The sequence below is a fragment of the Amborella trichopoda genome, chromosome 3 (assembly GCF_054954075.1).
Source record: "Amborella trichopoda isolate Santa Cruz 75 chromosome 3, AtrichopodaSantaCruz75HAP2 v2.0, whole genome shotgun sequence".
In the NCBI taxonomy this organism is placed as follows: domain Eukaryota; kingdom Viridiplantae; phylum Streptophyta; class Magnoliopsida; order Amborellales; family Amborellaceae; genus Amborella; species Amborella trichopoda.
This window is the reverse complement of record NC_142338.1, coordinates 15412410-15541997: the sequence shown is the minus strand read 5'-3', so window position 1 is coordinate 15541997 and position 129588 is coordinate 15412410. Positions and strand designations below refer to the sequence as shown.

At 35.3% G+C, this 129588-nt stretch overlaps 2 protein-coding genes across 23 annotated transcripts; one reads left to right on the top strand and one right to left on the bottom strand.

The window, feature by feature from the left end:
• Positions 1–10971: 10971 nt before the first annotated feature.
• RCK (DNA helicase ROCK-N-ROLLERS) lies at positions 10972–78307 on the bottom strand. 22 transcript variants are annotated; one of them, XM_088862210.1, is made up of 27 exons: positions 78165–78307; positions 58808–58888; positions 58532–58715; positions 58083–58244; positions 57653–57890; positions 37910–37946; positions 37777–37823; positions 28773–28810; positions 28394–28415; positions 28068–28280; positions 27763–27919; positions 27607–27658; positions 27020–27091; positions 26824–26873; positions 25844–25961; positions 25691–25754; positions 25518–25601; positions 19211–19336; positions 18921–19117; positions 16454–16642; positions 16081–16332; positions 15702–15751; positions 15595–15612; positions 15227–15309; positions 13440–13647; positions 12208–12245; positions 10972–12057 (listed from the first exon to the last, which is right to left on the bottom strand). In XM_088862210.1, the coding sequence occupies exons 2-27, from the start codon at positions 58873–58875 to the stop codon at positions 11315–11317; spliced, it is 3510 nt and encodes a 1169-aa protein (XP_088718336.1). In that variant the 5' UTR covers positions 58876–58888; positions 78165–78307; the 3' UTR covers positions 10972–11314. The 22 variants fall into 22 exon arrangements, 18 of the variants coding, with proteins under 18 accessions (XP_088718336.1, XP_020520861.1, XP_020520866.1 ...); XM_020665202.2 differs by lacking the exon at positions 78165–78307 and adding an exon at positions 59083–59296 and having other exon boundaries at positions 58532–58718; XM_020665207.2 differs by lacking the exon at positions 78165–78307 and adding an exon at positions 59083–59296 and having other exon boundaries at positions 10972–12036; positions 58532–58718.
• Positions 78308–118668: 40361 nt separating this feature from the next.
• Positions 118669–127999, top strand: LOC18430842 (kinesin-like protein KIN-5B). The gene is made up of 24 exons (XM_006840982.3): positions 118669–118990; positions 119264–119465; positions 119850–119970; positions 120109–120264; positions 120362–120699; positions 120830–120968; positions 122870–122967; positions 123070–123226; positions 123352–123421; positions 123515–123591; positions 123697–123750; positions 123859–123939; positions 124034–124145; positions 124683–124769; positions 124855–125030; positions 125143–125304; positions 125419–125526; positions 125855–126013; positions 126268–126351; positions 126450–126655; positions 126828–126929; positions 127038–127147; positions 127236–127384; positions 127542–127999. The coding sequence occupies exons 2-24, from the start codon at positions 119275–119277 to the stop codon at positions 127731–127733; spliced, it is 3129 nt and encodes a 1042-aa protein (XP_006841045.2). The 5' UTR covers positions 118669–118990; positions 119264–119274; the 3' UTR covers positions 127734–127999.
• Positions 128000–129588: the final 1589 nt, after the last annotated feature.

Below are 129588 nucleotides of genomic sequence, written 5' to 3'. Positions count from 1 at the left end.
CACATTTGACTTATAAAATTTAAAATTCCACAAATAGTGGAGATCACATAGATTTATAAGCACTTGAAAATCATGAAAATGGACGGTACAGATAATGTTTTAATAGTGTTTCAAAAAACGTTGGGCGGTGGCTCGACGACCGGGGTTTCAGACCGCCCAGCGCTCAGGCAGTGCCCAAAACCTAAGCGGCCCAGCAAAAAGACAAATGTCTTTATAGTCTAAGAGTATAAGTATAATTGTATAACACATAAAAGTTAGGGAATTTAGGGCACATCAAATGTATAGTACATAAGTCCACGTAGCTTAGACTCCTCCATACTCTATAAGCCCACAGTTTGATAGTCCACTAAATCTAATATCGATGGGTGATATTTAGATAAATTTCGTGTAACTTTGATAAACCCTTCGATCCTATGCAAATTACCGAAGACTTTTTTTTTTTTTGGTTCTCTCCCTCTAAAAAAGGCTCTAATGGGGTTAGGTTTGAAATGAACCTAAACCCATAATTTTGCATTTTTAGTATTAAAAAAAAACAAAAATTTTGCCTATAATTTTGCCCAGGGCCTAGGCAGGGCGCACGCCCTGGGTGCCCGCCTAGGCGGTTTCCTAGCACCCAAGCATAGCTAGCCTAATTTAGCTGCCTAGGCCTGGGCGAGGTACCCAAGCCTTGTGGACCGCCTAGTCGGCCGCCTAGGCGCTGAGAGGTCTGTTTTTTAAAACGCAAGATGTATTATTGTTATGACTTGAAATCCTTTGTTTTATAACTATAGATTTTAATATCGAGATGATCAATTAGAGGATTTTCTAAACTTTAAAAAGGTTTTCTAGAGCTTTTCCATCAAGACGAGGTCTTTGGTTTTAATGATTTTATTTGGGGGTGAATTAGGACCGGAGGGCTAGGGCCTTGGCCGGGCCAGCCCGACCCTAACCAACCTGTAATACACGCATTGTAACTATAACGGTGGTGGGGTTGTGCACCGAAGTGCCTACATCCTACCCATACTTAACAAGGAGGGGAATAATAAAAATTGGCAGACCAAAAACATCGGTAATAAATTGATTTTATTTTAAAAGTTATAAAAAAAATTGATTTTAAAAGTTATAAAAAAAATTGAGTAAAATATACGGATCACCAAAAAAATAAGGTAAGTTATAAAATCATGAATATTTCAGATTTGGTTAAAAAATCATAGTAAAAAAATCAGATATGTAAAGATGACACAATATAGGATTATGATTTGCAACTATTGTATAGATATATTAAAGCCATTAAATGATAATTTTATGGCCTTACTAGTGTCATTAGAGTAATACTTGACAATTTTTTGTTGAAACTTTCAATAAATCCAACAATGCTTACTCCGTTGCAACAAAACAAAACATATCGTAGATTTATTGGGAATATAAACTGAAACAACAATAACAATACTAAACACAAGAACTAACTAGCAAATAACAAGAACTATGAACCCAAGATATAAGAATATTTTTAAAAATAAAAAATTAAAACACCCTTAATATATGATTGCAATTAATTTAAAGAAAACACAAAGGCCCAAATATGTAAAATAGTGGTCAATCCAAAATGCTATATTGTAGACACTAATAAAATTAAAAATTAAACATTTTAAAAATAAAAATAAACATAAAATAAAATAAAAACATAAAAAATAAAATTAATCAAACTTCTCTCTATATAAAAAAAAAAAGCAATAAAATGCTTAGTCAAATTTGAATCTCGTATTGAATTCCTAGCAACCTAAATCTTTAGTATCATTTAGTCTCTCTCTTGCTCTTTATAAGGATGCTATGGATTTAAAGAAAAAAAAAAAAAATATTTTTCATTGGGTTACTCTTTTTCTAATTCTACCTATTATTTTGAGATAGGAAAAGTATATAATAGAACCAATGGTTTAAAAACCGGATCGGTGACCCGGATCGGGCTTTTCAAAAACCGATCCGGATCGGCGAATCGGCGATCCGGATCGGCGAATCGGCGGTCCGGATCGGAATCGGGTGAATCGGTCAGAATAAATCTTCAAAAAAATCCGAAAAAATTATTAAAATTCATTATAAATATTGTTTTTTAGGAATTCAATAAAAAATGAGGGTACTCCATTAAGAATTTTCATGTTTTTGGATGAATATGCGAATATTGATATGTCCTATGTTTGGCAATTTTTTTACCTTTGCTAGCATTAAGAATTGCCACCATCTGTTTTTTTACATTACTAGGGACACTAGTGCATGCAGAAACTTCTCCCTTAACCCCTGCCAAGTGTTGCTTGAACCTATGTACCCCACTACTTATCACTCTTTGACAGTAATTACAAATAATTTTGTCTTTCTTGTTGAGATCAAGTCTGACCCCATGTTGCCATGCAGGGTCTTCTATAGATCTTGACATGATTCAACTGTTTTAAGATGTAAAAAGTTTAAATTAACCTGACAGTTCAAAAAGAAAAATAATCACAATATGTAGTGATAATATGTTGCGGTAGTTCATGTAGTCATATTCGTTGTTATTTGTTATTGCAAAATACCTTTTTTGACAATAATATTTCGTACATATCAATTACAAACATTTAGAATAATACAAAATGCAAGCTCCAAGCATGGCTACAACTCAATTATCAAGAACATACATTTTTTGCATTAAAAAATTAATAATAAAAACAATTCTTCAAAGAGCCGGCTAACATCATTCATTCCAACTTAAAAATCCATGAACAACAAATAAAAAAAATACAGTTTTGTATTGAAAATATAATAACATGCATTTTTTTGCATAAATAATCCATCAACATACAATTTTTTCAACAAAAACTTTAACAATAAAAATTTAAAATATGGTTTAATACCTCATGATAATTAAAACCTTGTCACGATTTTCACATCTTTTCGGAAAATCATCAATTTTCAAAAAATTCGATCATGAAAAAAAAAAAAAAAAAAATTACAGCAAACTCAAACAATAAAAATTAAAAATTAGGTTTAAATGTTTAATACATCATGATAATCAAAACTTTATCACGATTTTCACATCTTTTCGAAAAATCATCATTTTTCAAAAAATTCGATCATGGATAAAAAGAAATAAAAAAAAAAAGTACAGCAAATTTTCAAAAAATTCGATCATGGATTAAAAAAAAAATTAACAAATTTTCAAAAAGTTCGATCATGGATTAAAAAAAAAAATTCATAAATTTTCTAAAAATTCGATAATGGATTACAAAAAATTCGATCATGGATTACATAAAATTCGATCATGGATTACATAAAATTCGATCATGGATTACAAAAAAAAAAAAAAACATAAAAAAACAAAAAATTCGATCGTGGATTACAAGAACAAAAAAAAACAATTCCATCATGGATTACAAAAAATTCAATCATGGGTTACAAAAAAAAAAAAAACACAAAAAATTCGATCAAGGATTACAAGTAAAAAAAACAAACATTTTGATCATGGATTACAAAAAAGTTGATCATGGATTACAGAAAATTCGATCATGGATTACAAAAAATTCGATCATGGATTACATAAAATTCGATCATGGATTACAAAAAAGTCGATCATGGATTACAGAAAATTCTATCATGGATTACAAGAAATTCGTTCATGGATTACATAAAATTCGATCATGCATTACAAAAAAAAAAAACAAAAAAAAACAAAAAATTCGATCGTGGATTACTAAAAAAGAAAAAAACAATTACATCATGGATAACAAAAAATTCAATCATAGATTACAAAAAACTCTATCATGGGTTACATAAAAAACAAAAAACAAAAAATTCGATCATGGATTACAAAAAAAAACAAACATTTCGATCATGGATTACAAAACATTCGATCATGGATTACAAAAAATTCTATCATGGGTTACAAAAATAAAAAATAAAAAATAAAATTCGATCATGGATTACAAGAAAAAAAAACAAACATTTTGATCATGGATTACAAAAAATTCGATCATAGATTACAAAAAATTCTATCATGGGCTACAAAAAAAAAAAAAAAAAAAAAAAAAAAAAAATTTGTTCTTCACAGAGTCGTTTTACATAAGCGATTTTAACTAAAAAATTCACCTCCAAGTGAATAAATTACATCCAATTGACTATATTTTCTGATAAACAACAATATAAGGAATCAAAAACCTAAATTTTTAACACATTATTTCTAATATATCATGAAAACAAAATCAAAAGGCGGAAAAAAAAAAAAAAAACAGCGGAATTTTTTTCCCCTGACATCTCACTGTTCATATCAAATTTCTTGCTGTAATTGACCAGATTACGTAAAATTAAAAATTTTAAATCATACTAGACACAATAAAGATTAAAAACCCTAATTATTGAACTCATTTTGTTCAAAATATGCCATGAAATAAATCAAATGGCGGAAAAACAAAAAAACCCAAAGTTCTTACCTGTTTTTGTGAACCGAAGCCTTCAATCTCCAAAAAAGTCTGTTTTTCTCAACGATTTTCACAAATTAGTAACAAAATCTTTTGATTCACAGCTTTAAGATCAATATGCCAACAAATTTTGAAAGATTCATGCCCTATTTGGCATGAAATTTCAAAAATGGCGGAAACCCTAAACCCCGAATTTTTCTTGATCCAAAAACAACCAATTTTTCCACCATTAAATCGTTAAAAAAGCTGAATAAAGCTGTTTACAGCCTGAAAAACAGATCACGTGCCGAAAAAAACAAAAAAAGTGATCAAAAAATGACAAATTTGAAAAAAATCCGTGAAGAACACTGTGCAACCCGTGTTCTTCACGGACTCGCCGATTCCGCACAGTGAATCGGCGAGTCACTGTGCGGAATCGTCCGGTTCTCTCTAGAACCGGACGATTCCCGGTTTTTGAACCGATCCGGTCCCTTTTTCGTGAATTCCGAGTCGAACCGGGCGAGTCCGGTTCGACTCGGCGATTTTTAAAACGCTGAATAGAACCATTTACTTTTTCTACAAGGTGGTAACAATTAATCTTGACTATTGGATGTAAAATTAAATAACTGCATTTATTTCATTGACTAAGATCAAAGTTTAAAATAAACTATCTCGAACTTTACGACACATCCAAGCTATCAGATTTCACATCGGATGGTTGTAAGTAATTGTGACCTCCCTGTTCAAAAGGTAAATGGTCTCATTGTATACAATCCCTTTAAGATATATGATTGCTTTTATTACTTGGGAAATATATTACTTGTATTTTTTTTACACTTTTTTTTAAGGGAACTCATTGGTGAAAATTTTGATGTATTTTTTGTTAAATTAATATTCTTAATTAATCCCACTGTCAATGTACTTATCTTTATATCAAATTTTAATAATATTAAGTTAATGACGAACTAAAGTTATGCGAAAAAAGTTTTTTTTGGAAAAAGATAAAACACGGATTCATATCGGTTTTATTAAAAAATCGAGACTTTTTTAAAATCTTTTGAAAATCTCATAGTGCTTAACGGATTTAAAAAAGAGGATATTTTTTAAAAAAATTATGTTTCCGACTTTTTAGAAAAATTGTTTTAAAAAATCGGATATTTTTTTAAAAATTGTGTTTCAAACATAGACTTGCCGATTTTGCATCTACCACGCGATTTGCTTAAAAACGACGGTAGTGCTACGACCCATCAAAAGCAGCCAGCCAAGGAATCCTACCTCTCGCCTATGGAGAAATATTAGCACTTGAAGGTCCATAATCACCTGATATAGCCATGTCATCAAGGATAAGTAGTTGGACGATCACACATTAAACCAGCAGATTGGACTTTTTTGGCATTCCCCTCCAAAAAAAAATAAAAATAAATAAATAACACATATTTCTCAATTTTTCTCCTAACGCCGGTCCAGCACAAAATACGTTGGAACAGTAATGTAGAATCTGGTCAGGCACTTTTGTGTCGGATCAATACAATTTCAGCCGGTCTGAGGCATTTTGTGCCGATGCAGTAGAATTTAATATTAGATGCACTTTTGGTTATAAGCCGGTCTGGCATATTTTGTGCCAGACAGGCACATGTTGGGCATCATATTTGGAAATGTGGATTAAATGAGGTAATTTGGTTAAAATAGTAAAACTTTTTTACTTGGGGCTAAGTGCAAAACAAATAGTATTGGGGTTAGTAGTATGGTATCAAAATTATTATTTTTTTTGTGGGGTGGGGGAAGGGTGCCCAAAAAAGACGAATTGGGAGAATCTATAATTTTTTGGGGAAAAAAAAAAATAGTTAAAAATAGTTGCAAGGCGGGACGACAGTAAACAAACCAGGCTATACATTTAGATCAAACATAATTCCTCATAGGTATTGCAGTTCATAAGGGATCTACTCATATTAGGCTGTATAGAAAATAGTATCCAATTCAGAATAGCCATATCACCCTCCCAGTCTGCATATTTAGCATCCTTCGGATCAAGTTTTTCCACACGGCCATCAATGCTGTAGAGAAAGACAAATGCCACAACACCGGAACAATCCGCTTCTCAATTAGTGTAACATTGTCACACTAGCCCAAGACTTAACCAAATAGAAAGAAGAAGACTAACCAAGACGAAGTGGAAGAAAAACTTCATTAAAGAAAAACATAGGGTATACAAGGCATTACAATCTCAACACACAAGATTAACCTTAACACATGTGACCCCAGGGTACACAAAGGAATTACAATCTTAACACTCAAGATTAACCTTAAACATATGTCCCGATTTCCTCACTACATACCTCTCTTTAAATGGAAGTTTTTATAACCATATTTCCTACAATAATTACTCACTTGTAACAATAACTACTAACCACCTAGTAGTTTTATGACTTCCTACTACACAAACTTACAACTGTAACCTTACTATATTACTCATGATAAAATAACATAAAAACTAATATACTTTCTAGAAAATATACTTCAACAATTTTAACACTCCATCTTAAAATGATTTTTGAGAAAGGAGACCATGCATATGCGATCATCTCTATCATTTCCCAAAATTAAAAATCCAACCGTTTAACATGCCACCAAAGAGATTCTCAAATTCCACCAAGTAGGGCTGCATAGTCCACCCTTGAATAGAGGTAGCATTGGAAATATACTCCCTCTTTAACCCACAAATGATAAGCCACTTCATTTGTTCCTCCAAATAGGTTCTTCCACATCAATGGTTTTAACCTCGAGTTAAGTTCCCAACTCAACATTAAAACCATTATACCTTCCATCGAACACATCCTCAAAAAAACAATTGATCTTTTTCACCAAGGGAGTCAAGACAACATCACCACCACTCTTGTGGCACTGATACCATGTAGAGAAAGATGGATGCCACAACACTAGAATAATCGGCTTCTCAATTAGTCTAACATTGTCACACTAGCCCAAAACTCAACCAAATAGAAAAAAGAAGAAGAACCGAGCTGAAATGGAAAAAAAACTTCATTACAATAAAAATGGGGTATATAAAAGCATTACAATCTCAACACACAAGATTAACCTTAACATATGTGACCCCGGGGTACATAAAGGCATTACAATCTCAACACACAAGATTAACCTTAACACATATGACCCCGGGGTACACAAAGGCATTACGATCTTGACACCCAAGATTAACCTTAAACATGTGTCCTGATTTTCTCACCACACACCTCTTTTTAAATAGAGGTTTTTATAACCATATTTCCTATAATAACTACCTACTTGTAACAACAACTACTAACCACCTAGTAGTTTTACAACTTCTTATTAGATAAACTTACAAGTGCAACCTTACTACATCACTCATGATAAAATAACATAAAAACTAATATATTTTCTAGAAAATACACTTTAACAATTTTAACAGTATCCCAGTTTTTTCTTTCTGCCCAAAAATAGTCTATCTGACCTAACCCATTCTAGACAATTGGTTCTATCAAACTTGTCTGTGGTGATTTGGAGTCCATATGTCTCCATATTTGATACTTGTAAAAACATTCTCTAATGTAGTTAAGATCCGGTTACACTCTCAGATCTTAATCAACAATTGAGACTCTCAGATCTTAATCAACAATTGAGATCTTACACCCTTTGATCTCTTAAAATAAAAATTTTATAGATCTAGTTATACCCTCAAATCTGATCACATTCCCTTTTTTCCTAGGAAGGAGCACCATCCGGAACATAGTGGGCTTCGTTACTCACCTTCACATGTGATTAGGCCTATAGAACCAAGGAAAATTATAAAAAACACCCTAAAATAGACTATCTTTGCAACTTACCCCCACCCCAATCTGTTCTCTTACTTTTTTTTTCAAAACAACCTTTCCTCACAAAAACCCCCCAAGGTAAAAAGTTGTTATTTTTTGCACGGAAATGTCATTTCCATACAAACCAAATCAATTCGCGGGTCCTATAGTGCCAGAGCGCAATATACTACTGCCAGAAGGGAATGTCAAGAACACAATGCCGGAGCCATCTTTACACTGTCGGAGCGTTCGGCTCCAGAGGCAGTACTGCTGAAGCACATCATTGTACTGCCGGAGTGCATTGTCATAATGCCAGAGCCTGCATTGCCAGACGGTAATGTCAAGATTGTTGGAGCGCTTGTTTATATTGTCGGAACGAGATCCTCTACCGGAGCGCAGTGTGAAACTGGTGTGGATAAATAAAAAAGTGGGAAATAGGAGAGAGAAGGCGGTGTGAAAACAAACGAGGGTAGTTTAGTCTTATTTCATGCTAGTTTTGGGTCGGGGGGTTATTTGCGAGGAAAGGTTGTTTGAGGGAAAAAAATGAGAGAAAAGATTGGGGTGGGGGGAAGTTGCATAGATAATCCATTATAGAGTATTTTTTGTAATTTTCCTTAGAACCAATGTATCTAGGCTTGTTAGCTTCCCCTAAATTCAAAATCAATTCATCAAGAATTCTCTTTGGTGGCTGCATCTTTTATGGAAATTTTTAACCCTCTATTAATCTAAATTTTCACCTGGTTAGCATCTTTGGCCAAATTTCTTTATCGACTAAGACATAAAAGTATGACAATTTTTAATGTTTGTTTGATGTGCAAAGAGGCAGAAGAAACAATGAATCATTTATGCCTATTTTGCTCATTGTCTTGAGGTTAAGGTCTTTGCGAATTTTTTACTTGAAGTGGAATCTCAAAAATATTGGAGATGCGGATGTTGAGATGGATGAATGGCAAGACAAGACTAGATAGAATTCAAAATGAATCTATTCGGGAGAATTTAGGTGTGACATCAATAGGTGATAAGATGAAAGAGAGTAGACTTAGGTGGGTTGGCCATATGTGGTGCCGACCATATACAACAATTGTTAGGAGGTACGCGTTAGTTCAAGTAAAAAGATTGGAAAAAACAAGGGATAAGTCCAAAAGGACATGGTTAGAAGTAGTCTGAAAAGATATGGGGACTAATGACCTCATCGAGATTATGGCCTTTAATAGAGTAGAATGGAAGATTAAGATTCATGTACCCGACTCCAATTAATTGAAAAAAAAGGTATGATGATGATGATGAGTGGAATCCTAAAAATGGTTGAGTGCTCTGTCACCTAGCGGCCCTTGCCGCCCCTGCCTATGGTAGGACACGGTCCGGAGAATCTCTCTCATAACGGCAATGTAGACACTGCAGAAAAAACGAAACAAGCTAACATTTAGAGGGTCATAGATCATATTTTTTAGTTCCCAAGGAAACCTAGGCTTTACTAGGATAGGACAGGAGTGGCTATAGAACATTATTTTTTTTCTTTTTTGGGTTGTTCAATAACTGAAATTGAATTTGAGATGTAGCATGCTAACCACTCAAAACCCAAGCAAAGCACAATTCCTGTCAAAGACCATGTCGAATGATACATACCAGCTTAGCTAAACCCATTCGCCCCTTGTATCACTAACGAAGTGGAAGCTCAAACACTGCTCAAATGCCTGGCTAAAGACTCATTTAGGGGGTGATCCGATCTATGCAATCAATTGGAGCATCGATCTCTGAATGAATATGTGGCCGTAATGCTGATGTAAAGGTTCAATTTACTCGTGTCTTTAGGGAGAAGAACGTGGAAGTTGACTCATTGGCATAAGACTTGCTATCGGTCAATAATTTTTTCATCTAAAAGTTGTATAGACAACATTCACATTTCGTACATCGACCACATGTATATCAGTAAACTAACGAGTTAATTAACTTCCCACAATATAAAGGGTTATGACACTCTGTGTGATACGTCCCCATTGCCTATTCATATGCAGAAATAATTTGTGAATGGTTGCGCAAGATACCAACGAGAATTAGGATGGGATGTTGCTTGGAGAGATAACAATGGCTGAGAGAACATTTTTCAATATTAACAAGATTATTTATCTTTTGTACATGAAAGTTACAATTCTTCTCACTTAATATATATTAAATTAGATGGCTTGAAATGAGTCACGAAGTTCAAGAATTTTTTTTTGGAACTGTGTCTATTTAATTGACACTCTTAGAACAACCTATTTTGAAATTTAAAAGACAAATAATTGACCTTCATACATAAAAGATAAATAGTCTCTTTGTAGACAATCCCAAAAAATAATCACAGCCTTCTCTCTATCTTTTTCTTATTTGGTGTTAAATTATCTGCGTGAATATTTCTCATTTCATTTTTTTTTGTTGAATGATTTGTTAGCACAAGGGAAACTATCTTTTAAGGATTGTACACAAAGGTCATAGACACCCAAACCCTTCGTATGTACATATGGTTATTTTTAATCAAGAGCAATCAATGATACACCTTCAACCACTCAATTTCACATTTGAAACAACCGACAGTAACACTTGATTGTGACTTATTTGAACAAGAGATAAACAGACTTATTGTATATTTTCTTGTAACTTTATATTAAAGAAATAGTCCTATTGTTACAGACTCTATATTAAAGAAGTAATGGAGGGGAATATTTTTGCGTGCAGAAAACTGGTTAATTTGCAGTCCGAAGTGAAAAGCCTTTAATGTTTATTATTATTATTATTATTATTATTGGATAAAAGTTGACACAAGAGAAGCCTTTAATGTTCCCCCCACATTTTCCTTGCTGCTCAGTAATCCATTTCACAGTCAATCACAAGGCAGCAACACTCAAAACACCACCATGACCTCCACAAAACCCCAAACTTGTTAGAAAACACACTTACACCCAAGAAAAGACACTTCCCCAAACCCCGATAGATTGGAACCCATTCAAAGAAGAATCGTTCAGATCGTGGCCATCAACTTCAAAACTCTCCTTGTTAATCGTTCGATGACCTCCACAAAAACCCCAAACTTCTTACATGCAACACTCAGAGGAATGAGAAAACACTCTTACACCCAAGAAAAGACACTTCCCCAATCCCTACTATTTGTGAACCCCTGACAGATTGGGACCCATTCAGAGAGAATCGTTCAGATTGTGAAGCATCAACTTCGAAAATCTTCTTGTTAATAGTTCCATGGAACTCAAACACGTCTGCCTTTTCTGATGAATTAATAACAATACTCAAATCTTCATGGCATGATTCTGCCTTGTGAGAGAGAATGTAATCATTGGCTACCATACTTTCACCTCGATCATAACTAAATTCTTCCATCTCAACCACGAAAGTTTCATCAAAGTCAGGGAGTTCTGTCACCTCCCAATCAAATGATCCCACTATCTCTCTCTTTGTTTCATTCTCATTGAGTTTTTTTGAAAACTGAGAAGATCCCACATTCTCTCTCTGGATTTCACCCCCATTGTGTGCATTCCATATTTGGTGTGATACCACATTCTCCCTGTGGAGTCCAGCCTCATGTAGTCCCTTTAATGTTTGGGACAATTCCACATTCTCTCTCTGAGCCTCGCCCACATTTCTTCCGGGTGAAATACAAAGAGAGAAAGTGGAGGAATGTTTTGCCCTTGAGGGGTTATTGGGTGTAAAAGAATTCATGTTCGTCAATGACTGGACAGGAGGAAAAGTCCTGGACTTCTTGCGGATGTGGTCGAATACTGAATTTTCTGTAATGGTGTTGCTGCAGTCTTCTCCTATCTCAAGAAGTTCAGAACCTTGAAAGAATTGTGAACGGAAGAAAGAAAATATAGGTAATACACAGCCAAAAATTAACATGGACATATGAAGCATGGATACGATACAAGAAAGCAAGTACAAATGTCTCAAAAGATCTCAAAAGATATTTATGAAGAAAATTTAAATACCTCCATGTGCATCTTCATGCAGGAGGTCAAAGCTAGGCCTGTTGTTTGAAACAGTTAAAAGTGGTCAGGTATGATACCGAATTCAGGTTCTTTAAACCCTTTAGCTGCAGAGTTACCATTAGAATACTAATAAAAAATGGACAGTGGAGAGTAAGCACACTGGCAAACTCTACAGCGAGCATCTAGTGTGGGATTCAATTAGAAAGTCTCCAGGCCAGAAATTGCTGGGCTTTAGTCTTAACACATCAAGCCCTTTCTTTCTTCTTTTTTTTTTTTAACATATCAAGCTATTAGATTCAACCAGCTTGTAATTATGGAATACTTACAGATGATACATGTAATTAGAGAATGGAAGTGTTGGTAGGAGAACAAAAAGGACAGCAGTACGTCTCTGTGAGTGAAGCAGGCATGCAGCAGCTATCTCTCTCTCTCTCTCTCTGCCTTTTGTTTCTTTAATTTATTTTTGAATGATTTATCAAAATGAAGAGCTACCCATGTTTTAGCCAGTAATTCAGCTTTACATTGATCATTCTGAGAAGGCTCCTGCTAATTATTTCCTTACCATCTAAACCAATGGTGTTAGATTTGCTTCTGAGCCTTTTTCCATTTGGTTGGAAAAATGAAGCCATTCTGTGCTTCGGCCAATTCAGAGGAAGACTTCAGAATTTTTTAAAATTTTAATATATAAAAAAGACAATTATGCTTCAGCCAAATCAGACTGAAGGTGGGCCGAAGCACAGAATTGTCTTTTTAAGAGGCAATTGTGCTTTGGCAGAAGAGGCAATTGTGCTTTGGCAGAAGAAGCCAAAGCTTTGGCTAAAGAGGCCGAATCAGACCGAAGCGGCCCGAAGCAGGCCAAAGCGGATGCACCGGAGCTTCGCGTCACTTCGGTCTACGACGAAAATCTGAAGACTTCAATAATCTAGACAAGTTTTTTGTTCAAATACATCATGTGCGAGAGTGTGTCCCCCTAGCAACAGAAATCTTATGGTAGATATGTGTTTGTGCAAATATAAAATGATGTTTTCTTATCCTTCTTCCTCATAAGAGAATTTAGGTATTTGCTCCAACTGCAATTAAATGTTAGTTTTGGGCTTTTATTATTTCCATACAGAAGTTTACTTCCCTGGACCTTAAGTTGGGTCTGACAGAGTTCCTCCCAAAATAATAGGAATCCAATTAGTCCTCACAATAATAATCAGAAGAAGGAATCAAAATAGAACATAACTTACATAGAAGAGTTGCACCGAGTCCCATTGCTTGTTTTGTATGCTTTGTCATTTGATGATTGAATTTTGTCGTTATTTCCATCGTCATCAATCACATGAATTTCTTTGGGCTGAAAGCAATTGGATCCATCTTCCACATTTGCCTGTTTTCTATTCGATTTCGAGGAGTTGTCCTTCATAACTATAAGTTTTTCGTGAACATCTAAACTCACTGCATAAAAGATGAGATCATGAAAGGGAGAAGTAAAAACTGAAGAACACAAACCAAAAACAGAGAATTGCAATTTCAAAAAACAATCTAAAAAAATGGTTATGAAATATGTTTTCCTTTTAGCCATTTACTAGTTATTTCTTTCTAATTTGGACACTTTTGACATGGGAGGATTGTTTGTTCAAATGGTTCATGGTCTACCATTTTGGATGATGTTTAAAAGAACTGATCAATGAGATGGATCACCCAGATTGGTGAATCGACCGAATCTGGCCTTTAAAAAAATTCAAAAAGTCACTAAAAATCATTATAAATAATGTTTTTTGAGTTTTCAAGAAAAAGAGGGAGTAGCGCATTATAAATTTTCATTATCTTGCAAAAATATGTGAATGTTTGAATGTATCATGTTTGAATGTATGCTGCCCATTGAATGGTTTAGGTTTTTCAAACATTAAAATTCCTATTGAAGATAACTTCCTCTTTAGAACTTGGATTTTACAATTGATAAGGCTCTGTGCCTCTCACCAAGGAACAATGGCGGCCTATAAAGAAGGTCTCCTTGTGTCAAGGAAGAACACAAATACCCATTTTTCAATTTTATTGATTTTCTATTTTCAAGTAAATCAAGGAATGAGATACTTTCTCAATATTTTGAATTTTTATTATGAATTTGAAATTATTAAGGCTACTGTAAAATAAAGGGTTCCAATTTTTCAGTCACAAATTGTTTTTTATCAAATATTCTTAATAGAAGATTTTTTTTCAGTTTCTAATTTTTTATTTTCAAGTAAAGACACCTTCCCCATTTTCTATTTTTCCATACAGGTTTTTACAGTTTAAAAACAACCTTATGCCAAGGGAGGGTTTCAAAAATAAATTATAACCTATGTCACTTAAAAAAAGAAAACACTTAGTCACAAGTTAAAACCACTTCGGGTTTTTACAGTTTAAAAACACTTAAGTCTATAGGGCCTTGCTTCATTGCGAGTCTTAGTCGCTATTTTATACTTGAGCTAAATGGGAGGCAAAGAAAGTCTTGCATCAGGGCCAAAGGAAAGGGAGGGGAGGCAATGATCTATAAAAAGGGCCATGTGAAAGTAAGGACGGCTGCGGCTAGGTCGATGGCTCCCTCCATTGAATGGGGCACTGGGGGACCATCTATCCAAAGGGTATTTTTCAAATTATAAAATATAAATAACAATTTGAAAAATAGAAATAAAAGACACAAAAATTAAAAGAGGGGGTGGACCACTCTACCACCCCTCTATTAAAAATAAAAAAATTTCAAAAATTTGAATTGAAGAAAGTTAAAAAAAAGGTGGGAACCCAATTCACTACATGAACCAGATTGGTTCACTGATAGAACTAGCCGATTCTATCAGAGAACCAGATGGTTCTTTCTGGAACCAGCCGGTTTCCAATATATTAAGGGAACCGGTACGGTTCTTCCAATTCCATATTCGGATCAAGCGATACGATCCAGATTGGCAATTTTTAAAACCCTGCTTTTGGAAAACTTTCTAGGAATAACGCAATTCCAAGCTGATACATCCAGAAGGGTGAAGACAAAACAGCCTACCATATTCTTCAAATATCAGATCGGCTTTCACGGTCACTTTTCCATCTTGTGGGGTCACCAAGAGAACTTCAACATTGTATGGGCTGCAACTAGAAAAGTTGATTCAGCAATATGAAATGTGATGTATAAACGAACAGTTTAGCAGAAGCTGGGAATTTAGGGAACAGCATGCATTCTTTATGTTAAAGACATCATCAAAAGTTTTAAAAATTCGTTTTACTTCAGTTTTTTCTTATCGTAGGAGCAGTTGGACATCTGATAGTATTTTGTTATCTTTTAAGTCTCAGCTTCGTGAAAATAAAAATTTTCAAAACATAAAACCTCTTAGGATTCAAAATTACAGAACCAGTAAAGATTCACATAAGTACCTGGAAAACACATCCATTCTGCCGAGGGCAATGAAACCAAAGAAGCATATGAGTAAATGAGATAAATAGGAGACATTTTTAAACAAGATCAGGAGATACATTTTCACCTCATTTTCTCATGAAAGAGGATAAGGTCCTCTTCTTCTGAACCCACGACCTGTAAAAGATCATACATATGAATCCTATAAACCAAATATTGAAAATCCAAAATGCTGGGTGCATTCTAAGTAGGGACTTACAATTCTTACCATTAAAAAACGAGCCGATAAATAAAAATAAAACATACTCATATAATATAATATGTTCGTATTAGTGTGTCTAGAGAGAAGTGTGTGTGTCCCCATGCATGCGGGTGAATATTAAAAATAAAAAATCAAGATCCAGGGTATAAAGGCCAACAGGTTGTCCGCTGTTTTATAACAGTTTCCTCTAAGGGCCAAATCTGAGTTCTGATCGAATTTGACAAAAGCTCCTGACAATACTTGCCATGTCAGCATAGTGTCGCTTCATTGATGCAATTGATGGTGAAGTCCTTGTTAATGTAACCATAACCTTTATATTTCCTTGCCTTCTGCTTTGAACTTCCTGAATCCTTATCTCTACCTTTGGGGGTAATAACTGCAAGGAGTCCTTGACATGGTTACCAAAGGGATATTTCCGACCACTGATTATTTCAATCCTCCTTGGGTCAGCATTCTCCAACATATCAAATGAATTGATCCCCGCTGAGAGCAATGCCTGAATGCCAAAAGTCCAATACGCATCATGTAGAAAGCGGATTTATAAATAAGTAAGACAACAATTTGAGTCAAAATTATATGATTACTAGTAGAAAGGGCTTATTTAACAGTGCATGAACCTTTGCAGTAACCATGCCGATGCCGACTAACTGTTTCAGACAGTAAGGGCTAGTGTCCCACAGTCTATGGTGTAAGCACTTGGCTAGAAGAGTGGAGTTTATAGCTTCCTTGTACCTCTTCTGGAAAATGGAGCATTCTTTCATACATCTGGCAATTCTGCTTCCATTAGAGCAAATTGAGTTCATATCCTGTAAAATCCAATTTTTTGGCATAAAGATGTTAGGTTTAAATCCACTCTTTTTCTCCCTGCTGAAACTCCAAATGATTTTATATAAGATTGCAACCATACTTGTAGATGTAATGTCACATTAATCTACACTGTCCATTTTACTTAGACGGTGTAGATTCGTATCTATCTTCAAAGACATGTCAATTTCTAACACTACCTTAAAAGATGTACCAAATATATACCCACGCAACTAAAATGGAAGGTGCAGATTACTACAACCTTACTTCTACAAGAAAGTTTGCAACCTCATATAAACTGCACCATTTATATACATAAAGACACCATGAGCAAATGCTACAGAAATTCGTCCTTTACGCACGCACACACACACGGCGCGGCTCCAAATTTTATCATAACATATAAATTTGATGTAAAAAATTCTTATGATTATCTGAAAATCTACTTTTGCATCTAATTATTAAATTTTAAACTCTAAAAATGGTTAAAATCAAATAGATCTATAAACATATGAAAATCTTGAAAATGGACGGTCCAGATAATATGTCGCAAGATGCACTATTTCTGAAAATTAGAATCTTTGATTGTTTTCATATTCGTTAATCTCGATGTTGAGATGATCAATTAGAGGATTTTTCAACACTAAAATAACCTTTTCCGATAGATTTTTGAGGTGCATCTGTAATTCTACATTTTACGGTCGCAACCTTATATAAACTTTTAGCACATATATATGGAAAGTCTTCCCAACGCTTATAGCCGAAAATGAACAATGATTTTGCCTATGCTTATCACTGTCCAAAGTTCATCGCACGGTCACGATTATCCAGTAGTGTTTAATTTTCATTTTTTTTAGAAATCAGAATGATCTGAAATTTGGATTATGTGTACATCTTAGTGAGGCGCACCTAATAAAAATATAAAAAAAATAATTCGAAAAATATAAATTGACAGAAATATATTTTACAAATTATTTTTTTATATTTTTATTAGATTCTCTTATTTTTGATGAATAGACACTCCAAATTTCAGATCATTTCAATTTGTAGAAAAAAATGAAAAATGAAACACTACCGGACAACTGTGAACGTGTGATCAACTTTGGACGGTGATGAGCATAGGCAAAATCACTGTTCATTTTTACCTATAGGCGTTGCGTAGTGTTTTCTTATATATATATGGAAGATACTACAAAAGGCGAAAATGAACATCACCGTCTAAAGTTCATCGCACGGTCACGATTGTCCGATTGTGTTTCATTTTTCATTTTTTTTCTATAAATCAAAATGACCTGAAATTTGGAGCGTGTTCATAAAAAATAAGCGGATCTACGAAAAAAATCAAAAAAATATTTTATATGAAAACAATTGACCAAAATACCTCTGAAAATTTTCGAAGGTATTTTTGTCAATTTTCTTTTTGCTAATTATTTTTTTAATATTTTTATTAGGTGCGCCTCACTAAGATGTACACATGCTCCAAATTTCAGATCAATCCGATTAGTAGAAAAAAAATGAAAAATGAAACACTGTTGGATAATCGTGACTGTACAATGAACTTTTGACGGTGATGAGGGTAGGTGAAATCACTGTTTATTTTTGCCTATTGAAGTTCGGAAGACTTTTCCTATATATATATATATATAAAAAGATAGGGTGCGCAGCCTAGCTTAGATAAGCTAAATGCAACAACGGCCCAGATTGAATCTGGGCCGATCTGACGATCACGGATGTCCGGTAGTGTTTGAATTTTAATTTTTTTCTACAAATCCAAATCACTTGAAATTTTAGGCGTGTGTTCATCAAAAATAGATGAATATTCGAAAAATATTAAAAAAATATTTTACATGAAAAAATTGACCAAAATACCCCTGTAAAGTTGCAGGGGTATTTTGATCGATTATTTTTTTGCAGATAATTTTTTTATTTTTTTATTAAGTGCGCCTTGATGAGAAGAACAAACACTTAAAATTTCAAGTGATTTAGATTTGTAGAAAAAAATTAAAATTCAAACACTACCAGACATCCGTGATCGTCAGATCGACCAAGATTTAATCTGAGTCGTTGGCGCATTTAGCTTATCTAAGCTAGGCTGCATACTTTAACTTTTTCCATATATATATATATATATATATATATATATATATATATATAGATAAATAGATAGATAGAGAGAGAGAGAGAGAGAGAGAGAGAGAGAGAGAGAGAGAGAGAGAGAGAAATGGGATAAGGCTCGGATGAGAAAGAGATAGTCGAATTATCGGAGTTAGCAACTGAGACCTGGCAAAGGGATAAATCATGGACCAAAGGGTCACCACTCAGGCTGTCATTTGCCAAAACAAAAATCTTCTCCTCTCTTGTTTGGATACGTTTTTTCCGTTTTCCATTTGCACTGAGAATGTGAAAACGAAGGCGACCATCCTTATCGGTGTTTATGTCATTAAGAAGTTTCTTCTCGTTGCGCCTCAGCTGTATCCCTTTGTTACAAAAAATTACCATGCATTAACTCCCTATGCCTCACTGATTAAGCAAAACATTCTCTAGGTTTTAAGGAGTTTGAGCAGGCATACAGGCAATTTCGTCAGCATGGCAAACAATATGAAGTAAATCTACCAGACCACTGTTCTTGGGAGTCTCCATGATCTTTTTCATCGTGTTAAACTTCAAGTAGTACTTTGTCATCAATCTTCCAGGTTCTATTAATCAGAAGCCAAAAATGTCATTATTTAAGCACTCAAAGACAATTATGTTCATCACTTTTCTAGATCCTGTGTAGAAAAGCTAGAAGATACTATTAATTAATTGCCACTATTTACAACCATAATCCTAATACTATAGCAGTACAAATTAAAACCTTTCACTTAACAGACCTTATTCAACTGACAATCATGACTACCATAACCTTTTTCTAGCAATTAATCATGCAGATACTACTGCAACAAGAAATGCTGAAACTGGATAGAGACAAGTATTGGAATACTACCAAAACAAAATGTACAAAATGGGAGTTGGAATCGATCCAGAACATAGGCAGATAATGACAAGGAGAGTCGACATAGCCAAGAGATAATGGATCGCACAAAAACCAACGTAAGGAATAACCCCAACAAGGTACAAGCCTTACGACCAAAATAACCATGAAGCATGCAAATTAATGCTACAACTAAACGATCAGGAGCCTATAATGATACTTTGGCACTATAATAAGCTAAAGCAATATAAAGTGATGGGAATCGGACTTGAGAGATGTTAGATGGAGGAGCTTGTAAGGATGTTAGATGTTAGATGGGAGTGTGGTGGGCACTCTCCGTAATATCAATCAGACCTTACCGCATTGGAAAGCGTAGTAAGCATTGATACCCAATTGTGACATTGATACCCAATTGCAGATAGCCGCAAGAGAAGGCTAGCTCCCCAAAAAAGCTAGTATCTTTCATCTGCCGGTGGGTCAATCTCAGTAAGGTAAGAGAGTGCAATATTATGGTGCATTATAAATAGGGATTTTTTGGATTGCAAAGCAATCTACGCTATGAACTTTCTTAGGGCCAATTTGACCATTATATTAATGACATTCACCTTTGGGAACACCTAGTATTGGGATGCATCTCCATTCATGCTACCTCATACGTCTAGATGTGTGAATTCCCATGAGCAATTCATAATGGCCCCTTGTTAGAGAAATTGATGAGTGTAATCTTTGACAGGTCCGTTGAACTGTTCTCTAAATACAAAACATGATTAATTCTCCTAAAACTCTAGATTTCAAGAAATGATTTGCAAGAAATACAATAGTAATTACTCAGTTCAACAGACCTGAAAACCATTTCAAAATCCATACATCATTAATGTGCGCTATTTTACAAAGTTTTACAAAATTATTGGATTGATCTGATTATATTTATTTATTTCTAGTAAATTGTCAGTAGAATGGTCAAACCAACTCAAAAAATCAATGAGGTGGTTACTTCAACCCACCAATTTATCAAAAAAATGGTCACTTTAAAAGATATTTTCATTGATCCTCAACTACTTAGAAAATGGCCGAAGTGTGCCCCTTCTGGGTTGGCACACAACAAGATTGGTAATTTTGCCCCACTTATATGACCTGAGCCAAATGGCTCAAATAACTCTACTTGTTCTCATTAATAACTCTTGTTCTGGATTGAGAACTGAGATCAAGCAACAAGAGTTTGGACTGACATAGGTGGCCAGAACAAATGACAAAAGTACTCCCATATCTTGGGTCCAATCCTAGAGCATGTGTTTTTAATTAAAATTTAACTTTCTATTTTTAGAACACAGAACAAGTGACTCTAAACATATAGGGGTAGTTCTATTCTTTGCCCATGCCACGTAGATCATGACAAATACCGAATGTCCCCCGCTTGTTCGCAGTTCCAAACCCAAAATAAGAGATTTTAATGAATAGAACATGATCCAGGACTAGAAAGCTGGAACAAGGAGGGTTGTTTACTTCATTTGGCTCAGGCTAGTCACGAATGTACCCTTACTTGTTCTTGGTTCCAACTTAAAACAGTGGCAATTTCGGAAGTTTTTCAACAAAATAATTGATGAGGTACCTAAGTGAAAATATTTTTGTAAAGTGTAAATATTATAGAATTGGTTGAATTAACAACTTAGAGGTTTTTAAGGTGGTTTGACCAATTTAATAATATTTCACCTTTATTTGTTGGCCAAGATACCTGAATTTAATAAAAGTATAGGTAAAACGCAATGTTCCTTTTAGATATTTGGTCTATATTTAACTGCCTATGAACTACACATATTTTGGGCATTTTACTTTTTATAGATTTCAAGTATCTTCCAAGTTGCCAAGATCATTTGGGGATTGATTGGGATTTAATATCTATCATTATTAGCATAAACTTTGACTAAGGCGCACAATGAGAGATTTAATTTGAAAATGAGATTTTATTTGGAAAGAAACCTACAGTTATGACTGAGGTGAAACAACGTAGTGATTTTTATGAATGTATAGGAATCAATTCTCTTAACTTGAACTATAATGTAGACAACATAAATGCTAATACAACTTGAAATATTTTAATACACTCGAAATTACAACTTTCAAAATCAAATTACAGCAAGGTCACTATAATTATAATGAGCTATTGACTTCTAAATACACTGAGAAGATACAACTCAAGGGTCCCTTACATATGAACAAAACCAGCCATAAAAGGAGATCATCAAATTACACATGTATAGTGTATATTTGAAAATTTAGCACCACTCAAACTTACAAGGAAAAAATATACATCAATGAATTCATAAAAACTCATCACAACATGATCTCCACTACATCAACATATATATGCTCAAGTATGCAATGCAACATGACCATGGAAAGCCAATCGGAGCTCTCGGGTCCTTGGATCTTAGCTATGAGCTATTGGGTGACATGCGACGGTATACCTCAAAATCGGGACAATTTATCATCTAACAAGTGGGAAGCCAAGCATCTACTAATACACACTTAAAACATGGAAGGATTTGGAAAGATCTAAAGCTCAAATCAAGTGGAAGAATCGTGGGAGAAAATCAGGCTCTTAAAACACAAAACCGGTTCAATTGAGTTTACAATTCAGCTCTCAAAATTTCGGTATAGTCTCCTCTTATAAAACCAACAATTCAAGGGATCAAAAAGAAGATCTAAGTGACTGTTATGATAATAAAAAGCTCAAAGAAATATCATTCAAAATTACTCCAAAATTCAAGGAAAAAGACCATAGAAACTATGTCAAAATATGCATGGATGAAGCCCTAAACTATATAGATCAAGAGAGATCAATGAAGACTCAAAGGATCAAAGATCTAATCATCAAAGGCTAAAGAGATGTCGCTGCAATGGAAAATTTGCAGCAAGGAGAAACTAAATGGATCAAAAAAATAGAAGAGATCTTACTCAATTGTTGAAGGCTTAAAGACTAGATCATCCATGGCTTAAATTTGAGCTTCGGATCACATTAATGTAGTAGTTTATGACCTTCAATGAAGCATTCTCTCATCTTAACTTGAAGAAGGATATTTATAGAAAGAAAGGAAGAGGAAGAGTTGCTTTGGTTGTGCCATACAATGGGAGAAGAGAAAGAGAGGTGCGTGCCGCTTTTGGAGGGAAAAATGTGAAGTGAACTCATGTGAGAAATGAGGGCTCAAGGGGATCTTTATAAGCTTCTACTCCCTCAAGTGTAGAGATGCTTCTAGATGGATGAATTTTGACTCTCCATGTCATCTACAAATGACAACAAAAAAAGACTTGATCCTGGCCCACCATCCACCATTACACCATCAAGATGTGTAATATGGATTTAAACACATTTATCCTCCTTTAATTCACTTCAATTTCCTTTGTTATGAAAATACCCATGCTCTTTACATTTAATAAAAATATAACCAAGATGGAGAGTATACATTTACGATAATTTATCAAATATTCCAGCAAAAAGCAAATCTCAAAAGGTCCCTCCATTTTATAAGAGTATGTGGGGCTAATGAAATCATATCACATAAGTTAGGTGGTTCATCACACATTTGCCATATAACCTTAGGGTTAGGCTTATAATTACAACTACTATACCCCTTCCAGAATCCTCCACACATGTGCACAAACCCCTTGCTTTAAGCATTAAACATGTACTAAAATATTTTTTCCAAAAACTTAATATTTCATAATATACCATAAATCAATGTCCTTAAGTTAAATCAACAAACTTCATAAAGACATGAAGGTCCCTTGAGGGGATGACATCACCCGAACGTCATCTCCAAGTGTGCCCCATGTGGGTGCCGGGGAACTGTCCATGCTTGTCATTATGCCTAAACAATTTTGAAAATCAGATTTTCTTGCCTAAAAAAATAAATAAAATTCTCGAAAATCCACAAAAATCCTTTTAATGATTTTCCATCAAACTAAATCATTTTGGCATTATTTAAAAACATTTACAAGGGAAATTAGGATCTCTGGAGTTGAATTATGAAATGGAGCATTCCACTTGGCTAGATCTGGAATCCAAAGCCACTTTCTTAGTATGACCCAACAGATTCATGGCCCACAGTGTATAATCAAGGGCTCATGATATCAGCCTATCAAAGTCAAACCAATGTGTGACCCTGAATCCCCAAGTTTAGGTGGATTTCAGGTTCACCCCCTAAAGTACATGCACACACATGGTGCAGGGGTTCCACTCTTAGCACATGTGCATAGTTCTAACTAGTGGATCCCTGAAAGAGCGGCCTCACATGCATTGTGACTGTATATGAACATGCTACAAGAAGGTTCCAGAGTCAAGGATTTAGGCCAATGTCCTCTATTGGCCCTAGCCTTCCTATACATGACTCTTTAATCCATTAAGCTCGTATATAAATCGTATTGCCCTGGCCCATCACTCAATCATGAGGCACAATCATAACAACCGATCCTGCCTAAGAAGTAACCCTCAACCCTCTCAGTACCTCCCATGCATATAAATCCTTCTCATAACTTAATTGGCTTTTCCATGACTCTTGGTCTCAGTGCGCCAAGATCCTAGAGTCATGTCGCTCTTTTACTCCCATTGAAGTTAAAAGCTATTAAAAATGTCAAAATTTAAGGCATCGAAAGCACATAATTCTAATAGTTTCAAACATAATAAGTTGATAGGGTGCTCTTTTGGGCTATCATGAAGACTAAGGATCTAGGTTGGATTCTAGACGTATCAGTTGAAAGATGGGCTATGTGGATTGCATGGTGTATCATCATCATCATCATCATCATCATCATTATCCGAGCCTTATAACAACTATTTGGGGTCACCTACACAAATCTTGTTTTGTCATTTCGCTCTATCGATGGTCATATCATCAGTTAGATCATAAATCACCATATTTATTCTCACTACTTCCATCCATGTCCTTTGGGCCTTGATGAAGAGAGATAGGAAAGAAATAAGTGATAGGGAAAAGATATGAAAAAAACGATTGAGGTAAATGAAAGATAAGAAGAAGAATTTGAAGAGTACCTTTGGAAAGGTTGAATCTTTGAAGGTGCTACTAAGTCTTCTCTATGGCCTTCAATCAAGATTTCAAGAAGCCCTTTCTAGGGTTTTCTTCGTCACAAAATTCTCCAAAATAAACAACTTCTAAGGATCATATGTCCCTCTCTCTCCTCATATACATAATTATTTCTAGAAACAATGACTTAAAATTCCCCTAAAAACTAAAATAAAATAATAAAATTACCAGATTGCCCAAGAGTAGTCTACAACACTCAAAAAGATGTAAATAACCCCAACAAAACTAATAATTACAAGTCCATAGAAGGCAACAATCCCCTCATCACCCATTGTTCTGTTTATAACTCTCAAACCTTTTTTTAGAGATGCGAAAGAGTGGCTTGGCCTTAGCTTCTTTGAGATAAGTGACAAAAAGCATTATAATTATCTATGGTACATCTGACAAAGATGATAAAACTGCAGTAGCATTTTCCAACCCAAGCAGCTACATTTTCAAAACTCTTTCCCATTTTATAAGTGTAGCAACCTTAGCTTAAGCCACATGCAAACACTTCAAACATCAGCCTCTCCAAATTCCTAATACTTAACCAAGAATCCAAGAACATTAACACAAAAGCATACCCCTTAGCCCCATAATCATGCTAAGTACAGGCATTTACGATTGGAAACAAGTAAAGCACATTATGATAAACCCATTTGAAAACATTCTAAGAAACCCTTATGATTGAGTTTTCTATTTCATTACACATGCAGACTCTGGTGCCTGCAGTTTCTCATGGGCTAGAAAGTGACAAATAAAAAATATTGACAACAATCTGATCAAAGTATTCAAATATACAAATAGATTTGCACAAAATAAACATACCTAAGGGCTTCAAAGCAAACCCATATTCATCTGTCCAGATCATCCCATATTCCGAAAGCTTGCTAACATTTTGAACACATATATCTAAAATAAAAGAAAACCGAAGAAAGTTACAGAACAGGAAATGCTAAAACTCTTCTATCAAAATTCAGAAGAAAGGTGCCTAGGGATACCATTCATGTGTTGCTGTAATTGTTCGGATGAAATCCCCTTTTTAAGCCTATAGTTTTCAGGATTCTGGTCATGAAAATGCGCAATGAGACACGTGGCCGCATAGAGTAAAGCAATAAGCCTATATTTCGTCACAAGCATCTTATGAAACATGCCTTTTTCATCCGGATATATAAGAATGAACATTTCAGCCACTCAATAGCCAAACTTATGTCCGAGACAGTATGCTGAACAATTTCTGCATTTAGATGCTCCACTGTACATTGAAGCAACCTAATGGAAAAGACATTCAATGCATTACTGACATAGTATATAATGACAATAGTATGTAATAAAAAAGCTCCTTACACTATCAAAAAAGGGATTGCAACTCCTTACAGTATCTCTAAAGGAGTCAAAAGATTATGAATTACACTTGAGGTTAAATTTCTATATCAATCTGGTACTTTCTCTAAAACAATTTCAAAAAATTCCTAAGTTGCTCTTTTCTAGTTTGGGAAGCTGAACAGTCAGGGGCATTTCAGTAATTTTATCCAAACAATATGTTAGCTTCATTATTTCATTAGAATTCGGTGGCTCGAGGAAAATTACGGTCCCGAACTTTTTCCTTTTTAGAAACACGGAAGAAAGTTTCTTTTTTTAAAAATGCATCTTCCTTGTTTATAATACTAAACTTTGACGGGCAATTTGGTATTTTTTTCACAATCTAGTTGCCCAAGAAATGTTACCTTTAGCCGTAGTTGTTCAGCTTTAGGAAGTTGGAATTGAATTGTTTGCTATGAAATATTTTGTTGTTCTTTCCAAAAGTGGGATAACGAAGGGCATTGTCGAAAATAACACAAAAAACTTCATTTTTAAGGTTCTTTTGGATTACCAAAATGCCCCTGATTGTTCAGCTTTCCTAATATCAGACAAAGTACTTTCAGAATTTTTGAATTTGAGGAAATACCTGATTTCTATAGAAATTTAAGAGCATACCCTTGAGTTTAATTTGCAATACTTTGACTGATTTGTAATCTTTTGACCCCTTCATTGATATTGTAAGGGGTCTCAACCCCTTATTTGGTATTTTTCTCCAATAAAAACGGCAGGGGCAAATGCCAAAAAACCAAACCATCACAGTCCAAATACGTACTGGGATTCTACCATCTCGCATCCACTCAAAAGATTTTCATACAAAGGGACCTATGATTGTGGACAAAGCCACCAATAAGAATTTTGATATAGAGAATTTCATGAGATTGTAATAGCAAAAGAAATTATGATCTAAATAGTGTAACGAAAAATTAACGGGGCACTTGAATCATAAGAATTATGGAAAACCGAAGTACTGTTTCTCTTCTTGTCATGATTATAACTGTTCCAGTATCATCAAATGGTGGCCGGCCTGCCCTTCCACACATCTGTATGACCAAAAATGCAAGTTATTCGGCAACAGTCCATTGAGAGGAAAAGGTCAATAATAATTTCACAAGGAAAACAAATATTGGGTGCTTTAGTAGTTAAGACTTCTATATAGATGGCAATAATGACATTGATTCTCTTAAACTATATAAATTATCTCTAAAATCATCTCATCTTTCAAGCAAAATCCTTACAGTTAATATTATAAACAAGTGGCTTATGTGCCAATCAATCCTCTCGGTCAAGCAGCAATCTCCAGGAAGCTCATTCCAATTACTAATAGAAGCAAAACAACATGTTCTATTTGCAAAAAATTCATGCATCTTAAGGCACCATCTTGAAAATTGTGCTGCTCCACATTATGTACATCTTTTACACAAGAATCATGTCCCTCCAAACAAAGTGAAGGGCCTATTGTCTCTGAGGTGAGATGCGTGACATCATTACATTACTCTGAATTAAAAAAAGATAAAGATGAATGCTCCAAGAAAGAAGCAAGAGAAAATAACTTTACCTGCAGAATTGTTGAGCGATCGTACTCCAGATAGAGACCCTTTTCCTTGTTGCTTAATAAAAAAAACCCATCAGAAAGGTAAGAATAAACTAATATCCAAAGTTCATTTATCCAACTCCAAGAGATCACTAATAAGTCAAGGAGAACACTACATACAAGTACTGTGTAGATTTGATTACAACTGTATGTGCTGGTAAGTTAATTCCATGTGCAAGAGTGTTCGTAGTGCACAGAATTTGGAGGTCACCCTTCAGGAAAAGACTTTCAACAAGGTTGCGGTCCTTTAGGCAGAGACCACCATTATGGTAACCAACTGCAAAAATAATAAAAATATTATTCCAACTAAAAGGGCATGCAAACGCATGTATTCATTATTTCCAGAACAAAAATAATTTACCGAAATGGACCAAAATAGAAAATATAAGCAAGACCGTGATGATCTCAATGTATCTCAGTCATACCACCATAAAGAATGCACGATTGCATTTGCTTATCACTGCATGATAGAGAAGCTGCTTTCAATCTTTCTTGTTGTTCCCTGCTCTTCACAAATGGATTCGAGTACCCCAGACCCATTGCAGTCTGCGAGAGGCATTGAGCTGCTTGTTGTGCTCCTTTTCTAGTGGAGCAGAAAACAAGAGCAGATTTCCCTCTTGAATGTTGCATAAGGATATCTTCAGAGCAGTTACTCCATTAGGCAAATCCTCTATGCCCTCCAGGCAGACAAGAACACAGCAAAAAAATTGAACGTGATCCGAATAACAGGTCGACAGCAAAAAATGCTCACCAGAAATGAAGTTCTGAAGCCGCTGAAAAATAAACAAGACAACAACAATCAATAACTTAAAAAAGAATGAGTCTCAATCCCTAAGTTTCACTAGTGCAAGGGAGCAGATTCAGCCACTACCCACTGATTTAGATTCTGCAACCCAAAACACAGGTGAACTTACAGCCTTGTAACCGACTTGGCCATTCACAGTGTTGGGTGGATTATTTAACAAAGTGAATGGCCAAGTCTGCCTCTTTACTAAACAGCAGACAATATATTCAGGGACTGTAAGATCAAAAAGAAATCTGCCCTCTAAAATACTTTCATGTACAAGATACTCTGCAGCAAAAGAATATCACGGAGTCAAACTACATGATCAATCTCATAAAAAATTCACCCTTTCAAATAAGAAATCATTTTTGGCTGGAGCATAGCCTGTAAAAAACAAAGTGAGAAGAGTGAGAGGGAAAGAAAAAAAGAGGAAAACGTTTAGCAAGCTAAATGATAGGTGGTAAGAATATGGTTCGGCAATTCTCAAGAAAACATAAATAGCAAAAATGATATAGTAAATGTGAGAAATCTGAGTACAATGCAGAATTTCAAGCTCCTAAACACATCCTTTTAGTAAACACAGTCCAAAAATGGCGGACAAACTATACTTCTAAATTTATTAGACGATATTAGATGATAAGAAAAGAGAAGCTAGAGTAGTTTCTGCTGACAGGAGATTTTACTTTATGTAAGCCACCAAATATCACAAAACAAAACCAAACTAAATAATTTCACAAATTAACCAGAGTAATTTATGCACTCAGCAGAAGCTTCCATTCACTAAGCACGCCCAAAAAAATTTACGTAAATCAAATATGTTGTAAATATTATTATATGCTCCTAATTCCCCGCAAGAGGCTACATTGATTTAAAACAGCAAGTCAAATGTACATCAACACATATTCTGTCAGATCCGCATGACTTGCATTCAACTTCTTTTCTAAATATGGCAAGAAGATAGAATTTTCTCAATATTACTTCATCAAACTACTCAAATAGTCATTACATGACCTTCACTAGTTTATAAGGGAAATAACACTTAGAGAATCGGATTGCAGAATTCATAATAAAGGGCATAGCTACGTAGCAAGTCAGTAAACAAGTACGCAGATTTCGTATGAAATGAATTGTGATGAAACAAATATGATCGTGAGACTAAACAATAAAGATCTTATCCATAGGCCCCTGTTAGCATGATTCTAGCATCATAGATCCAGGCAGAACTAAAGTAATATGATTAAATTTTTTTGAGAAATAAATTTTGAATATTCATCATGCGGAGAAATAGTGCATAAAGTTTGGACTCACATTAAGGGCATTTGCAATCAAAGTGAGATTTGAATGCATTTTTTACAGTTTAGCCGCTAGAGAACCTTTCAGAGGACTCATTCAATTCAGCAGTTTTTGGCAACTAAAAGACATCATTGCCAGGTCAAATAATCAATGGATTAAATCCCTTATCTGATTCTCTCCTCTTCCAATCAAGGGATCAGCCCCTCAAAGTTTGTAACCTCTCCTTCCTTGGCATTCCTCATGTTTAATTGCACTTGATACACATGTTTAGATCACACGCTTCTTACAAATTGTAAATTCATACAGGCATTAATTAATTTTCGATGTAATTAGAAATAAAAAAAATCAAATGGTAAAAAACAAAACTAGAATATCCAATCATTTGTCTTGTTATAGATATATATATATATATATATATATATATATATATATATATATATATAAATATATAGGAGGGCACCACAAAACGCCTATAGGCGAAAATGAACAGTGATTTCTCCTACCCTCAACACCATCCAAACTTATCGCACGGTCACAGCTGTCCAGTAGTGTTTCAATTTTCATTTCTTTTTACTAATCGGAATGTTCTGAAATTTGGAGCGTGTGTACATTTTAGTGAGGCTCACCCAATAAAAATATGAAAAAAATAATTCGCAAAATATAAATTGACCAAAATACATTGGTAAATTTTTGGGGGTATTTTGATCAATTTATATTTTACGAATTATTTTTTTCATATTTTTATTAGGTGCGCCTCACTAAGATGTACACAAGCTCCAAATTTCAAGTAATTCAACTTTATAAAAAAAAAATGAAAATTGAAACATTATCGAACAACTGTGACAGTGCGATGAAGTTTGGATGTGATGAGGGTAGGGGTGAAATCACTGTTCATTTCGCCTATAGGCGTTGGGAAGAATTTTTCATATATATATATATATATATATATATATATATATATATATATATATATATATATATATATATATATATATATATAATATGAAAAAATTTTATATAAGGATGCAACATGATAATGTAGAACTACGGATGCACTTCAAAAATCCATCGGAAAAGGTAGTTTTAATGTTGAAAAACCCTTTGATTGATCATCTCAACATCAAGATGTATGACCATGAAAAATAAAAAGATTTTAAGTCTTAGAAATAGTGCATTTTACAACGTATTATCGACACCGTCCATTTTCAAGATTTTCATATGTTTATAGATCTACTTAATTTTAACCATTTTTGAAATTTAAAATTTTATAATTAGATATAAAAATAGATTTTGAGATAATCATAAGAACATTTTACATCAAAATTATATACCATGACAAAATTTGAAGGTGCACCTTACCTCTACAGCTACGGATGCATCTGTATGCCAACTGCACGCTATACATATATATTATATATATATATAGGAAAATGATCATGTGCACCGGCTCGTGTACCCGTCTTAAGTGCGCCAAACGACGTTGATTTATTTGTGTAAAATTGATGGTTACGATGTTGTTCCCCTCAATTTTCATTCGAAATTTAATGCCTGCCCCTGACAACCGTGTACAACTGTACGCTCTCTCTCTCTTCCCTTCCTTCCATTTACTGCTTGCATGCTGACACCCTGTACCACCATAGACTCTCCTCTTTCTCTCTTCCCTTTCCTCCTCACTCTCTCTGTCTTTTTGGAACAGACTCCTCGCTCTCTATCTCTCTCTCGACAAAACCCCCAACCGCGTCTCCTCTCCCTCTCTCTTGCCATCACCACCACTCACCTCCACCTCTCTCACTCCCTCTCTCTCCATTTTTCCTCTCTCTATCCCATGACTTAGAGAAAGCAGAAGAAAGAGGTTCATGTGCAGAACTGTATTGAAAAGCACTGCTGAGAACTTAGGGCTTCGAGATTGACTCAGAGAAAGCAGAAGAAAAAGGTCTATGGGCAAGCTTGGTTAGATTGGATATGGAGTTCGGAATTGGGCCCGAAAACTTGTTTCCACTGAAACTGAGAGCCTCTAGTCCAAATAATTGGCCTATATTTTCCGGCAAATTGCCATGTAGCTAACAATTCTACACATAGTTGATGTTGGGGACTTTGATAGAAAAGAGGGCAAAGTGCCTGTAATTTTTCTGAGATTCAGGAGATAAATCCCATTGAGGTAAGTAAGTTTAGAGAGAGAAAATGAGATGGGGCCTAATAAAATGCTCTTGGGGTCATCTTCTTGGCCATAGAGGAAGCTAGTCGTTACTCTGTTCATTGAGAGGCAATTGATTCCATCCCATTTACAGCAATCAGTGTTGGGTTTCCATGAAGAAAGCATGGCGGACGGGTCCTCCTTAATCAGGGCTTTGAACCCTAACAGACCTGCTTCATAATCAGGGTGACATTTCTTAGCCAAGGTGGGAACCAGGTGATGTAGAGAGAGTGTGATGAGTGAGAGAGAGAAGGGGAAGAGAGAGAGTAAGAGGTTTCATGGTGGCTACTGGTCTTGTGTGCTACATTACCAAGTTCTTGTGAACAAGTAGAGAGAGAAGAGCCAAAGAAATCAGAAATAAAATGAATAATCTCTTTCCAAAAAAAAGCAGCATTGTAAATGTTTTATGCAATTTTCCCTTGTTATCCCTTACAAATGTTATTCATGACTCTTATTATATGCAATTTTCTCTTGCAAATGTTGGTAATGCTTCCTAATCTTTTAGACATAGGCAAACAGTAGCAAGGTAAGTAAAGACAATCCTGGTAGGCACTACTAAAAATCCAAGAATGGAACTCGCAGACATCACGACCATCAAACAACGAATATTGATCAAGATGTTAGACGATTGACAAAGACAAATTGCACAAGGGGACTTGTTTTTTGTTGTCATCAACATCTCATGTTTGTTGTATTTTATTTTTATTGTTTGTTTATGTTTGTTGGTGGTGAACTAGAAAAGTGGGCTAAATTCTCATGTTTAAAATTGTTAAGGGAAAGCAATTTATAACAATGTGTAATGAACTACATTCCCAAACAAATGGAACGACAATGGCCATCGTCTTCTTCAATAGGGTGTTACAGCTTAAATCATCTCCGAGATATAGTATGGGACAAGTAACAAATGGCAGTTCACCAGTGGCATCATCTATATGCTATCTCATGTTTCTCAATTCAATAAAACATGGAAACAAGGCAAATTATGTTTTCCCATTCCATTCAAAATTCGAATCTGAGTTACAACCTACAGAGGATCTAATTGTTCTTCTGTTGCTTTTCTCTTCTTCATCATCTTCATCTTCGTCCTCTTCATTTCCTCTATTATCCCTATAAAAAAATGTGCACTCTTGGCGAGTTGGGAGAAATCTGCACATAGACCTCTTTCTTCTGCTTTCTCTGAGTCATGGGATGGAGAGAGGGAAATGGATAGAGAGGGAGTGAGAGAGGCATAGGTTAGTGGTGGTGATGGCAAGAGATGAAACTAAAAGCTATGTTCACTCTCAAATCTCAACACTCCCACTTAGCATAATTCCTTTTGGACTGCATTTTTTTTTTTTGCAGGGTTATTTTGGGGATTTTTCTTTGTAATGGACTTCTTTGTAATTTACAGAAAAATCCGGGGGGTTCTTTTAAATTTCAGACATGGGGAGACTTGGGAGGAAAATGTTTGAATCTGAATTTGAATTTGAAATATAGCTTTGGAAGTGGCATTGTGCATGACTAGGGAAAGTGTATTTTGAATGACTTGGGAAGGGTAGAATCCATTTAATGTTCCTAGGAAATCTGAGAGAGCTTTGACTTAGAAGCCAAGCCAAATCTATTAAAAGGGAAGACCTTATTTACCTACTGCAGATTAATGCTTTTGCTGTAACTATCAGAAAATCAGAAACTTAGTTTCCTTTGGGATGTCTTGGGACCCTCATACAAGCCATTGAGGCTAGGGTTTATTAGCTTCAACCCATTGTCTTTGAATCGGGTTTGCATGATCTAGAGAGAGAGAGAGAGAGAGAGAGAGAGAGAGAGACATGGGTTGTAGAAAGATATTTTCGTTTAGTTTTTTTTATTTTTGTATTTAAGAGGGGTGACATCCCAATTAATAGGGGCTGGAATATTTTTGTAGAGAATTGTTTATGAATAAAGAAAGATAGCTTCTTCTCCATGGCTTGATTTACAATATTTTTCCCTCTATTATTGTTGAATTTTTGCTTGTTTAAGATCAAAAGAATACCGAATTTAATTTCCTGGACTCCTTTTGCATCAGTTAAGTTCCCTTGTTTTATACCTAATTTTGAGCTATTTATCTCAATTTTCTCTCTGATCTATGCCCAATAGAGGAGGACAAGGAGGCTGATGAGAGGAGGTGGTGTTGTGCCAAGGGCAGAATACGAAGAATTACTGAGGAGGTTTAATGAAATGGAGTAATTGGTGGGTCGACTTGCTCACTTCAATGGAGAGTTAGTGAAGAAAGTACAAATGAAGGGAGAACCTTTCATTAGAGGATAGGTTGGTTTCATGCCCTAACCGGATCAAGAAGTGATAGTGGATGTCCCTGAATTTTCAGTAAAATTTCAGCCGGATGAGTTCTTGGATTTGGTTAGACAGTGGAGACCTTCTTCAAGTGGAAAGATTTCCCAGAAGAAAGGAAGGTCAAATGTGTTGCTGCCCAACTCAAGGGGCATGCCCAAATATGGTGGCAGCAGGTGCCAGCAAGTCGAGTGTGAAAGGGGACAGAAAATATAGCGACTTGGAGGATAATAAAGTCGTCTTAAGAAGAAATTCCTACCCTTTGTAATGCGCAACAATTGTACCAATGATTCCATCATTTGCGGCAAAAGTGGATCTCCAAGAGTATACAGATGAATTCTTCCTCCTTATGAGCCGAATGAGGTCAATAAAATCAATGACCAGCTCGTTGCAAGGTATGTGAGTAGACTGAAACCTCATATTCCAAACAAACTCATTCTACATTGGATTTTCAGTCTTGATTATGCTCATCAAATGGCCTTAAAAATCTGAAACCAAAATGAAAAATAGTCAAACTAGTGGTTGGAAATCAACCATAGTTGAAAGGGTACAAGTTGCAAATCAAAATCCACAAGAAGTTAGGTCCAGTTCACACCCAAATGAGGCATCTAAGGGCAAAGCACCAGCTGCCAATAGGCCTCTCCAAAACAGAGTACAAGGTGTAAAGCGTTATAAATGTGGTGAGGTTGGCCACCGATTGTATGAGTGTCAGAAATGACAAGCTAGAACACATCTCCTAGATGGGGATGATGCAAATGAAGAAGACTTTGTCATGGGACCAGTATTGGATGAGGAGCAGGTAAGGGTAAATGAGCAAGACGTTGCTGAAATTGAGGCTGATGAAGGAGATTTTAATGTCATTAGACAACTCCTCACTACCTCAAAGGTGATATAAGTGTTGGGGTTTTGTGGCCATTTAAAGGGCTTATGAGAGCATGTACTGAAAAAATATAATGAATTGTTGACTCTAGTGGGAATATAGCCCAACTTGGACTGTAGGGCATTGATAATGCTTTGACTCAAATGAGTTTTGATTGGCTATGAGTCAATGTGAAGTCCAAAACCTGTAGTCGTAGGCATCGTGAAAGCACAACCAATAAGGGTTTAGATGTGGGGTTATCCCTAGATGAGGTTGGAGATGTGCCCAAGACAGTTGGCTAGGAGACATGGATTTCACCCTTGTGTGTGATGGACGGCCTAAGAGGACAAGAGCCTAAATCATTATCATTACTATCACACAGCATATACACTAGATAGCCATCCAGAAAATGACCCTTTGGATAAGGTGTGTGATGTGTACATGTGTGGAAGAGATGACTCCCTGTAACACTGGACTGTATTAGAAGGAACAATGGAGCATACTGCTGAAATGGGTCATGGACTTGTCCTTAGGGAAAGACATGTAATCCAAGGTCTAGGATCGTATCTCTTCCACTTATTGACTGACTTTGATAGTCCAATCATGAACCCCTACGATGGGTTGTGGGTCACGGGATCGATTGGGTCAACTTGAGAAGGTGCAGTGAGATGCGGTCTCTAGAGAGGATGGAGTCTTCAGTGTATTTATCGTAATCCTAACTCTATGGATCCAATTCCCATCAAACTTTCTTAGATATGTTTTAATTATTTTTCATATAATTAAAATGAATTTTTAGACCTCATTACGTATTTTATTTTATTGAAATATGATTTTTAAATAGAGAAAATCAATTTCTTGAGTTTATCTTAATCAAAAAGAAAAAGAAAATATTTGGAGGTTTTATAAAAAATTATTTTATTATCTAAAAATTATGTTTAAGGTATTGGGGGGGCCTATTGGGTTCATTGGGCCCCACCATATCGTGGGGGTGTGAGGCCCACATGGCCACCCACCTCCTCCATACTTCCTAAATTGAAAGATGACAACTATGCCATATGTTGACTTGATATTTTAAGAAACCTTTTTGTGTAGAGATTTTAATTGATTTCAAAATAGGAAGGTGTAAGAAATTAATTATGATTGATTTCAAAATGGGATGGTGTAAGAATTGATTTTGATTGATTTCAAAATAGGAATGTGTAAGAAATTAATTTTGATTGATTGATTACTTTCTCTACGCAAAATATTTGATGAGAATGAAGCTATAAAAACTGAGGGATAAAGTTCCACATCATTCCTTTAATCATGATGGCTGATTTAGGAAATGAATGGTTGAAAATTCTTCACCCCCATAGGTTTTCAAAATCAAAAGTCAAGATTAAACTTCATGATGATCGCAAAACCTTAACCCTAGAACCCTAGCCTCTTGTCTATAGATACTGGCTATGGGGGTTCTATTTCAAAATCTCTCAATCTCTCTCTAAGGAACCAAAGGGGGCACGCCCCACTGAAGCCTCCTCTCCCTTCTTCTCTCATCCAAATTAGGATTTAGGAAAGAGTTAACCCTAAGAGGTGGCACGCCCAAACCACACAAGCCTTAGCCCTAGGTCCTTGCCTCATGCTCATGTGTTGAGCTTTGGTCAAGGAAATCCCATGTGAAGCTCTCTAAGGGTTTTGTTAAGGCTTCCCTAATTGTGAGGTATGTTCTTGAACCAAAGATCCCGTGCGCCATCGGTGGAGGAGACCTGGTTTAGGTTGCACAAAGGCCTTGAAGGTAACTTAAGGCAAGGTATGCAGTATTTCACATTTCGTTTTTTTGTTGCTTGTATTGCTTCATTATGTAATTTTCAGTTCTACATGATGGATGTAATTTTCTTTTAACCAATGGCCTCAAGCATGAGGTCTATGCAATGTGCTACACAAGGGGACCAAAAAATATATGAACTTTTGTCCATCAATAACCTAGCGACCACCATATTAGCTAAATACATATCGATCACGACTTGGAGCACTTTATCCTCCCCTATCTCCTCTAGGAACTGATCAACCAAATTAAAAATGAAATTCTGCATCGTGAGACTTGTCAAAAGCATCAATAGACCTCAAGAATATTGTCTCATGGTCAATTCACCATCAAATTCATGATGCTTCTATTCCTTTTATCACTTCAACCATCTGTCATGACTGTGGAACTATATACACCCCACATATCCATGTGGGTCTTCAAATAGTTAATAGTTAGCTCCACTTCTCCACTTCTTTTCTAAGTATTGGCCCTTTAAGCTCATAAGAAGGTGGAGTTTTCAACCCTATCCCAAACTGACCCATTGCTTCCTACATAATCTGGAAGCTACTCAAGTTAGCATCATTAAAAGAAATGCCCGCTTGGAACAACCACCTCCCCACATATTGGACCATCTTATCTCTTATTAACTATGCAATAGGGAAAATGCCTTAGTTAAGTCAAGGGAAAATGCTTGGCATATAAATTACTAAAAACTACAATCCTCAAAAGCAATTAAATCTATACAAGTCCTACAATGATTATCTATGCAACAGGGAAAATGCCTTAGTAAGTATTCATCTTGCTTGGAACTATATCTAATAGCATTTGCATATTAGCATTAACAAAAGAAACAGAACCTGCACTTTTTTCCCAAACTCATAATATAAAGCAATAGGCCAGGGTGTGGAATATACCATAGACACGTGTGGTCAATTTCACAGGCCTCATTTCTTCTCCAAATCTGCATTTTCAATAAACAAAATATAGATATTATTAGTTCATTTCATAAACCACGGAAGCACTTCTTATGCATGGTAACGCAAGAACCTTTTTATCCCTTCAGAAGGAACCAAAAGCCATTCTGCTGCAAAAGCCAAAACACAAATGAAAAAGCGATGATCAGTCGGACATGCTACTTGTACTTGTGACAATTGCATAAGACAATTAAGAAACAAAAATGAAGTTACGAATATGGGGCAGCAAATCACCCCAAAGTTGAGGTTATGACATGAATGGGGGGCAGGGGACCACACCCAATATCACATGGACACTTACAAAGATGTTGTGTCCAGTACATGTCTCAAGTGTCTAGTATTTCGACCTAAAATGCAAGCACGGCCCAAAGCAACTATAGAAGTAATTTGTCATAAAATATTTTAATATAATACATTATTTTAATATAATACATTATTTTAATATAATACATTTTTTTATGAATATGAATATATTTGTGTATGTATATTTCACATGAAAGTTAAAGAAATAAAAAATTAATATGTACAATAAAAATGTAAAATATTAATTTTCAGGATTCCAACTGTACATATTTTGGAGCATCCTCTAAAAACAAAACAAGGTAATATATCCAAATAGTCCAGTGTTCTTTTTATTTTATACCTTGTTCCATAGTTTTGTCCAAAACAAAACTTAATTACTAATATTATAGCTAACTAGTGTATTTCTAATCCAAATTTCACTCTATTTTAGTTACTCTTAATTTTTATAGTCACTGCGTGATTTATGGTTAGTAGCTCACAAATCCTAAAGTAAATTATTAAAATAAAAAGAAAATAAAACTAAAAGCAATATATCACATATTCAATCTTCAATCTTCAATGTATATATATCAAGTTTTATTTTTTGAATTTATCATTAACCACTAGCTTAATTTTTCAAATTATTACATATGCATATGATAGAGTTATCATGTTTAAATTAAATATATAAAATTTGAAAATATGATTGTTTATGTTTAAGATGAAATAAACAAACTGCTGCTTAATTATTTTTGGTATGGGTAGTTCTTTGATAATTTTCTAGTTAGTTTTTGCCCAAAGCAATTTATTTTGTTTTCGGCTTCTAGATATAATAAACTTAACAACATACCACAAAATCTTAAATAGTAATGGCAGACGTACCTTTTGACCTCAAGAGGTCTAGGGATGAATTTTCGGTGGAGCCATTTTTTGAAATCAAGATAGGACACATACTTGAAATATAGACACCCAATGTTCAATAATCTGACTGCCATACACACACACATACCCTTTTGAACATTGGGAGTGTCTATATGTAGATATGTACATACATACATCTATGTATGTATATATGTATGGATATATATACATACATAGAGATGCATGTATACATATACATACATACATAAATATATGTATATACATATATACATATAGACACTCCCAATACTCAAAAGGCTTAAGGCCCAAATGGCATCCAGATAGGGTGAAAGGTGGACTATGTGACAGGAAAACTCAATACCTATTAAAAAATTTCTATCTTTCCTTTTGTATTGCTAGCTGAATCACTCACAAGTGTCCAAATACAATACTTATGAAATAAATAAACTATCAAGGACTCTTGCTTACCATTAAAACAAAATTACATTTATAATGTAGATCTGAAAATTATATAAAAGATGCAATTGAATCAAAAAAGCATAAACCAGGAAATATCGTATACCTTGCTTTAGGTTACGCCTAAGGACTTAGCACACCCCATGCCGGGTCTCCTCCACCAATAGCGCATAAGATCTAGGTTCAAGAACTTGTCTCACAACTTGAGAAGCCTAGGCAAAACCAACAGAGAGCATGACATGGGATACCCTAGACCAAAGCTCAACACACGAGTATAAGGTTGACTAGAAGACTAGGGTGTTGTGGCTTGGGTATGCCCCCCACTTAGGGTTTTTCATCCTTCGTAAACGCTAATATAGAGAGAGAAATAGAGAGAGATTAGAGATCAAGTGTGTAGAGAATGAGCCCCCACCTAGCTAGGTTATTTAGAATAAAAGCTAAGGTTTCTAAGGTTAAAGTTTTGCCATCATTATGAGACTTAATCTTGACCTTTGATCTTGGAGACCTGTGGGGTGAAGAGATCTCATCCATTCATCCCTTAGATCAGCCATCATGATTAAAGGAATGAGGTGAACCATTATCCCTCAGTTTCCATAACTCTATTCCCATCAAAATAGAATGCAAACAAAGTACTAAATCAATATTAATTAATTCTTACACATTTCCTTTTTGAAATCAATCAAAATCTCTAGACCACACTTTCCTAAAATTCTCGAGTGAACATGTGGCTTAATTAAAGCAACTCTGGAAAGGACACTACCTCATGTGGCTGGCTGGAACATGTGGCTGGCTGGAAAGGATGCTACCTTTTTGTGGCAAATCGGGCAACTCTATCAAAGCGACTCTGGCCAACACGCTAGTCTACGTTATGTCCCTTTTTCAAGTACCCAGTTCGGTGGTGCTTCGCTTAGAACAGCTTATGCGCAACTTTCTTTGGTTGGGACAAGAAGAGAAAAACAAATACCACCTCATTTCCTGAGATACGATCTGCCTACCAAAAACCCAAGGAGGACTGGGGATTAGAAACCTCAAGAAACATAACCATGCTCTTTTGGGCAAATGGTGGTGGCACTTGACTACTCAACCAGACTCTTTATGGGCCCGGGTGGTGCGAAACAAATGCCAGTTGTCACAAACCGACTGGGTGCAAATTAGACAGAAAGTCAATAATGCCTCTGGAGCATGGAAGTCTCTAACTTCTACTCTTTCTCTCTTCAAAAAGTTTATTCAATTTTACCCTAGACAAGGCATGAGGATTAAGTTCTAGTCAACTCTCTAGGTAGGCCATACTCCTCTAAGAGACCAATACCCCTCTCTCTTCTCACTAGTATTCAACAAGAAATCCACGGTTGCAAAGGAATTGGTCACCTAAGGAAAGAGAAGAATCTGGAGTCCTTCTTTCAGAAGGGCTCTCTCTAATGAAGAGACTTGTCACTTTTTGTCGCTTCTAGCGACCCTTGAATCAACCTTCTTTTGCTCCACGGGAGTAGATTCCCTTATCTGGTCTATCTCCCCTTCAGGAAATTTCACGATCTCTTCCTTCTATAGGAGACTAATCCAACCTCCCACTTTTCCATTGAATCCCATCTCGGTTCTGTCCAAAACCTGGTCCACCATAGCCCCACCAAAGGTTCAAATGTTCAATTGGATAGCCTCGTCTCAAAGGGCACCTACAGTCGACCATTTACAAAAGAGAGGCCACTCCTTGACCAATAGGTGTGTGATGTGCTGCACTAAGGAAGAATCCAATCCTCATCGTTTTATCCATTGCAAGACAGCTTTTCACCTTTGGACTCTCTTGCTGCAACAGTTTGGGATTCAATGAGCTACTCCACAGAACACCAAGGCCTTAATTTCCACTAACTTCCCGGCCCATTGGCCGAAAGCTAGAAGGACTCTTTGGAAGGCAACAGTAGCTGCTACCATTTGGGTCATTTGGATTGAAAGAAATCGCAAAATCTTCCAAGGGCAAACTCTTCTACCTTCTACCCTCTTTCATAAGGTTATATCCCTTGTAACTTTCTGGGCTTCCAACCAAAGATTCTTCTCAGGTATCTCCGCCATCACGTTTCTTAGTCAATGGAAAAATATTATCTACCACCAACCAAGGAAGCCAAAAAGACCTAACAACTGGCAGCCTCCCGAGCCTGGTACCATCAAACTCAATTTTGATGGTTGCTCCCTTGGGAACCCAGGTCATGCAGGAGCAGGTGGTGTTTTCAGAGACCATGACAGCAATATACACCTTGCCTTATCTGAGTACCTTGGGCACCAAGATTCTCAAACAGCAGAAGCTTTGGCTCTTCTCACAGGCCTAAAAAGCATCAATCACGATTGGGGCTCTCACCTCTTAGTAGAAGGAGATGCGACTAATATCATCTCTTGAGCAGCAAGGAACTCTGCTCCTCCATGGTATTTAACATCTATTGTTGATGAGATCGAATACTATTGCAGGGATACAGTCGTCTTATGGCAGCATACCTGAAGGACGTCGAACGCATTCGCAGATCTACTGGCGAGAAACGGCGCTAGGAGGCATCAAGGAGACTAGGCCTGGTCCTCCTCCTTTTTTGTGTAGGACCATTTTTGGCCGACGGTTCTATTCTCATGCAGCTGTTATTATGGTTTTCAAAGCTTTCTGCTCATCCATGTATCAGGTGGTTTTTTGTTAAGCCCCAATTTTTGTTCACTCATGGCTGTACACTGTAATGGGGTGGTTTTATAAACCCTTTTTTTGGATTTACAGATTTTTGCTGGGAGCCCCGTCTTGTGGGGCTTCTCAGGTTCGAAACTTGTACATTTTTTACTCAAGCAATACTATTGTTAACAGTCTCAAAAAAAACATGTAGCTTAGTTAAAATCAATCAATTTTAGGAAAGAATACGAGGAGGTGGGCCACCCCACCCCATGGGTGGCCATGTGGGCCCCACACCCCAATAATTGGAGGGCCCAATAAAATCCAATGGGCCCCCAATATATTAAAATTACTTTTCAGATAATCAAATAAATTTTATATTATCATTAAATAATTTATTTTTCTCTAATTAAAAAAAATCCAGAAATTGATTTTTCTCTATTTAAACATTATTATTGAATAAAATAACATACCCAGAGAGGTCCAAAAAATTATTTTTAATTATCTAAAAATAATTAAAATATATTTAAAGAAATTTGATGGGAATAGGATCCATAGAGTTATGAGTACAACAAAAATATTGAGGACTCATCCTTTTTAAAAACCGTATCTCACTGCACCTTCCCAAACTAGCCCAATAGTCCCCCTCACCCAAAGACCTTCGAAGGGGTTTATAATTAAACTATCAAAGTCGGCCAATAAGTGAAGGCGATCTTAGTCCATAGATTACAAATCCCTCTGTGAGGACAAGTTCAGGCCCCATTTCAGCACTATGCTTTATGGGTCCTACCAACATAGTCCAGGGTTGTAAGGAAATATCTCTTCCGCACATGTACATGTCATACCAGTGTTTTAAATGGGATGCGGCCAAAAGTGGTGGGGGGGGGCGATGCGGCAATGTGACTCGATGCGGTCCGGATGGGGTGCATCGCGACGATGCAGTCAATAAATGTAAAAACATTCTATAAAATCTAAAAAAATAGGTTAATGCATAAAAAAAATATGGATGTGATATATGTGATAGTAGCTATTTTAGTTTAATGATTAACTCTAAAATTATTAGCTGTCGGAAACTTTGTATCCACTATCCCCTAATAGAAAGTAGAAACTTGAAACAAGCTTCATAAAACATTCAACAATCAACAACCATAAGCATAAATTTGCAACCACAAACTTTAAAGTTACAAAATAGTGACATTACAAACCAAAAGTCCATGTCTGCATGAAGATTAAAGAGTTTTGAAGTCAAGCTCAAGAAGAGTTAATAGTTAAAAGTTAATACAATCATCCATTCATCAAAGAAATAGAAGTCATCTTGAGAGTCAATTTTGAAATTTGAAGTCAGTTTTTCAAATATTAATCAGAAAAGTCATCTTAAGAATCGCCATGTGCATCATCAATATCATCCTCGATGACCTCCATGCATACTTCTTCCTCGATCTCCTCTGAGTCAGCTTCTTCCTCCTCGACCTCTGGAGCTAATGTGTGAGCACGACTAGACTCAGCTCCTCTTCTCTTTTGTGTGAGCACGACTATACTCAGCTCCTCTACTCTGGAGCTAATGTGTGAGCACGACATCAAACCATGTAAAATCCTCACCTTCAAACACACGCTCTTGTCTTGGATCCATTGTCCACTCACTTATGGAATCACCATCAGCTTCATACAATTGAATAGGGTTGAGCTTCATTCGATTTTCATACCTCTCCCTAAGCCGCTCATTATACCACACATAAACCAAATCATTCAACTTCTTCTGCTCCCACCTATTTCTTTTTTGTTGTATGGAGCTGTGGTAGAAAATTGAAATTAGATAAATTAGATTTTAGATTGGAAAATTGAAAATTGAAATTGAAATTCAAGGAATAAGGATTAAAGAATAAGGAGCTAAGGACTTACATGCTCAAATGCACTCCAATTGCGTTCACAACTAGATGAGCTACATGTGAGATTCAACTCTCGAATAGCGAGACATTGCAGATTTGGTGTCTTGCTTCGATATAATGCCTACCATGCAGCTATATAATAATGTATACTTTAGATTATAGATAAAAATTAAGGGTAAACAAAGTCATAGACAAGTAAGGGTAGTTTTGGCCTTTACCTGGATCTATAGTGTCCCTATTTCGAATAGCAATATCTCTCCCAAAGTTTTCCAGGGCTAACTTGAACTTAATCAATTCAAGGTTCTGGATCTCATCCTAAATATCTTTGTCAAGCATCAACCTCTCACGAAAATCTAAGAACCTACCATTTATTACACGATCTGACTCAATGGATGGGTGCTTCTAGTGAAGAGGTGGGTTTAGAAAGTAACCAGTTGAATGGAGGTACTTGTGAAGCTAGGTATCCCATCTCCTATCAATAATTTCAAGTATAGCCTTGCGCATATTTTCATCATCCTTTGAAACATCCTTTATCTCTGCTCTTGCCCAAGTCATTGCCTCATGTATATAGCCCATGGCGGGCTTCACATCACCATCAATCAATCGAAGCACTCTCAGTAAAAGGCAAGCCACCCCAATGCAAGAATTATTTGACTCCAAAAGATGTATTCAGAATAATATTTTCAGCCTCTCTCCCATCCTTATGCTTTGACAATTACTTTGACTCCATGGCTCTGAAGCAAACACGGTCCTCAAGGCACATTTTTCCTTCGCTAGGCTTCGAAGAGTGAGAAATGACGTGGCAAATCTAGTGATACCCGGTATCACTAATTCTCTCTTCTTTGTAAAAGACTTCATCATGCTTAGGACTATGGTGTGATTATAAATAAACCAACAACAAACATAGTTCTTGAAATCACCCCACTAAATAAAGATGTTGTACCAATTTCCTTCAGCATAAGATTAACACAATGAGTTACGCAAGGAGTGCAAAACGTATGTATCATTTTCAAAGTCAAGAAATGCCCACCTGCAGCATAATTGGCACCATTGTCAGTGACAATTTGTAGCACATTTTCCTCTCCAACAAACTCTATAATCTCATCCATCAAGTCACTTAAGTATGTAGCATCATGTCACTTGTTTGATGCATCAACAGACTGAACAAAAAAAGTACATGTTGGACAGTTGACCAAAAATTAATGAATGTGCCCTCGACTTCCCATCGGACCAACCATCACACAAAATAGTGGCCCCATATTTCTCCCACCCTTCCTTTTGAAAATCAAAATTTTGTTCACATCAAATACATCATCCTGGGCTCCCTAACCTCATGTGGTGAAGGAAGAACAAGTCCTGGGCCATATTGCCCAATTGCCTGACCCATACATTCAAAACTATCCAGAGTTATAGTCTTAAAAGGAATGTTGGCCATGTAAATCCACTTTGCAATCCACTTTATTTCAGAGGCCGTGAAGAAATCCACTTAAAGCAGTGCTCGATTTCTTCACGGCTTCTGAAACCCCCAACTCCTTGTCACAAATTCACCTAAACTTCCCCAAATCAACAATAAAAATGTTCAAATCAATATCTAAGTATCAAACAATCCCCAAATCCAAGATCTAAACAAAAAAAAAATTCGGCCTAAATTTTTTTAATGCTCAATTTGATCCCAAAAAAGCAACGAAAATGGCTGTAAATGATCATTTAGGGGGTTTAATACCATCCCAAATGTTTTCCCCATTTTTGGATGGTCAAAAAGACCATTTTGCCCCTCCTCGAGGGGCACAATCGAAAACATTTTGACAGAAAACGATGCGGCTCTGATGCGGCCTGATGTGGCGCATGTGCGCCCGCATAGCTCAAAACTGCATATGCGGTCCGTTCAGATGCGGTGACCACCGCATGCCGCATGATGCGACTGCATTTTAAAACATTGTGTCATACATCCTTATCCAAAAGGGTTGCTTCCCGAATGGCTATCTAGTATACATGCCATATGACGGTAATGTTGAGGATTTAGGCCCTTGTCCTCTACGGTCATCAATCACATATAGGGGTCTCATCGAGTCCCCTGATCTTACTATCCTAGGTCCAACTCCGACTTCATCAAGGGATAATCCCACATCGAAACCATCATCGGTTGTGCTTACACAATGCCCACGGCTATGGGTTTTAAACAACACCTATGAGCCACAACCAGTCAAAACGCAGATGAGTCATGGCAGTAGCAATGCCTCATAGTCCAAAGTGGATCATACTCCCATTGGAGTCAATATGTCACTATAATGTTTTTCATACATGCTCTCATAAGGGCTTTTAAATTGCCAAAAAACCCAAACAAGAGGTTTGGAAGTATATGGGGGAGCATTGACTGGTTTGTCAAGTTGTTCAACAAGGTGTTGAGAACAAAAAAAATGCAAGATGAAAGGAGGAAAAGTATTATGATACCTATTTACAAAAACAAATGAGATCAAGGAATCAAACTTATAAACCACACTATGATGTATCAAACAAGGGAGCGCTAGCTAGAGAAAGTTTATGACATAAAGTACCTCGAGATTTGATTTGGTGGGTGTTAGAAATGAAAAGAGTCATCAAATACTACATCGACTTGATGAGAGATATGTACAAAGGAGCGCTAACTAGTATGCGAACAACTAATGGAGAGACAAGTGAGTTTATAGTGACAATAGTGTTGGGGTTATATGGCCATTTAAAAGCTTTACGTGAGCATGTATTGGAAAACATATAATAATGTTGGCTCTAGTGGAAGTGTGGTCCATATTGGACTGTGAGGCATTTCTAATGCCTAGACTCACCTGAGCTTTGACTTGTTATGGCTCAATATGATGTCCAAAACCCGTAAATCTAGGCTCGTCTGAACATAATCGACAAGAGTTTCGATATGGGGTCATTCCTTGATGAGGTCGGAATTGTGCCCAGGACAGTTGGCCAAGGGACATAGAGTTGACCCCGGTGCATGATGGATGGCCTGAGAAGATAAGGGCCTAAATCCTCATCATTACCATCACACAGCATGTGCACTAGATAGCCGTCTAGGAAGCGGCCCTTTTGGATTAAGATGTGTGAAGTAAACTTGTGTAGAAGAGATGACTCCCTGTAATACTGGACTGTGTTGGAAGGACATATGAAGCATACTACTGAAATAGGGCCTGGACTTGTCCTTAGGGAGGGACCTGTAATCCATGGTCTAGAATCGTATCTCCTTTAATTTATTGGCTGACTTTGATAATCCAATCATGAACCCCTGCGAGAGGGTGTGGTTCATGGGATCTGTTAGGTTAGTTTGAGAAGGTGCAGCGAGATACAGTCTTTAGTGAGGATGGAGTCCTCAGTATTTTTATCGTAATCCTAACTATATGGATCCAATTCCCATCAAATCTCCTTAAGTAAAAAATGAATTTTTAGACCTCTCTAGGTATTTTCTTTTATTGAAAAATGTTTTTAAATAAAAAATCATTTTTTTAGATTTATTTTAATCAGAGAGAAAAATAAATTATTTAGAGGCTTTAAAAGATCATTTTATTATCTGAAAATATTATTTTAAGTATTGGGGGCCCATTGGAGCTAATTGAGCCCACCATATTATGGGGCATGGGGCCCACATGGCCACCCCATGGGTGGTGAGCCCCGCCTCCTCCAAACTTTCCTATTTTTAATTATGGCAACTAAGCCATGGGTTGCTTTGAAATTTTAGGAAAGTGTTTTGTGTAGAGATTTTAATTGCGTTCAAAAAGGAAGAGAGGAAGAAAATAATTTTATTCATTTATCTACAAAATATTTGATGGGAATGGACTTATAGAAACTAAGGATAATGGTTTCACCTCAATCCTTTAATCATGATGGTTGATCTAAGGAATAAATGCATGAGATAACTTCACCCCATAGGTCTCCAAGATCAAAGATCAAGATTAAATCTCATAATGATAACAAAACCTAACCCTAGAAACCCTAGCCTTTAATCTATATAAACTAGCTATAGGAAGGTTCATTCTCCGCACGTGACCTCTCTCTCTCTAAGCCTCAAGGAGTGGCACGCCACTCTCAAAATATCTATCTCTTCTTCTCTCTCCAAATTTTAGCGTTTAGGAAGGAAAACTAAGCCAAGGGTTGGCATGCCCAAGCCACATAGCCTAACCCTAGGCCTTGGCCTTATGCTTATGTGTTGAGCGTTGGTCAAGGATATCCCATGTTATGCTCTTTGCTGGTTTTGCCTAAGCTTCCCAAGTTTGTGAGGTAAATCTTGAACCAAGATCCCATATGCCATTGGTGGAAGAGACCAGGTGTGGGGTGTACGAAGTCTTTGGGGATAACCTGAGGCAAGGTATAAGGTATTCTCTTGGTTTATGCTGTCTTAATTCCATTGCATCTCACATTTCCAGATCCATATTATGAATGTATTTTTGTCTTAATAGCAACCAAGTGAGAGTTCTTGATAATTTTATTTGACTTATATTGTATTTGGACACTTGTGAGTGATTCATGTGGCAATACAATAAGAAAAAGATAGAAAAAAATTAATTGGTATTGATTTGCCCAGTTACATTGTCCACCTTTCAAATAGGTCCACATCAGGGGTCAGCATTAAGGTCATACGACTCATACCTCTTTATCTTAGTTGTAGTTGACCTAACTAGGCACCTACAAGTTGAGGTACCATGGTATATGTTGTATGCGAACGACAACGACATAGTTTTGATCGATGAGACCCAAAACGGCATCAACACAAAATTAGAACTTTGAAAGGATGCTCCAGAATCTAAAGATTTTAAAATCAGCCAGACTAAGATAAAGTATATGAATGCAAGTTTACTACTAATAAGAGTAGAGATGACGAAGTAATCAAGATTGACGGCCAAGAAATGCCAAAAAGAACACACTATCGCTATATTGGGTCGAAAATCTAGAAAAACAGAGAGATGGAGGAAAATGTTGCACATAGAATTAGAGCTGGGTTGGCGAAGTGGAGATGTGCAACTAGAGTTTTATGTGATCGTCGTATGTCGATGAAGCTGAAGGCCAAGTTTTATAGGACAGTTATGAGACCAAATTTGCTTTAGGGGGTAGAATGCTAGGTGGTCAAGAAATAACACAACCATATAATGATTGTAGTTGAGATGAGGATGTTAAGATGGATGAGTGGCAAGTTAGGAAGGGATAGAATTTGAAATTAATACATTCGCGAAAATTTAGGTGTGGCACAAATTGACGATAAGATGAGAGAAGATAGACAGGGCTGGCCATGTGCAACGCAGATCCAGTGCTATAGTTGCTAGGAAGTGTGAGTTAGTTCAAGTGGGAGGCTCAAAAAAAGCAAGGGGTAGGCCCAAAAGGATTTGGTTGGAAGCAATGAGAAAATATATGGGGACTTATGGCCTCACTGAGGGTATGGCCCTTGATAAAGCAGAATGGCAGACCAAGATTCGTGTAACCATCCCCAATTAGTTGGGTAAAGGCTCTAATGATGATGATGATGACGACATATATATATATATATATATATATATATATATATATATATATATATATATGTATGTGTGTGTGTGTGTGTGTCTTTGTGTGTGTGTGTATGTAAGAGAGAGCATATGAGCCCATACGTGTGAGAGAGAACTCTCACATCGAACACTCGAAGGTCATCTACTTCTTTTTCTTTTCAAATGTAGAGCAAGGCATATAGGTCCATTTGTGTCTCTATGTATGCGTGTGTGAGAGAGAGGCCTTGCATCGAACAATTGGGGGCCATCTTCTACTCCTTCTTCTACTCATACATAGAGAAAGAGCATATGGGCTTGTGAGCGAGAGAGAAGGACCTTAAGCCCTTAACCATTTTTGTAGGCCTTGACTATTTTTTTAAGGGGGCGTACGCTTTGGGTCCCCCCCCTCCCCCCCGCCTTCTTTTTTGAGGCAGTACTAGAACTAGAAGTACCCCCTCTTGGAAACAAAAGATCAGTTACATTCTCTTTGAGGAAGAACTAAGCCATATGCTTGTTGAAAATCTCCCTCTTGAGCCTTGAAGTAATGCATCAAAGACCACAAGGGATACTTATGCTTAGTGGGAGCACAAAAACAGTCTGGCAAAGCGCCTCCTTCTCATGGCCATGCAAGAGTCCTATGCTCTTGAGTATGAGATGCTCAAGACCTTAGCATCTCCTTCTCATAGCCATGCAAGAGTCCTATGCTCTTGAGTATGTGACACTCAAGATCGCAAAGGCAATCCAAGAAAAACTCAAGAAAGAATATTGAAACTCCTTCCTAGAATAGAAGATCTCTCACGATGAAGCAATATTCAGATCTAAAGATGACAGAAGGAGGAAAGCTTGTTGATTGTACACACACTTTTAAAGCATAGTTCAAGAGCTTGAGGCTGCGCAAATCAAACCCGAAGAAAACAGGCATGTTTGTCACATGCTGACTTCCTTGCCTCATTCTTGAGAGAGCTTTACTTATTTAGTCGCAGGCAAAAAGCACATATCAAAGCTAGAGGAGCTGATCTCAAGCCTCAAAGCAGAAGAACACAGAAAGCTATCTCGTGATGCTCATGTTGTAAGCAACTCTGTGAATCTGGTAAATTTGAACCCCGACTCTAATCAATTTAAGAAGAAGGGTAAGAGCAAGAATAATAAGAATAAAGGAGAGAATAAAAAATCAAAAGGGGGACGAAGGGCTAGAAAACAACGAGAGAAAGAAAGATCTTAAGAATACGCAATGTTTTTACTGTAATAAATTTCTGCATATAGCGAGATATTGCAGACCCAAAGAGAAAGCAAATCCCAGAAGTAACAGGGAGCATGCTGGTGCGGTCTTGCAGACCATGCTAGCAAATCCTAAGGAGGGATCTTGGTGATTTGACTCAAGGTTCACTGCACGTGTGTCAAACACTAAGGCCGGCTGTCTCAGTTTTCAGCCCACCTATCACCCCAGGTGAACAACATATCTTTATGGGAGGAAATCAAAAGACTAAGATCTTGGGAATTGGAGATTATTTTCTTCAGTTAGAGAATAGAAAATAGCATAGTCCTAAAGCAAACTCTTAATGCTCCTGAAACCAGGAAAGTTTGTTTTCGGTCCCTATATTAGCTAAGGTTAGATATTCTACAATTTTTATTAGCAATAAGGTGAAAGCTAAATTGCGTAGAGAAATAGTTATGACTGGTCTTCTTTAGATGAATTATTCTCTATTGAAATAAAAAATGTATTTGTTACGTCTCGTTTTATGATGATAATGATGATTGCAATGCCTATAAGTGGCATATGAGATGGGGGCACATAAATTATAAGAGAATGGAGAGACTAATGAGAAGGCTTATTGAAGATTTGAGTAGTGATTTATGCAAAGCATGTGAGTTCATGTGTATAGGGAAAGCTAACTAAGCAACCCTTTACCAAAGCTCAAAGAGCAATTGGTATCTTGGAATTCATCCATAATAATATACGTGGACCTATAAATGTGGCTACCAAGGGCCACTTGTGATATGCCCACATGTGCCTACAAAGTGCAAAGTCAGAAGCTCTAGACCATTTCAAAGGCTACAAAACAGAGGTAAAAAACAAAACCAACCAAAAAATTAAAGTCCTAAGAACTAATAGAGTAAGTATTTACGAGTTTTGTATTAAGTGTAGTATCATACACCAATATACCATGTCATACACTCCTTAACAGAATGGGGTAGACAAAAGACACAATAAGACTTTGGTGGAGATGGTGAGAAGTATAATAGAACATGCTAAGCTCTCCCTAGTTTTCTAGGGATAAGCAAGTTTAAGTTTTAACAGCCGGCTATATTCTTAACTGAACTGATGCGAGGGTTGAAGTCCACATTTAGATATACATTTCAGTGGTGCCGTTTCTCAGTGCTCAAAGAAAGAGGATGTTGGTGTGCTTTCAACTATGGACTTAGAGTATGTGGCATTGAGTCTAATAGCTAGATGTCATCTACTAAAGAAGTTAATGAATCAGTTGAGATTCAACCCTATCAGATGCGAGGGTTTGAAGATCTTATGCAATAGTTGTCATTTATGTAGCTAAGGAGCCATATTTCCATAAGAAATCAAGGTAAATAAAGGCAGACTGCTACCACATACGCAAAGAGATTCGAGCAGGAGAGATTGAGGTTGCTTATGTCCCTACAAAAGCTATCTTGGCAGATCCATTGATTAAAAGTCTAGTGGCGAATGTGCTCGTCAAGCATGTACATGGGATGGGCATGAGAGTGTGAGGGAGAGTGATTGTACGGCCTTCAAAGTCCAAGTGAGAGCCTTGAAAAGCATGTAAAACTCATGACTATAGTGGATATGTACTCCAACAGGGATTTGGCCCTTATGGGACCAATATGGCATTTTGCGATCTATTAGTTGACTCACCTGGGTTGAGCGGTCCAGACCAAGCAGTGAGTCCAAAACCCCTGCCCCAGGGCATAGGCACTATCGTTAAAGGTTACATTGTAAAGTCAGCCCTTGTTGAAGTCAGAGAGATGCCAAGGGTTGATCTTGTGGGCCAAGGCTAGTGGTCTCCTGCATGCAGTTGGAAGCTTGCAAGGGCAAGGGCCAAACCCTTAACAACCACCGCACGGCATATACACATGATAGCCACATTATGGGAAGCGACCAGGATGGGTTGTGTACATGCATTGAAGAACGAGTCCCCTTGTACTTTGTGAAACGTGCATTTATCCTTATTGATATGACTTGCCCTTAAGAGGGAACCTGAAATCCACATGCTAGATTCGTGATCCCGCTTTTTATCGGCCAACTTTGATAGGTCAATCATGAGCCCTTGCAATTGACTATGGGCATGAGTCCTGTTGGATTGGTCAGAGAAGACTGCATGTGGGTCACAGATATTTAGCATTGGTGGAGTGCCTTAGGAAGTTGCATATTCTTGATCCATTTGTGCCATCCTCTTCTAAAATTACTGTCTGGTCTTTTAGAAAACTATGAAACCCTAAAAATAATTTTCCAAATCTTATTTATGCCCAAAGAACTTTTAACTTTTAACTCATTAAATTATTTTTTCAATGAAATTTTTCATTTTATTTTTTTTAAATTATTTCAAGGGCACATTTGATATTTAAAATTTTTATTTGGGTCTTTTTTAATGTAGAACCCATGTGGTGGTGGCGAAGGGGGGGGCACTGGCCACAGCCCAACATGCAGGATGTCCCCACTATTGTGGAACATGAGGCTAATAACAGACTCAAGCTCCTACACATCTTCCAACCTCTCCTCGCTCCTATGTGAATAGGATTGGTTGAGAGGGAGGGGGGGAGAGAGAAACAAACAGACAGAGAGAGAGAAAGTTAAGGGATTTGATTCCCAAGATAATTTTTTTAAAGAAGATGATTTTATTTTATCAAAGTTGTGGAGATAGTATTTTTAAAAGAGGGTAACGTTTCTAATTAGATTTGGATTCCTAAAGGAATTTTATTTCCTATGGGTATGGAACTTTTGCTAGAAATATTTTTAGAATATTTAGAGTCCTAATCCTATGAGAACATGGATTTTATGGATAAACCTAATCCTAGTGGAACTAGAAGAGGATATGGTTCAAGGATCTAAGGGATAATGGTTCCTTCATAATGTTGGTTGAACTAAGGACTGGATAGCTCAGATTGAATCTTTTCACCTCACATATTACCTCAGACTCCTTGGTCAAAGTTGAATCCTATTTGAAAATGGCAACCCTAAAACCCCAGAGAAGCTAATATAAAGGCGGTCCCCCCTCCATTCTCAACACAGTTTTTCTAGCCTCTCGCTCTCCTCCTCTCTCTCTCCTCCATGCCCTATCTCTCCCATCTCTATCATCCCCCTATCTAGGGTTGGCATGCACCACCCACCTATGGTGGCACATCCCACCTAGGTACTCCTAGAGAGGCACGCCTAGCCCAGAAAAAGTCAAGGGGTTTGAGCCACATAGTCGCATGCTCCAAACAAGTTTAAACAGTTGAAAGGAAACCCTAATTTTTCAGAGGGATGAAAAGAAACCCTAATTATCTTTTATGTGCGCTTAGCCCTGTTTTGAGTTAGGATTGGCCATAGCAGCTTCCCATCTTGTGAGAGGATTCAGCAGGACCATAGGATCAGTGCGCCATCAGTTAGGTAATTTGGCAGTGAGGTGTACTAAGTACTATAGAGGTGATCCTAATTAGAGGAAATGTTTGAATTTATACACCAGGAAATTCTACATAGCCAACTTTCAAAGATATTCTGATGAAGAGGACAAGGATGAAGTCACCATAGGCAAGAAGCAAACGGGCGAAAACGCATGTGTCTTAAGCTTGATGAGGTTATCAAATTTCCCTTTAAGAGTGTGTTTGATAACACAGATTTTGGAAGTAGGAGTGGAACATCCCACTTTCACATTTGATAACAAGGAGATTTTGGAAGGGCAGCATTCCACGCCCTTCCATACAAATGAGAGACTCCCTTCCTCTCCCATAAATTGCACATATCAAACACACCCTAAAGCAGTTCATGTCAGGAGAAAACTTTTGAAGAAATAGTTAGAAGCAATCAAGGATACAGGCATTTCTACCAATGCAGTTCTCAAACAAATAGATGTACTTGCTCCGGATGCAGAACACGTAAAAAAATTCCTACCCAAGTAGCAAAACGCTCTCATTGCCAAATATGAGGAGATCTACCAGGCATGCAACCCCATCTTTTGTGAAGCTAATGAAGCCCTTAATGAGCAGAAACACAATCCCACAGGTGTGCATTCTAAAGAACAGTAAAGTGATAAAAGGTTCGTATTTTGAAGAAGAGGATTATCGAGTTAGAACAGGAGCTTGCTGTTGCCGAAGGGGGGGCCAACAGTCAAGCATGAAGCTGTGGACTCCGTCAGAATGGAACATAGAGAATCAGTAGAAAAAGTTTGTCAGCTTTGCAAAGAACGAAATAATGATCTCTGCCAGCTGGCTGAGCAGAGGGAGAAGAAGGAGAAGATGATAGAAAAGGTTGCTGCTGCCAAGGCCCATGGCGAAGAGCTTGCCAACATGATCAAAGCCAGACAACACTACTTAGGACATTGGCGAAGAGACCTTCACATTCCCTTTCCCCAATTATTTTTATTCTCAGAACAAACCCTTTTTTTGTTTTAAAGAAGTCTTCCACTATTGTCGGTAATGAAACACAATGATTTCATTCATTTCTTTCTTCTTCTTTTTTATCAACCTTCTTTTGTTCTATATTATGAGCTTGTTGTCCCCTTGGCTTAGCGGCATTCAGCACATTCCATATGGAAGATTTACTTCACAGTTTATGCTTATGTCACTAGAAGTATATGACATGCAGTCTAAGGTCATTCAGTAAGGACCGTACATAGTTTGCTTACTATTTTTAGGCCTTCGGATTTCGAGGAAAAGCAGGGATGGGAGGCCATTAGGTTAGTGAGCTCTACTATGAAAGTGACAGCTCAAGCTCAACCATGTGGGCCTTGAAGTTTTCTTGCTGTTAGGACATATATTCAATTCTATTGCATTCAATATCTAATTTCATTATTTTGAGCATTCAACTAACTCCGCCATGGCCGGTCATGAGGTCCCAACTCTCAGGTGCAGACAAAGGAGGATTTTGTTAGTTAGGACACAAGTGTAAAACTTAGCCACATCTTTTCATGAATCCTGAAACTATATTATATGCTCATGCTAGGGCATTCCCTGTAAGGTCTGACTAAGGGTATGCCCTTGATAGAGAAGAATGGTGAAACAAAATCCATGTAGCTAACCCCAAATAGTTGGCATAAAGCTCGGTTGATGACAATGATGATGATGATTCTGAACGTTCAGCTCCTACCTGCCAGAATGTGGGAAACAAGAGGCCATTTTGTGCAGTCATGAACTTTTCCATCAAGGTAGGGATCACACTTGGGCACACAGTTTTTGCATTAATTTCATTCAGCCAGGGCACACAGTTTATACATTAGTTGAAGGAGCTTAACATTACCTTTGTAGATGCCCAGGACTTAACATTGACTAAAGACAGTTACAATGTACGTAAAGAAAACAAAAACAAACACAAACTCCTGGTCGGACTCTAAATCAAATGGTATCAGCCTGTCATGAAATTTGGATGATAAGCTATTAAAACCCCAAAAATGCATCAGACCAAGTCTCATACTGATCGGAGCTGATTTGGTAATGCTTTGGAGTTCATACACGGCGTAAGCTGGTTTAAGCAAGGCAGTACTAGATGATCCATCAAATAGTGTCAAAACCTCTTGAAATTTAAACAGCCAGGTCATGAGCCCAGTCTCATCTGCACTACAATTTTCAGATCATTGGGAGCCATATTGATGTGGTTTTGAGTTGGCCCCTGGTCCTCCACATATGAGGTCTCTCTGCAAAGGAACCAAGCAAGATGAAATAGCAGTAAAATGCCAGAGAGGAGAATCGGAGCAACAAGGAGCAGTGCTGTAATTCAGGTAGCACAAGAGCCCAAATGTGCGCCATGTCCCAGGAATTGACCAGTCATCCAACTCCTCAAAGAACAGACATTTGGGTTGAATACAAAACAACTACCATGAATGAGACCATCAACAAAATTGTACATTGGCAGAAATGACAGGAACAAAAAATATATTGAACAAGTAAAAAGGGGACATAGCTAACCAACCTGAGACAAAATGGGAATATTATAAATAGCAGAGGAAACTAACATAGAACGACTTGAACCCATAAAGTTAAGTAATGAAAAAGGACGAGCGTGCAGAACCCTGGCAAGAACAACACTCGGCAGACTATATGACTTATGCTCCTTTAGGTTTTTTAAATTTTGTGTGCAGCGTAGCTAATAGATCAATGAAATCAATTATGACTTCCCCACAAGTTGGTTAGCTACCTCTTTTTTTCTTTTCTTTTTTTCCTAGGGTTTTTTCTATTTGTGAGCACACGTGAAGGACCCGTGCAGCTGCAGCAAGATTTGAAAAAGGAATTGATTGTGATTTTGAACCTGTTATTTCCATGACTCTTCATAACTGAGACGGTAGATAAAATAAATGAAATAGGCATCAATTTGGATTCCATAGTACATATTTGGATAATACTACCAGTCACATGACTGGAGAGACTTGCAAGTACTATGTATTAGATGGTCTAGAAGCCAGCAGCATCGACAGACATTTCACTTCAGAAAGGGCATAAAAGAATATAAACTTTCAGAACACTGCCACAATAGAATACAGTTTTTGAGAACACCTAGCAAGAAGCACCAATAGCATATTATAAATAACTCTTGAATTTCAAGATCGTGGTAAAATGTGTAGAAAATCACAAAGGATTACTCCAAACTAAAAGACAACTTCTCCTAAGTATCTCACATGTATCTTTTGGTGCGGTATATAGTTGTTAATGACTATAGAAAACAGCTATTACTATTAATACTTTTAATATTTGGTAATCGCATAATATGACAGGACAGTTAATTCTACACTGATGCCAATAGATGTTCTAACTTTCATAATTAAGGACCGCCCTAATGATAATATAGTAGCTTTGTATGACACATCAGAAACAATAGCATGTTACTTTTAGAGGTTACTGCCACTAGATGGATATCTGATGTATATCAACTCAACAAATGAAGATTGGGATAAGAAGATCAAGGAAAGATAAAAATTAAGAAAAAAAGACAATGGAATTAGTGTGAGAGAATTCACCAAGATCCTCAATATTGGGTATTGTGGCCGAAACAGCTACAAATCGAACATGAGCCATGGGACTCAAACTCATTTTAGGGTTATGAGCAAGCATTTTTATTCTACTAACTATTGCTTCCAGAGCAGCTCCTCGTGGATCACTTAGAAGGTGAACTTCATCAATGAGTAGGAGTCCAATATCTCCAAAAAAACTTAAGCCACCATCCCTTATCCGTTGCCGCGTGACAGCATCAAACTTCTATATATATCAAAAATAAATAACATCACCTAAAGTGCTCTATCACTTATAATTTACTGCAAAACTAATCGCAGGTAGATAAGATACATATTAAAATGACATTCTTAATGAGAAGAAGAATAAGAGAAAGTATTATTCGTCAAAAAAAAAACAAATTTTTTTCTGCAGTTTCCTTTGATGATGAATACCAACCTCCGGAGTAGTAAGAATGATATCAGCTTCTTGCAAGTTGTTCGCATCATTGGATTCACTATCACCTGTGAGCTCTAAGCATTTGATTCCCCATGAACCAAGCTTCTGGTTCCAGTCCCGAAGCTTTTCTTGGACTAAGGCCTTTGAAGGCGCTATATAGATCTTCCATAATTATTAGAACAAATTAGTTTCTATTAAGTCCATATGACCTAGAAATTCTGATCCTTAATAAATGTAACACTACATGTACGCAAAATCAGAAAAAATAAAAGGTAAGCGCGAAAGAACATGTCCATTTCCATTAAGAGAAGATATCTCCTAGATGAGATCATTATGCTATTATATTCTCACACAATGTAGAATCATCTCTCCACAAACAAACAATCTCAACTTCTGAAAGTACAAATGGAAAACATATAATCGATAAAAACTAGTTGTAGGAAGCTTACTGTTTTGAAGATTCCTTTTATATGAACGAACTTTTCCTCCGGAGTGAGGAACCTAGAAAGAAGTCTCAAAATACAAAGCTCAAATAGCACAGTTTTACCACTCCCAGTGGGTGCTGAGATAACCATGTTGATATCTGAGAGAAAACAGCCTGAAAAGCAGTCACTCTGCAAAGAATTGAAATACCTGCTATTGAAAATGAAATATCATTAGTGGTCCTTAAACCAATCAGGAAATCTCATGCATTCAAGAACACCATCTCATTTTTTGTACAATACCTGAAATTAAAAGTTGATTGGAAAGATGCTGGAAGATCCAAAACTGACTTCAAAGAGTATGAATCCATAACCGAATTGATCCTATTGGTACTCCACATTAGAGTAAATGAATCAATTTAGAAAACCATTGAAATGATGAATTCTCACAAAAGTATATTCTAACATAAATTAATTCATGATTATCAAAGAATCAGTAATCACTTTGAATTCAGAACAAAAGTGTGTTAGTGAATAATGAATCAGAACAAACAAATAATTCCACAAATGACATTTACTTTTTGTAAATTACAAAATTCCTTTCAAATGCCAAGAAGCCGAGAAATTTGCAGAGCTTAATAAGGAAAATTCCAAATGCTAAAGTCTAGTTTCTCTTCTGAGTGTGCTCCACGTGAGAGGGAACTTCAATAGTTACCCGCTATACGAGCAACGAAGCTTCAAATTCCCTTCGTGCGGTAAAGATGTAGGAAGAGTTCCAACTTTTAACGTATGTTACTTAATAATGGAAAAAGTTTATATAAGTATGCTACCCTATAATGTAGAACCACGGATGCGCCTCAAAAAATCTTTCGGAAAAGGTTATTTTAATGTTAAAAAACCTTGATCATCTCGACATATGTATGACTATGAAAAATAAAAAAAAATTAAATCTCATAAATAATACATTTTACTACATATTATCTATGCCATCCATTTTCAAGATTTTAATATGATTATCAATGGTTTAAAAAGCAGATCGGTGACCCTGAATCGGGCACCTCAAAAGCCGATCCGGATCGACGAATCGGTGATTCGGATCGGGAAGCGCGTGAATCGGTCAGAATAAAGCTTCAAAAAAATCCGAAAAAATTATTAAAACTCATTATAAATATTGTTTTTTAGGAATTCAATAAGAAATGAGGGTACTCCATTAAGAATTTTCATGTTTTTGTATGAATATGCGAATATTGATATGTTCTTTCCCTACATGAACTACTATTCAGTATTTAATTTACATCACACAAAAAGATAAACATAGAATTATCATGGAATAAGTATATCAACATACATGGACTACAATAAAAGCATACAATTAGTAACATACGATCTAAAAATAAAATGACAGACGACGTTGTTGTTCTTCTTGGTCACGCTGATGTCATTGATTGAATTCGTTTGACAATTCATTGATTCGATCTAAAAACGAATCATCGATATTTGCAGGCGTCTAACTATACCTAAATCCCTGAGTGTTAGTGTTTTGTTGTGTTCCCAATCCAAAATCCCTGAAGCTTATCCATCCTTCATGCTCACCTACACTGTCGTGCTCATCCCTACACTGTTGTTGTTGGGACTCGATATGTGAATAATATGGCTGGGATAGGGTGGCCTCAGAATCATCGTCTCTCGCATTTTCTCTTAGACCCCCTTCCCACTCTCCCTCATTAGGTGCAATATCACCGACATCTCCGACGAATTGTGGATACGTTGGCTGGCTGCTTCCTCTTTCATGCTGCTCATCACCTTCTTCAAGATCTTCTTCACCGATAGCCTCAAGGAACGCTCTCTTGTGCAACACTGACTCCTCCTCTTCTACTACCCATTGGTCTGCTGTGTCTGTGACAAATATTGTGTCTAAGTCTATCGGCCCATAGTCTTCAAGCTTCCTTCTTATTTATCGCTCTCGGAGGTTTAAATTATAATGAACGTACACTAGTTTATGAAGCTTCTCAGAAGCAAGTCGATTCCTCCTAGTAGCGTGTAACCATTGGAACGTACTCCAGTTACGCTCACAGTCAGTAGTAGAACATGTCTGGGAGAGCACATTGATTGTTGTCATCTTTAGGTGAGGTGCATCAATACTATATATCTCCTGCCATTCAGTTGGATTAAAATGCAAAAGGCATTGTAAGGGCAAGAACAATTCATAAGATTAAATGTATGAATGAACAAAATATTGGCGAGGAGATAACTTGGATCCATCATACTTCGAGAATTCCTGGCAAGTCTAGTTCCGAAGGATCCTATAGCATCCTTATACATAGCAAGCTAAAACAAATATATTACGTTTTAGTACATTATTCCTCACAAATATAACAACTCAATGAAGTTCTTACCCAAACATTAAATAATACCTCTTGTATTGCTGCTACTTGGTTTCGATGGCTTCTCACCAACCTTGCAATAATGTATCTAACCCCTTCCATAATCTTGTGGGGATGTTCAGGTGTCAAACAGAAAAATTTTAGGTTGAAGTAATAACATACAAAATATATAGATAGAAAAATGTCATTTACAATTTCATAAAAAAATGATTTAAAATGAAACATTATAATAATATAAATATCTATTTACCAACATAATGAATTGGACGTCCAAATTTGGTGTTCCACTTCCTTTCTATAATCTCGATCACTTTGCTAGCAAAACTACACTTCTCCCCAATAGCTGATTTCACCCTCTCAACACCTTCATAAAGGATACCCATGGTAGCTTTCATGTCAGCATCCACCATTCTTAACACCGTGACCAAAGGGGCAGTGGCCTCTACAACACTAGAACATCGAGATCATAACCGCCTATTTGAGACTATGTTGTCCACTTTTATATCGATACTGGACTTCGAGAGGCGGTCATTTAACCACTCTTCACAGGTAAACAATCTCTTTAATGCACCTTCAGATTCTCGAATGGAGTCCACAGCTAAGTAATCGGTCGCAAAGCAGGTTATGGCAAGCTTGATTATCTCTTTTTTCTTAGAGTGTTCTCTAAACATAAATAAAATTTTAGAGTGGTTGTATATAAATCTCGATACCAACCTTGCTTCCTCTAGAGTCTCCTTCACAATTTTGATCTCACCGATCTCCTCTAACATAAGATCGATGTTGTGTGCAGCACACGAGGTCCATACTAGATGCTTCCTCTTATCCATCAACTTGCTGCCCGTAGAAACACATGCATGCGCATTGTCCGTAATAAACTGGACTACATACTTATCTCCCAGCTCCTCCACTATCTGATTATATAGTTGTACGTAGAAGTTTGCATTATTCTTCATCCCTGATACGTCTTTGCTAGACAAAAAAGCTGTACCTTTTGGAGAATAGGCCAAGAAGTTTAAAAACTCCATTTTACTAACTTTATTCAACCAATCAACTGTCCTTAGCCAACTCTGTTTATATTCTTCAATCCACTTTGTAACTTCCTCCACCTCTTCATCTAATAGTGGCCCACTGAGCTCATATGCCGTCGGGGGTTTTACCCGGGGCCCAGACTCTCTGGATTACACTGACCATAGGTGGAAAATATGGGCTATTGGCTGCATAAAAGGGAATCCCTTTATCGTAGAACCATTTACCAACATATATCCCCAACATGTTTTTTGTACCTTTAACCATGCCTTTTAGGGTCATCTGTTGTGACTTAGGCTTTGAGAGAAATGGGTCTTTACGACCATGACCTGCAATATTGGCACTCTTAGGTAACCTAGAAACAATTTCTTCAACATCTGATTCTCCTTGATACATATTGTCACCAACCCCTCCATACATATTTGAGCTGGGCCCGCCATACATGCTAGAGCTGGGCCCGCCATGCATGTCTGAGCTAGGCCCACCATGCATGTCTGAGCTAGACCCACCGGGCATTTTAAACCCACGTTCCCTCTGATATTGTTCGTATAAACTCAATCTTGTGGCCATGTCTAAGTCATTATTATATTGCTCTTCTAGGTCATTATTATATTGCTCTTCTGTATCATTCCTGCTTAATGGCGTATATAAACTAGCTATCTCCCCACTCATCCTATGTTTGACAATTTTTTTACCTTTGTTAGCATTAAGAATTGCCGCTATTACTAAAGACACTAGTGCATGCAGAAACATCTCCTTTAACCCCTGCCAAGTGTTTCTTGAACCTATGTACCCCACTACTTATCACTCTTTGACAGTAATTATAAATAATTTTGTCTTTTTTGTTGGGATTAAGTCTGACCCCATGTTGCCATGCAGGGTCTTCTTCAGATCTTGACATGATTCAACTGTTTTAAGATGTAAAAAGTTAAAAACTAACCTGACAGTTCAACAACAAAAATAATCACCATGTGTAGTGATAATATGTTCGGGTAGTTCATGTAGTCATATTTGTTGTTATTTGTTATTACAAAATACCTCTATTGATAATAATATTTTTGTACATATCAATTACAAACATTCAGGATAATATAATACAAAATGCAAGCTCCAAACATGGATACAACTCAATAATCAAGAACATACATTTTTTGCATTAAAAAATTAATAATAAAAACAATTCTTCACGGAACCACCTAACATCAGCCATTCCAACTAAAAAATGCATTAACAACGGATTAAAAAAATACAGTTTTGCATTAAAAATATAATAACATGCATTTTTTTGCATAAATAATCTATCAACATACAATATTTTCAAAATAAACTTTAACAATAAAAATTTAAAATATGGTTTAATACCTAAGGATAATTAAAACCTTATCACGATTTTCATATCTTTTCGAAAAATCATCATTTTTCAAAAAATTTGATCATGGAAAAAAAAAAATAGTACAGCAAACTCAAACAATAAAAATTAAAAATTGGGTTTAATACATCATGATAATCAAAACCTTATCACGATTTTCACATATTTTCTGAAAATCATCATTTTTCAAAAAATTCGATAAGGGATAAAAATAAATTAAAAAAAAAGTACAACAAATTTTAAAAAAATTCGATCACGGATTACAAAAACAAATTCGATCATGGATTGAAAAAAAATATTAACAAATTTTCAAAAAATTCGATCATTGATTACAAAACAAAAAATTTGATCACGAATTAAAAAAAAAAAAGTCACAAATTTTCAAAAAATTCGGTCATGGATTAAAAAAAAAAATCACAAATTTTCAAAAAATTCGATCATGGATTACAAAAAAAAAATTCGATCATGGATTAAAAAAAAAATCACAAATTTTCAAAAATTCAATCATGGATTACAAAAAATTCGATCATGGATTACAAAAAATTCGACCATGGATTACAAAAAATTCGATCATGGATTACATAAAATTAGATTATGGATTACAAAAACAAAAAAAAACAAAAAATTCGATCATGGATTACAAAAAAAGAAAAAAACAATTCGATCATGGATTACAAAAAATTCGTTCATGGATTACAAAAAACAAAAAATTCGATCATGGATTACAAAAAAACAAACAAACATTTCGATCATGGATTAGAAAAAATTCTTTCATGGGTTGCAAAAAAAAAAAAAAATTCGATCATGGATTACAAAAAAAAAAAAAAAATTCGATCATGGATTACAAAAAAATCGATCATGTATTACAAAAATTCGATCATGGATTACAAAAAAAAAATAAAAAAAATAAAAAAAATTATGTTGTTCACAAAGCCATCTCACATAAGCCATTTTAACTCAAAAATGCACCTCTAAGCTAATAAATTACATCTAATTGAGTATATTTTCTGATAAACAACAATATAAGGAATCAAAACCCTAAATTTTCAACACATAATCATCAATAAATCAAATCAAATCGATTAAATTGAGCAAAAAAAAAAAACGCAGTTCTTCACAGAGAACAGTCATTGAATCTAAAAAATGAAGCTCAAAGTGAATAAATCAGATCAAATTGAATACATCTTATTATAAACAACACTATAATGATTAAAAACGCTAGAAATATAACACATTATTTGTAATATATCATGAACAAAAAATCGAAAGGCGAAAAAAAAAAAAAAAACACAACAAAATTGTTTTTTCACAGACATCATTGTGTTCATCTAAAAAATCATACTGTAATTGACCAAATTAAATAAAACTGAATATGTTAAATCATAATAGACAAAATAAAGATTAAAACCCTACAAATTGAATTCATTATCTTCAAAATATGCAGTGAAATTAATCATATGGTGAAAAAAGAAAAAAACCCAAACTTCTTACCTGGTTTTGTGAACCCGAGCCTTCAATCTCCAAATAACTTTGTTTTCTCAACGATTATTACAAATTCGTAACAGAAGGTTTTGATGAACAACTTTACCATTAAAATGGCTACAAATTTTGACATATTCATGCACTATTTGGCATGAAACACAAGGAAAGGCGGAAACCCTAAAAATGTAACTTTCGTGATCCAAAAACACAAAATTTCTCAACCATTTAATCCGTGAAAAAGCTGTTTAAAGCTTGCATATTCGATCACATGCCAAAAAAACAAGAAAAATGATCAAAAAATGACAAATTTTGAAGAATCCCGTGAAGAACACTGTGCAGCCCGTGTTCTTCACGGGACTCGCCGATTTCGTATAGTGAATCGGCGAGTCACCATACAGAATCGCCCGGTTCTCTCTAGAACCGGGCGATTCCCGATTTTTTGAGCAATTCGAGACGTATATGGCCGATTCTCGAGTCGAACCGGGCGAGTCCGATTCGACTCGGCGGTTTTTTAAACACTGATGTTTATATATCTACTTGATTTTAACCATTTTTTAAACTTAATATTTTATAATTAGATATAAAAATAGATTTTGAGATAATCCTAAAAATATTTTATATCAAAATATATACCATAATAAAATTTGAATGTGCACCTTACCTCTACACCTACAGATGCATCTGTATGCCAACTGCACCCCTTAATATTTATTAATTTATTTAAACTTTAGAAGTTTTCTTTCTATCATATAAGTCTTTTGATATACTTTTACTTATTTATCAGCCAAGTTTTCTCCATACCATATAAATCTTTTGATATATTTTTATTTATCTATTTGTCAATTTCAATATCTAAAGAGTTTCCACTGTAAACTAATATATGATAAAAATACAGAAAAGTTGGATAATTTAGTTTTAAAATGCATAAGTTTGCAATATAAATTTACCATTTTGGCGGATACTTCTACTTTTATAACAAAAAAATAATATACAAGATACATTACTTCCAAGTAAAATCTCATTAAAAATACTAACATGACAAATGCAAAGAATTAAAATGACAGTTCAAATTTTACCATATATTGTGAGTTAGGTTTGAGAAATCGCTGGTTAAACCCACTCAAAATTCATATAAAATGGATTGTAATATGCTATTAAACTAATAGAGTCAATTTTAATGAGTATTTCAAATTTAAATAGATCCAATCCAGTCGTAAATCCCATATGTTGTGATTTATCTATAGCAAACATGGATAATTCTCTACATGAATGAATGTAGAAATCAAGAAGTTAACATGTATAAAGCAATACATGTTTGAACTATATTAAGAAGAATCCCCATCAAATGCTCAGATTTCAGGTAGCATTTCCATATGAAATGAATATGATTCAGTAATAACACTTGGACATATTGTGATATTGAATCGTAAATTTATATGCAAGTAAATGTTTTAACATAAATAAAGCATAGATACATATTTATATGGTTATGTAAACAAGTGAGTTTGAAATAGACATAATCACCTGTCAAATGCACAAAATTAATATCTAAATTTGAAATCAACCATGGTATTTGAGTTCAATTTGAGACATTTAATGGTTGTATGAGTAAATCTGGCCAGCAATCTAAACAATTCAAACAATAAAACGATACAATCTGTAATGCAAGTTGACATCTCAGCTAATATCTAACTTGGATATGTCTGATGCATTGATATTCAGAAGTTTAATTCACAAATGGCTGGGAGGCATAAACAATACTTCCATGTCAAAGGTCGAAAAACACAATCCATAAGTTGATTTAAGCTTCATTATTGAACTGAAATCAAACCAGTTTCTTGTTGTATGTAGAAATCCAGTCACACATTCTAAAAAAAAAACAAAAACTCGCATTAAATATGCAATATTTTATTGCATGACCTCATATTTTAGTTACCTCACAAAATGTATCAACCTTAATAGATCCAATCTAGTAGGAAACTCATAATTTAAAAAATGGATTAGCAAAACAACCTTCAGAATTCACCTTAAAAATGAATTAAAGTGAAAACATAAGTAGGAAGTGAGAGATGCATATTTTCAAACCGTACTTTCAATTAGATATTCCAGACAAAGTTGAGATAATGCTCTTCAAACACATATTTTGCATACTCAAAGCTAAAACATAGTAATTGAGATATAAACGTAGTGAAAGAAATTGAAAATGCTAACATATAATACTTCAATCTATTTCAGCAAACAAACATGACATCTGAGTCTGAACAGCTTGTTAGCCAAATATTTAGGGGTGATCATGGGAAATTCAAACTAGAAATATGAGTTTAAGCAAAAAATGTTGATGAATTCAGGCATATTAACAATGAATTAATGCCAATGGCATTTAGATTTATGTTTAGAGCAATGCTTTAGCTGCTGCTTTTCATTCCAATAAAAAAATGCTTTAGCTGTTGCTTAGGTTTGTGATTCCATTTTTGCCTTTTGAAACGTGAACGGACTCGACCGACTTGATTGAAAGTAGGAAAATAAAGGGGGGTACTTAGAGTGAGAAACATGCACTTTCATTCTAAATTTTTCTTTTTTTAAAAAAGGTAATTAACGTGCATATTCTATCTTATTACATGCGAACGCAATTTTGTTTGCTGTTTTAGAAAATGGAAAAAAAATAATTGCATTTTGGATTTTGAGAGTTTATCAGAGCCCATTAAGTGCGAGAATAGTATTGAAGGCAAAAATAAGCAAAAGATCTTCGGATATTGAAAATCCAATATTTAGCCAAAAAAGTTATGTTCAGAAAAAACTTTGGATTTCCACAATCCCAAGTTTATAGGAAAATGTAGAAACAACTACAGGTTTCAAAGTTTGAAGTTTTGTTGAAACATTTTTGGATTTTAATATCCAAAGTTTTCTTTTTGTCTCTTTTTTTTTGGATTTTTAAAATTTAGAACGTTTACCTATATCATGTAAGTCTTTTGATATACTTTTACTTATTTATCTGCCAAGTTTTCTTTATGTCATATAAATCTTTTGATATACTTTTACTTTTATTTATCTACCAATTTCCATGTCTAGAAAGTTTCCATTATAGATATACAATTAACTAATATATTATAAAAATACATAAAAGTTGGATAATTAGTTTTAAAATGTATAAGTTTGCAATGTAAACTTACCATTTTGGTGAATACTTCTGCTTTTATAAAACAAATAATATACATGATATATTACTTCCAAGTAAAATCTCATTAAAAATATTAACATGACAAATGCAAAGAATTAAAATAACATTTCACATTTTCCACATATACTATGTGTTAGGTTTGAGATAATCGCTGGTTAAACACATTCAAAATTCATATAAAATGGATTGTAACATGCTATTAAACTAACCAAGTTAATTTTAATGAGTATTTCAAATTTAAATAAATCTAATCTAGTCATAAATCCTGGTGTTTGTGATTTATCTATGGCAAACATAGATAATTCTCCAGATGAATGAATATAGAAATAAGGAAGTTAACATGTATAACGCAATACATGTTTGAACTATATTAAGAAGAATCCCCATCAAATGCTCAAATTTCAAGTACCATTTCCATATGAAATGAATATGATTCAGTGATAAGACTTGCACATATTGTGATATTAAATCGTAAACTTATATGCATGTAAATGTTTTAACATAAAATAAAGCAGATATACATATTTATATGGTTATGTAAACAAGTGAGTTTGAAATAGACAAAACCACCTGTCAAATGCACAAAATTAGTGTCTAAATTTGAAATCAACCATGTTATTTGAGTTCAATTTGAGACATTTACTAGTTGCATAAGTAGATCTGGCCAACAATCTAAACAATAAAATCGCTACAATCCGTAATGCAAGTTTGACATCTCACCTAATATCTAACTTGGATTTATCTAATGCATTGATATTCAGAATTTTAATTCACAAATGGCTGGGAGGCGTAAACAATAGTTCATTGTCAAAGGGAGAAAAACACCGTGCATAAGCTGATTTAGGCTTTTTATTGAACTGACTTCCAGCCAGTTTCTTGTTGTATGTAGAAATCTAGTCACCAATTCTAAAACAAGAATAAAAACTCTCATTAAATATGCAATATTTTCTTGTGTCACCGGATATTTCAGTACCTCAGAAAATGCATCAACCTTAATAGATCCAATCCAGTTGGAAACTCATAATTTAATAAATAAAATGGCAAAACAACCTTAAGAATTCGCCTTAAAAACGAATTCAAGTAAAAACACAAGTAGGAATTAAGAGACACATGTATTCAAACCGTACTTTCAATTAGATATTCCAAGCAAAGTTGAGATAATGTTCTTCATACACAGGTTTTGAATACTCAAAGCTTAAACATACTAATTGAGATAGAAATGGAGTGAAAGAAATTGAAAATGCAGAGATCTAATATGTCAATCGAATTTAGCAAACAAACATGGCATTTGAGTCCACGTAGCTCGTTAGCCAAGCTGATCATGGGAAATTCAAACTAAAAATGCGAGTTTAAGTAGAAAAACTGATGAATTCAGACACATTAACAATGAAATAATGAAAATGGGGTTTAGATTTACATTTAGAGCAATGCTTTACCTGTTGCTTTTCATTCCGATAAAAAAAATGCTTTAGCTACTGCTTATGCTTGTGATTTTGTTTTGCCTTTTCAATGTGAATGGACTCGATTGACTTGATTGAAAACGGGAAAATAAAAGAGGTATTTATAGTAAGAAACATGACCTTTCGTTCTAAATTTTAAAAAAAACACAAACTTTGACATATTGTGATATTAAATCGTAATGCAAGTAAATGTTTTAACATAAAATAAAGCAAATATACATATTTATATGGTTATGTAAACAAGTGAGTTTGAAATAGACATAATCATCTTTCAAGTGCACAAAATTAATATCTAAATTTGAAATCAACCATGTTATTTGAGTTCAATTTGTGACATTTAATGGTTGTATAAATAAATCTGACCAACAATCTAAACAATTCGAACAATAAATCGATACAATCTATAATGCAGGTTGACATCTTAGCTAATATCTAACTTGGATATGTCTAATGCATTAATATTCATAATTTTAATTCACAAATGGTAGGGAGGCATAAACAATAGTTCCTTGTCAAAGGGAGAAAAACACCATGCATAAACTGATTTAGGCCTCTTTATTGAACGGAATTCAAGACAGTTTCTTGTTGTATGTAGAAATACAGTCACACATTCTAAAAAAAGAACAAAACTCACATTCAATATGCAATATTTTCTTGTGTGACTTGATATTTCAATTACCTCATTAACTTTAATAGATCCAATCCAGTTGGAAACTCATAATTTAAAAATGAATTAGCAAAACAACCTTCAAAATTCGCCTTAAAAATGAATTAAAGTGAAAACATAAGTAGGAATTGAGATGCATGTATTCAAACCGTACTTTCATTAGATATTCTAGGCAAAGTTTAGATAATGTTCTTCAAACACAGATTTTGAATACTCAAAGTTCAAACATAGTAATTGAGATAGAAATGGAGTGAAAGAAATTGAAAATGCAAAGATCTAATACTGCAATTGAATTCAGCAAACAAACATGACATTTGAGTCCACACAACTCGTTAGCCAAATATTTAGGGCTGATCATGGGAAATTCAAACTAGAAATGCGAGTTTAAGCAGAAAACACTGATCAATTCAGGTACCTTAACTATGAAATAATGAAAATGGAGTTTAGATTTACATTTAGAGCGATGCTTTAGCTGTTGCTTTTCATTCCAATAAAAATATGCTTTAGCTTCTGCTTAGGCTTGTAATTTCGTTTTTTGCCTTTTAAAACATGAACGAACTCGATTGACTTGATTAAAAGCGGGAAAATAAAGGGGGCATTTATAGTGAGAAACATGAGCTTTCATTCTATAAAAAAAGAAAAAAAAAGTGGAGGCGGGGGAAGGGGGGGGGTTTATTAACGTGGATATAATATCTTATTATAGGCGGACTCAATTTTGTTCATTGTTCTAGAAAATGGAAAAAAAATAATAATCGTATTTTGGATTTTGAAGATTTGAAGTTTATTAAAGCCCATTAAGTGCAAGAATACTATTGAAGGCAAAAATAAGCAAAAGATCTTCGGATATTGAAAATCCAATATTTAGCCAAAAAAGTTCTTTTAAGTAAAAGCTTTGGATCTCCACAATCCCAAGTTTATAGGAAAATATAGAACAACTATAGATTTTCAAAGTTTGAAGTTTTGTTGAAACAATTTTGGATTTTTAATATCTAGAGTTTTCTTTTTGGATTTTTAGAATCTTAATTTATTTAAGAAATATATATAATTTCCTATAACTTATCCGTTATATCTCCCTTTCCCTTTTTTTTTTTTTTTTGTTTGACAATGAAACTATGATTTCATTAATTTGTAATAGAGCATATAACAGAATTACAATAAATATTAAAAATCTAAAGTCTCAGAAATAATCAATCCACCCAAGTGAACTACCCGCTTTGCCATCTGCTATCTCATTTGCCTCCTGATATACATGATGAAAGGATACTTGCAACTAATGACTAATATCCATGAGCTCCATCCATTTACTTGCAACATCTATGGTGATCGAGAATCCTTATTACACCAAATTGATAGCATTAAGAGAATCACCTTCCACAAGTAATAGGCGAAATTCCTAATGATGAATGCGAAAGCCTTGTAAAACTGCTTCCATTTCTAACCCTTTTCTCCAAAATTGTCTACCTCGTAGCCCTCCTTCACCAAGTTATCAAGCCTTCTCACTAGCCCAGAGGCCCCTTCTGTCTCCTCCTTTTTTAGGTAATTCAATGGGGATGACGAGCCCCTACCCATTTTTTAAATTGTTAGTGGTTTTTTCATTTGTTGGTAAGAATAGAAGCCTAGACTTTAGTTCGGGCAATAAGACCCCAACCCCATTCTCGAAGTGGTAAGTCATTGGGGATTTGAGGCCCCTTTCTGTCTCCTCTATCACCCTATCTTGCCTACTAGCTCCTCTTATCTCTCTATATACATCTCTTGCCCCCCCTAGGTTGCCCTAAATATCCCATTAGTCCATCGCTTTGACCTATCATCCCCTAAGGTTGGCAATGTTTATTGCTTTGTTGAAGTTAAAGGATCATCTATTACCATGATAAACAGTCCTTCAACTTCCCACCCTTTGTTGAAACAGGTACTCTTTTTTTTTTTTTTTTGAATCCTGCATTATTTCGTCTTGGTCAAAATACATCTTTCTAAACTAGACTACAGGCAAAAACAATCAAAATCACTAGGTAATTGTATGTCTTTATGGGTAAGATAATGTTGGGGTATCCTAACTAAGGGCAAATTCGAAATGAGTTACGGCAGGGGTATGCTCACCTTTAGTCTGGGACCTCTTGCGAGCAGCTCTGTCGTAAGTATCGTGGGGTGTCTTAGAGGTAGGGAAATATTCAGTGGGTGCGCTCTGCTGAGGACCCACTCTCCTAACTACCCTTCATCTAAGAACTACGAGCTCATCTCGAAAGCAATAAGGCCGGATCCAGGATTTGCGAAAGATCGTTTGGAAAAGGATTTCTTTTTGTGTTTGAGTGTGTGATGAGGTATGTAATGGAGCACAAGCGCATGCTGGAGAACTGTGGTCAACAAGCAAAGTGCACAATCAAAGAAAGTGAAAACTACCTACGTTCCATTCCAAGTGGGGTGCACCACGAGTCGACCACTAGAATGGGGGGTAGGCGACCGTAAGTAAGGTGAACAATAGGAGGTGAGCACAAGTGAGGTGGGCCCCTGGTCGATAGTGATTCAATCGGAAGTGCAGTTAGGGTAGGGTTGCCTTGAGAGTTTTTCTTTTTATGGTAAGGAAAAAAGCTAAAAATAATCCAAGAACTATCTAAACTGAAAATAAAAGAGAACGAGAATTTTCGTGGTAGCACTGAAGACTTGATCATCATGGGTGACAATGTTAAGCACATGCCATACTGGAAAAATCTAAAGGCCAGTTTTAGCATTGACAACACATCGCTTGCATTACCCAGAATGTGGCTAAATTTTTCAGGCTTTTCCCCTCAATTATGAAGAAACAATATCAATAGGAACTTGAACAAATGAGAGAAAATGGCGACAATGGCCCTAGCACTAGCAATGTTTCCCATAATGCACTCTACAAACCTAAATTTCAAGAGGGCATCAATCCAGTATTGCTAATTGCAATGGCCACGTTAAGATGCTTAACATCCGTCCTGGACTCCCACTTTGCTAGAAAAACTCATTAGATTAAGAGGAAGCAGACTTTCACATGATACTACCCCTTGAATCGAGATCCAGGGTATTTCATAGCTTTAATGCCCCACCACTTGAAGGCCCCATGGTGAGCACCAAATTGTTTATGCTTGATTTCAAAAAAATGGAAATCCGATAAGCGACCTTGACCTTGAGCCTATCATTCAGAGATAGGATTTAGGTTGTCGAATTATCACCCACACCAAGCTTGGTTGTTAGACCACTCTCTTATACATCACCGGTGGTGATGGCTGGTGGAGGTAAAAAAAATAAAAAAGGGAAATCCGCTAAAAGAAGTTTAGAAATCCATTTCAAGCAAGAGGAGAGATTTGGAAAAAGATTGAAGTGAAATAAAGGACAAGAAAAGAAGAATAACATCAATCGGGCCCCAAGCCCGACAAGTGGTGTAGGTGGCCACTTGAGATCAAATATAAGTGTGCCAACTTCCTCTAGTTCCTGGAAATCTGTTGGGTGGATTGATCGGTATCAGAATGGATTTTAGGCATTCAATTTTCAGATTTAGAATTTGACGTTGGAGATATGGAGGATGCCAAAGTTAAAGTTTGCACTTAGGGTTTTGAAAGGCTCAGGAAGAGTGCCAAATGCGACAAAGTTTTGGCTAGAATCTACCAAAATTGAGGGCAAGGACCCCAATTTATAGAGGAACGACCCTTCAATAGTGCCAGAACATTTTAACCAAATCAGAGCCACCGGTTAGCAGCGATAGGGGTTCCCATGCTAACATTGCCACTGGCAATGCTGGTACTCGGCACCATGTAATCATTTCAGAGTTGTGCCAACATTGATCCTCAATCATTATGGTGTGCCTACTACATATCAGTCTATTAATGAAAATATTGTTTTAGGGCCCATTTGGGTACATGGATTGGACTAACCTCGGATTGGCTTATACTAGAAATCATTTGTCCTTGGTGATAGCACCTGATAAGAAACATGGACAGTCCTATCCATTATTTGGATTGACTGGAAGATGTCAATCCATAGAAATTTAGTTGCAATTTTTATATTATTACTTTACATTTAATTTCAGAGAAGTTTCATTCAATATATTAAAAAATGTTCTCTGTCTAAAATACCTCTTAAAGATAGATATTTAATAAATATCTAATATTTTTAGAAAAAATAGTTAATTGGAGTTTGATAAGGGTCCTTTGGGGCGATTTTTGGGCCTTGGGTGATAAGGACCATTTGGGGTGATTCAGCTCTAAGTTGCATTTTGAATTATAAGTTTGTTTCTTTCATTGTTGATTTGGATCTGAATGAAACGTCCGGATTTTAATAATCTCTCTCTCTCTCTCCCTCTCTCTCTCTTTTACATCCTTGCACAATAAAAATTTTGTCCATATAACTTTGAAAAGCCATAGAAGATGTCTCTCTCTCAAAGAGGGATTTAGATTTGCAATAAATTTCTAAGTATTAAAGCTAGAAAAAGCAAAGAGAGAAGGGATAGTTTTATATGTGAATTCAAATAAATTGTTGCTTACTTTCTTGTATCCGAACAATACAAAAATCAAGCACAACCTCTGCACGTTCAAGAGCATACAATTCCTTCTAATTAAGTTAAGTGCTTGCAATCTACTATGCTCTAATTTAAACCACAATAGAAATCCACTAATACATGACATTTGCAGAAGCCAAGTCCATAAGGTGCATAGGTGGTAGGACCTTGCCAAACTTCCTTGTAGCTGCCTCATTAACCTGAATATACTCCTCCCAACTGAGTTCGGATATTTTCCTTCTACCTTCATCGAATTAGAAACTAGGTCGATCAAAGAGTTGTTTAACATTTATATACAAATACTCCAATGATTGAACCCTAAATTCGAGTCTATCTATGGTGAACATGGGCCCCTACGGTTCACGCATAATGTAGGCTATCTTCTATCATGTCCTTCTTTTAAGGTTCGTACCACCCACTTCAACTATGATTTTGAACATGATTTTGTCACGTTCGGGAGCCCAATTGATATGTCTGTAAACATGACCATCTGGTAAAGTAATTAGAATAGACATCCTGGATTTTTAATAGTATTTAATGTCAAATATATACATACATTAATGAATGACATGTACCAAACAAATTCCCAAGAAACATATTGAATGTATGCCTACATTTATTAATTCATGCAGCCACACTGATGAATAACATATAACAATAATTATAGTACATACAATAAATTTTCAAAACCTGTAACAAACAATAAAATAAAATACCATTCCATTCACATTTATTTCATACAATACACTCCAAAGTCCATGTCAAGATAAAGAGAGTTAGTTTGCACCAAGATCTTGTTTAGAAGAAACTACCATGATCAAGCTTTAGAAGTTAATAACCCATCACACAAAAATATATGTAATTCCCCATCATCAAATTCAACTTTAAAAATAATTACACTATGCCCATCCAATATTGGGCATTTCAACCAAAAGTTGAAGTTATTAACCCATTTTCAAAAGAAGTATTGAGGACACAATAATGGAGGAATTGAATAACATTAGTGCATCTATGGAGATGGTGATCAACTATGCACACCATACACATCAAGAACATATTTTGCTCTGTCCTCTTCACTCGTATTTAAGAATAATGTCATCACATCCGCATATTGGACAATTTCCTTAGTTGTAGCCATTCTAGTTGTGGTTGTGAGCCCCGGATCTTGTCATGGCCTCTTCGACTTGAGCTATGAGTAGATTGCGTGGTCGTTTATTCATTATCACTCCCAGATTGTCTACAGTCGTCGATATGATCTCAATGAAGTCAGTCAGGGTCCTCTTCTTCTTTAGCCTTACAACTTTAGTCCTGGGCACTTTGTCATATGGACATGATTGCATTGGTGATTCAAATATATCCTCCTCCTCATCCAGCACGTCATCTATATCGATACCTAAACCCCTCGTTGATATATCATCTCCTCTAACTAGGGCCTAGCTTTCTTCTTGACTCTCCTGCACTAACATTGATGGGGTCCTAACACTAGATCCTACAACAACTACCTTGCTGATGATTATGTTAAGTGCATTCTAATATGGGAAGGGCTTATCTTTCCACCCCTTAGCATCTGGATGATTCTATACTGATAAGACGTGATATATTAGTACATGTTTTTTGGGCAAGACAAAAAAAACTAAAATGTTAATAAAATACAACTAAAAAGGGCTACAATGAGTCGATATATCCCATTCTTTCCAAAAAAATATATATCAGCTCACATATACCAAAACAAATGCCATCAAGAAGCTCTAAAAAACAATAGCAAGAATGGACAAATCTACCAATACATCAAGAAAGACCATGAGCCCTTCATACATAACCACCAACTTAACAATCTAAACTGATGCGATTGAGCAAGACAAGAGTGTGAAAAATAACAAGAACAGTACTGCAGCACCAGGAATGTCATATGAGACACATGAACAATGCAATTGATTAAATATAAGGGCAATAAGCTTCTATTAAGGAGACAACAATATAAAGAGTAAGAGGAAACATAAGGATTTATATTTATGACGGAAAGAATAGGGCAAAATTTTAAGACATTAAGGAGGACTCCTCAATATTTTAACAAATGCCTCCATAAACAAAGCTCATATACAAATAAAAAATATTAAGTTTTAAGTTGAAACTTTGTTAATGAAAAGAATAATGGTAATGTTGTCACCATGTTGACCTATACGTTGGAAGTCTATAGGAAGTTAAAGAATATAGAAACGCCTAAAATTGAAGACCTAATATCCACATGCATCTCCGAATGCTCAGCAATGAGGCCTCATGAGAAGCACATTTTAACTTGACCAACATGCAAACACGCTATCTCGAAATAGGTGATTACCATTTAAGTTAGTAGACTTGGAACCAAGGACCCAAAAGAGACTGTATCTAGCAACAATATAATAACTTCCTGATCACTGCTTCATCGCATTCTTTTTTTTTGTTTTTGGGTAAGTCAACGAGGAAGACAGCCCTTGCCCGTTATTTTCAAGTAAATTAGGAGTTAGCTTTCTTGAAGATATTAGTGGGATGGTATTAGTAGTGAGAATGTGTACCTTTTTTTAAGTAGATCAGGAGTTAGCTTTTTTTAAAGTATTAGTGGGATAGTGCTAGTGGTGGGAATAAAAACCTCAATGTAAGATGTGGGATGCTGCCACCCCAACCCTAGCTCCGATGTGGGATGCTGCCACCCCAACCCTAGCTCCTTTCCCAGCTTTATTTGCCTTCAACAATATTAGGCGTCAATGTACCCCAAATTTCTTCCACAAAAATTGCTAGTATAAAGCAACCATGGTAGACAATTGCTTATTTCCTATATCACCAAATGATTAACAAACTCTTACGCATGATAATCATCCTTATATGCATCAGGAAAAAATGCAAAAGTGCATAAAAATTCAGCAATTGATAACAATACACAAAAATCCATATGAGTCCTGCAAATTGATCCTGATGACCCATTGAATGGACAGCAATATTTCAATCTCGTAACTCAGCCAAATCTTCTATTTATTTATTTTTAATCATTCAATTTATACTATTGAAATGCCTCGCATTCTAATTAATTTTACAATTATATACAATATTCAACCATAATAACTTTTCTCAAAGACAAAATAAAATAGGCCATTAACAAGATAACAAGGAGAAAAAGTACAGAATAGAAGATCTGCTCATATTTAGCTTGGTAAAAAATTAAAAAACCCCAACATAAAAAATTATCTTTTTGGGGCTAAAATCAACATCACAAACTTACCACATCAATGCTCCACGTCAAATTGAAAAACATCAAAAAAGATTAGAAGCTGAATATTCATTTTTTGATGATTACTTTTTACGTATTATTCCAAGTATCATCTAGCCTTGCACAATCAATATGGAAAAGATAAACAAAAAATACTCTAAAATTTTGATATAGCAAAACTCAAAACTATGTCACACCACAATGTAGAGAGAGACCAAAACTACATCACATTCGTAGCATCTAAAAGTTAGATAATACCCAAAAACTCACTCATAAAAAGAGGCCCAACAAAACAAAAAAGAGAGAGACCAAGACCAAGAAGAGAGATGGATTGGCCTACCTGATATCTTGTTGTCAAGAACTAGCATTAATTTGGAGAGTCCAATCGAGGTACCCAAACGGGGCCTTAGGGAGTGTCACTTGAATGAGGTCCCTGATTGACAGTGAGTGCGATGTTAATCCCAGCGTTGCCACCATTGATGTGAAACTTTAACAATACTAATTATTTCAAAATAGTGTGAACAATGCTGATGTTGTAGGGGCCAATCATTTTAGCCCTAATCATTCCTTTACCAATGATATGGTTCACTCCATTTAATGAAAATATTATTGCAAACGTGTAGGGTTGTCTTTCTGGCAGTGTCATCACTGTTGTACAGTGTCTGGACCATCATTAATGGTTCAAGGGTCAGATTTGAGCTTTGTTTAGCGTTGGTGGCATTGATGTTCGCATTATTGCCCTAGACGGTTTAGTCTCGTGAAGCTCCGGGCCCTATTTTCTGTTAGTTTCTCAAGTTGTTGGGGAACTATTGCTGATGATGTTGTTCTCTCCTACGCTGCCGTGGGAGCATCTGTTGCTGATAATCATGACATTTTGAGACAAATTTTAAGGGATTGAGCTCTCGCTAATGATTCATCGTCATTGTGGTTGACATTCGGTATTTGATTAAGCCACATTGCCCCCACTGATGCGTGTGTTGGCGTTCTTTACCGCCAAGGAACCTCAACATCGGTTTCCCTAATGGCCTTGTTGGTGGCATTGGCATAGGGTGACCAAAATCGTATTTCAAGCAAACAAATTATCTCATGCTGTAACTTTAAAACCGTGCAATATATTCAAATAATTCTTGATTTGTTGGAAAGCTTATGATGTCCAATTCAATTTGAGACTTCATTCGGCCCCAAATGACAGACTTTAGGAATGCATACAAGGCTAAGACCTTTGGGTGTTGGTTTTCAAGATTTTGGGTGTTAGAGCTGTATACGGGCCAGTTTATGAAGGTAAGTTTACGGTTTAAGGACGTGGATGGGTCAAGGTTCCTTTGGGTGTTGGTTTTCAAGATTTTGGGTGTTAGAGCTGTATACGGGCCAGTTTATGAAGGTAAGTTTACGGTTTAAGGACGTGGATGGGTCAAGGTTCCTATGATACCAATTCTTTCAGCCCAGAGAGGGGTATCTACACTTTATACATACTTTATTACTAATTAATTGGCTTTAAAATGGGAGAGAGATGAACTTTTACGATGAAAACAGTGGGTAAAAGCCAAGTATAGATGGCTCGTGCTAGATGAGAGTAAATAATGAATCTGTTGGGTTTATGTGGCTTTTAAATGCCTTATGAGTGCTTATAAAATGAAATGATATAATGGAACATGAATTCAGTGGGAGTGTGGTCTCTCATGGACTATACCATGCAAACGATGTTTGCAGATACCAGACCGTGCTTGGCGATCTAGGCTAGTCGGTTGGGAAAAACTCATGTTACCTAGGCATGAAGAACAAACCGATGAGGGTTTAAGGGTTAGCCCTTGATGAGATCGAAGAACATACCTGGATGAGTGAGCCGATGGACTGTGACCCTTATGTATGATGGTAGCCTACAAAGATGGGGCCCAAAACCTCATCCATATGCCATCACATGGCATGCATATCGATAGATCATTCGGGAAAGCCAAAAATCTAACTTTTAGGGTGAAGCATACATGCATGTGTGAGAGATCCCCCTATACACCATAGAGTTGTGGTCACATTAGGTCTTTGGTGACCTGGATTCGTCTTTAGGGGAGGACCTGTAATCCATAGACTGGGATTGCGACCCATTGGCTCATCAGCTAAACTTTGGTGATCCACTAATGAGCCCCTGCTGGGACTATGGGTCATGAAAAACACTAGATCAGTCTAATAAAGCAAATATGGTCCATAGTCCACAGTTGAAGGTAGAGTGCCCTATGATTGTTGATTTAATTCCCAAACCATATGGATTCATTTCTCATCAAATTAATTTAATTGTGTTTGTTTTATGATAATGATTATTTTATAATTATTTGAATTTTTATGAACCTTTCGATATTTTATTTATAATTTTTGGATTTATAAAATTAAAAGATATTGATTTTACAATATTTTAATATTCACTAAAAATTATTTTGTTAATTTTAAATGCATAAAAAATAATAATCATTGGGCCTATTATGCACATGGGCCTACCATGTTTCTAAAAGGTGGGGCCCACATGTGCGTCCCATGGGTGGCATGCTTCACCTCTTACTACTTTCTATTTTATGGAAAGTTTTGTTTTGTGGTCCATATGATCTTATGTTTTGGTAACTTTAAATTGTGATATGTGGTAAAATTATGGATTGAGTATGTATTGACCATATATTGACTTAATATGAAAGTAGATATTGACTTGATATATCTTTGATAGATTTTATAGAAATTATGTGTAAAGATGTGTTATTTTATGGAATGCACAATATTTAATTAAAATTAATTTAACTTATTTTCTATTGATGGAACGATAGTTTATGAATGGGGATAAGGGTTCATGCACCTTTCATAATGTTGGCGGCCCATCTATAGAATGGATGGCTCAGATCTCTCACCCCATAAGTTACCCAATCTCATAGGAAGATAAAAGCCAAAAAAATAAGGAACCCTAATCTTATTCAAGCCTATAAAAAAAAGATTGTCTCTACCCAAAATCTCTACACCTTATTTTTCTATCTCTCTCATGTTTGATCTCTTTCTCTCTCCCATATTGTGAAAGAACATAAGGGTTTAGGTTACGTATTTATTCTCTCTTCTATGTCTTAACTATGGATTTATGGTTAAGGGTTTTAGGGTTTAGCAAAAAGAGAGTTCATCTCTCTCAAACTAGGTTGCTAAGGGAATTCACCTAGGGTTTGAGTTTGTGATCAAACAAGTTCATGTTCTATTGGTGTGGCTTGGCCTAAACTTGTTTTCCCTGTTTGAGATTGAAGCAAGATCATTGATCTAGCACCATCGGATGGTGGTGACTCGGTGTGTGGTATAATAAGCCCAGTTGAGGTAATCTTCAACGCTCTTCTCTTGTATTTCTAGCAATTTTATTTTTTAGTCGCAAGCATAGTGCATGGTTATGTCAATGGCATCAAGTTTTAAGATCTTGGTTTTTAGGTCTTTCTTTTATTGGTATCAGAGTTATAGATACTTGATGCTATTATTGTTTTTTCTCTTTATTGAGTTTATATCAAGCATAAAAATGATATATAATAAAGCTAATGACCTTTGTGGTCAAGAAATATACCCACGGTTACAATTGATTGAAACATTCCAAGACCAAAAAGGCACTCTGCATAATGAATATTCTAAGCTATTTTGGAGTAGTGATATGAAAAAGATAATGAGATATTTTTCTATTGCATACTGTAGTAATATTTTGTATCTTTAAGAGTAAGATCTACCTGCGATATTTTAGTGGGAGATCCTATGGGAATTGAGAGTTATGGACTTAACAATGAAGGGTGTTAGTTCTCACCCTGCAAAATCTAGGAATTGTCTATTGAGTTCCATGATTTTTTCACCAACCATATGATTTTATTTCTAATTGAAATTTGACTGTGACTCACAAAATTGAGTTTACTTTCAAAAAAAAATTGTTCATTAAGAAATTCTGTGCGGTTTAAAAGATATTATCAATTTATTAAAGGGTGTGTAAGTACTGTTTTCTGTAATGAAAACTATTTTTATGATTTGGAAGTCATGATTTTAGTTTTATTCTTAACATAATGTTTTATGGCTCAAAGGAATACTCCATGAGGGTAGAGAAAATACAATTTTATTAGACAATGTTCATTCTAGAATTCTGCAGAATGATTTATTTTGTGATGTGTGTATCACCTTATTTATTTATCTAAAGAAATGTATTATTTGCGATTCACACCATGATGTTATGATTTGATTTTGAGTATAGTTTTCAATACAAGTGATTTTAGGAAGAAATTCTCTTAGGCTTGAGAGAAACAATTTTTTATTTAGAGATGCTCAACTTGATTTTCGGTTGAAAATTTGCATTATGATGTAAAAGTCACTAAAAGGTAGACTCACTAAATGGGTGATTTAGGGATGGAACTGAGCATTGTTTTATATTTTTTTAGTCCATTTCAGTACTCAAAAGAAGTCGGAAAGAAAATCTTTATAAGTTGAGAGATATCATATTTTTATTGTGGGATGCTCATGTTCTATGCTACAGTAAATTAAAAGATGTGGCATTTTAAGGCACATCTTTGGATTCCTAATTATGAAAACCTTTTTAAGGCTCATTTTAAAAGGTTTTATAGTATGCCATAAGTATGATTTATTATAGTACACCCTCAGAGAGATGTAATACAGAGTTGACAAAATAAGACGCTTTATATGAACTCTATGTGAAGAATATTCGATCTGGGAATACAAGAAAAATTGATACCTATAAAAGTATATTGGTTTCTTTGAGATGAATAGATATATAGAGAGACTTGGCGGTAGCAAAGAAACACTGAAGATTAGTGGGAGAATCAAATTTGTGATGTTTGAAATGATGGAATGAAAAATATTAATTCTTCGCAGTGTGAGAAATGAAGAATCAAAGCGCTGAAGAGATGGACACTTCTTGACATATGAAATTGATGATCAATATATTTTCCATCAGTTACATGCTCTTCTAAGATCACAAAAGCAAGTAAGAGCAAAGATTCAAGAAAGCCCAGGTATCACACTACATGATTTTGAGGTATGAAATTTATCCTATATTATATGGTAAGATCATATAAGAAAGGAGGATTCAGTAACCCTTTTATTTTAAGTTTCATATACTTCTTTGGTTTTTAGCTATTTGTTTTATGAAATGTATGGAGTGTATGAACATTAAGTGATAGGTGCTAACAAATTTGAAAGAGCCAATTTTTTAATACCCTGTGTGTGCTAGAGTATGAATTACTTAAGGTAATAATACACATTAAAATGTGATTTGATCAAGGGCTTTAAGCCTTAAGGATGAAATACGAGAGATAGGTGTGGCTCATTCAAATATGTAAGCACGAAGGGAGTGTTCTGATGGAACTTGGTCTTAGTGATCATCCTCCCAATAATGTTTATAATATGATGTATTACATGTGATGATAATCTCTTGATAAAGTCTCCATATTTGCTAAAAATGAAATATTTGGTAAAGGCTTTAATAAACATTCTTTAGTCATGCTTTATTTTAGATAAAATTATAAGCTGGTATTTATGATTTGTTTTTGTGGTCATGAATTTGACTTGGTAGGAAATTAAAGGTGAATGCGGTAAAATGATTTATGAAGGCTAAGCATGTATTTTAAAATTAAAATTGATGATTTGAGAAAAACCTAACTCTATGAATATGGTTTTAAAAAAAAAACCACAGTCTTCCAAGGTCCACGAAGTGTTTATAAAAAATCATTTTAAACCGTCATATTATTGCTTGTGAATGTATATGCATATATATATACCAAGTCAATATTTTTTCATTGAAGAGAAAAACATTGTCTTTATAGTATTTATAAAAAAATTGGAGAAAAACTATCATGCACTAGTTTTTAAATACCCATGTGCCTTGACTCATGTTTCTAGTTATTTAAAATCTTTGATTACCTAAGCATAGGGAATGTTGAAGGAAGGCCATCATGCTAGGCTTCCTTGACACATGTTGTTTTAATTAGATAACTTGATTTGTATGTATTTACTACCAAGATGACTAGTGTGGTTGAACATTTGTAGTTCATGAAAGTTGCGCATATTGTGAAACCAACGGGCATTAAATTACATATAGCTTGAAACTTGTTATGCTATCTTATGATATATATATATATATATATATATATATATATATATATATATATATATATATATATATATATATGTGCAATAATTGAGTAGGAGCTACTACAGCCGCGCGTTTCTTTTAGCTGCTTGGATATTCAGATATACAAGTGCAAGTTATCTCACGGATCCAAATGATGCGAACTCTACATCTGGATATGTGTTCATGCTTGAAGGCGGTACAGTTTCTTGGAAATCAAATAAACAGGATGTGGTGGAACTATCCTCCATGGAGGCAGAGTACGTAGCATGCTGTTTGGCGACCAATGAGACCGTAATTTCTTAATCGACTTGACCTTCACCTTGTGTGTTGTGAGGCAGTAAGGATTTTTTGCGAAAATACGACATTAATATAGGTGTCAAAAGAGTCGCGATTCCATAAGAGCTCCAAGCATATTAAACTATGTTTCTATCACCTTAGGAATGAAGTAAGATTGAAAAAGATCGAGATTTAGATAAACTAAATATTTCAGTGAGGGCACCTTGTAGTATTTAGCAGGCTAGCTGGACCAACAGACTATAATGTTGTTCACCCATGGAACTTGGATATGTAGCGTTGGTTGTATGGCTACAAAAGGGAACAGTTTGTTTGAAGAACTCATTTGAGCCCATGAATATACGACCCCATGCGATGAGGGTACATGTAATTTTCTATGACAGTAGGTTCATGATTCGCGATGCGATATGAAAGATGGACTACGACCACTTTTGGGATGAGATCTGAGCAGCCAAAAAAAAAAAAAAACTTTACCTCTATAAGTCCTTTTGTGAAGGATTGGTTGTGAAAACCATGATTAATTTATTGAAAGAGAATAAATGAAAAATGCTTGAGAGGTAAATTGTAATTGGGAGAGAGAGATAGGGATGAGAAAAGTGAGGAAAAGAGAATGTAAAGCCTTCAAAGGCCAAGTGGAAGATATTGTGTTTATGTAGCCTTTAAAGATCTTATAAGTGCTTGTAAAATGAAATGATGTAGTAGAACATAAACTCTGTAGGAGTGTGGTCCCTCGTGGACCTTACCATACAAACGATGTTTGCAGATACCATACTGTGCTTAACGATCTAGGCCAGTCAGTTGGAAAAAACCCATGTTACCTGGGCATGAAGAAAAAATCGATGAGGGTTCATGGGTTAGCCCTTGATGAGGTTGGATAACATGCCCGGATGAGTGAGCCGAGGGATTGTGTGACCCTTGTATGTGGTGGTAGCCTATAGAGACAAGGGCCAAAACTCCATTCATGTGCCATCACACAGCATGCATATCGATAGATTGTTCAAAAAAGCTAGAAATCCACCTTTTAAGGTGAAATGCATGTGCGAGAGGTCCCCCTATGCGTCATAGAGCTGTGGTCACATCAGGTCTTGGTGACCTGGACTCGTCTCTAAGGGAGGACTTGTAATCCACATACTAGGATTGCGGCCCCTTGGCTTATCAATTGGACTTTGGTGACCCACTAATGAGCCTCTGCTTGGACTGTGGTTCATAGGAAACATTAGGTCGATCTGATAAAGCAAATGTAGTCCGTAGTCCACATTTGAAGGTGGAGTGCCCCATAATTGTTGATTCAATTCCTAAACCATATGAATCTATTTCCCATCAAATTAATTTAATTGTGTTTGTTTTATGATAATGATTATTTTATAATTATTATTTGAATTTTTATGAATCTTTGAATATTTTATTTATAATTTTTAGATTTATAAAATTAAAAGATATTGATTTTATAATAGTTTAATATTCACTAAAAATTATTTTGTTAATTTTAAATGCATAAAAATAATAATCATGGGAGCCTATTGTGCACATGGGCCCTCTATGTTTCTAGAAGGTGGGGCCCACATGTGCCTCCCAATTGTGGCATGCCCCACCTCTTACTACTTTCTATTTTATGGAAAGTTTTGTTTTGTGATCCATGTGACATTATGTTTTGGTAACTTTAAATTGTGGTATGTGGTCAAATTATGAATTGAGTTGTGTTGACTATATGTTGACTTCATATGGAAGTAGATATTGACTTGATATATATTTGATAGATTTTATGAAAAATATATGTAGAGATGTGGTATTTTATGGAATGCACAATATTTAATTAAAATTAATTTAACTTATTTCTATTGATGGGAAAATGGTTTAGGAAATGGGGATAAGGGTTCACGCACCTTCCATAATGTTGATAGCCCATCTATAAAATGGATGCTCAGATCTCTCACCCCACAAGTCACCATTGATCGATGGTCCATGTTCAATCTCACAAGAAGAGGCAAGCCAAGGAAAACCCTAAGAAATCCTAATTTTATTCAAGCTTATAAAAAATGGATTGTTCTACCCAAAATCTTTACACGTTATCTTTCTCTCTCTCTCCTATATTGTGAAAAAAACTAAAGGTTTAGGTTATGGAGTTCTTCTCTCTCCTATCTATCATCTATGGATTTATGGCCAAGGGTTTTAGGGTTTAGCAAAAAGAGAATTTATCTCTCTCAAACAAGGTTACTAAGGGAATTCACCAAGGGTTTTAGTTTGTGATCAAAAGGGTTCATGTTCTATTGGTGTGGCTTGACCTAAACTTGCTTTCCCGGTTTGAGATTAAAGCAAGATCATCGATCGCACGTCATCGGATGGTGGTGACTCGGTGTGGGGTGTAATAAGCCCGGTTGAGGTAATATCCGACACTCTTCTCTTTTATTTCTTGCAATTTTATTTTTTATTCTCAAACATAGTTCATAGTTATTTCAACAGCATCAAGTCTTAAGATCTTGGTTTCATTGGCATATTGATTTTATTTGAACTATATGTTGTTGTAATATGACCACCTATAAGTGATCATTTGCCAAAACAAAAGGGGTGATATAAAAAAATTAAAAATAAAATATAATTCCTCAATAAAAGTTAACATAGATCTTTCTTTCAGAATCCAAATATAGTTTTTCAAACGAAATGTTTGAAGATCATAATCTGATAATATGGTACTAAATTGATTATTAAATGCTTGCTGATATGAATGAAATAACTGAAATTTTTTTCAGAGAAATTAGGTAGATAAAATGATAGTATTAGGTACAAGAGTGTAGACCAGACTATGCATATGACATAGTATGGATGTATACTTCTACAAGGTACTCAAAACTCATGAATATTCAGGCATGAATGGATGGAAATGCTACTGTAAATAAGGAAATATTCTTTACATGAGGGAATAGAAGCTATGGATATTACCATGCGTATGCAGGATTGATTGGACTATACATCATGGAAGATCTCATATAGCCATGGAGTTTTCTTTGTTCAAAAGAGGAAGAAGAAGGAATAGGCAAGATGAGTGGGGCGTGGGGCTCTCCTCTCTCCCTCTCTCCAAGTGAATTAGTTTATGTGTTATGAAATGCAGCCCAGTCGGGGTATTTATAGGGTGGTAGTGCGGCATTATAACTGATCTGATCTTAGCTCTTGAAGGTCATCATTTATGACATATGAGGGGTTCATGATTATAGCCACACATCTTTATCTAGCTATTAAATTTCACATTATTATCCCTCCATGACACCTTGCCAATTTTTGTCATTGTCCTAAGATTTTAGATAAATTTCGAGCCATTTTATCATATCAAAATTGTTCATCTAATTTTTTCGAAATAATAAAAGATATTTTACGATGCTATTGTAAGAATATCACATTGCTTAGCGAAATAGAAAGATGCCACTCAAAAAGGTAAATTATAAAAAGTTTCACATTAAAGACTCGAACTCTCAAGGCTTACCCCTTACCTAGGCACATGTGATGAAAGCTGCACAATTGCCAATTAGGCATGTGACAAAATTACTCAGTTAAGTTGAAAATAAAATTTTATTTCAAACTATAAAAAATGCCATATAAAACAAATACACAAATTCCACAAGAGGACATCACTAGGTCTTTCACATCATGTTGACATCATAAGCTTAGGGCCGATGTAGGGCTGTCACGTGTCACCCTATGGCCATTTGGGTAGGACATGTGGGCTCCAAAATTTTAAAAAATTCTCATTTTTTTGTTTCAAAAATTTTCCCAAAATTTTTTAAAAAGATCTTTAAATCATTTTCCGTTGAAGATACTCATTTGGGCAGATCTCATGGCTAAATTTTTAGTATCGGGTACTCCATTTGGCTAGTCCCAAAATCATGATCTATTCTTTTATAATGACCCAACAAGTCTATGCACAATAATCTCTAGCAGAGACATCTAATATGGCTCATAAAAGTCACCCCAATCAATCCCAAAACTCTCAGGTGTTAGTTGATTACAGGTATATCCCTGGGGACATTGAAGTACTCATATATAGGGATATTCACAAAGCACATATGTATTAATTCTTCTTAGTTGGATCATAACATTTCAGAAGAGCGGCTTCCTGTGCGACTATAAATGCACGTGCTATAGGTGTTGGAATTATGGCCCATTAAAGGGCCTTAAATCTAAGATTCCCTCGCTCAATAGGACAAAGTGCGAGATGATGATTCCGGTTGCTTAGTCCATTGGGACTTAAAAGCACATACCCCGAATACATGAGGCAATGAAAAATACCAATGAGATAGATCACTTTTAAATGTGTGAGGATCAATCGCTTTTATGTTAGGGATATATACTTAGAGTATGTGCCTCATAGATGATGTGTTGGTCAAGGCTAAAAGAACTAAGAAGAGGTTAGAACCCAACTAACTTCAGAGAAAATGCTTTGTCAGTCCATACCCTGACATGAGACCACCCTATAGCTTGGGAACCCACTCTTCCAATGTGTTATCGAACTGGGAAGAACTCGTCTACATATGCCTTGAGAGGACACCTATATAAGAGTATTACTATGCTCCTCAGGCTACACCGGTAGTCTACTGATATCAGGAATGATGGGATATTTATTATGGTGACTTTAATAATCCATATTATGTGTCCCTGCCATAGAATTTGGAGAGTAGACTTATTGGATCATTCTAAGAAAATAGACCATCATTCCGGACTAGCCAAGGAACTACTCTGGTAAACAAAATATGAAGTCTGGAGATCTCACTTAACAAGTATTCATTTTATTTTTATGCCACAATGAGTATTTATGATAGAAAATAATTTATGAAAATTTTGGGGGTGTTTCAAAACTTTTCTAGAGCATAAAATGAGGCTTTTTTGAATTTTTTTTTGACAAAATCCCATTTGAGGATATTTAGTGGGGGCCCCACGTGCCATCCAAAGCGGAACCCTCATGGACCTACCTAGGTCTCACGTTAAATCCATGGGTGTCCATCCTTGTCATTTGTATAATTCAAAACGGTTTTATAATGTTTTGAGTAAGAGAATTGATTTTATGACTTACGAGTTTTATAATGTTTTGAGTAAGGGAATTGGTTTTATGACTTACGAGAGTATAAAGTCACATGTCTTTTTGGCACACACACAAGTGACTATGGTTTAAGACACGCCATGAAATTTTGGCTTTAAACCCTATTCTATGAGAGAAAATGATTTATTAAAGTAGTTTTTTTTGTGGCATCACTTCATTGGCACGAGCTTATGTGAATCTCACGAAATAGCTTCATGAAAGATAGAAAGTTTCAAAATTACGTGAGATTATACCCCTACACTTTCACTCTTTATTCATTTTTAAAGATCAGCATGGGCATTTTTGAAATGTTTAAATAGCATTTGTGGAAAATTATTTTCTGCATAGGATAATTTGGTAAAATAATCAAATCTAAGGTTTTTAAGGAGTGATAAAGGTGTAAAATCTCATCATTTGATCTTAATAACTAGATAAGTAAGAGTAGTTAGGATCAAAACTCTTTCATGTACTATAGGTGATGAGCATCAAGAGCCTTGATCAACTTACTTAAAATGTCACACTTGAAATTCCCTATAAATAGCCTCATTTGCAACGCACTTGAGAACACATTGTTGTGAAAAAAAGAAAGAAAGAGAGAGAGACACACTCCACTTGATCCTTCTTCTTCTTTCGTCCATTTTGGTGAGCAAAGTTCCATGGCTATAAGAGCTATTCCTCATGGTATCTAGGCTACTCGGTGAGGTAACTTTTATAGCTCTAATTCTTTCATTTCTAGAGTAATTTGCTTTCTTGTTGAAAATCCCATTTTATAGTATCCTTTTCATGCTTATGCTCTTGAGTTTTCATAAATCCAAAGTCCTTATGGAGCTATACATGTATACCATCATATGTATATAGTTTATTTAATACTTGGCAGGTAGACACCATATTTTCTTGATTTTCATTGCCTGATTTTCCTGAGATTTCTCCAAGAAGTTTTTAGCATATGAACATGTTGGGTTTATATAGCCTTTAAAGGCTTTATGAGTGCTTGTAAAATGAAATGATATAGTGGAATATGAATTCAGTGGAAGTGTGATCCCTCGTAGACCATACTTAGCAAACAATGGTTTGCTGATACCGATCTGTACTTAACGATGTAGACCAGTTGGTTGGGAAAAATGCATGTTACCTGAGCATAAAGAACAAACCGACGAGGGTTTATGGGTTAGGCTTTGATGATGTCCGAAAACATACCTGGATGAGTGAGCCGAGGGATTGTGTGACCTTTTATGTGATGGTGGCCTACTGAGACGGGGGGCCAAAACCTCATCTATGTTGTTCCATCACACGACATGCATATTGATAAATCGTTTGGGAGAGCCAGATATCCACCTTTGAGTAAACCGTATGCATGTGCGAGATATATACATATGCGTCATAGAGTTGTGGTCGCATCAGGTCATGGTGACCTCGACTCGTCTCTAGGGAAAGAACTGAAATCCACAGACTGGGATTGCGATCCCTTGGCTCACGGACTTTGGTGACCCGCTAATGAGCCCCTACTTGGACTGTGGGTCATAGGAAACACTGGGTTGATCTGATAAAGCAAGTGTGGTCTGTAGTCTACAGTTGAAGGTGGAGTGCCCCATGATTGTTGACTCCTAAAATATATGGATCATTTTCCCATCATATTAATTTAATTTTGTTCATTTTATTATTGAAATGATTTTAGTTTTATTATTTGAATTTTTATGAATCTCTCAATATTTTATTTACAATTTTTGGAATTATAAAAATACAGTTATTGTTCTTACAAAGTTATAAAAATTCAAATATATAGTTTAAATTGTTTTATTTAATTTTTAAAATAATATTTTTTTTATAATATTCCATGGGGGCCCATAGTGCACATGGGCCCACCATGTGGCATGTGGGCCCACCATGTGACATGTGGGTGGGGGCCCATATGTGCCACGAAAGGGTGACACGCCCCACCCTCTTTGGATTCTCTTATTTGCTTTTAAGATAATGTTAGTTTGATTTTTGGCATGTGGTCAAATCTTGTAAGGGATATATTGACCATGACTTTATCTATTTTGTAGCAAGTTTGTTTTAAAGAGATACGGTCGATTTGAATTGATATGGATCTTATCTTATTTATATTTGGTAGTATTTATCTACTTGATATTATTTGACATATCCTTATGGAATATGTAACATGGATCATGCAATTTTATAGAATGCATATATTGATGGGAAAATGGTTTAGGAATGGGGGATAATGATTCATGCATCTTCCATAATGTTGATGACCCATCTATGGAATGGATGGCTTAGATCTCTCACTTCACAAGTCACCCTTGATCGATGGTCTATGTTCAATCTCACAAGAAGAGACAAGCTAAGAAAAACCCTAAGAAACCCTAATTTTATTCAAAGCCCATAAATATGGATTGTCTCAACCAAAAAAAAATCTCTGCACCTTATCTCTTGCACCTAATTCACATCTTTTTCTCTCATATCCCACAAAAGGGGCACGCACCACTCTCTCATTTTTTATCTCTCTCTCTCACATTGTGAAAGAACATAAGGGCTTAGGTTATGGAGTTCTTCTCTCCTATCTCTCAAATATGGATTTACGGCTAAGGGTTTTAAGGTTTAGCAAAAAGAGAATTCATCTCTCGTAAACTAGGTTACTAAGAAAATTCACTTAGGGTTTGAGTTTGTGATCAAAGGGTTTCATGTTCCATTGGTGTGGCTTGGCCGAAATTTGCTTTTCCGGTTCGAGATTGAAGCTAGACCGTTGATCCCACGCCATTGGATGGTGGTGACTCGGTGTGGCGTGTAATAAGCCCAGTCGAGGTAATCTCCGGCACTCTTCTTTTTTGTTTCTTGCAATCTTATCTTTTATTCTCAAACATAGTGCATAGTTGTTTCAATGACATCAAGTTGTTAAGATCTTAGTTTTATTGTTATGTTGATTTTATTTTAAAATTTATCTTCTTATAATAAAGACCACCTGTAAGTGATCTTTTACCAAAAGAAAGGGGTGAAAAAAAAAAAAAAATGTATTCCCCGATAAAAGATCACATAGGTCTTTCTTTCATTGGTATCAGAGCTATTGATACTTGATGGCATTAGTTATTTTTTCTTTTTATTGAGTTTAGATGAAGCTTGAAAATGAGATATAAGAAAGCTAATGACCTTTGTGGTCAAGAAATACACCTACGGTTAAGAATTATTGAAATACTCCAACACCGAAAAGACACTATATAGAATAAGTATTCTGGGCTATTTTAGAGTAGTGATATGAATAAGATAATGAGATATTTTTATTATATACTTCAGTAATATTTTGTCTCTTTAAGAGTATGATCTACCTGAAAAATTTCAGTGGGAGATCCTAAAAAATTGAGAGTTATGGAATCATCAATGAAGGGTATCAGTTCTGACCCTACAAAATCCAAGAACTGTCTATTGAGTTTCGTGATTTTTCTTACCAATTATATGATTTTATTTCCTACTAAAATTTTACTGTAACTCACAAAATTGAGTCTAATTTTAAGCAAAAAATGTTTCATTAAGAAATTTCTTGTGGTTTGAAAGATATGATCAATTTATTAAAGGGTGCACAAGTGCTGTTTTCTGCAACGATTCCATGACTTGGAAGTCATTATTTTATTTTTATACTTAACAAAATGTTTTATGGTCCACATTAAATGTTTAGATTTCCATTCTGAGTCTAATTTGTAATAAAATTTATTTAGAGAGAAATATCTACGGGAAGAGAGGAATAAAATTTTTGGATTGAAGAGGTCATCCTGAATTTTCTGCAATTTTGTATGTTATTCATTGAAGACATGAATATCTATATTTATCAAGCCTACTTAACAGAGTGATATAAGGCTAGTGAAAATATATGTGTTACTATTATGTGTCTAATTTCAAACAAATTTGGTTTAAAAGAGAAACTCTATAATGGTAGAGAGAAAAGATAATTTTACTAGATAGTGTTCATCATGGAATTCTACAAAATGATTTATTTTATGATGTGAATGTCACTTATTTATTTCTCTGAAGGAAAATATTATTTGGGATTCAAACTATGATGTTATGATTTAATTTTGATTCTAGTTTTCAACACAAAAGATTTCAAGAAAAAATTCTTTAAGAATTGGGAGAAACAATTTTTTATCGAGAGGTGCTCAATCTGATTTTTTGCTGAGAAAATTGCATTGTGACCTAAATGTCACTGAAATGAAGACTGAGTATATGTAAATTAAAAGATGTGGTATGTTAAGGCACATCCTTGAATTCCCAATTATGGAGACCTTTAAGACTCATTTTAAAAGGCTTTATAGTGTGTCATGAGTATGGTTTATTATAATACAACTTCAGAGAGATGTAATGCAGAGTTAGCAAGATAAAAGACTCTATGTGAAGAGTATTCGATCTAAAAATAGCAAAAAGAAGAAGAAATACAATACCTATAAAAACATATTGGTTTCTTCGAAATAAAGGGATATGTAGAGAGACTTGGTGGTAACATAGAATTGCTAAAGATCAGTGGGTGAATCGAAATTGCGATATTTGAAATAATGGGATGAAGAATATATTTTCTTCACGGTGTAAGACAGGAGAATCTAAGTACCGAAGAGATGGACACTTCGTGACATATGAAACCGATGAATAATATATTCTCCATCAGTTGCGTGCACTTCCAAGATTACAAAAGCTTATCAAGCAAGTAAAAGCGATGAATTAAGAAAGCTCAGGTACCACACTACATGGTTTTGAGGTATGAAATTTATCCCACATTAAATGGTAGAGTCATATAGAGAAAGAGGATTCAATAACTTTGTTTAATGTGCTTTGGTTATATCATGGCTAATTGTTTTATGAATATGTATGAAGTGTATGGACATTAAGTAATAAGTGCTAACAAATTTGAAACTACCGGTTTTGAAGGCCTTGAGTTTTTGTGCCTCCTTGTGCTTGAGTGTGAACTACTTAAGGTAGATCAAGGGCTTTGAGCCTTAAGGATGAAACATGTGAGATATGTGTGGCTCATTCAAATATGTAAGCACAAAGGGAGTGTTCTGATGGAACTTGGTCTTGGTGACCGTCCTCTCGATAATGTCTATAATATGATGTGTTGAATGTGATGATGATCTATTGATAAATTCTCCATAATTACCAAAAAGGAAGTATTTTGTCAAAGCTTTAATAGACATTATTTAGTCATGTTTTACTTTGGATAAAATTATAAAATGCTATATATATTTGTTTTTGTGGCCATGAACTTGACTTGATAGGAAATTAAAGATGAATACAGTAAAATGATTTATAAAGGCTAAGTATGTATTTTAAAATTAAATTGGATGATTTAAAAAAAGCCTAAGTCTATGAATATGGTTTTAAGAAAACTACATAGTCTTGCAAGGTCCATTAAGTCTTTATGAAAATCATTTTAAATTATCATATTATTATATAACTATTGCTTGTGGATGCATATATATATATATATATATATATATATATATATATATATATATATATATATATATATATATATATATTATTTGGAATAGGATATCTTATCCATTTTAATACTTTATTTAATGGTTTATAGTTGATAACAAGTCTAGGAACTCCTCGTTCATTTTCTGTATTTTTATTAACATAAAAAGCTGCACAACTCCATGGTAAAAGACTCGGTCTAATAAGTTTTTTATTTTGAAGTTTAGTAATTTCTTTTCTACATAATTCTAATAAAATCGTATTCATTTGAATTGGTCTTGCTTTTGTAGGAATTTATCTTTCATCAAATCCAAGTTCATATGGAAGACTTATACTATATTTCTTTCTATCCCAAAAAGCATTGGGATGGTCGCTACAAATAGAAGTTTCTATCTATTGTTGAAGTTCTTGAATTGTTTGTAATATCAAGAGATTCTGTAATTGTTCTTCTATATGTTTATATTTAATTTCTTGTTTTAAAGTACAAAGAAATTTTTCTTTATTGTTTAGTTGGCTTTTCATATTGTTGATTTCTTTCATTTTTGGTTTATTAATAAATTCAAAATGTATAGGGACATTTTGGTATGTTGATGTTATTCCTGTATGATTTATGGATAGAGTAGCAAATGCTTGCATATTTTCCAAATTTGATATGAAGTCAGAATACTGGCAAATTCAAATAAATGAAGCAGATAAATATAAAACAGCATTCAACGTTCCATTTGGAGAATATGAATGGAATGTGATGCCTTTTGGATTAAAAAATGCTCCATCAGAATTTCAAAAAATAATGAATGATGATTCCAATGCTTACTGTCAATTTATGATCGTGTATATTGATGATGTTCTTATCTTTTCAGAATCAATAGAAGAACACTTTAAACACATTAATATTTTTATTAATACAGTTAAACATGCTGGATTAGTAGTATCTGCCAAAAAGATTAATTTGTTTAAAACTTCTATTAGGTTTTTAGGATACAATATTTATCAAGGAACAATTATTCCTATCGACCGATCAATTCAATTTGCTGATGAATTTCCCCATCAAATCTTAAATAAAAAAGAACTTCAAAGATTTTTAGGTTGTCTGAATTATGTCATAGATTTTTACTAAGACCTTGCTATTGATGCCAAACCCTTACATGACCGTCTTAAAAAGAATCCTACACCTTGGAAAACTGTTCATACGAAGGCAGTCCAATTGATCAAAACCAAGGTAAAAACTTTACCTTGTCTTTCTCTTCCTAACCCGACTGCATTTAAAATCATTGAATGCGATGCTTCAGAATTAGGATTAAGAGGCATCCTTAAACAACAGGTTGATAATAACGAATAACTACTCAGGTATACTTCTAAGGCTTGGAATTCTACTCAAGAAAATTATTCCACAGTAAAAAAAGAACTGCTTGCCATTGTTCATTGTGTCACAAAATTTCAAAGTGATATGATAAACCAACAATTTCTCATTCGAACTGACTGCAAAGCAGCCAAAGATATAGTGCAAAAAGACGTTCAAAATTTTGTTTCTAAACAAATCTTTGCTCGCTGGCAAGCAATTCTCTCTGCTTTTGATTTTACTATTGAACATCTCTACGGATCTTCCAATTCCTTACCCGATTTTCTGACTCGTGAATTTTTGCAAGGGGGGCCACACTGACGCCAACGACGATACACCTCTCACACTTGCACTACAGCTCTTTGCAGCTAATACTAATAATACTTCGCCTGATTTATCCACTATCATGGGCACTCGTAACAATTCTTGCAATGAGAAACACCCTCTTGAAATAGTACCAGCTCTACTGGAGAGTCCACCTTTGGCCACTCTCTCACCTTCTATTTCACCTATCCACCAAATAACCTACCCAAAATATAATACGTCAACTCCAGCCTTTACACCTGCTCAATCAAAACCATCCCAGAGGTCGAATCCAAATATTCCTCGTTCCATATTCATCGAAAGAGCTTTCCTCATGGATATAACCATTGAAGACCACCATATCCATATGAACCCAACCAAACTTGCTCCTCTTTACCTCATAAACCATCTCAATCCTACCAATGGGGTGAACACCCGTGAATACTATGAAGCGATATTAATGAAAACATGGTCTATCTCTGTAGTCCATTATTATCAGCAAAATACAAGAGTGATTGCATACTCAAAAATGTAAATAAAAAAACTTTTATCCTATGATGAGTGGGGTTGTAATCCCACCCAAGGGAAAAAATTAAATAATCAAGATTTTTCTTATAAGTATTATAAGTATGCCGTATACATTGAGGCATGACATAAAGTATTTTTATACCAAAATCCAAACAACTCTCATAGTTGGTACATCCAATTTAGGATGCTCATTTTTGAAAGATTTTTCAGTTGGTTTAAAATTTGGTTTTTGATATGGGGTTCTACTAGTGACATTTTACCTCCTGCTTTTAAGCAAGCATAGGAGCAGTTTGCAATATTCAATAAGATTGATAATAATATGGATCCATACTTATACTTTGTCACCTTATATCAACTCTCATGGATCATGAAATGGGAATACTCTATGTCTTTTAATAATACAGCTGACTATACCTATATCCCTCGATTGGGCAAAACTATCTCTGTAAAATGGTGGGACATTTTCAATATGGATCCCACTACAATTGTACCAAAAAGAATACCATCAGAAAAACCCATTTATAATCCCAATCCCTCTGGATATAATACAGCCAATACTTCTTTCGATTTTCCCACATATCTCTACAATATGCTCCAAAATAATCCAGATGCTACCAAAGAAACTCTGGAAAAACAAATGTGCGAAATATTTGCTGAAGCAGAGCGCAAACCAGTATCCTCAAAAGAAACAGTTCAATCTTCTCCAAACCGTGCTAATCGATATTTCCCACTAGAAGAAATAGACCCAGAAGAAGAAGAAGAAGATCTCAATGAATTCAGCCAAAGACCATGAAGATGCTTTACTGTACCATATCACCTCATATACTGTATCAGGATGCCTTCCGTACTACAGGTCATCTCAAGCTACTATAGCAAGATTCCCTTCGTACCAGACACTGTAGACGCCGACGCATACGACAAATCAGACACTGTAACCACCGACGCATACGACAAAACTAGGCATTGTGCGGCCGACAAAGCACTGTGCTACCGACAGAAAAAGACAAAATAATATTGTTCTAGATGCTTCTTTAAGCATCTTTCTTTTGCTTTTACTTTTTTCTCTTTTCCTTTATGTCTCTTCGATTCCCTTTTTGTCAAATCAAGTCATTTCCCTTCTCTTCCTTCCTCGCTAAGCTACCTCACCCTTCGTCTATATAAGGAAGCACTCTTCCTTCGATAAGGCAGGTCCCGGAGCTTTCTTCTTCCTTTGCTCTCTCTTCTCTCTCCATCTCTCTGCTCTCTCCATCTCTTTGCTCTCTCCATTTCTCTGCTCTCTCCATCCCTCTGCTCTGCTCATCTGCTCTACTGCTCCACTGCTGCTGTCTTGACCTCACAGCCTGAAACCACCTCATGCTATCCAGGTCTTTTCCTATCTTTTAGCTTTATCGTCAGGTTCTCTCTTATCCTCTTCTCTTATAACTTTATTATGTGTGATTGCAACTTCCACGAACTTCCATCATACTGTCCACGAACTTCCATCATACTGTCCTCAAACTTGGCAGTTATTCTCCAGTTATTGTATCTGTAAACTGTAAGTGTTTGCTTTTATGTTTATACCGTTGGTTTATAATCTGTGATACTTCTTATGGTTTGTAATCTGTAAAAATTTCATCTTTCTGTAATATGATATGCAGTGTAATATGATATGCAGTTTAATATGATATGCAGTTTAAATTTGTTTTCAGTATTAAAATAAGCAATCACACACATACACAGTGGTTTGTTGTCGATATATCTGTTATTCCGTTTATCATTATAATCCTCTTTTTACTAAATTACTACCGTATCTTACAAGAATTAATAAAGTATAATAGTTTAATCTTCACATACTTTCTATAATAGGGTTATATGTCATTTCACTAGATCTTGGAGCGTTTTTACTATTGAACAACTCCACGGATCTTCCAATTCCTTACCCGATTTTCTGACCCGTGAATTTTTGCTGGGGGGGCCACACTGACGCCAACGACGATACACCTCTCACACTTGCACCACAACTCTTTGCAGCTAATATTAATAATACTCCGCCTGATTTATCCACTATCATGGGCACTCCTAGCAATTCTCGCAATGAGAAATGCCCTCTTGAAATAGTACCAGCTCTACTAGAGAGTCCACCTTTGGCCACTCTCTCACCTTTTGGGATAGAAAGAAACATAGTATAAGTCTTCCATATGAACCTGGAATTGATGAAAGACAAATTCCTACAAAAGCATGATCAATTCAAATGAATACGATTTTATTAGAATTATGTAGAAAAGAAATTACTGAACTTCAAAATAAGAAACTTATTAGACCGAGTCTTTCACCATGGAGTTGTGCATTATGTTAATAAAAATGCAGAAAAGGAACGGGGAGTTCCTAGACTTGTTATCAACTATAAACCATTAAATACAGTATTAAAATGGATAAGATATCCTATTCCAAATAAAAAAGATTCATTAGACAGAGTAGCAAATGCTTGCATATTTTCCAAATTTGATATTGTGTCTTGTATCTCTTAGGCATACAAGCACTGAGTTGTTTAAACCTAAATGGGTTAAAGGTTTTATGGCTATTTGTATTAATCCAATATGTAAATACTTATAATTATTTCCTTTATGTTTTTCAATAATTTTTCTAGATAACAGTTGGAAGTCTTCCTGATTTTGAGTTACTGATAAACTTTCTTCCACTGTTTTAATTTCATATCCTAATTTTAAATTGAATGTTCCCCTATTATAAATATCTGAGATAGGTACCTTGGGAATATTGCAATTTTGTATATGTTTTTCAACATCATTTATTATTATTTCTTCCTTATTTTTTACTCTTAAAGTTTGACTGGTTTGAGTTACTGTTTTACCTTTTAGATTCCTAATTAAATTTGCCATTTGTAGGTTGTGGATAATAACAATCTGGACGACCAAGGGTCCAGTGTGTTCCCCTAAGCGGCTCTTCCTGGCCTTGGCAGGTACTTTGCCTAGACTTCTTTCGTCTCTTGCCTTAACTCTCGGACCAACTTTCTTAGATGGAAATTTACTTAGGTTTCTGCGATAATATTGTAACTTTTACTATATTACTGTGACTTTTCACTTTTGGCTCTGATACCAAAACGCGCCAAGATATAGTGAAATGACATATAACCCTATTATAGAAGGTATGTGAAGATTAAACTATTCTACTTTATTAATTCTTGTAAGATATGGTAGTAATTTAGTAAAAAGAGGATTATAATGATAAACGGAATAACAGATATATCGACAACAAACCACTGTATGTGTGTGTGTGATTGCCGATTTTAATATTGAAAACAAATTTAAACTGCATATCATATTACAGAATTATTACAGAAAGATGAAATTTTTACAGATTACAAACCATAAGAAGTATCACAGATTACAAACCAACGGTATAAACATAAAAGCAAACACTTACAGTTTACAGATACAATAACTGGAGAATAACTGCCAAGTTTGAGGACAGTATGATGGAAGTTCGTGAAAGTTGCAGTCACACATAATAAAGTTATAAGAGAAGAGGATAAGAGAGAACCTGGCGATAAAGCTGAAAGATAGGAAAAGACATGGATAGCATGAGGTGGTTTCAGGTTGTGAGGTCAAGACAGCAACAGTGGAGCAGTGGAGCAGATGAGCAGAGCAGTGGAGCAATAGAGCAGATGAGCAGAGCAGTGGAGCAATAGAGCAGATGAGCAAAGCACTGTGAGAGAGCAAAGGGATGGAGAGAGCAGAGAGATGGAGAGAGAAGAGAGAGCAAAGGAAGAAGAAAGCTCTGGGACCTGCCTGATCGAAGGAAGAGTGCTTCCTTATATACACGAAGGGTGAGGTAGGTTAGCGAGGAAGGAAGAGAAGGGAAATGACTTGATTTGACAAAAAGGGAATCGAAGAGACATCTAAAAACAAATTATCTTCTTGTATTAGGGTATGAAGATTGTGCGTTTGGATGGGACAGGCACGAGTTGAGTCTTTCATAGGATAAGAAGACTGCTCAGAGGAATCTGAAGAAGAATCTGAAGAATCTGTCCATTCAAAATCATCTTCTTGTATATTTCCTATTAAAGATTCACTTGAATTTGTACTCATTGAAGATGTACTCTCATAATCAATAATGTTATATATTTTGGTTTTTAATATCTCATCCAACTATAACGCATCTATTTTCTTTTTTACTTTACATTGGTTTTTATAATGTCCAAGTTTTCCACAATTGTAGCATACATGTATTTTCTTTTTATTTTTAGTATGTGGAGTGAATTTTTTTATAAACTTTTGTTTTTTTTATTTCTTATATTTTTTATGTAATTTTTCTGGCCTATATTTATCCTTATGATATTTTTTCTTTTTCTTATATAGTTTTTCTTGTTTATTTTTCTGCCTATGTGATAACCAAACTGTTCGCAAAAATCACCAACCTCTTTTCTTTTAGTTATTTGTTGCTTGTCGAGTTGACGTTTAAGTTTTAGGTTTGTGCATAATGCTAATCCTTCAGCACATATTTCTGCTGATAATTCTCCTAGTGTATATGCAGAATAAATAATAACACCATTATGCTTTTTTTTAAGTCTTTCTTTCACCTTTTCTGCGAATAAGTAAGGAAGACCAGCAATAAATATATATATATATATATATATATATATATATATATATATATATATACCAAGTCAAATTTTTTAAAAAAAAAAAAAAATTTGTGTCTTGAAGGTATTTATAAAAGTGAGAGAAAAACTATCATGTTTTCTTTTTAAATACTTATATGATTTGACCCATGTTTCTAGTTATTTAGAATCCTCGATTACCTAAGACTTTGAACCATAGGGAATGTTGTAGGAATGTCATCATGCTGCGCTTCCCTAACACATGTTGTGTTGATTAAATAACTTGTTTGTATGAATTTACTCCCAAGATATCTAGTGTGGTTGAACCTTTGTGGTTCATGAAGGTTTTTGCATATTGTGAAACCAACGGGTATTGAATTACATATTATATAAAACTTGATATGCTATTTCATGATATATACATAAGAATGCTAAGAATGTATATGTTGTATATACAATAATTAAGTGGGAGCTACGACAGTTCCACGTTTTTTTTAGCTGCTTGCATATTCAGATATACATGTACAAGCTATCTCACAGATATAGATGATGCGAAGTCTACATCTAGATATGCGTTCATGCTTGGAGGGGATACAATTTTTTGGAAATCAAAGAAACAGGATGTGGCGAAATTGTCTACCATGAAGGCAGAGTACGTGGCGTGCTGTTTGGTAATCGAGGAAGCCGTATGGATTAAGAAATTTCTTAATCGACTTGACTTTCACCTCGTGCGTTGTGAGACAGTAAGAATTTTCTGCGACAGCACAGTGACGATATACGTGTCAAAGGAGCCACAATTCCATAAGATCTCCAAAGCAAATAAAACCATGTTTTTATCACTTGAGGAATGAGGTGAGATTGAGAAAGTTCGAGATCCAGATAAATTAAATATTCTGGTGGAAGCACCTGCTAGTATTTGACATGCCAAATAGAATAACTGACTATAATGTTGTTCACCCATATAACCCAAATGTGTGGTGCTGGTTGTATGGCTACAAAATGGAGTAGCTTATTTGAAGAACTCTTTTGAGCCCATGAACATACGACCCCATGCTATGAGGGTACGTGATGGTCTTTTGAGACAACAGATCCATGATTTGCGATGCGATGTGAAAGATAAGCTACGACCATTTTTGGAATGAGATCCGGGCAGCAAAGAGAAAAATGTGTTGCCTCTATAAATCTTTTTGTGAAAGGATTGATGGCAAAAGCTATGATTAATGTATTGAAAGAATAAGTAAAAATGCTTGAGAGAGATTGTAATTGGGAGAGAGACATTTGAATGAGAGAAAGTGAGAAAGAGAGAACGTAAGGCCTTCAAAGGCCAAGTAAAAGATGTTGGGTTCATGTGGCCTTTAAAGGCCTTATGAGTGCTTGTAAAATGAAATAATATAGTGGGACATGAATTCAGTGGGAGTGTGGTCCCTCGTAGACCATACTAAGCAAACGATGGTTTACTGATACCAATCTAGGGCAATCGGTTGGGAAAAACCCATGTTACCTAGGCATGAAGAACAAACCGATAATGGTTTATGGGTTAGCCCTTGATGAGGTCGGAGAACATGCCCGAATGAGTGAGCCGAGGGACTGTGTGACCCTTGTGTGTGATGGTGGCCTACTGAGACGGGGGCCAAAACCTCATCCATGTTCCATTACACAGCATGCATATTGATAGATCGTTCGGGAAAGTCAGATATCCACCTTTGGGTGAAGCGTATACATCTGCGAGAGATACCCCTATGCGCCATAGAGCTGTGATCACATTAGGTCGTGGTGACCTTGACTCTTCTCTAGGGGAGGACCTGAAATCCACAAACTAGGATTGTGATCCCTTGGCTCATCGGTCGGACTTTGGTGACCCGCTAATGAGCCCCTGCTTGAACTGTGGGTCACGGGAAACACTGGGTCGGTCTGTTAAAGTAAGTGTGGTCTGTAGTCCACAGTTGAAGGTGGAGTGCCCCATGACTGTTGATTCCTAAACTATATGGATCATTTTCCCATCATATTAATTTAATTTTATTCATTTTATTATTAAAATAATTTTAGTTTTGTTATTTGAATTTTTATGATTCTCTCAATATTTTATTTGTGATTTTTGGACTTATAAAAATACAGTTATTGTTTTTACAAAGTAATAAAAATTCAAATATATAATTTAAATTTTTTTATTCTATTTTAAAAATAATATTTCTTTTATAATATTCCATGGGGGCCATAGTGCACATGGGCCCACCATGTGGCATGTGGGTAGGGGCCCACATGTGCCACAAAAGGGTGACACACACCACCCTCTTTGGATTCTCTTGTTTGCTTTTAAGATAATATTAGTTTGATTTGTGGCATGTGGTCAAATCTTGGAAGGGATATATTGACCATGGCTTTATCTATTTTGTACCAAGTTTGTTTTAAAGAGATATGGTCAATTTGAATTGATATGGATCTTATCTTATTTATATTTGGTAGTATTTTATCTACTTGATATTATTTGACATATCCTTGTGGAATATGTGACATGGATGGTGCAATTCTATAGAATGCATGATATTTATTTTATTTAAATATATTGATGGGAAAATGGTTTAGGAATGGGGATAATGGCTCATGTACCTTCCATAATGTTGATGGCCCATCTATGGAATGGATGGCTCAGATCTCTCACCCCACAAGTCCCCCCTTGATCGACGGTCTATGTTCAATATCACAAGAAGATGCAAGCTAAAGAAAACCCTAAGAAACCATAATCTTATTCAAAGCCTATAAAAATGGATTGTCTTTACCCAAAAAAAATCTCTACACCTTATCTCTTGTACCTAATTCTCATCTTTCTCTCTCATATCCCACAAACCGGGCACACACCACTCTCTCATTTTTATCTCTCTCTCACATATTGTGAAAGAACCTAAGGGTTTAGGTTATAGAGTTCTTATCTCTTATCTCTCAAATATGTATTTACGGCTAAGGGTTTTAAGGTTTAGCAAAAAGAGAATTTCTCTCTCAAACTAGGTTGCAAAGAGAATTCACCTAGGGTTTGAGTTTATGATCAAAGGGGTTCATGTTTCATTAGCGTGGCTTGGCCAAAATTTGCTTTCCTGGTTCGAGATTGAAGCTAGACCGTTGATCCCGCGTCATTGGATGGTGGTGACTCGGTGTGAGGTGTAATAAGCCCGGTTGAAGTAATCTCTGGCACTCTTCTTTTTTGTTTCTTGCAATCTTATCTTTTATTCTCAAGCATAGTGCATAATTGTTTCAATGGCATCAAGTTGTTAAGATCTTGGTTTTATTGTTATGTTGATTTTATTTTGAAATTTATCTTATTATAATAAAGACCACCTGTAAGTGATCTTTTGCCAAAAGAAAGGGGTGAAAAAAAAAAAATGTATTCCCCGATAAAACATCACATAGGTCTTTCTTTCAGAACAAGCATTTGATGCTCATTTGGCTCTAGGTCATTGAGTATTTCTCTCATGAAACTACTATTGTTTCTTTAAATTTATAGTCATATACATTCACATAATTTAAGTTGTTCACACTTATTCTTGCACATTGTTTTGAACATCAAAGATCATCTCTCTCTCTCTCTCTCTCTCTCTCTCTCTCTCTCTCTCTCTCTCTCTCTCTTTTATTTTAAATTTGATTAAGTGTTTTTCAAGTGTGCATAAGCTTCCCACTTCGGACGTGAGATCAACCCTTGTGATTTAAGTCATTCATGCCTTCATACATGGGACAAAACTAAGATTCTAAAAGAGTTACTTTTGTGACGTAGACGCAAAGGGTTAGATTATAGGCTTCCCGCTATTATTTTACACTTATTTGTTGTAACTTTGAGTATATTAATGTTTTATGTCATCATGAGTTGATTATGTAAAATTTTGAGTTGGTTTATGAAGATAAAAGGATACGTGCAGTTTATGTATAAGTGTACGTGCTAAGTAATGTAGTTTGCTTCTATGAGTATAATATGTTTGTTTTTATGACTTAGGGACTCTATAGACTTGTATTTCTTTCATTTTCAATGGTATTTGAGTCTTTGAAGTTCAAAAATTGTACCTGTATCAATAGTAAAGTTGTATGTACGAGAAGTGCTTGCTAAAATTTTAAGTTAAGTAACAAGTGCAAATATTGTGCAATGAGCACTATAGACTCTATACCACCTTCAATAGGGTAGTCTAGTGTCTGGCCAACACATCATCCTATAGGGTATTGTTTAAGTATTTCCTTGACTAGATATGACCCTCATACCTCTAAAAGTGATGTCTCTCTCTCACCCCATATAATCTCATTGCATCATGTACTCAACGTAAATGATTCTAGGACCTAGTGCACTAAGTACCTAGAATCATGTTCTCTCTCTCACTCACTCCCATTGAGTATGAGAATATTGGTTTTAAAGCCTTGGAAGGCCATAACTTTAATACTTTCTGACTAGGCCTTTTTGGAACTTATATTCATATGGTATTCTCTCATAATCTCAAGCTCTCATATATTCGATATCAATATCATATAAGTATACTCATAATACTTAAGAAAGAAATTACTTATATTTTGTTTATTTTCTCAAGCACATGCCATGTACGTGTCTTATGAACGCATTAGTAGCCAAGCCTTTTGTTAAGGGGTCTACATGCATAGCCTCTGTAGGAATATAAGCCACATCCACCTAGACATGCTCAATATCATCCCTCACATGATAATATTCAGCCCTTATGTGCGTTGATTTGCTGTGGATCTACACTCTTTAGGAATATAAGCCACATCCACCTCGACATGCTCAATATCATCCCTCACACGATAATATTCAGCCCTTATGTGCCTTGATTTGCTGTGGATCTACACTCTTTTGCCACTGAGATGGCGGCTTAATTATCACACATGATCCAAATGGTTCCATGTTTTGGTGGGCTATGGTGAAGTTGATTAAGAAATTTCTTTATCTATATAGCTTCTTTTGATGCAGAACATAGAATCATATACTCAACTTCCATAGCCGATAAGGTCACTATATTTTACTTCTTAGTATACCAATATACAACACCACCTCCATACATAAAGACATAACCAAAAGTTGACTTAAGTCATCTAGATCTCCTTGAAAATTAGAGTCGGAACAGCCCAAGACACTCAACTCGCTCACATCCCCATAGGTGTTAAGGTATAATCAATTCTGCCTTTTAAATATGTCATAATTTTCTTAATCTCTTTCTAGTGCTCTATCCCTGGTTCACTTTGAAAGCACCCTATCAAGTTTTGGGAAAAATTAGATCGGGCCTTGTTCCCATAGTTATATATATTATAAACTAATACTGCTATATGGCACTTTCTCCATATCTTTTCTCGCATAATCATCCCTCAAGCTCATAATAACACTTAATTATATTTGTCTTTCAATAGGTGTATCAATGGGCTTGCATTTACTCATTCCAAATCTTCCAAGCAGTATTTAAAAATGCAGATCAGTGACACGAATAAGTCACACCCACACCCGTATCAGTTCGGTGCACTGGATCAGAGAATCTGCTAAATCAGCAATTTTTATCTCAAATTTTTTTCAAAAAACCATAATAAATCTCTAAAAATAGTGTTTTTCTAATTTCTAAAATAAATTAGGAGTGATGCATCATGTACTTTCATTACTTTGTAAAAACAAGTTAATACCGATATATTGTTTTCCTGTCTTGATGTCTGTGCAATTAATCATAATAATATAGTATTATAATATTGCATTAAATAATTTTAAAATATTAGAAAACACTTTCATATTATAAGATTAAAAATTTCTCATATAAAATGAAATTAGTATCACATCAAAGGAACAAATATTTATTAATTCTCTTTGTTCATCCAAAATTATTACAACCTAACTAACTATAATATTATATACTGAAATTGAAATAGTTGGTTTATATTTTATAGTTATTTTATTATAAAAATAATAGCAAATCTGAAATATCTTATAATATCGTCTAATTTAGAAAATATTATTGATAACTATAAGAAAAGTAGTATATTACATAATTTATAATGCAAATAAAATAATAAATGAAATACAAGATTTAGTTATCAATGTATAATTATTAATTATAATATTATAATAAACAAGATTAAAAAATTATTAGAATGCATACCAATTTTTGAAATAACATTTGAATTTCTCAAAAATCTAGTTTTTTAGGTTTCTGAAATAAATTTAGTGGAAGAAATGGTTAGTAGAGAGAGAGATTTAAAATTGCCTCATTCATGAACCCTATCTTCATATTAATATTTTTAAATTTACATTAAAAGCCGCCATATTATAAAAATAAAATGATATAGTTAAACCATTTATCCTTAGGTCAAGAAAATTCTAACCAAAATATTGATATATGAGAGAGAGAAAACTAACATGCTCAATGCTCTTTCACGCTACGGGTATTGATATACAAGAGAGAGAGAGAACAAGCCATCAAATTTCTTTCTAATAATTGTAGGTAAACTTTGGGTGATACACAGAGGGGAAAATGTTCAAAAGAGAGATAGAGAGAGAACTAATATGCTCCAACGGTCCATTAACAAGGGAGAGAGAGTACAAACATGCTCCAACAGTCCAATTGGCCTTATGCAAGGTGAATGAGATGAAATGTTCTACATCGTCCAATTAACAAGGGAGAGAGAGTACAAACATGCTCCAACAGTCCAATTGGCCTTATGCAAGGTGAATGAGATGAAATGTTCTACATCGAAAAATGAGAAAACAATTTCCCTATATAAAACCCTCTGCATTACTTTGAGTATGTGCGTACCTGAATCGCATGAGGTAGTGTATATTTAGGTCCAATTAACAAGAGAGTGAGAGTACTAACATGCTCCAACAGTCCACTTGACCTCGTGCAAGGTGAATGAGATGAAATGTCTTACATCGAAAAATGAAAAAACATACTGCATTACTTTTGAGTATGCGCATACCTGAACCGCGTGTGAGGCGGTGTATATTTTAACCGGTAGGGGTACGTGGTATTGTCAAGGCTATGCAAATGCCCCAATTTTTAAAAATTAAAAAATGCCATCCCGAGTTTAAACAAAAAAGTGAGGTTCAAATATATCTTCATACAATATGTGCCCCCAATTTTTTAAAAATTCAAATATGCCATCCCGAGTTTAAACAAAAAAGTAAGGTTCAAATATATCTTCTTACAATATGTAAGGTTCAAATATATCTTCTTACAATAGGTGTCCACGATTAAATTGTTCGGGGCTGCTCTATTTCTTATTATTTAGATTTCAATGCATATGATGCTTTTTGCAAGTCCTTCAAGTCAAAGCACCTGAAATTGCAAGTCCATCATGTCAAAGCACCTGAAAAGTGAAGCCTTCCTTAGGTTTAAGGTCCTGCTAGCAGTCAAAGCACCTGAAAAGTGAAGCCTTCCTTAGGTTTAAGGTCCTGCTAGCGGTTAGGAACATCATGAATGTGATGCCACTCCCATTTACTTTAACACAATGGTTTAAAAAACGGATCGGTGATTCGGATCGGGTACCTAAAAAATCGATCCGAATCGACGAATCGGCGATCCGGATCGAGAATCGGGTGAATCGGTCATAATAAAGCTTAAAAAAAATTCAAAAAAATTATTAAAATTCATTATAAATATTGTTTTTAGGAGTTCAATAAAAAATGAGGGTACTCCATTAAGAATTTTCATGTTTTTGAATGAATATGCACATATTGATATGTTCTTTCCCTGCATGAACCGCCATTCAGCATTTAATTTACATCACACAAAAGGATAAACATAGAATTATCATGGAATAAGTATATCAACATACATGGACTACAACAAAGCATAAAATTAGTAACATATGATCTAAAAATAAAATGATAGATGACGTTATTGTTCTTCTTGGTCACGCTGGTGCCATTGATTGAATTCGTTTAACAATTCATTGATTCGATCTAAAAACGAATCATCGATATTAGCAGGCGTTTGACTATTCCCAAATCCCTGAGTGTTAGTGTTTTGTTGTGTTCCCAATCCAAAATCCCCGAAGCTTGTCCATCCTTCGTGCTCACCTGCACTGTCGTGCTCATCCCTACACTGTTGCTGTTGGGACTCGATATGATAATAATATGGCTGGGATAGGGTGGCCTCAGAATCATCATCTCTCTCATTTTCTCTTTGAATAATATGGATTAAAAAAAAAATTAACAAATTTTCAAAAAAATCGATCATGGAATTAAAAAAAAAATCACAAATTTTCAAAAAATTCTATCATGGATTACAAAAAAAAATTCGATTATGGATTAAAAAAAAAAAAATCACAAATTTTCAAAAAATTCTATCATGGATTACAAAAAAATATTCGATCATGGATTAAAAAAAAAAATCACAAATTTTTAAAAAATTCAATCATGGATTATAAAAAATTCGATCATGGATTACAAAAAATTCGATCATGGATTACATAAAATTCGATCATGGATTACCAAAAAAAAAAAAACATAAAAAAACAAAAAATTCCATCGTGGATTACAAAAAAAGAAAAAAACAATTCGATCATGGATTACAAAAAATTTAATCATGGATTACAAAAAACTTTATCATGGGTTACAAAAAAAACAAAAAACAAAAAATTCGATCATGGATTACAAAAAAAATAATAAACATTTCGATCATGGATTACAAAAAAAAAACAAACATTTCGATCATGGATTACAAAACATTCGATCATGGATTACAAAAAATTCTATCATGGGTTACAAAACAAAAAAACAAAAAACAAAAAATTCGATCATGGATTACAAGAAAAAAAAACAAACATTTCGATCATGGATTACAAAAAAGTTGATCATGGATTACAAAAAATTCTATCATGGGTTACAAAAAAAACAAAAAACAAAAAATTCTATCATGGATTACAAAAAAAAAAAACAAAACAATTTGATCATGGATTACAAAAAAATCAATCAAGTATTACAAAAAAATCTATCATGGATTACAACAAAAAAAAAAAAAATTTAATTTCTTCCGTACGAGACTCGCCTATTCACTGTACGGACTCGCCGATTCCGTACAGTGAATCGGCGAGTCACTGTGCAGAATCATCGTGTTCGCTCTAGAACCGGACAATTCCCGTTTTTTTCACCGATTTGAACCGTCCATGGTGATTCCCGAGTCGAACCGGGCGAGTCTGGTTCGACTCGGCGTTTTTTTAAACACTGCTTTAACATATATGTAATGGTGAAGCCAATTCTAGTTAATGTTTGGTGAAATTTGAAAAACCATCTCCTAAAGGCTTCTTTTAGACCAGTGTTTTAAAAGACTATTTGTTTTAAAGAAACCAGTGCTTTAAAAAACGGCGAGTCGCATGGACTCGCCCAAGTCGACACGGAACCCCATGTCGATTTCGTCGGTTCTTGGCGAGTCACTACAGTGAACTGTCGAGTCTAGGAAATCGGTATTATAATGATTCCATTGAAATACACAGAGTTGCCAAATCGGTATTATGACGATTCCATTGAAATACACAGAGTCGTCGGAAATCGGTATTATGACGATTCCATTGAAATACACAGAGTCGCCGGTTTGCTATAGTGAACTGCCATTGGCAAGTTGCAGGAAATCGGTATTATGTCGATTCCGCAGGTTCTTGGCGAGTCGCTACAGTGAACTGCCGAGTCTATGAGATCAGTATTATGACGAGGTATTATGACGATTCCATCACAGAGTCGCCGAAAATCGGTATTATGACGATTCCATTAAAATACACAGAGTCGCCGATTTGCTACAGTGAACTGTCATTGGCGAGTTGCAGGAAATCGATGTTATGACGTCATTAAACCGAGGGTAGGGCATTTTTGTGAACTGCCATTGGCGAGTTGCAGGAAATCGGTATTATGATGTCATTAAACTGAGGGGAGGGTATTTTTGTAATTTTAAAAAAATTTGGGACAATAATGGCATTATACAAGTATGGCCACATGCATACTCATGCTTTTCAAGTACGTTACAAAGATGCTACTGAAGAAGCTTTTATGCACATTAAACTACTTTCATTTTTTCAACGTGGGATTTGAGCATGATGTACAATATAGGCTTAAAAGGCAATACAATATAAGGTTTTATTATAAAAGATAATACAAAAAGTGACACTTTGGTTAGGAGGCAATACAATATAAGGTTTTATTATAAAAGATAATACAAAAAGTGACACTTTGGTTAGGTTAGTGGGTTATCACGTCTCTTCTAACCTAAATAAGAAGACGGTGCTACTAAGGTTCAAACTAGGGACCTTTAGGTTAGAAGCAAAACATGATAACCAACTAACTAAAGCGACATTTTTTGTATCATCTTTTATAATAAAACTCTATATTGTATTACCTTTTTCAAACCTATACTGTATACCATGCTCAAATCTCACATTGACAAAATGAAAGAAGCTTAATGTGCATGAAACCTTCCCCAGTACTATCTTTGTTACGTGCTTGAAAAGCATGAGTGTGCACGTGGCTATACTTGTATAATGCCATTATTGTCCAATTTAAAAAATTACAAAAATGCTCTCCCTTCGGTTTGAGGACGTCATAATACCGATTTTCTATGCAGACTTGGCGGTTCACTATAGCGATTCCGTCGGTTCTTCTCTAGAACAGGACGACTATGTATATTTCAGTGAAATCGACACGGGGTGACCGATTTTCGTGTCGAGCCGTACAAGTACGTTGCGACTCGTCGTTTTTTAAAACACTGGTCATAACAATCTATCTCTTGCTTTTGCGTGAACCCTTAAATTTGAAGGTACTAATCTTCCTATTTTTGCAATAGTTGAAAGCACAAATCTTCCCTTAAATTTCTGAATTTGACCCACGGAGTTTAGTTTCTTTGTTAATACCCACTTACACCCTATTGCCTTTTGGTAAAGTGGTAGGTGCACTAATTCCCATACTTGGTTTTTAGTGATGGAACTCATCTTATCCTCTATAGTTTCTTTCCAATGTCTACTCTCTCGACAATATATTTCTTACTAGGTGTAAGATTCATTTTCGGGTTCCTCACTAATTCTTTCATAGGTCTATCCTAGGTAAGTAAAGAACTCAAGTGGTCACTCTTTCACCCTTCTAAGTTGTGGTGTCTCTACCTCTTTATTTGGTTCAAGTTCATGGAAATCCACTATCTTATATTAGATATGTTATAAAACCTATATCTCTTTTATGTGATAGATATCCTATAAAGATACCCTTTATGGCCCTAGGATCAAGTTTAGGCCTATTTTGGGATGGGATCGAAACATAGGCTGAGCACCCCAATGAAGTCAGCCCATGAACATTTCATATGGAGGAGAAGAGGCTGCCTTAGTGGGAGTTTGATCAAGAGAATCGCCTCCCCAAAAATTCCGATCCAAGATTCGGGGTCAACAAGGATCCTAATCCTTCTTTCGGCCATTCTATTTTGTTTGGGTGAATAGGGAACAGTGGTTCAGTGTAAAATACCGTGTTGCGCACAATATTCATGGAAACTTTGAAAAGTATATTTGCCACCCCTACCCAATCTAAGGGTTTTGAGAGTAGTCCCCACTTGGTTTCAACTTCGGCTTTATACTTTTGGAATTTGCTCAAGGCATGATTTTTACTTCTTAGAAAATATATATGGCCATATCGGAAAAGGTCATCAATGAAAGTTATGAAGTGCCTCATATACCCCTTAGTAGGCACACTCACATGTCCGCAAATATCAGTGTGGATTAGTTCTAAGAGCTTAGTAACCCTTCAACCTTTTTATGAGGTTTCATAATCATTTTTCCTTTTAAACGTGCTTCACATTTATTTACAAATTACCATCCATTTTGTTAAGCAATCCAGTTTTCATCATTATTTCCAACCTTGATCGACTTATGCGTCCTAGCCTTAGGTTCCATATGTATAGGTCCTCTAAACACTCACCCACATAAGCGAATTCAACTTTCATTGCCACTTGATAAAGACGGCTACAAGAGATGCGATAAAAATGAGTTCCCCACCGATAGACCTCTCATATACATAGACATCACTCTCCTTGAACAAGACCACCAAGCCCGCCCTACTCATCTTTGACACTGAGATTAGATTCTTCCTCATGCTTGGGGTATAGCGCTTGTCTTTAAAAATGAGAGTCTCACCATTGGCCAGCTTTAGGACATACTCTCCTATAGGGGACGTAACGTGTCCTTAAGAGTGAGTGTCTCAATTTGGTTTCCTCCCATGTAGAGATTATGAGTCCTTGGCTTAAGTTCTTCAAAAGCACGAAATCCTCTCATAGAGTTGGCTACATGGACCATGGCCGCAAAATCCAATACCTACAAATCGGCTTCTTCATTGGCTATGATTCTTTCATGCACCATACAATTTCTCTTCTTCTAAGGAACAATACCAGAACCGGCGGTCGCATGGGGCTGGCCGATGTTGGGTTTAGAAGATGGAGTGAGAAGAAGGTTTTGTTGTGGGTAGTGTCAAAACTTTGAAGTATAACATTACACCCCTGAGAAATCTTGAGAAGAAGGCCGTGCCGGCCGACCATTCACCATAATCGGCTGAGATGGTGGCTTAATCTTAGGAACTTGAACCCCTTGGCTGGGTTGGTTACCCCCTTTGATTATGTGACCTAAGGGAGTAGGAGCTAGGTGGTGGAGGAGGTCGAGAAGGAGCCTTGGCTTCTCCAAACATTACTATTCCCTTCCTTCTTTCCCATTTTACCTTTTCCTCCCTTCCTTCTTTCCCATTTTACCTTTTCCCCCCTTCCTTCTTTCCCATTTTACCTTTTCCCTTGCCTTTCTTATTATTATTATCCCCGGGGGGGGGGGACCGTGTCCTTGGTCGGCCTCCATGAAGTGGGTTATCTTGTCAATGCTCAATGGTATATCTCTTGCCACTAGGCTGGCCACAAACCCTGCTGACATGGAAGATATAGAAATGATGAAGAGGGTGATAAGAACCTCTTGATCATAGGGTGTGGTGGCAACTTCTTCATCTCGAACACATTGCTTGAACTCCTTTAGATGTTCACTCGTCTTGGTTTGATCATCCATCTTGTATGCTGGCGCCTTCTTCGTCTTTATGATCTTCTCAGCTCTTGACACTTTTTCTACAAAATTTTTCTACTTTAAAATAGTTTTTGACCAATTTTTTAATTCTTATAATGAATTCCTAAAATCTTTACAAATTTTCTTGTAATGGAAAACGAAAAAATTTTATATAGAGCCGAGGCTCTAAATAATCAAATTTGAGCCACCTCAAAAATTCCATTAGAAGTAGTTGTTTTGATGCCCAAATATCCTCAAATTGATCTTCTCGACATCAAGATTCATGGACATGAGAAAAAAATGGATTTCAAGTTTTGGAAATAGTGCATCTTATAACGTATTTTGGACCATCAATTTTCAAGATTTTTAAGTTTTCATAGATCTACTCAATCTACACTATTTTTTAAGCTTTAAATTTATAATTAGAGATGAAAATATATTTTAAGGCTATCACAAAGATTTTCAATATTGAAACCACATTTCTTGACACTATTTGCAGGTGTGCTTTACTTTGATTGTTTAGAGCCTCGGCTCTATACAAATCGTACTCATAGAAATTTGTTTTGTCTTTTTCTTTTATTAGTTAAATAACTGTATATTTTTTAATGACTTCTTACGCTTTGAAATTTATCTATATCTAGTGTTTAGATTTATTAATTATAATATACTTTTATTACAAATTTTCACAACATTAAAAGAAAAAGTATAAGATGAGACTATTTAGTTTTGATACAAGGAAGCTACATTCACCCCGAGCCATCAAATGTGAAATCAAGTAACTAAAAGGGTGTCATTGATTATGCAGAATGCTCAATAAAACTATTTTTGAAATTTGTAACTTATTATTAGTGTCCAAATTTAAAATCTAATGGCTAGAGATGATTATGACCTTTCTGTATGAAAAATAAATGGTCTCTTAGTATACATTCCATTAACATAAACTATATTGTCTTTACAATGAAAAGATATTTTAAATTTCTATTATGTTAATTATATATATGACTAATTTTTTATTTTTATTCATTACATATATTGTATTCAAATATTTATTATTTTCTCGTAGGTGAGTCATGTAAATGACATGAATTTATAATGGATATCTTAAGTTTCATCTAACACTATAGAGTTTAAAACGGATTGCTGACTTCTTTTATTCTTTAAAATTCTATTATTGTCATCTCATCACATTTCTATGTGCAATTCAAATGCGCTAGTTCGAGGTAACTTGAGGCTTGAACCTGGTCCGGAGGTTTACAAAACTGAAGACTCTCTAAATCTAAGTTGTCTCAGGAAATTCCAAGTCAGTATCTTAACGGGGTTATCATCATACCATCCATGGCATGGACGGTGATGTTGTGAGGGTAGGCTGTGCATTTTGATATTCTAACACATTTTCTCCCAATTCATCACCGTTCACATCAATCAAGGTGATGACCCCTATATGGCGATATCACTGGCCTGGTTGTTCAGACACACCATTTTCTCTTGGCCGGATTCATTGTTACTTGTACAGTAACAGCATAAGCAAGGCGCACATTTAAATCTTGCTCAGTTCCATAAACCTTATGGCTTGAAAATCTGTGTTTAACTCTAATTATAAAATTAAAAGTTTTAAAAACAATGATTTATAAATACTTGGGGAATCTTAACAATAGTCCATGTAGATAACTTATTACAAGATACACTATTTTTAGGACTACATACTCCCCATGTACGTACAGCTACAGTTAACGCCCAACGGCCCAGATTGAGTCTGGACTGATCTAATGGTCATAGTTGTACAAGAGTGTTTGGATTTTAATTTTTTTTCTACAAATTCAAATGATCTGAAATTTGAAGCATGTGTACATCTTAGTGAGGCGCACCTAATAAAAATATAAAAATAAAAATTTATAAAAATAATGACCAAAATACCCTTACAACTTTTCGAGAGTATTTTGGTCAATTTATTTCATATAAAATATTGTTTTTATATTTTTCATAGATTCACCTATTTTTTATGAACATATATGCCAAATTTTAAATCATTCTGATTTATATAATAAAAATAAAAAATAAAATACTACCAGACATCCGTGATCGTCAGATCGGCCTAGATTCAATTTGGGGCATTCGGCGTTTACTTTAGCAGTACGCGAATCAGTGTACCATAACATATATATATATATTAATGATCCTATGAGACTCTCCTACACGTAGTGTGCAGGACCCCAAAGGATCACCATTAAATTTGGCACAGATATCTAAAAAAGTCAAGTCCCCACACCCATGTGATAATTTTTCTAAAGATATGTGCCAATTTTAATGGTGATCCTTTGGGATCCAACACACTACAAAATGCTAGAAGCGAAAATGAACAGTGATTTCGCTTATCCTCATCACCGTCCAAAGTTCATCGCAAGGTCACGATTGTCTGGTAGTATTTCATTTTTCATTTTTTTTTATATAAATCGAAATGACCTAAAATTTGAAGCTTAAGAAAAATATCAAAAAAATATTTTACATGAAAAAAATTGATCAAAATACCCCAGAAAAGTTTCAAAGGTATTTTGGTCAATATTTTTTTAAAAATTATTATATTTATTAAGTGTGTCTCACTAAGATGTACACACGCTCCAAATTTCATATCATTCTAATTTGTAAAAAAAATAAAAAATAAAGCACTACCGGACAATCGTGACCGTGCGATGAACTTTGGACGGTGATGAAGGTAGACGAAATCATTGTTCATTTTGACCAAAATACCCTTAAAATGTTTTGAAGGTATTTTGATCAATTTATTTCATGTAAAATATTGTTTTGATATTTTTAGCAGATTTGCCTATTTTTTATGAACACACTTTCAAAATTTCAGATTATTTCGATTTGTAGAAACAAATAAAAAATAAAACACTACTGAACAATCATAACCGTGCGATGAACTTTAGACGGTGATGAGGGTAGGAGAAATCACTATTCATTTTCTCCTATAGGCGTTTTGTAGTATCTTCCTATATATATATATATATATATATATATATATGTATAACCATCTTATGGCCATTTGTTGGATCCAAATTTTGAAATATGCACTATTTTTCATTTTAATGAACAATTATAAAAAAATAAAAAATTGAAAACATAACCTAGAAAGTATTTTTTAGCCCAATTAACATATGTTGTTCTTGGTGATATGCTTAGATCTAGGCCTTAGAAGGATTTTTTTATTTTCAATTGTTTTGGATAGGTTTATTATCATTAGATGAACAATGTTAAAAAAAGAAAAAAATATTTTGAGCTTATAAAGGCTAAGATCTTGACATTCACAAATGAATGGTCTAGATTCGTTTTTGGAGGGGACTCATTTTTGCTATATGTAGGGTTCAAATTGAACTTTTATTTTTTGTGGGGGGGAGTTGACTATTGAGATGAAGAGAGTGTGTGTGCCAAATTTGGGGCCATAAAAATACCACAAACATGATTTTTTAGAAGTGTCGTTACATTATACTATAATACAACTGTTGCATTGGATCATTCCTTTTATATATATATATATATATATAGCAATGAATATATATATATACAACCAGACAAAAATATGGTTTCCAAAATTACAAAAACCCCCAACTTTCCAGCCAGTTACCTCAACAAAACTTTTTTTTACATTTTTTTTCTCTAAAATACTTTTGCAGCAAATACCCCAAATCAAAATATATTTTTTTAGACAATAATGCCCTACTCATGCACAAGAAATTATTTTGACCAGATTTGGCATGGACTGTCAGACCTGAGTAGCAATTATCATACCGTACCATCGAATTGCGAAACCCCTACATTTATGTTGGACCAAACTTTAAATTGCCGGACCCTTTATTCCAAAAAAATGAATGACGGACCGCACTTTTCAACCTCCCGACCCCTTGTTATTCCATTTACTTTTATCGTCAAACCACCATTGTTATTTTAGTGGACCGATATTACACTGCCATACCGCCCTAAGAATGCACCAGATCGCCTTTTCATGGGAAAAGAGGAGAGAGAGGCATGGTAAAAATAAAGATGGATAACTTTAGATTTGTTTTTTTTGAGTTGGGGGTATTTGTAGGCAAAATGTATTTTGGATAAAAAAACGATAATAAAAAAAAGGTTTGGTTGATGGTGACTTGCATAGTCTTTGGGGTTATTTGTAATTTCCCCATTCACCTCGACTATTATGTCGATGAAAGGCAAATTATTGTCCATTTGAATCTCTCGAGATTTCAGCAGGGTCCCCAACGGTCCGCAAGACCCAAAATCCTGGCCGTTAAAACCCCCCTGCCCCATTTTTAAATTTGAATGACCATTCACCCCTCTTTCTAAATGTTCGAGAGAGCCTCCTGCTAAAACTAAGTATATCTCTCTCAATTTTCATTTCTTGCCTTTTTTGATCGACCCATCAAGGCCTCCAGGTATGGTTCTCTGATTTCTTTGTTTAATGGATGTCACGTTTTTTCAGTTCAGAAAATGGATATCTCTTTCTTTACCATAATGTTTCCATGCTTCGCCACCATCATCCCTGCTCTCTCTCTCTATTCTTTCTTTTTTAATCAGAAGCCCGGGATAATGCTCCAGAGTTCCATGGCTGATATTCAAAACCCTAATGTGACCCAAGTAGTAAACAGTTGACTTTTCTTATTTTAAATCTTTCTTCTGAGATGGTTAATTGTCATTGGATTTTGCAGGGAATTTGATTATGTCTTTGACTCAAGATCACACACCCCAACGTCATCAGCAGAGAAAGTTGGGCTCGATGGGGTATGTTTCCCCTTCGCCTACTCCTCGTGCAGAGAAGAGAAGAACAGTAGGGACTCCTGTTTCTGATTGTAACGTCAATAGGCATGAGAGAGACAGAGAGGTTAATGTGCAGGTTGTTTTAAGATGCAGGTATATGCAACCACCATGTCCATATTTATGGTACTGACTATATGAATTCCAATTCTACATGTTGATTCCCATTTCAAGTGATCTCCATCTGTCTATCTATCTATCTCTCTCTTCCTCCAATATTCCAATATTCTATTTTAATCTGTTGGTGTATGTTTATTTTCCATAAGCTTTTATCATTATTTCTTGAGGTTGGTCCTGTTTGTAAAATAAGTATTAATGATCATTGTTTTTATTACTGTTTACAATTGTCTATGTCTGGTTTTAAGAAATTACTCCTCAAATTTACTGTCGTGAATTTTGATTTTAATGCAAAATATTCTTAATTGGGCTCTTTGAGAAGTGATTATGGATAGAAAAATTACTTTTATTGATCTTGTGTAGGCCTTTAAGTGAGGATGAGCTTAGACTAAACATACCTAAAGTTATCTCTTGCAATGAGCAAAGAAGGGAGGTGACTGTCGTGCAAAGTAACAGAGTCGATAGGACCTTCACTTTCGATAAGGTACACTATAAAAGATTGGCGTTCTTTCTATTAAAGGGTCTGTTTGTTTGTTTCATTTCTGGAATTCTGGGTTTCTGATCACACGGTCACCCTAAGAATCAGAGTTTTATTGATCTCATTTTACAAAATTTATGGCAGGTTTTTGGCCCCAAATCTCAACAAAGAGCAATATATGATCATGCCATAACACCCATGGTTAATGAAGTCCTTGAAGGTTTTAACTGCACTATATTTGCATATGGGCAAACTGGCACAGGCAAAACTTACACCATGGAAGGGGGAGCGAAAGCTAAGGTTTAATTTAAAAAATTTATTGCATTACCTGTCATCTGCATAGGCATATTATAAGATTTTTGGATCTTTGTCTATTTGTTGATTTATTTCATTATAGGGAGGTGAATTACCTGTTGAGTCTGGTGTGATTCCAAGGGCAGTTCGCCAGATTTTCGACACTTTAGAAGCACAGAAGGCTGATTACAGTATGAAAATAACCTTCTTGGAGCTTTATAATGAAGAAATAACTGATTTATTAGCACCCGAGGAATATCCTAGATCTCTTGAAGATAAATCAAGGAAGTCAATTTCTCTTATGGAGGATGGAAAGGGTGGTGTTGTAGTGAGAGGCTTGGAGGAAGAGGTTGTCTATAGTGCAAATGAGATTTATAACCTTTTGGAACGAGGGTCAGCAAAAAGGCGTACTGCTGAAACATTACTAAACAAACACAGCAGGTAGATTATCATATTTATGGTACTGTAGTTCATTATGAAGAGAAGGAACATTTTGCTGCATGTTAACTTTTGAATTTTCAATCTCTTTAAGAAAAGATGCATGATTAAATATGCTTGTATGTGAATGCAGCCGTTCTCATTCCATATTTTCTATAACTGTCAATGTAAAAGAAGCCTCGTTAGGGGATGAGGAGCTTATTAAATGTGGAAAACTTAATCTTGTAGACCTGGCAGGCTCAGAAAACATTTCCAGGTCAGGTGCTCGTGAGGTATGTCATTTGTGTCTAGCATTTATTAAGTGGAATGGAAGAACTTACAATGGTGGAGGTCTTTATATTTTTATCTTTTTTGAGGATAGTTGTTTTTATATTTTCTTCCAGTTGAACTTTTTGATTTCTTAATAACATGGGGCATGCCTGTAATGGTCCAAAACTTGATAGATGATATGAACTTGAGCGACGATATGAACTTAATAGATAATATGAACATAAGAGACAACATTGTCAGATATAATTATCCATGATTAGTTTCATATAACACATCTGTTTTTTTCGTTTTGACATATCCTACTAATGATTCATTGCAAATAACATTAACCATTATCCAGAACTTTCATATCCCAAATTTTGTGCCATAGTATTTTGATATTTGGTATATATGCTCACTCAAGAGCAACTCTAAAAGACTCCTGTTTAAGGATGTCACTCAACCTTCTTAAACTACAAAAGTTCATGGAAGACGAGGCTCATACATTGGAGACTCCTCTACTATTGTGTTTCATTTTTCTTCATGGATTTGAAGTAGCACTCTGCTAATCCTTTCTGGTAATACTTTGTCACGATCTTCTTGAGTGATAGTTCCACTAATTACCGAATCATTTTATGAAAAAAATGATATCATGTCACAAAGAAAGTCGCACTCACTACTCATTTCGTGAAGAAAAGAAGCCTTTGATCCTTGCTCACTTTTCATGATTTGAATTGGCTATTAGTAGATGGGGTATGAGTGTCTAAAGAAGGGGCATTAGCAGCCTTCTTCCCCTGATCAGGATTTCTTCCTTTCCTGCCATGGTGTTGTTTTCCTAAACAAAGGACTGCATTCAAAGGCCTGCATTCATGTGGCTGTAATCATACAGGAATACCTCTCTTTGAAAGCTCACAATAGCTTCCAAGTCATATTTGAGCCCTCTCTAACTCATAAACTATCGTACCAGTGCTCGACTCAGCTTTTTAATATATCATCCTAGTGATTTTCATCCACTTTTTTTAATAAGAAACTGCATTTGAGTTTCTTTTGCTGGCCAATTATCGAGGCCTTTGAGGACTATTCTCTAGCGCCAGAAGTGGCACAAAAACTATTTTCTTCATGGGGACATGGCCTTGCTATTACCTCCCAAAAGCATCCAAAATAGATGATGTTACATTTGATTGTTACTTTGACAAATCCTTCTCTATATCTCCCTAGGGCAAGATGTTCCGTCAACAATTTCCAATCAATGCATAGGCATGCTAGTTCCTGATGAGGCTTCACCCTCATGACTTGTCCAGTGCCATATTGGTCCTGTTGACCTTTTGCTGATTCCTTGACTTTTGGCATATACTATGGTAGCATTCGTATATCCCTCATCTCTGATTTTACTACAGTTGTAACCATATCAAATGTTTTCATATGCTTACTTGACTAGTTATAGTATTCTAAACCTTCCAAACCATATCAAATGTTTTCATATGCTTACTTGACTAGTTATAATATTCTAAACCTTCCAATGGCTTCTTAATAAATTCGTAGGGATGTGTAGGTGCTACAATAACACTACATGTAATCCATGAGAACTCTAGACTCCATTCTAGCTTGTTAGAATTCTTCACTTGTTTCATGTTCTAACTAGAGACTTGAAAATTCTTCTGAACTTCTCAACGTCCAGTAAAATTTCAGTTTCACTGTGAAAGGGCCTCATGGGTCAGGTTTTCTTGTGAAGTAAGCTTGGAAGATAGAAGTACAAGCTACAAATCAATGCACCTTTGGAGATAATAAATTAACAGTTTGAGTGTGATATCAAGAATTGTATGGGAGAAAAGTAAATACAACACCTGCAGCTACAACTAGATAGGAATAGTGGAGCCTCTTTATATCTATGTTTCTCCCTTGAATGTGTGAATTTGTTTTGCAGGGGAGAGCTAGGGAAGCCGGGGAGATAAACAAGAGTTTGCTCACACTTGGGCGTGTCATAAATGCACTTGTAGAGCATTCTGGTCACATTCCTTACAGGTGTGAGTTTATAGATGGTTTCTCCTTTTATGTCTCATAATTTCATACAGTACAAAGGTATTGATTTTTTAACACTCTTTTCACATTGAAAACTCAAATCAGGGATAGCAAACTGACGAGACTTCTACGAGATTCTTTGGGTGGGAAAACAAGAACTTGCATCATAGCAACAATATCTCCATCAATCCATTGTTTGGAAGAAACCTTAAGCACACTAGATTATGCATATCGTGCTAAAAACATCAAAAATAAACCCGAGGTATGAATATCTATCTACAATTAACTACTGACTCTGGCTCTTTTTATATGACACTTATATTCAGTCCTTTCCTTCCTTTCCATATTTTATATGTTCAAAGTCTTCAAACAAAACTCTATTTACAGGCAAATCAGAAAATGTCAAAGTCTGTATTGCTCAAGGATCTGTACTTGGAAATGGAACAAATGAAACAAGGTATGAAATTTGGCTATCACTTGTCACAGACATTCTTTATTGAGTGACTAAGTGAACCTTATTCATTTTCAACTACAATCAAACCTTTAATAGATGTACGGGCAGCAAGAGAGAAGAATGGCGTGTATATTCCTCATGAGCGATTTATCCAGGATGAGGCTAATAAGAAGGTCTGCGTTTGTATTAATTCTGATTCTATTTCTGTCTTATTATTATGAAGTTTTGCATTTTACATCTGGGTACTTTTGCTAATTTTGGACACCCTCTGAGATCAGGCTATGAGTGAAAAGATTGATCAGCTGGAATTTGATCTGGTACTTAGTGGAAGGGTACGAGTTTCTATTGTAAATTTCTCTGCCATTCATTTCCAATAGTTCTTCTTTTGCATCTAAGTGGACATTTTTCTTGATGAGTATGTCTTATGTGCTGAAATCCAGAAAGTTGAAGAATTTCAAGAACTTTACAGTTCAGAACAAGAGCAGAAATTGGGTCTGCAGAATGATTTAATTCAGACTAAGGTGTATAAACATGCCACATACTATTTTGTAGTCATCTCTAAGGGCACACAAGTAAACTTTGTTCTATCATAAGTAAATTACTTTCTGTTTTCAGATGAAGTTTGAGAGTACTGAGAAGACACTGGAAGAGCTTCAAGAGGATTATAGGATAGCCAACTGCACAATAAAGGAGAAAGAGTTAATCATATCTGATCTCTTACGCTCAGGTATGTAGCCAAAAAGTGAAAAGCACATTTTAGCATTACAATGAACTAATTTTTTTATTTTTTATAAAGCAGCCTATAACTGATATTGTGCATGCAATATATTCTCTCTCTCTCTCTCTCTCTCTCTCTCTCTCTCTCTCTCTTGCACGGGTGCGCGCACGCTCGCATGCTCACCATGACATGGTTCCTGAATTCTTAATCATATTTTTCTATCTTTGATTCAGATTGTTTTTCTTTTTGTGTACTTCTCGGTTCCTTTTTTTTGGTTGCTTTTCTTCTTGTTTTCTTGTTTTCTTGTTTTCTTTACTGCACTCTTCTTTTCATATTTTGGTTTTATTAATTATATTCCACTTTTTCTTGTTTCTTTTGTTTTTGTGCTTTTTATGTACTTTTTTATTTTCATTGTGCTTTTCTTTGTTTCTGAGTCAGTATCCAACTTTTTTTTCTCATTTTTTTTCCTTATATAACTTTTTTCAACTTGTGCATATTATGCATTTTAGTTGTTAGTTTAATGCCAATTTTCAAATGGATGTGCAGAGAAGTCCCTCTTTGAACATGCTGTGAGCCTAAGAGGAGAGCTAGCAGATGCTTCAAATGATATAACTGGATTTAGAGCCAAAATAGGTAATTACATACCGAACTGGTCTGACTTCTCAGCCCTTACGGAAGATGCGTTCTTATTATGAATGAATTTGCCTTTTTACAACAGAAAGAAAGAACAAGTCGGAGAAAGAGAACCAGAATATGGTTCAAGCTTTTGGTTCTCAGCTTCACCATAGTTTTGAAAACTTAGAGAAGACCGTTGTGGGTTCTATTTCTCACCAGAAGCAACAATTTAGATTCATGGAAGAGCAAGTTCAATCATTTGTTTCTGGCAAACAAGAGGTAGAGAAAAAATAATAAAGGGAGGTTGATTATACAGTAACTTTAAAGATGGTATGTTAAAAATATTTTAAAGCTAATCTGTTAAAATTATTGATTGTTTCTTCTTTTGTAGGCATCAAAAGTCTTGCAGTCAAGGATTGAAAATATGAAAGACATTTATACTTCAGGAATCAAGGTTATGCAGGAACTTGCAACTTCACTTGAAAGGAATGCTTCCTCCAATCTAGAGCTGCTCAGCACAACGGCATCCACTCAAGCAGAGACTATTGAAAATGTAAGAAAGGGATCAGAATGTGCAGAAAGCCATCACTAAAACAAAAAGTAATTGGAAGAGTTTGATATTTAGCTATGGAGTCTTGATGAGTTTTCAATATGTATTTCTTGGCAGTTTCTGGTAACTGCAATTTCAGAGGCAGAGCAAGTCCTACATGAATTCCAGGGTTCTCTTGCTGAGCAGGAGAAGTTGTTGGAATTTTCTGCTCATCAACAGGAAGAGGTGGGAGAGAACCTAATCTCATTTCCTTTAATCCCCCCTGTTTTTTTTCCTATCTACATACATAAAATTTTTTAAAACTAAGTGATACTTTAGATCTATGTTATTTAACATTTATTTTTACTCATCTCTGTTACTTTACAGCTCATTCCAAGTATGGAATCTTCCCCTCTTAGTTCAAAATTTAATGCAATGAATAAAGTGTTGTGAAATATATTGTTCTTTATTTTTTATGCCTTTTGATTTCTGTATTTTCTGTTCCTTGATTTGAGTTGCTCCTTGATAGAATTGCAATCTAAATATGTTTTTGGTGTGCTTTGGGAATGTTTAGGCACTACAGCGGAGTTTGGTGTCAACACAGTTGATCTCAAAGACAACTGTTGATTTCTTAGAGAACTTGCACACCAACGCATCTATGATCAACAAGGTTCTTGATGAGAGTCAAACAGAAAAAAGCAGAAAACTGGCAGACTTTGAGAAAGCATTCAAGGTGACTATCAACTTGGCACTATAAAACATTGGTTGTTGAAAGACTGAGACTAGGACACTAACTCCATTGTCTGGCCATCTCAGAGTTGCACCTTTAACCTATCGAGGTTGTTTGTTGATCTTTCATAGCCCTAGTTTGGGTATAAGGGTAATGGGTTATCATTGTTATTAATATACTTGGATGGCCTTTGCAAACATAACAAAAATCAAATTATCAACTGGTTATAATTTACTTATTTTGTTTGAATCACACAGCAAAATTCAGCTGAAGAGGATAAAATGGTCTTGGAAAAAATTGCCAAACTATTGGCTACATCTTCTGCGAGGAAAGCAGATATTGTAAGTGCATGCTGATCCCTTCAAATCAGTAAATGAAATTAAGCAGCTCACTACCATCAAGTGTTGCAAATATGATAATCCTATAACCATTTCTGCAGATCGCTACTGCCATCCAGGACATGGACACTACTGCTACAAATGAGACAGAGAAGTTACAGCATAATGTGTGCAAGATCCAGCAAGTTTCAGTTGAAGCTAAAAGAGAATGGAATGCCTATATAGAAAAAGTAGAAAGCCAGTTTCAGGAGAACACATTTGCTGCAGGTGGTATTAGGAGCAAAATGGAAACCAACCTTCAAGAATGGTGAGTTTGATTCACCTTCCATCATAGATTGAGAAGGAAAGAAGAGAAAAGAAAAGACGAATGTAAGAGGAAAAAAAAAAAAAAAATTAAATCGTTGGTATTTCTTCTCTGATATTATATAGCCAAACTGATCATGTAAACTACCGTCTTAAGCATATATCGTAACATGCAGCATAAAGAAAGTAGACCAATCCCAGAAACTGTGGGATAACACTAGCCAATCTCTGAAGACTCTCAACAAGGAAAATGCTGCTGAGAGAGAATCCATAATGAAGTACGTATAAGTGGCCCCTTTCATTCTTATGCCATTCTTTATTTCATATGAATTCTTCTTCATTTACTGTTTATTCTGTTTATCTGGTTTTCTTCTTTTTCTCAACAGCGATGGAAATAATTCAAATGCAAAGCTACTCGCGGAGTTCTCCTGCGGTTCCTCTACTACTGATGCTGAAATGGAGGGTGCAAGTTCCTGCCTACTAGCTGGCATAAACAGTAATTTTTCTATCTTTCCCTTTATATCTGGTCTAGCATTGGCATTAGTATTGTCAAATCCAACAAGAATATTTTTTTGTTTATTCAGATCTTCTAGTCCTTGACCATGAAGCTCAAAAGGAAATGGAGTCTACAATTGCCTTCAGCTCTTCAGTACTCCAAGATCTCCAGCAATATCATAGTGATGGCCTGTCAAATATGAGAAACGAGGCCAACCAATTCACAGATGATTACTTGGTAAGGACTCAGGTCTTTCTAGCAAGAGAACTTGATTGAAAGTATTCAGAGTCTATTTCTAGTGAGAGAGGTTCTCGACTAGAGAGAGAAGTCTACATCTCATGTTACTAAAAACTAATCCTGAAATTGATACTGAATTGTTTCTGAATTATCATAGGTGGATCAACCAACATGCATGACACCGAGAGAACGAACCATTAATATACCCAGCTTGGCCTCCATTCAAGAGTTACGGACACCTTCCTTTGATGACCTGTTGGAGAACATGAAAAGCACGAATAAATCAAAGGCACCAGTTGCTGCATTATCATCAGATTCAACGAGAACTCCTTTCTCAACAATCAACTGATGTATGCCACGGGTGCCTTTTTTCAATGATTTATCGGAAAAAGATAGCGCCATTTTGATTAGCTGTTATCAGGTCTTAAGCACATCAACTCATATGTGCTATATGTATGTAACAGATAATTTCTGGTAGATGGCATATGATGTGAGGACAAATCATGTGTCTATGCTCTATACATATAATGTTCATTATTATTAAGAGATTACTAATCAATGCAGATTTCCTGTTCATGACAATTCTAATGGAAAAAACTTTGTTTCTTGTCTCAATTTCCTTGAATTTGAATGAACAATGCATACTATTATCCTTGTGTATCAAATACAAGTGCAGGATGACACATGCAACGCTTGGGCATTATGGTAAAGCAATGAGCACAAATTTGTATGTAGCTAGTAAAAAGTGACTCGTCCATTGGGTGGGCTTTTTACCAAATGAAAAATTTAATGGACCAGTCACTTTTTACAAAATGAAAAATTTACTGTGTAGGAGGTTTTCATGGGGTTGCAATCTTAAACAATCAATATATGGTGCATCTCCAAATGCTATCTTAAGATGCAATATTGGCATCGAAAATTCTTAGGATGGTTCAAGAATCAATTTTGATTTCTAATTATAAAATTTTTAATTCTAGAAATGATTCAAATCAAGCTGGTCTATAAATTCATGAAAATCTTGAAAATGGACGGTCCAGATAATATATGGCAAGATGTATTATTTTTAAGACCTGAAATATTTTCTCTTCTCCATATTCATATATCACGATATCGAGATGGTCAATCGGATGTTTTTCCAACATCAAAATGGCCCTTCTCAGATTTTTGAGGTGCCCCTTAATTCTACATTTTAAGGTGGCAACCTTATATAACTTTTTTCCTTTAACTAATAGATGGGCTCTTTCAATTAATTCTACATTTTAAGATAACCTTACATAAACTTTTTTTTTTTAACTAATAGATGGGCTCAATCACAAAATGTCTTGGACATGTAAGAGAGAGAGAGGGGGGGAGATTAATTACGTACGTGAAATATGACAGGTATATAGGGAAAGAATGGTAATTGGTAAGGTCCTGTCAGTTTCATTTCGCCATTTTTCTTTTATTGAGTAATTTACATACGGACCCTAAAATTTTAGGTAAAATATGAAATACTCCACTTATATGCGGAAATTACAAATAAGGTCGGTCAACTTTTTTTTTTTTTTTTTCAAAATTGCCTTTCGGTCAACCAATTGATATTTAAAAAAAAAAAAATAGCTTTTTCATTAGTAAGGCAGTGCCCCAAGATTTAAGGCACTATCCTAGTATTGAAAACACTAAAAAACAAAATTAAGGTTAACCAAAGTGCAATTTTAGAAAAAAAAAAAAAAATGGTTAACCGACCTTCTTTGTAATTTCTACATATAAGTGGAGCATTTCATAATTTACATAAAATTTTAGGGTTTGTATGTAAATCACTCTTCTTTTATCCACAAGGAAGCCCATTACTAAAAGCTATAAATTAAGTAGTCTCTATTCAATCTTAGAGCATTACAGTTTTAGGGACATAAAAGTGTGCATGATATATTTCTTCTTCTTTTTTTAATTGTTGTTGATTGCTATTTGAGATGAAGCCTCTCTAAATTTTAGGATTCTAAATAGGGTTTTACTAGGGGGAAGGGAGTGAAAGGACAAAGTGCATAACTAAATGGGAAAAGTTCATAAATAGCCAAGGCACTAAACAATCAAATATAGTTCAACTCAAAACTTTCACTATAAGATGTTGTTTTGATGCCCACATATCTTCAATTGGTAATCTTGACATCAAGATGCACGGACATGAGAAGAAATAGATTTTAAGTTTTGAAAATAGTGCATCTTGT

What these genes read in the sequence shown, in the direction of transcription:
- LOC18430842 (XM_006840982.3), top strand. Translation starts at nt 119,275, where the DNA reads ATGTCTTTGACTCAAGATCACACACCCCAACGTCATCAGCAGAGAAAG. An exon ending in GGACCTTCACTTTCGATAAG is followed by an intron (nt 119,971 to 120,108) that starts GTACACTATAAA and finishes AATTTATGGCAG; the next exon opens with GTTTTTGGCCCCAAATCTCA. An exon ending in ATGATTTAATTCAGACTAAG is followed by an intron (nt 123,940 to 124,033) that starts GTGTATAAACAT and finishes TTCTGTTTTCAG; the next exon opens with ATGAAGTTTGAGAGTACTGA.
- RCK (XM_020665202.2), bottom strand. Translation starts at nt 58,875, where the DNA reads ATGGATTCATACTCTTTGAAGTCAGTTTTGGATCTTCCAGCATCTTTC. An exon ending in ATCGTGCATTCTTTATGGTG is followed by an intron (nt 27,920 to 28,067) that starts GTATGACTGAGA and finishes TTATTTTTGCAG; the next exon opens with TTGGTTACCATAATGGTGGT. An exon ending in ATTACAGCAACACATGAATG is followed by an intron (nt 25,602 to 25,690) that starts GTATCCCTAGGC and finishes CTTTTATTTTAG; the next exon opens with ATATATGTGTTCAAAATGTT.